General features: G+C 46.2%; 3 protein-coding genes across 4 annotated transcripts; all 3 read right to left on the reverse strand.

Annotated features, from left to right (window-relative positions):
• Positions 1-16,974: 16,974 nt before the first annotated feature.
• On the reverse strand, positions 16,975-24,320 carry LOC307069858 (olfactory receptor 3A1-like; the record flags this gene model as incomplete). Its single annotated transcript, XM_079728158.1, has 4 exons — positions 16,975-17,728; positions 23,713-23,829; positions 23,948-24,133; positions 24,175-24,320. 4 exons carry the CDS (start codon positions 24,318-24,320, stop codon positions 16,975-16,977), a joined length of 1,203 nt encoding a protein of 400 aa, XP_079584284.1.
• A 23,689-nt stretch (positions 24,321-48,009) lies between these two features.
• On the reverse strand, positions 48,010-48,768 carry LOC307069859 (olfactory receptor 3A1-like; the record flags this gene model as incomplete). The annotated part of the gene is made up of 1 exon (XM_079728159.1): positions 48,010-48,768. A coding segment is annotated over one exon (759 nt), but the record flags the coding sequence as incomplete, so codon positions are not given.
• Positions 48,769-63,972: 15,204 nt separating this feature from the next.
• GAB3 (GRB2 associated binding protein 3) lies at positions 63,973-118,327 on the reverse strand (the record flags this gene model as incomplete). 2 transcript variants are annotated; one of them, XM_079726865.1, is made up of 10 exons in its annotated part: positions 63,973-64,089; positions 65,395-65,511; positions 74,377-74,479; positions 75,470-75,551; positions 77,714-77,933; positions 78,411-78,466; positions 90,346-90,824; positions 91,211-91,424; positions 93,473-93,776; positions 118,256-118,327. In XM_079726865.1, the coding sequence occupies 10 exons, from the start codon at positions 118,325-118,327 to the stop codon at positions 63,973-63,975; spliced, it is 1,764 nt and encodes a 587-aa protein (XP_079582991.1). The 2 variants fall into 2 exon arrangements, with proteins under 2 accessions (XP_079582991.1, XP_079582992.1); XM_079726866.1 differs by lacking the exon at positions 65,395-65,511.
• Positions 118,328-121,896: the final 3,569 nt, after the last annotated feature.

Below are 121,896 nucleotides of genomic sequence, written 5' to 3' on the forward strand. Positions count from 1 at the left end.
TTTTGGTCAACTGGATGACATTTCACTGCCGACAAAATTTCAGCTGCATTTACTATTCCAATCTGTCTTCAACCTGGTGAGGTTCTTGACACTTGGACGTACAATTTTTCTGCACTGGCCTTTGTCAGGCAATCAGTGAGCTAAACACAGGTGGCCCACACATAAGGAAGCCACCATCTATGGGAACTGGCCGTCTGTAGCCCTGGATTCTTGCCTGAGGCTGTGTGACTCCTTGCAAGTCACAGAAGGAAGAAGGCAGCTCTTTACAGGCTCTGGCCGTGGAGCAGGCCGTAGGCTCAGGGAGCCCTCTCGTGGCTCCATCCAAACTCACTAAGGACTCTTAACTCAGTTAAATCCCTTGGCAATTGGCCTCCATCTTGCTCTGGGAAGAAAATGATGTCACCAGACCGTGCTGCTTTGAACATCAAAATTACTTCTTTTATGGTCTGGAAAACCAAGACTTCGGCACTTACCTTCGGAGCATTTTGAAACCCTGAAACCCTGCAGCAAAGCCTACAGTTGCCCTGCCTAACCCTGGCTGCCGCAGACCTGCCCGCCTATTTGATGCATCCTCACATATAAGCCACCGTGGCAGAACAGTGGGCCAGAACCTGCTTACTACCCCGTTGGCGAGGTTTGTCTTCTGGCTGCAGGTGCTCAGAAGGATTGGGAATGGGCGTTAAGCAAAACTCCAAGCCCAGTCGAGCCTGTTGTCTGCGTCCCCTGAACCCCAGCGCCCCATAAAGGAAGGAGTGACAAGATGCCTTCATTGCCTGCGGGGAACATGTGCAGTCTCAGGGGCTCGTCACCACTAAAGCAGAAGGGAAAATTAGCCAGGAAACCTGAGACTTGAAGTCACCGGCGTTTGGTCTGTTTTTTGGCTTTGTTTTGGATCATAACTATCACTCAGAAGCTTGAGTGCAGCACAGGATGGCCAGGGATAGCTTTCCCCGAGGTGGCAAAGATTCTTCTGCCAGCATTAGCCAGCTCACGGGACACACACGGCAAGGGGACCATGTGAACCAAGAACGGATTTCACACTGACTGTCGGGAGGTGTCTCTAATGGTAACTGCTGATTATGTTAGAGTGCCCTGTTTGAAGACCATACAAAGAAACCCTGGCTCGACAGGCATACCTTTCAAGTATACAAGCACCTGCTCGAGATCCTATGAAAGGGAGAGGAGATGATGAGTCATCCCGTGTCTGCACGTGTTTCCCACGCGTCTCCGAAGTTACCCTAAGCGACGGAGGCAGCCTTAGACGGCGGAAGGAGCCTGACTTGCTGTCTCACTCCATGAGTCATCTTGGGTCAAGCGTTCCCCTCTCTGGTTCTTGGTACTGTTTTCCTCAACGTGGGAGCGGTGATCTCCGCCAAGCCTAGCTTCCGAGGTCTTTGAGGGGAAGAGATGAGACGATGCGTGTGAAAGCATGCCAGGAAAAGGCCAACAGCGGTGGGACGCCCAGCCACAGGTGGCTGCTTAAGCACGCTGTCCTTAGAGCCACCAGTGTCATCTGATAGGCCCATCACGGACCTCGGGACTCAAGGCTCCTGTCACTCGCACTGTCTTTCTGCCACCATCACTAGGCTTGGTGTCTTGCACTGTGTCTTCAGGGGTGGGGACAAGATGGTGTCCAGGCGCATCTCTCCTAGGATCATTTATGATTCCAGTGGAAGCACAGGAGAGAGATCGAAACTTCAGGCGTTGGAGTCAAAAGATGTCATCCTGTTGGCTCCAATCTGCACGTCAAGGGCTCCACTGGAGAAGATTTCTAATGCCACTTTTGCTTGGATTGTTCCCACCCTGCCCGAATGGAGTCTTCTACATCCCAGTCCACCGGCCTGAGGCTCGGCGGGGCAAGCGTGGCCGGTGACAAGGGCTGGCCTCCCTCAGAGCCCCCTGCCCGCAGCCCAGCCCCGTCACACTTTGGATTGCCTCTCGTCCGTCCACTCCTGCTTTGTGCTCTGGAGAGCTTGCGTCTTCTGCTCATCCACTTGGACATAGTCTACTCTTTGCTCCTCTGAAAAGAGAAGTTTCTGAAGGGGGAGAAGAAAAAGGTTTCATTCCATCAAATTTAAAAATTCGGCACAACGTCAGTCAGTCTCTGGTGGATTACGGTGTCAAGTATTGGCTGGCCCTCCCCCCTGGGTCGTCACTTGCAGAAACGTCATGCTGCGTGTGAACGTGTGTAAATCTCTCCTCACCTCTGCTCCCTTCAACTTGGCTCCAGCCAGCTGACTCGCCTTGGCCAATATGATGTGAGTGGGGTGACGGGTGCCCCTCCTAAAGAGAAGACAGGCGTCCTGTGATCCTGCACTCTCCCGTTTTCCCCTGCCAGGACGCCGGCATGCCTCACGTGGGGACCGTGATGGACTGTCCCACAGGCCACAACTGAGAAGCCTTTGCGGTCGAAAGCCGCAGAGATTCGGGGCTTGTCTTCACTGCACAGCTGACCAGAACTGACTAATGCACCGTCTGGGCTTATCTGTCTATCCTGCTGACCAGCTTTGCTGGAGTATCATTTTAGGTGTCTGGAATGAAATGAAAGGTAAAGGAGAAGTGGGAGGTCATTCAGCCAAAGGGAAGGGAAGCCCCCCCGACTCTTTTTTTCTCCACACGCACAAAGTGAAATTATACTGTATATTCTGTTCAGCAGGTGATTTTTCTCATCAAACAATACATTGTTAGCGCAGTCTAGACTATGACCATCCCGTGCTAAAAACTATTTAGCTGTCGTCCACTGCTTACCGGCCATTCATTCCATGGCTTCCCCGGGCAGTGAGTGACACCAGTCAATGGCTAAGGTCCCTGACATGTATTAACTCACTTAATCCTCACGACAGGCTTCAACGTAGGCGTTATTTCTGCTGAGCACTCCACAGACAAGAATGCCGCTCAAAGGAGTCAAAACTGTCCCACCTGGCACTTGAGGCCCTTTACGGAGCTGTTTCAAAGCCAGCTGAGAGCTCCGTCACCACTCCCCAGAGTCTAGCCAAGCGGGACTGTTACTTCTTTCCTCAGCAGGCCCTTCCTATGGCTGGACTACACTCTACCCCACCCGCATCTCTGCCAGAGCAATTGCTCAACAAACCTTACGGTCCAAGATTTGAAGAGCACGAATACTACATACATTTACACATAGACGTGCAAAGAACACACCCCCGAGGGAAATACACCAGGACTTCTGGGAGGCAGAATTAGGGCTGATTTTAAGACTCTTCACTGTACGTGTCTGTAGGTTTAAGACTTTGCAAGGAGGACATCCATGGTGGAATCATCCAAACAAAATCCAAACCGAAATGGAATCTCCTGGCAAGTCTCAGACTCAGAGTACTTCCCACCTGCTGCACAGGGGCTGGTGACGCTGAGTTGAAGTCCAGGGCGAAATAGTCCAGGCTGAATTTCCTCGTCCACGTCAGAGCTCCACTGCTCAGCAAGTTGGCTTCTCCGTGCTCCTCCTAGAACCCAACGTCACAGGATGCGGGTTACCAACTTCTGGCTGGGCTGGCCAGGGGAGGAGCAGCTGCCGTCGGACAACAGCGGCCTGATGAGTCCTGTGCAGCTCAGCCTGCACCTCGGAAGGAGAGCTGGCTTTGAGATACAATACAGCCCATTTGGCCTGCACATGAGGCTATGCCTTCATTCACCATTGAAGCAGTCGGCCAAAATCTGCCCCAAGAAGAAATCATTTTAGGGATCTGACAGGCCCATGATACCTTAGAGACTTTAAATCCTGAAAAGGTCAATCACACTTATGAAAGCTTTAGTAAAGACATCCCAAATGCATTTAAAGATACTTTATACAATATAAACAGTGATAACGTGTGCAACACACACCCATGGCATCACCATCCAGCCATGGGGTCACCTGGACAAGTCACAGCTCTGCCCCTTATTTAATCTCTCTGAGCTGCAGTTTTCCCATTTGTAAAAAGGGCAGAATGCCATCTGGTTACTTCAGAGTTGCTAATGAGATGAGGCAGCCAACACACCTAGAGTAGTGCCCAACCAAAGGTAGAAGGCAAGGGACTTCCCTGGTGGCGCAGTGGTTAAGGATCCGCCTGCCAAGGCAGGGGACACAGGTTCGAGCCCTGGTCTCTAAGGATCCCACATGCTGCGGAGCAACGAAGCCCGTGAGCCACAACGACTGAGCCTGTGCTCTAGAGCCCGCGAGCCACAGCTACTGAGCCCACGAGCCACAACTACCGAAGCCCTCGCGCCTAGAGCCCGTGCTCCGCAACAAGAGAAGCCACCACAATGAGAAGCCCGGGCACCGCAATGAAGAATAACCCCCGCTCACCACCGCAACTAGAGAAAGCCCGCGCGCAGCAACGAAGACCCAACACAGCCAAAAAAACCAAGCAAGACAAAACAAGAGCAAAGAAACCAAAGGTGGAAGGGAAAACCGTGAAAGCAATTCCATTTCAGGCCATGCCAAAAAACTGGATTTTTCTTTAGATTATAACTATTGTGAATGTAAGTTAAAATTTTAAGGAAAGTCACCTGGTGGCTGCTAGGCTGCAGGAGCTGGGGGAATTGGGAAGTGACTGCTAGTGGGTACAGGGATGATCAGAAGATTGTGAAGTTGGTTGTGGTGATGTTTGCAAAAATCTAAGAATATACTAAAACCCGCTTGACTGTGCACTTTAGACGGCTGGATTGTATGGTGTGTGAGTTTATCTCAGTAAAGCCTTATACAAATTGTTGTCCAAGAGCCCTGTGCAGCTTCCTATGAAAATGCAAACGAAGATACAGCAAAACATTTACACCTTTCCCAAAGCTCTGTTTGACAGATGACCACTGGACAGGTGGTGCCATGTGCACTAACCACAGGGCGGAAGAGAACAGGGGACTGTCTGCCTTGGTCTCATGATGCAGGTGACCCCACTCTGTCCTTTCCCTAGAGGCTGCTTTCTCTAGAGTCATTCAGAGGTGAACCCCCCACAGAGAGGGGTGTGCATGTCGGGGGTGGGCAGGCAGCAGCTGACGCTACCACAGCCTTGGTGGAGCAGAGTGCAGGGCAAGTGTGGTAGGTCCTGGCGGGTCTGGAAGCAGGGAGACCCAGGGATGGAACCGTTCTGTGAATTCCACTGGTTCCATTGGTTCTGAGCATTGTGGGTCTGGGGGCGAGGTGGGGACTGATTTCTCAGAACCACGTGGATGAACGTCTGCTGCCAGCAGACAGGTTGGAAGTCCAAGATCAAGGTACCGGCAGATTTGGTGTCTGGTGAGGGCCCACTTGTGCTTTGTAGACAGCCATCTTCTCACTGTGTCCTCACATGGCAGAAGGGGCGACTGAGCTCTTTGGGGTCTCTTTGGTAAGGGCACTAATCCCATTCATGAGGGCTCCACCCTCATGACCCAGATCATCTCCCAAAGGCCCCACTTTGCAGGTTAGGATTTCAACACATGAATTTTGAGGGGACACAAACATTCAGTCTATGGCATCATTCAACACATAATAGTATCATTAGATGCCAAGCAAAAGCAATCAATTCTTTTCTGGAGAATGCCATCCTAGGTTCCAAAGAATCCCCACAAAAATCTTCTTAAGGACAGAGAGCAGTACACAGTTCAAAAACAACCAGGCACTCAATAACACAAGGCATCCTGAACAGGACAGGTGCCCTGAGACACCTCAGGAAGTTGAAATAAAAGCAAAAATAAACAAATGGGACCTACTCAAACTTAAACGATTTTCCACAGCAAAGAAAACTATCAAAACAAAAAGGCCACCTACTGAATGGAAGAAAATATTTGCAAATGATATGTCCGATGATGGTTTTTTCAAAAAAATTTTATTGGAGTATAGTTGATTTACAATGCTGTGTTAGTTTCAGGTGTACAGCAAAGTGAATCGGTTATACATATACATATATCGACTCATTTTTGATTCCTTTCCCATATAGGTAATTACAGAGTATTGAGTAGAGTTGCCTGTGCTATACAGTATGTCCTTACTAGTTATCTATTTTATATAGAGTAGTGTGTATCTGTCAATCCCAATCTCCAAGGTTATCCCTTCCCCCCGCCCCCACCTGCCCCCCTGGTAACCATAAGTTTGTTTTCGACATCTGTGACTCTATTTCTGTTTTGTACATGAGTTCATTTGTACCATTTTTTAAAGATTCCACAAATAAGTGATATCATATGATATTTGTCTTTCTGTGTCTGACTTACTACACTTAGTATGACAATATCTAGGTCCATCCATGTTGCTACAAATGGCATTATTTCATCCTTTTTTATGGCTGAGTAATATTCCACTGTATATATATACACCACATCTTCTTTATCCATTAACTGTTTTTTTTGTGTGTGTGTGTGGTACGTGGGCCTCTCACCGTTGTGGCATTTCCCGTTGCGCAGCACAGGTCCAGACGTGCAGGCTCAGCAGCCATGGCCCACGGGCCCAGCCGCTCCGCGGCATGTGGCATCCTGCTGGACCGGGGCACAAACCCACGTCCCCTGCATCGGCAGGTGGACTCTCAACCACTGCACCACCAGGGAAGCCCTATCCATTAACTGTTGATGGACGTTTGGGTTGCTTCCATGTCTTGGCTATTGTAAATAGTGCTGCTATGAACACTGGGGTGCATGTATCTGCTCGAATTAGAGATGGAAGGGACAACCCCCGGAGAAGGGTAAGACTTTGAATCGCTAGTGTTGGGGAAAGAGTGGGTGTGTTTAATCTGTTTGGAGGAGAGTTGCAAAATGGGAGACAGGAGACTGACGTTGGCAATATTGTCTGAAAACCTACATGATGGACTAATACACGGAAAGCACTTGAAACAGCGTATGGAACATAGGAAGTGCCAGCTATTACTACGGAGTCCAGTAGCCAGAGGGTGGACCTTGCTGAGTTCTGTGGCTTGGCCCCTCGCCATCTACTCCAACCTTCATCCGGTGAGCCCTGTTCTACGGCACAACTGTTCTTACATATGTCTCCCCAACCTGACAGGGAGCCCCTGAGGGAGCCATGTGTCCAGGCTCCCCGCTGGGTCCCCGAGGGCAGACAGGCAGGTGAGAGAGACAGGCGTAGACCAGGTGTACCGAGACGTTCAAAAACTGACTCAGAGCCACAACGGAGAGAAACTGGAAGGGAGGGAAGGCGAGCCAGGGATGCCCCCCACCGCAGGGAAGGGGCACCCGCTGCCGGCGCCTCTCCCCCTCCACTCGGGAGGGAAGGCTGCCGGGCCTGGAGGCGCAGGGTGGGGAGGACTCTCCAGCCAGGGGGTGGGGATCAAGTGGCCCGGACTGAAGTCCCTGCCCCTCCTCGGGCTCTGGCCCTGGTGCAGTCTCCTCCCGTGGCAGCAGTGGTCGCTGGCAGACACCCACACCCCCCCAGGCAGTGCTGCCCCCAGGCCTGCCGTCACCCCGGCTGTACCTTTCCGGTTGACTTGAATCCCTTCCAGACACAGAAGTAGACCAGCAGCCAGCAGGACAGCAGACACAGGGGTCACCTCCCAGTTGAGGGCCCCTGGAACCTCCAGCCCCCTGGAGAGTCACAAGACTTTGTTCCTGGGGGAGGGAAAGGCCATGAGGGCTGTGCCAGCAAAGGGCGCCCCCCACCCCCCCGCCACAACCTTTGAGTCCAGCCGGTCTCCCCCACGCACCTGGCCGGCCCGGGCCAAGCCTGCAGCCTGGAGTCGCTGCAGTCTGTGTCCCGGGAGCCTTGGAGCCGCCGGCGGCCCGGCCCCACGCCACCTCAGTGGGCCCAGCAGCAGTTCCCCGCTTCCCTCCCCAGGCGGGCAGGCACCGCCGCTCTGCATCCCTGGCCTCATGCCCCCAGGGCCGGCCCCGACACACGCGCGCGTGCGTGCATGTGCCGACTTGAACTACCTGTGGGCGACCAGAGGGCTGGCCGGGCCTGGCCCAGAGGTGCCCTACTCCCTTCCAGAACTCGATGACGGGGACCTGCGCTCAGCAGGCTGGTCACATGTGAAGTTGGCCGGGCTGGCATCGACACAGACTTCGAAGTGCACGGGGCTCGCCTGGGGTTTGCAGGCTTGGCAGGGAAAGTTACATACACAAAGGCCTTAGGAGGAGGGGCACGGGTCTGTTTGGACATGCGCACTGGGGAGCCCCAGCCACACTAAGGGGAGGAGCGTCACCTGGAGGCCTCATGGCTAAGCCGCTTCCGGGGTGTCTGGGCCTGAGGTAGACCGGTTAGAGGGACCAGACCGTGTGGGTGTCTGTTTGTGCAGGCTCATTGGGGTTACACAGCGCTCTGAGGTGTGGAGCTTCATACAGGGGCGCCCGTTGGCTGGAGAGCCTGCAGGCTCTGTCGGTGGGAACCAATCACGAGTCAGGAGGCGTTACCAGGGGTCTGTTTGCGCAGGCGCTCTGGGAATCCCGAGTAGCTCGGGGCGCTAGACGGTTGAGTTTCGTAAGGGAGCGTTTTGTTCTTCCCCAGCTCGTAGGGAGGGTGGAAGCGGTTCTAGATGGAGTCTGAGGCAGATGGTGGAGGAGCCATGAGGGCAGCAGACGAAGGCGAAGGCGCCGCGGCCGTTGCAGAGGGAGCAGCACGTGGCGACCAGGGTGACCCTGGTGACCCAGTCAATCCTGGCGACCCTGGAGACGCTAACAATCCTGGCGTCGCCGGAGAGGCAGGTGGCGCAGCCGGTGGCCTTGTGCAGGTCCAGTGGGCACCCCTCGCAGCAGGGCCACGTACAGACGCAGCAGGCGGGGACGGAGATGCGGGTCAGCAGGCGCTACAGTGGTATCCGTTTTCAGGAGCCCCAGTGTTCCGGGCGGCCAGGGGCGGGGCTGGAGGTGGTTTGGGGGCAGGGTCTGCAGGCGGTGGGGCCTGAAGTGTAGAAGGAGGGAAGTCTGGGCAGCTGCAGGGTATGGGCCAAGGGTGGTCTGGGCTGACGGGATGGTGGTGGGGAAAACCGACCTGAGGGAAACCAGAGGGTAGGGGTGGTGATGTCCAGGGTGGCCTCAGTGTATAGGGTGGGAGGTGTGGACGGCCTAAGGGGTGGTCTCGGGGAGAAGCCTGGGGGTGGGGTGTGAAGGCTGGTCTCAGTGAGGAGGAAGCCTGACGCACAGGCGAAATCAGTAGTGTGGATGGTGCCTTAACCGTATCTCCACCAGCACCCTTACTGTGCTTTTCCCAACGCACATGGACGCGGAGATCGCCCACGAGTTGCTGACTGTATACTTTCGAGTCCCAGGGTCCATTCAGAAGGAGCTCAACGTGGAGGGCCGCATCCTGGTCGTGTTAGTTCTAGAGGGGGCTGGGGAGGGGGTGGTGGCAAGTGGCCAGAGCCAAGCTCAGGCCTGGTGGAGCTGTAAGGGAGGGTTAAGCCTAAAGAAGAAGTGTGCTGCTCTGGGATTGTCGGCGTGGGGGGACAGGGAGGGACGCGCTCCTCCACACGAACCTGAATTTTATTTTTCCCTCCCTTTTAGCCGATTGAGTGGTGAAGACTTTGACCAACTCCGAACTTCCATCATGCTCTGTGTGAACAAGATTTCCTGTGTGGTTCACATGTTGCAGCACTCTGTGCGCTTTTAAGTTCAGCGTCAGCAGTCCACAGGGGCCTAGCCCTAACTTATGTGTCCTGTCCTTGGCGTCCTTCCCTAGGGCATTGCTTTCTTCAGTGGTCACCACTTTGTTGTTGCCGTTTCATCGTTTGCCTGTACTGGCCCTTGGGCACTCAGGGTCCACGTATTTTGTTTGGTGATTAAATGTTAACTGCAGAAAATACAACTGAGCTGCTGTTCTGTGCCTGAGTTTAGTTTTAGCTTCTGCACCTCCTAATATTCTTGCATTTGTCCTCAGGTTGGAGGGGAGGTCTGGGATTCAGCTATTCAAGTAGTACACGTAATTGAAGACAATGGGACAAAAAGAAAATTGTGTCCTGCCATTCAGTGTTAATCTTGGAATGTTTTCTTAGTTTTATAGTTACATTTTTATATTAACACATAATGCCAGAATACTAAGTAGGAATTTGTGGCTTACCGACCTTGTTTCAGATCTGCAAAGAAAAGTGCTGGGGCAGTTGGTTAAGTGTTTGGGGTGAGGTGATTAGCTCCCTCTAAAACAGCTTGTATTCTGCAACGTTGCTAAACTCACTGGTTGATAGTAATAGCTCTTTTTATAAATCCCATGGGCCTTTCTACATATACAATCATTTTGTCTGTAAATAAAGGCACATTTACTTCTTCCTCTCCAATCGATGCATTTTAACTGATTTCTTTCATAATGGTTTGGATTTTCCTGCTTCTTTGCATGCCCGGTAATTTTAGATTGGGTGCCAGGCATTATAAGATTTCCCTTGGGTGCTGGATGTTTTTCTGTTCCTAAACTTATTCTTGAGCTTTGTTCTGGGATCCTATTAAGTTACCTGGAAACAGTTTGAACCTCTTGAGTCGTACTTTTTAAAATTTGCTTTGTGGGACCAGAGCAAATCTCAGTGTAGGATTAATTTAATTAACTGAAACCTTCAGTGTTCAAGAAGGCTATAGTTAGAAACAAGGACTCTTATACACTATCAGAGTGGTGGTAAAATCTGTCTGGACATTTGACTGGCATTTCCTCTTAAATATTAAGATATACTTATCCTTTGACCCACCTTTGGGAATCTATCACAGAAAAACTCTTGTGTATGTGAACAAGGCAGAATTGACCACAGCGTTAATTACAGCATTGTTTGTCATTGTGAAAAACAGGTAGAATGTACATCGACAGGGGAAACGTTCAGTAAGTCACGGCAAGTCCGTCCTGGTGGAGTACCATATGGCAGTCAGAGCAAAGTAGATAGCTGGGAACTAATATGGAAAGAGATTAAAGCAAATTGCAGAATTCTGGGTATGGCATATTCCTGTTTTTCGATACATTCGGACCATATGAGCATGTGGGGAAAGGCAGAGTCACCACCTGGAATGAGCCACCCCTGCTGTCAGTGTCATCCCTGGGCATTGGGGAAGAAACCTTTCACTATTTAGATTTTAGATTTCCATGCTGTTTAAATATTTTCATAAGGAATTAATTAGCTTTGAAATGTTTTTCCTTTGGAAAATAATAGTCTGCTCCATTTTTTCCCTTTAAAACCACTGACTTAACAAACTTTAATTCAGCAAAGGTCTGTGTGGGAGGATTAGGAAGAGGACACCCCCCTGAACTGGATGTGGAACCCCAGAGTCAGGGGATGGAAGCTGATGGGAGGGCCAGTAGCAGGGCACATGCTCTATTACGAGAAGAATGTTTCCTAGTCTTGCTTTTTTTTTTAAAAAAAAAACCATTAGAAATGGATTTTGAATTTGATGAAAAGTCTGCACCACTGTAGAGGACATCTATGGGTTTTGTCACCCAGCATCCGTTTCCCTTCTCTTGGTACTGGTATCGTCATGTCACCCTAGACAATCTCCCCTTTCCTTTTCTCTCGGCCATTATGGTTCTGATAGAGTTGACGTCACCTCTGATTCCAGGGGTGGGCATGTGGCTCAGGCCTGGCCAATGGGAGCACTGCTTTCCTGCGGCCGTGGTGATCCCATCCAACCAGTGACACTTTTGGGGCTGCAGGGGAGGCAGGCTGGCAATGGACAGAGGGGAAGCTAGAGCAAGAAGAAGACATATCTCCGAGAACCAAATCCTGGATCCAGCCATGCCTGAAGACAGGAACTACCTGTGTACCTTTCAGTTATACAGACCCAGAAATTCTCGCAGTGGCTTAAGCCAATGTGGATATTTTTGATTGTTTCTGTTCTACTTTTTTTCACTTGCAATAGCAAAGTCTTGACTATTAATGAATTGGGGGAATCATACTTTTATTTATTTAACTACTGTGGTCTGAGGACTTGGCCCTCCTTTATTACTTCAAGGGAGAAATTGGCCTCTTTTCTTGTTAAGGGATTAGCTCCTTGCTGATCAACTCATATTGTGGTAGAAAAGGAGACAAATGAGTCAAAGGAGGGGAGGGACTGCAAGGGGCAGCTGGAGGAAAGGGACAAGGAGAAGGACCATCCCTTTCCAGACAGGGCACCCAAAATTGGCCCAGAAGTGGGCCATATAGTGGATATGGAGAAGCCTGTGCCTTCCACATTATTTTTAATAGCTGTATAATGTTCCACAGAATGTGTATACCATAGTTATTTTAACCAATCTCTTGTACATAGGCCTTTAGGCTATTTATAATTTTTCAGTATTATAAACCATGCCGAAATTAATACCCTGGTACATTTGTTTTTGTGTAACACATTATGTACAATAGGATTTTAGAAGGAGGGTTGTTGGGTCAAAGAGTAATCTCTTTTTAAAGTGTTTGATATGTATTACCAAGTTGCCCTCCAAAAAGTTTGCATCAATTTAACTCCAACGAATTGTGTATGAAAGTGTCCATTTTCTTACGTCCTACCCTCTATTTGTCAGCTTAGCCTGCCATAATAAAATACCACAGACTAGGTGGCTTAAAAAGCAGAAATTTGTTTTCTCATAGTTCTGGAGACTTGAAGTCCAAGATCAAGGTGCCAGCAGGTTGGTTTCTGATGAGGCTTCCTCCTTGATTTATAGACAGACACCTTCTCGCTGTGTCCTCACATGTCCTTTGTGTGTGTGTGTGTGTGTGTGTGTGTGTGTGTAGTGAGAGAGAGAGAGAGGTCTTTGGTGTCTTGTTTCTCTTCTTATAAGGACACCAGACCTATTGGGTTAGGTACCCACACTTATGACCTGATAAATACAACCTTAATTACCTCTTTAAAGTCCCTATCGCCAAATACTGTCACATTAGAGAATAGGATTTCAACATACGAATTAAGGGGGATACAATTCTGCCCATAATGCACACCAAGCAGGACATTTTCAATCTTTAATATCTTTACCCATATAGTAACCAAAATCATATCTCAATATTGTTTCACTTTCTTTTGATTTCTAAAATGGTTTAACAATATTCATATGACACCTGGCCAGTGGTAACTCCTCTTCTGAGAACTGTCTTTTCATATCCTTTTTTCTATTTTTTAATTGTAATAGTCATATTTTACTTATTGATTGGAGAGTGCTCTTTATATGTTAAAGATATCAAATCTTTGCTATAATTTGAAAATACTTTCCTTCCTCATTGCTTCATTTTAACTTTGGTCATAGTTCTTTTCTATATAGAAGGTTTTTAAAAACTTCTAAAATGTATTTAAGTGATCGATCTTTTCATTATGATTTCTGTAGTTTATGTTCAATAGAAACCTTACCCACTGTAAAAGTGTAAAGTTTGTCACTCATAACGTCTTCTAGTACTTTAAAATTTTAATCCACTAGGAATTTATTTGGGTGCAAAAAATGACATTGATCTAATTTTGTTTTGCCCCCAAAGGTTAGTCAGGTGTTGGAACGCTATTTATTGAATAATCCGTATTTCTCCACTGAGTTGAAATGTCATCGTCACCAAATTTTAACCCCCATCTTTGTTTATTCTTGCAATTTGTTCTTCTAGCTAATTTGGGTTGAGTGATCTGGGATGGCCTCTCTGAAGAAGTGACCTGAAGGATTCAGTACAGAAAGTTGGGCTTGGGGAGGGAGAAGAAAGAGACAGAGGAAGACAGACAGACATTTGATTGGTTCAGCTTAAGTTGCCTTCCCAAGAATGCAGGGAGAAACGTGAGGACAAGAAGGGGATGAGAGAGAGGAGATTAACGCATCAGTGGATTAGAGGACTGTTGAGTTGGGGATACTTGAACATTTGAGTTTTTCTATTTTATACTGTTATAAATAATATTGTTGTGAATATTTTGTTTAAAAGGGTTGCATACACACATGTGTAAATATACACAGTCCTAGTTTTAGTGATGAGAGGGTTTTCAGGTTGAGTTCCTAACTTTGCAAGAACTATGCATTCCCACGTGACATATTTATCCAGGCCTCTGTAATTACAGCATATTACCGGGTTAGGGAATGAGGGAACATTACTCTACCATGTAGTAGGGTGAAGGCTATGTGGACAAAGGCCAAGATATGTGTCTGCAAAATTGATGTCCAAAATAAAAAACAAGTTCCATATTCTCACGGGAAGGTAGGGTTTATCAGCCAGGATGCCAGCAGTTGTGTCTAAGGGACCAAGCCAGAGATGTGACTGGAGAGAAAATGTAAAATTAAGAGTCAGAAGTCAGAGTGGAACCGAAATTGAAAGAGTACATAAAGAACAATGGTGAAATTACTTGGATTACACAAGTCAGAAGAAAGCTGGTCTAGATTTTACTTTTTACAGAAAAATTAATTTCCAAAAGAATTAAACTTGAAATGGGAAAAAATGAAAGCATACAATTAAGTAGAAAATATGAAACCATAAAAATGAAAGGAGAAAACATTGAGGAAGACAATTATGCATGATACAAAACCCAGAAGCCATACATGAATAAATACGAATCAATGTCTGAACACAAAGAAATGTGAAACGTATTTATGGAAGAAAACACCGTGAAAGCATCAAATTGGGACTCAATTGGGATAATTCTTTATAAATCACATAGTAAAAAAGGCAGGATACAAAGTGCAGAAGGCAAAAAAATAAAATCAATATCTAATTATACGAAAATGTTAAACTCTGTTATGGAACAAAACACCATAAATAAGATGAAAAGACAAACAAGTTAGGAAAAAATCAGTGATACAAATAGTAAACTAAAGAAGATATCTTTAAAATGTAAAAAAAAAAAACCCTAAAAAACTCCTGGAAATCAATACATAAAAGACAAACAATCCAATAGGGAATTGTACAAATGACAAGAACATGGCATTCATGGAATAAGAATTATAAACAGCCAAATTGGTACTTGATATGATCTTATTTATGTAAAAAAAATTGTAAATGCAGGTTAGCATATCATAGGAAAAAATCTAGAAGAATACCCATAAAACTGCTCATAGTGGTTAGTACAGAGACATTATGAGAAAAAAATTTTTTAATTAATTTATTTAATTTTGGCTGCGTTTGGTCTTCGTTGCTGTGCGTTGCACAAGCAGGGGCCACTCTTCGTTGCGGTGCACGGGCTTATTGCGGTGGTTTCTCTTGTTGCAGAGCATGGGCTCTAGGCACGTGGGCTCAGTACTTGTGGCTTGTGGGCTCTAGAGCGCAGGCTCAGCAGTTGTGGCACACGGGCTTAGTTGCTCCGTGGCATGTGGGATCTTCCCAGACCAGGGCTCGTACCCGTGTCCACTGCATTGGCAGGCGGACTCTCAACCACTGTGCCACCAGGGAAGCCCCCTATGAGAAATTTTAACTTTCTAGTAATGCACCTTTATGTAAAGTCTAAATGATTTTATTTCATTAGATTTTTTTTAACCATTTAAAAAATTGAAGTATAGTTCATTTACAGTGTTGTAGTCGTTTCAGGTGTATAGCAAAGTGATTCCATTACACACACACACATATTGTTATATATATATATATATATATATATATTCTTTTTCAGATTCTTTTCCACTCTAGGTTATTACAAGATATTGAATATAGTTCCCTGTGCTATACAGTAGGTCCTTGTTGTTTATCTATTTTATATATAGTAGTGTGTATATGTTAATCCCAAACTCCTAATTTATCTCTCCCCCTCTCCCTCTGCTATCCTCTTTGGTGACCATAAGTTTTTTTTTTATGGCTGTGAGTCCATTTCTGTTTTGTAAGTAAGTTCATTTATATCATTTTTTCAAACACTCCACATATAAGTGATATCATATGATATTTGTCCTTCTCTGTGTTACTTCACTTAGTATGCTAATCTGTAGGTCCATCCATGTTGATGCAAACGGCATTATTTCCTTTTTTATGGCTGAGTAATATTCCATTGTATATATTACCACATCTTCTTTATCTGTTTATCTGTCAATGGACATTTAGGTTGTTTCCATGTCTTGGCTACTGTGAACAGTGCTGCTCTGAACATAGGGGTGCATGTATCTTTTTGAATCATAGTTTTGCCTGGATATATGCCCAGGAGTGGGATTGCTGGATCATATGGTAGTTCGATTTTTAGTTTTTTAAGGAACCTCCATACTGTTCTCCATAGTGGCTGCACCAATTTACATTCCCACCAACAGTGTAGGAGGGTTCCTTTTTCTCCACACCCTCTCCAGCATTTATTATTTGTAGACTTTGTTTTTATTTTTTGCTGCGTTGGGTCTCCATGGCTGTGCGTGGGCTTTCTCTAGTTGCGGCTGTTGGGGGCTACTCTTCGTTGCGGTGCGCGGGCGTCTCATTGCGCTGGCTTCTCTTGTTGTGGAGCACGGGCTTTAGGCGCACAGGCTTCAGTAGCTGTGGCACGTGGGCTCAGTAGTTGTGGTTCACGGGCTTGGTTGCTCTGTGGCATGTGGGATCTTTCCGGACCAGTGATTGAACCTGTGTCCCCTGCATTGGCAGGCGGATTCTCAACCACTGCGCCACTGGGGAAGTCCCTATTATTTGTAGACTTTTTAATGATGGCCATTCTGACTGGTGTGAGGTGATACCTCATTGTAGTTTTGATTTGCATTTCTCTAGTAATTAGCGATATTGAGCATCTTTTCATGGGCCTGTTGGCCATCTGCATGTCTTCTTTGGAGAAATGTCTACCTAAATGATTTTATAATAAGCATATATTGTAGTTGAAAAAAATAAAAAATCTCTAAGCGTCCAGAACTGTAAATACACAGTGATTCCAGTTTTGTTTCCCTGCTTTAAATGCACATGCACATACATTGGTAGTTCAAAAAGAAACCTGAAGGAAACCATGAAAATGGTCACAGTGTTTCTCTGTAGGCGGTGAGATTGTGAAGGGTATTTTTTTTTTGTCATTTTATGAGCTTCTGTAACTGCACAACTTATCCGATGACCATGTTTTATTTCTATAAATACAAAAAAACAATGTTTTAGAATAAAAAATGCAACAGAAATATTTGATCTTTGCTGGAATGGAGGAAAACCTGGCACACAAAATAAGATTCACCAAATGGACCATCTACACTAAATTTCAGAATCCTATGTAGTTGGATTCACTCCCAAAGCATCAGGTATGTGCCAGCCGCACTGTGGAGGAGTGTGGCCTTGTTTCGCATATGCCGTAGAGGATGGGGTTGAGCATAGGAGCGAGGACCACATCCAGCACAGAAAGAACCCGGTCTCTCAAGCCAGAGTGTGCAGAGCTGGGAAGGATGCAGCAGAGGACTGGAGTGATGTAGAAAATGCAGACCATGGTGATGTGAGCACCACAGGCAGAAAAGGCTCTTCTTCGGCCCTCAGCAGAGTGAATCCTGAAAACCGCAGCGACAACATGTATATAGGAGATCACAACCAGGGCACAAGGTGCAAGAGCCACCAGAAAACTGAAGAACAGGGCAAGTTCATTGGCCCACGTGGTGGAGCAAGAGAGTCTGAGCAGTGGAGGGAGGTCACAAAAGAAGTGGGTGATAAGGCGGGGTCCACAGCGCTTGAGTAGAGCTGCAAGAATGGTGTGGGTGAGTGCATTGGCCAAAGCAAGCAGGCAGGAGATTGAAGCCAGTCCTGTCCGAGTCCTTTGGCCCACGAGGACTAGGTAGTGCAGTGGCTGGCAGATGGCTGCGTAGTGGTCATAGGCCATGGCTGTGAGCAGGAAGCACTCCCAGGGAGCCAGGAAGTAGAGAAAGAATATCTGGGTAAGACTAGCATGACAAGGCATGACCCGCACTGGTGCCAGCAGATGAACTAGAACCTGAGGCACCGTGTTGGAGATATAGGCAGTATCCAGCAGCGAGAGGTTGGCCAGGAAGAAATACATGGGAGTGTGGAGTCAGAAGTTCCCAGCCACGGCCACTGTGTAGACCAGCAGAAAGATGGTGAAGGGCAAATGCCTCAACTCCTGTGTCCCATTCCCCAGCTGCATGAAACCACGCCCAGAAACTTGCACCTGTAGAGTCCAGCTCAGAGTCAGATGAGGGTTTTAAGTTTGGAGTTTCAATTTACAAAAGGGAGTGGTGGTGAGGGACAGAGACAAAGAAGGCAGGTTTCAGGCTTAAGGGAATAAAACTCAGAATTGGAAGAATGAAATTAGGCTCAGGAGACCAGCGGTAAAGTAGAGGCCAGGAGAATGGAAACCCCACCAGCCCTCACACCAAGAGGAGGTGCACAGACCTTGAAGTCACAGTGCACGCACATCCTATGAGAATATCAAAGTCAGTCCCTCAGAAACTTCTACCTGAGTAAGTGGCCCTGCGCCTTGTAATTACCTGAAATTGTCCCATCACCAACCCAACAGAACCCCTACTCAGGACCAGTGATGAGATCAAGATCAGGTCTCTCCTTCTCTTGCGCTGAACCTTTCAGTGCCTCCCATCTCACTCAGAGTCAAAGCCAAAGTCCTCCTCATGGGCTAGCAGACCCTCTGTGATATGCCCTCTCCTTTCCTCTCTGATCATCAGACAAGAGTTTCGTCAGCATCTTGTCCCATGTCACGTCTTCAGACCTACCTACAGCAGCAAACATCCTTGCCTATTTCCTGCCTTGGCGGAAGAGGGCTCTGCCCTTCTATCCAAGGCTAACTTCTCCAGCTGCTCTTCCTCTCAGTACTTGGCAATCCTTTTACATGTGAATGTACTAAATGCCACTAAATTGTTTACTTTAAAATGGTTTATTTTATGGTATGTCAATTTTGCCACAATAGAGAAGAAAGCAAATTAAAGACTTCTTTCAGACATATAAAAGCTGAATTATTGTCAGCAGAAAACCTGCACTACAAGAAATGTTAAAGAGAGTTCTCTTCAAGGAAGGATGACACCAGATGGGAATTTGGATCTACGTGAATGAATGACGAGTTCCAGAAATGGAAAATATGTAGGTAAATATAATTTTTTCTCATTCTAATATCTCTTTCAATCATAATAAACTGTTTAAGCAAAAATATTAACAGCATAGTGTGCGGTTTATAACCAATGTAGACATGAAATGTATGACAACAATAGTACAAAGGACATGAGTGGGTAATTGGAAGTATATTGTTGTAATGTTCTTACATGAAACGTGGAATGATTTTAAACCAGTTGAAGGTAGTCAATAATAAGGTAAAATGCATATCAGAAACCCTAGCTCTAAAAGAAGATATAGTGAGGATAAAATGGAATTCTAAAAATTATTCAATCTAAAAGAAGTCATGAAAAGATAGAACGAGGAACATAGAACACATGGGACAAACAGAAAATAAAGTACAGGATGGTACATTTAAACTGAGCCATATCACTAATTACGTTAATGGTAAATGGTCTTCAGTTAAGAAAATGCTTCAGTTAAAAAGCAGAGAGTGTCAAAGTGGATAAAAAGGCAAAACAAAACATATGCTAAGCATAAGAAACCCACTTTAAACATAAAGATATAGGTCTGGTAACAGTAAAACGATGGATGAAGACATACCGTGCAAACTCGAATAATAAGAGAGTTTGAGTAGCTCTATTAATAGCAGGCAGAGTAGACCTTACGATAAGGAATATGATGGGATGGAGGACATTTGCTAATGATAAAGGGGTTATTTCATGAAGAAGTCATAATAACAAAGCTTCAAAATGTATGAAACAAAACTCACAGAAAAGAAAGAAGTAAAGTAGCAATCAAGAGGAAACTTATCTTAAGTAACAGAACGATATTGCAGAAAATCAGACATAGAAGAGCAAATTTTAATTAATTTAACCTAAATAAGCAGTAGGAAAGAAATAATGAAGATAAGAGCAGATATGAATAAAATGTAAAATGAGCAAATAAATGATAGAGAAAAATCTATGAAACAGAAAGCTTTTGAAAATACCAATAAAACTGATAAAAAACTGTAACCAGGGAATGTTAGGGAAAATGTCTGTGAATAAATTTGCCAATTTAGATGAGATGGGCAAATTCCTTGAATGACACAAATCACCAAAACTAACTCAAGAAGAAGTGGAAAACCTGAATATCCCTAAATCTATGAAAGAAATGGAACAGAAAACTCCAGGCCCATATGACTTTACTAGTGAATACTATGAAATACTTAGAGAAGAAATATTACCAATCCTATACAAACTCTTTCAGAAAGTAGAGGAGGGGAAACACTTCTCAAATCATTTTATGAGGCCAGCATTACAAAATACCCAAACCAGATGAAGACATTGCAAGAAAAGAAAACCATAGACCAATATCCATCAGTAACTTACACACAAAAAACTTAGTTAAATATGAGCAAGTTTAATCCAGCAATATATAAAGAGGACGATACGTTACGACCAAGTGAGATTTATCCAAAGAATGAAAGACTGGTTTTGCATTGAAAAATCAATCAAGAGTTATTCATCATATTAACAAAATAAAGGAGAAAAACCATGTGATCATTTCAATAGATGCAGAAAAAGCATGTGACAACATTCAACAACCACTATGATAAAAACTCTCAGAAAACTAGGGCTAGAAAGAAACTTTCTTAATCTGATAAAGGCAATCTACAAAAATCCTACAGCTAAAATGATAATGGAGGAAAATATACTTCCCCACCCCTGAACTTGAGAGTAAGGCATGGATGTTCACCACTTTTAAGTATTGTCCTGCAAATCCTAGGCAGTGCACTAGACAAGAAAGAAAAATAAAAGTTATACAGATTGGAAAAAATAGAATTATCTTTATTCAGAGATGACATGTTTGTGTCTGTAGAAAATCGTAAGCAATCTACAAAGAAAGAAACGTGAAATTTAAAAGTCACTATAATTTATAATAGTATCCTAAAACATGAAATACTTAGTGATGCATTTAAGAAAATACGTGCAAAACATTTACAGTGAAAACTAAAACCTATTAACAAGAGAACTTAAAACCTATATTAATGGAGAAATGTATCATGTTCATGGATTGGAAGACCCGGGATTTTTTTCTTTTACTCACAAAAATTTAACGTTTGAAGATTTCCATCACAAAGCAAGATTACACATAGACAAAAATTAGGAAAGCAAACAAATAGAAAATTTGTTAGCAGAGGAAAGAAAAGCAGTACATATGGCAAAATATTCAATCCCACAATTTACTTATAAAATGATAATTAAAATAGCAAGTGAATACCATTTTATAACTAGTAAATTAGATGTACTAAAATGAACAGCCAGTGCTGACTAGGTTGTAGTCAATGGGTAGACTATAATGGTGACAGTGTGAATTGATGTAATTCTTTTTGGCAAACAATTTGCAATACATTTGAAAAGAAACATACATCTATTGCATGTGATACTGGACATCCTGTTAACACAGCATCTACAGCTTTGTTTCCTTCTCCTCCCACAGTGGACAGAAATAATTCCATATTCAATCTTTCCAAGGTGCCCCACAGTATCAGTTACTGGGTGTTATCTGACATCCTCAGATATATGTGAGGACGAAGGATCAGAAATATTAAACCCAGGCCCAGGAACTACGAGTATATATTAGGAAAAGGATACCACAAAGGAACGAAGACTCAAGTATTAAGAAGAGATTTGGGGGCTTCCCTGGTGGCTCAGTGGTTAAGAATCCGCCAGCCAATGCAGGGGACACGGGTTCGAGCCCTGGTCCGGAAGATCCCACGTGCCGCGGAGCAACTAAGCCCGTGTGCCAAAACTACTGAGCCTGCGTGTCACAACTACTGAAGCCCGCGAGCCACAACTACTGAAGCCCTTGTGCCTAGGGCCCGTGCTCCGCAACAGGAGAAACCACCACAGTGAGAAGCCCGCACACCACAATGAAGAGTAGCTCCCGCTCGCCGCAACTAGAGAAAGCCCGTGCGCAGCAACGAAGACCCAACGCAGCCAAAAATAAATTAATTCATTAAAAAAAAGAATATATTTTTAACGTATCCTGCTGGTCATCAAGAAGATAAGAGCAATTCCAATTTTTTTTGAAATGGCCGAACGATATGAATAGGCTAGTTACAGAAAAGGAAATCCCCAAATGTCGCAAGGATATAGTAGGAGTGGAGACGGGTACAGCCATAGCAGAGAGCAGCGTGGCATGACTGAATCCAGTGACGTCTGCCCATCCCTAAAGCCCAGCAATTCTGCTCCTGGGAACTTGCCACTGGTCCCCTTAGTGGGTATGTATGAGGATGTCCATCAGGTATTTTTCGCGGAGGCGGGAGTCAGAGCCCCCTAGACGTCCCACTGACCCTCCTTCTGCCCTTATTTCAGACCCTCAGGTGGGGCTGGTTAATTCATGAGTTTCCTCTTGTGATATGGACGACAGCAGAAGCCAACAAGCTAGACCCTTGCTCAGTACATTCTCTGGGCTTTTCCCGCACATGTCCAACCAGTGTCCACGCCTACTCACTACCTACCCACGTGAGTCCAATTCTGCACTGATGGTTTTTTTTTTCCCCAGTGATGATGATTAAAACCGATTTGCTAAACCTAAAACTAAAAAACTATGAGAATGTCTGCTCACGGCTCCCGCTTTGCAACTCCCACAGGGAAACGTGGGACAGAGAGCTCATTGAGTCTTCCGTAAGTGACTGTGAGGCTTTAATTCCCACCTGGCTTTTGTACAAGACCACGGCTCGGCCTCCCTAGTCCGGCTCCCTACTGCCCATTATTCAGAGAAGCTGGCCTGCTCTCCTTTCCTCGTGTTTTTATGTTAGTCTGGTGTGAATTGTAATCACTTCTGTACTCTCTGCTTTCTCCTGAAAAAAGTATGTGGCTTTACAAATTGGACCACGTGAACCATTTCCTCTGCAAGGAGTTCACTGACACCATCCACTCACACCTGCCGCCTGTCCTTTTCCACTCCTTTCAAATAGGTCTAGTTTACCATCTGCAGCCTTTGACACATCTCCCTTGACATGTTTTTCAACCTAAATACCAGCTTTATTACTGATAAAACTGATTGGGGGACTTCCCTGATGGTGCAGTGGTTAAGACTCCATGCTCCCAGTGCAGGGGGCCTGGGTTCGATCCCTGGTCAGGGAACAAGATCCCATGTGCATGCCACAACTAAGAGTTCGCATGCCACAACTAAGAAGCCTGTGAGCTGCAACTAAGGAGCCTGCCTGCCACCACTAAGGAGCCCATGTGCCACAACTACAGAGCCCGCCTGCCACAGTCAAGGAACCCGCGAGCCACAACTAAGACCCAGCACAACCAAATAAATACATTAAAAAACAACAAGAAAAACTAACTCATTGGGGATACTTCCCTGGTGGTCCAGTGGGTAAGACTCCGAGTTCCCAATGCAGTTCCATCCCTGGTCGGGGAACTGGATCCCATATGCCGCAACTGAGGAGTTCGTATGCCACAACTAAGGAGTCTGCACGCCGCAACTAAGTCCCACATGCCGCGGAGCAACTAAGCCCGTGCGCCACAACTACTGAGCCTGCGCGCTACAGCCCGTGAGCCGCAACTACTGAGCCCACGCACGGCAACGAAGACCCAACGCAGCCAATAAAGAAATAAACAAACGAACTGAAAAAAAACTTAAAAAAGAAAGCACAGGTGTAGATGTCGAGTAGCCAGAGGGAGGACTCTGGTGGGTTCCGTGGCTTGGCCCCTTGCCACGTACTCCAACCTCGGTCCGGTGAGGCCTCTTCTACCACACACGCTGGAGAAATGAGAGCTGCGTTTCCCCGGCCCCTTTGGAACTAGCGTCCTGGGCGAGGTCCAGGCGTGGCCAGCTAGTTGCCCTCACGTGTGATGTGGGGGGCAAAGCGAGATGGAAGTCCGCTTCTGGGTGCTCTTCCTGTGAGTCACAGTGACACGGTTTCCGTGTGAGTACTAGCAGAGTGTCCGTGTGTGCTGGGACGCACGGTGCGGCCCTGGGGGTGTGCTGGGCCACCTTGGACCTGCTGGCGACAGCCGAGCAGGAGCGTGTCTTTGCGGCCAGGCACTCAGTGACGTCGTGTTGGCGGCCTGCAGTCAGTCGGCTGTGGTGGGAGTGGGTACAGCGTGGAGATCAGCAGATGCAGCGCCCCTGCTGCATCTGGAGAGCCGTTGTTAAAGCTTCACCAGTGCAGCACTGGCCGCCCGGGCGAGGGCGCCTACTGAGTGAGCGTCCACCTCGGGGCAGCCTCTGGGGCCGAGGGCAGGGCTGCGGAAGGATGGTAACCAGCCCAGCAGGTGGAGGAGTGGCCTGGAAACAGCCGAGAGGAAGCCAGACCGGCCCGTGTCACCTCCTGGCCCTGGGACGCGAGGGACCGGGCCGGCCCAGGGGCAGGAGGGTCCACACCACTGGCAAGGACAGCAGGGAGCACGAGGAGGGGGAGGGGCACCCGAGAGGAGGTGGAGTGAAAGTAGAACTGGCATCCATCACCACAGCGGGTGTCACCGCCACAGCTCCTTTGATTCCAGGCACGTCCTCAGGGCGCTTGGGGTTGACTGGCGTTAACCCACAGAATCTTCGTTTCCCCGTTTGCATCCCGGCCCGCAGCTGGGGGACCTGTGAGGCCTTGGCTGGCGCATCTCTCAGGACAGCTGAGGTGGATCATCTCTCCGTCAGGAAAGATGCTGTTTCTGTGTTCGGTCAGGTAAGTCAGTGGCGCCCCACTAAGAATACTCACGGGAACCTAGCCCGGGTTAGCTGAGCAGCGCTGGCCTATGGCCGGAGCGTCCAGTCCCTGCCCCTCCCCCTCCCCTCCCCCGGTTCACCCATGGAAGCCCTAACCCCCCCATGGGATGGACTTTGGAGGCGGGCCTTTGGGAGGTAATAGGGTCTGGACGAGGTCATGCGGGTGGCGCCTCCATGATGGGGTCAGTGGAGACACCCACCAGCCCTGACCTCCCCACTCAGCGGAGACCCCGCTGCTTTGAGGTCCTACGCTTCCCCTGCTGTTTGTGGTTTACTCTGGGCTTTACCGGGGGGAGGGTCGGGGGGCTATGGGGGTGGGTGGGTGGCCCTTACTGCCTGGGGCAGATGGTTTGGGAGACGGTTCAAGGCCTTGGGAGTGGAAAGGCGTCATTCCTGTCTCGGTGGTGACTCCGTGGGCACTCGGCACCCGCTGCACGCCGCCCAGCCCCGGCCAGGAGGGGCCGGTCTGCGCAGGCGCATCCGGGGCGCGCAAAAGGAGCAGGGCTTCACGGCAGAACCGAGTCTGTGCAGCCCAACGGGGTCTCCGGGGCGGCCCGTGGGGGTCAGGGCAGCAGCCAATCCGGTGCCGGGAGGCGACCTCAGGGGTGTGTGCGCAGGTGCCCTGGGCGTCCTTGGGCAGAAGGGGCGTGGCCTCGTGAGGCGCTCAGGCTCTCCTCTGCTCTTAGAGGGACGCACAGCGGCCATGCAGGCGCCGGGGGGTGGCGGCACGGTAGGTGCCGGGGGCCGAGTTGGCCAGCAGAGCTCCGGAACTCCTGTTTACCAGAGTCGGTCGGGTAGCCCTGAAGGCGAGGGTGGTCCTCAGCGCCCGGAAGCCCCCCGTGGGCCTGGCAGAAGAGGAGCAGCGGCGGGAGCAGCTGCTGCAGGTCCCCAGGGTGGGCGGGCACCACGTGCCCTAAAAGCTGGTGGAGATGCAGCGTTCGCGGCTGTAGGGCCTGGAAGCAGACGGCTGGTGTTGTATCCTTTCCGTGGAGCCTCCCTGGGCTGGGGCAGCGGTGCGGTGGCAGGGTACGTGGTGGCCGCCTGTGGAGGGGACGGAGGGGAGCGCAGGGCGCAGTCAGGGGTAGCAGGGGCGGGCAGCCCTGCAGGAAAGGGGATTGTCAATGCCTGAGGAGCCTGGAGGGTGGGGAAGGACCGAAGGTTTAGGGAGGCAGCTCCGGGCGGTCTCATCCTGGGGTAAAAACGGGCCTCTGAGGTGTGGGCAAGCCCGAGATACCAGCAAATTCAGTGGCGGATGGTGCCTTAACCACGTCTCCCCCAGCAAGCTCATAGTGCTCTTCCGATCCCCGCTGGAGGCATACATGGCCCGCAGAGCTCTGACCCGAGATGCCCAGCGTGACCGAGGCGTGATTCGGAAGGAATATAGAGTGAATGGCAATGCCCTAGATATGTGAGTTCTAGAAGAGTCTGCCGTGGGTGGGGGTGGGGTGGGGTGGGGTCGGTGGCAGGTGCTGGGATCTGATCTCTGTCTTAAGAGTGCTGTGATGGGGGCGCTGACGGGCTTGGTATAAGGAGGGGCCTGGGGGCTGGTGCCCTGGACCTACATGAGCGATCTCCCCTTTAACCTGAGTTTCCTTTTCCCTCACTTGTAGTACGTGGACTGCTGAAGACCTTGATCTCTTCCAGATCTCCATCAGCTCCTTCCTCGATCAGCTTTCCCTGGTGATTCGGAATATTCAGCATCTTGGGCCCTCGCCTCCCTAAAGGCTACGCGAAGGAAAGGGGGCTGAGGCCTAACCTTGTGTCCCCTACTAGGCAAGGCTTAGGGAATTCAAACTTGAGTAATCACCACTTTGTTATTTGGGTTTAATTTTTTGCCAGTACTGGCCCTTGGTATCTTTTGGTTCACTTGTTTTGTTTCCCTGCGGCTCGAGGAGTGGGATGCTTCAATGTGTATTACTGCAGAAAATAAAACTAGGCCACTGTTTTGTGTCACAGTTTCTTCTCAGCTAATGCATTTCTGGATTTTTTATCTTTGTCCTCGTGTTGGAGGGAAGGTTCTGGAATTCAGATATTCCAGTAGTACAAGGTAATTGAAGACAGTTTAGGAAAATGAAAATCAAGCCCGATGTCCAGCACTAAATACTGTCAACGTTCTAGAACTATTTGTTTAGTTGCACTTGCACAGTAAATGTATAACGGTATGCAATGTAGAAGTCATTAAGGTTAGCATTCAATTTTTTTCCTGACTTTTTTTCATTTAACATACTAGCTTTTCCACATTTTAAAAACTCTTCAAAAATATGTTATTGAGTGGAGGTATATAAGATGCACCATAATGTAATCATTGAACATTCAAGTTGTTTTCAATTTTTTCATTACTATGGTTAACGATTCAGTGGAATTCATGTATGTAGTTCTTTCCATGAATGATTATTTCCTGAAAGTATATTCCAAAAGTTAGAAATATTGATCTAAATGTTTACTTTTCTATTTCTTTTTTGAGACTCTTGATCACAGGGAATTCCCTGACAGTCCAGTGCTTAGGACTCCGTGCTTGCACTGCAAGGGGCACGGGTTCCATCCCTGGTTGGGGAACTAAGATCCTGTAAGCCACGCGGCATGGAAAAAAAAAAAGAGAGGGAGAGAGAGAGAGGAAACAGACTGTCTTTAAAAAAAAAAAAAAGAGTCACAATTTCTCTTCAGAAAACACACCTACTACCAGATTTCTGGTTTCCCAGCATCCTTGTCACAATTGGCTTGGTTTCCTACTAAAATTAAAAACTTAGTTTGCACAAGAAGAGAAAAACCCTAGGCACAGTAAAAGAACAATGTTGTGGCTGACTGGACTTGTTTCAGATCAGTGCAGAAAAGTGCTGGGACAAGAACAATTAGTTGAGCGTTTGGGCAGGCGGAGTTAGCTCCTCTGATATCTTTTATCCTGTGCTCTTGCTAAACTCACTGACTAGTTCTCCTCACTCGTGTAGATTGCATTCGGTTTTCTACATAGACAATCATGTTGTCTGCAGATAAAGTTTTACTTCTTCCTTTCCAATTGGGATGTCTTTTATCAATTGATCTGTCTCCTCCTAATGGGTTGGGTTTTTCTGAATCTTAGCATACCCTTTTCCTTGGGTGCTGGGTACTTTTTTTCCTAGGTATATTCCAGAACTTCAAAAAATCTAATATTGTTAACTTACTGGGAAGCAGTTTGGTCCTTTTGAGTGTTGCCTTGAGACTTTCTGGGTGGGAGCAGAGCAGCTTTTCGTTTTCCACACGATTGAGACAAGACCCGTCTGAGTACTGTACATGATGTCACCCGAATTCCGAGTTTCCGCTAGTGGACCCTCCGCCCTTGGGCACGGTTCTGTCCCTGTGCCGCTGTGTCCTCTCCAGTCCTCCACCCGCCAACTCCGGCTGCGTGCGCTCTGCGATCCACCCCCGAGACCCGGGGAGGCGGCTGGACTCGGTCCGGACGGTCCGTGTAGACAGCAAGCTGGGGCAGCTGCACGGCTCACCTCTTCGGGGTCTCAGCTCCCAGAGGTCACTGACGGTCCTCCCTCACCTGAGGCCCAGTTTCTTCACAGCCCGTGTTTCATAAATTTTGGCTGCATTCAGGGGATTCTTTCAAGCCAGTGCGGGGGAGATCCGGTCCCTGTTCCTGCATGTGCGTGAACGGAGTCCGCCGGCACAGAGCCCAGAGAGCTCTGACAGCGTGGGCTGGAGGGAGGGCGATGCTGGTGCTGGGGATGGTGGCGGTGGGCATGGTGACGACGGTGATGATGGAGCATCTCCCCCGCCAGCACGCAGCAGCTCTGGTGGCTACGCTTGATCCTGCCTTTCAAAATAGAAGTCAGATCACGTCTCCCCTGCCTAATTCCCTTCACGGCTCCGTTCTCACCCAGAATATAAGCCAGAGGTCCTTGTAATGGCCAGCAAGTCCCCACATTCTAATCTGTGAATCCCCCATCGCCTCTCTTACCTCCTCTGCTCTCTTGCTCACTCCATGCCAGCCACGCTGGCCTCTTGCCTGTGCCCTCAACGTTCCCGGTTTTCTACTGACTTAGGGCTTTTGCACAGTCTGTTCTCCCTGCCTGGAACGTGCTCTCATCTCCTTCGAGTCTGCCCAGATCTCGTCTTCTCGGCCTACTTCTTCCTGAGGCCACCAACAGCCCATCCTCTTCCTGCTGTTCTTTTCCATACGACTCATCAGCTTCTACAATACAGTATAATTTACAAATTGACTTTTTATTTCCTGCCTCTTCCCAATAGAGAGAACCACTATTCTGACTTCTACCACCATAGAGTATGAAAGTGAATTAAAAGTCTCATCTTGAAGAACAAAAAAATGGAAATGATTTAAAATTTCAAGACGGATATAAAACAGTTAGGATGCATTTGTTTATACAAAGGTAAACAAAAGATAAAACTCATTGACCATGAAACAAAGACCAAAACAACAGTGCTGGATGGAAGCCAAATGGCTGTGATAAGGCAGAGGGGACGCGTCCCATGGATTGTTCTGCCTTCCCCATGGAGCTCCCCCAGGAACCGATGTCTGTAGGCGGCGGCGGCAGAGTGGGGTCAGGTTCGTTATCATCCTCGTGGGGCTCCAGTGACCTGGCAGCCTTGATTGTCCCCGAGGCTCTCCAGCCCCCCTCTGCCATCGGTGAAGTGCCCGTGGTGCGGAGTCTGCGTCTCAGCTCTGCTGTCTCCCATCGGGCCCCCTGCTGCAGCCAGCACCACTGCCACTCTCTCTCAGTTGCAGAAAATAAAAACTAAATTTATAAAAACAAATGACAATTAAAATAAGGAAATGATAACAATAAATGCAATTTAAGATCAAGGAGAATAAAGAAGTAGAAAGCTGGAAACTTAGGGAACTGTCTGGTGAAGTAAAGGGGCCAGAGCACGAGGGGCCTGGGGCTCAGAGACCTTTAGGTCAGGTTTCCCGGCCCCTGCTTCCAGGTTAGCCTTGTGGGCCGACCTGCTCTCCTTTAGGTCAAGGGCTCGGCCTGGAGTGTGTGTCAGGAAAAAGCGTTCATGGTAATCAGCCTCGTACTTGACCAGGGTGAGGAATTTCACGTGGCTTCTCCTCCTCTCTCTCAGCACCAGGACTCCTGTTGGCTGTAGGGTTTCTGCTTTGGGCCTGTTTTCCCCAGACCTGAGCCCCTGCTATTCTGGTTGTCTCTGCCTCACATCGTGGCCTAGAGATGCTGCTGGCCTGGCAGCCAGGGCAACTGGGAGTCTCAGCCATAGGGAAAAGGGAGGTGGTGGCACAAGAGACCCCCTCTGGGGAGAAGCAAGCTGGGCGCTGTTGCTTTTTAATGTCAGTAATGACAACGGTTGTGTTGTATGTGGTATCTGGCAGAGCCGGTAAGTTTACTGCCAATTATCGAAGCTAGCTGCTGACCCAGATGTCAAGATGTGGTTTGGCTGAGCAGAAGCAGTACTTCTTACAGCCACCTGCTCCACTGTGTGCAGCGAAGTGACACGGATGTAGGTCATTCCATGTGAGTCAGGTTAAGTCAGTTGTATTTGAAAATGGCAATGAAGTCTATTTCCACGTATTCAGGTTTCAAAACGTGTCCCGTAGTCTTTCAGATGTCATCACTTAAATAAGAGGGCACTTAGCTCACGATTCCTCTCCTTATAAGACTTTTATTAATGCCAGACATGAAATAGTAAAAACAGAGTGAATTGTTAAAAATCTGCACGGTTGTGGATACAAAGGTGGTTTGAACGGGGACCGAGGAGGAGGCCTTGAGAGGGGGAAGCCAGGCCTAAGGGGAGCCATCAGTCTCGACCCGGACCCAACGGCCACGATTCAGCTGCTGCTTGCTGCGTGGTGAAGTGGCCTGGACACAGTCCCCAGGGTCACACCATGCCCTTGTAGCCAGGCTGTGTGCTGGGCCTCAGGGCTCCTCCCTCCCCAAGGAAAGCTTAACTCCCAACGTTCCTGGGCCTGTGGATTTAGGCTTGAGTCCCTTCGGTCCCCCTTTCTGCATGGCAAAACGCCTGATCTGGAAGTATTTCCTAATGAAAGGAGACGGAAGGAAACGAAGCCAAAAAGGAGCTACAGAAAATAATGCGAGATTAATTGCTGCACTGTCCTGTTATGTTGATTCCCAAATCTTCTAGAAAGGTGTACTCTGCACAGTGTACAGACATGCCATGTGTACTTGAGTTGGAGTGGTATCTGGGATCATTTCTGTTAAAAAAAAACCCACAAAAATCCCTCAGACCCCATCAGAATCATAGCCCTCTATCACATGTCGATTATCTCTGCCGGAAAACAAGATTTGGCCGGCATCGCTGTGATTTACGGTGCCTTTCTCAGGAGCATATGCTGCCGTCAGCTCCAAAACTACCTGTATTTTGTGTCCCTGAATCATTATGCCTTCGTGTAGCCATCCATTAGCAGTTTTTATCAAAGCAAGACATCATCCCATCCACCCTGGAAATGAGGGTGAAGTCATATTTTTTTAAATCCCTAATCACTTCCAAACAAGTCACACTGCTCAAGTGTCTATTGTTTCGTGCAGTAAGTATGTCCCTGGAAATGTTTTGTAGAAACAGATTTTTGTTTTTTGGTCAACTGGATGACATTTCACTGCCGACAAAATTTCAGCTGCATTTACTATTCCAATCTGTCTTCAACCTGGTGAGGTTCTTGACACTTGGACGTACAATTTTTCTGCACTGGCCTTTGTCAGGCAATCAGTGAGCTAAACACAGGTGGCCCACACATAAGGAAGCCACCATCTACGGGAACTGGCCGTCTGTAGCCCTGGATTCTTGCCTGAGGCTGTGTGACTCCTTGCAAGTCACAGAAGGAAGAAGGCAGCTCTTTACAGGCTCTGGCCGTGGAGCAGGCCGTAGGCTCAGGGAGCCCTCTCGTGGCTCCATCCAAACTCACTAAGGACTCTTAACTCAGTTAAATCCCTTGGCAATTGGCCTCCATCTTGCTCTGGGAAGAAAATGATGTCACCAGACCGTGCTGCTTTGAACATCAAAATTACTTCTTTTATGGTCTGGAAAACCAAGACTTCGGCACTTACCTTCGGAGCATTTTGAAACCCTGAAACCCTGCAGCAAAGCCTACAGTTGCCCTGCCTAACCCTGGCTGCCGCAGACCTGCCCGCCTATTTGATGCATCCTCACATATAAGCCACCGTGGCAGAACAGTGGGCCAGAACCTGCTTACTACCCCGTTGGCGAGGTTTGTCTTCTGGCTGCAGGTGCTCAGAAGGATTGGGAATGGGCGTTAAGCAAAACTCCAAGCCCAGTCGAGCCTGTTGTCTGCGTCCCCTGAACCCCAGCGCCCCATAAAGGAAGGAGTGACAAGATGCCTTCATTGCCTGCGGGGAACGTGTGCAGTCTCAGGGGCTCGTCACCACTAAAGCAGAAGGGAAAATTAGCCAGGAAACCTGAGACTTGAAGTCACCGGCGTTTGGTCTGTTTTTTGGCTTTGTTTTGGATCATAACTATCACTCAGAAGCTTGAGTGCAGCACAGGATGGCCAGGGATAGCTTTCCCCGAGGTGGCAAAGATTCTTCTGCCAGCATTAGCCAGCTCACGGGACACACACGGCAAGGGGACCATGTGAACCAAGAACGGATTTCACACTGACTGTCGGGAGGTGTCTCTAATGGTAACTGCTGATTATGTTAGAGTGCCCTGTTTGAAGACCATACAAAGAAACCCTGGCTCGACAGGCATACCTTTCAAGTATACAAGCACCTGCTCGAGATCCTATGAAAGGGAGAGGAGATGATGAGTCATCCCGTGTCTGCACGTGTTTCCCACGCGTCTCCGAAGTTACCCTAAGCGACGGAGGCAGCCTTAGACGGCGGAAGGAGCCTGACTTGCTGTCTCACTCCATGAGTCATCTTGGGTCAAGCGTTCCCCTCTCTGGTTCTTGGTACTGTTTTCCTCAACGTGGGAGCGGTGATCTCCGCCAAGCCTAGCTTCCGAGGTCTTTGAGGGGAAGAGATGAGACGATGCGTGTGAAAGCATGCCAGGAAAAGGCCAACAGCGGTGGGACGCCCAGCCACAGGTGGCTGCTTAAGCACGCTGTCCTTAGAGCCACCAGTGTCATCTGATAGGCCCATCACGGACCTCGGGACTCAAGGCTCCTGTCACTCGCACTGTCTTTCTGCCACCATCACTAGGCTTGGTGTCTTGCACTGTGTCTTCAGGGGTGGGGACAAGATGGTGTCCAGGCGCATCTCTCCTAGGATCATTTATGATTCCAGTGGAAGCACAGGAGAGAGATCGAAACTTCAGGCGTTGGAGTCAAAAGATGTCATCCTGTTGGCTCCAATCTGCACGTCAAGGGCTCCACTGGAGAAGATTTCTAATGCCACTTTTGCTTGGATTGTTCCCACCCTGCCCGAATGGAGTCTTCTACATCCCAGTCCACCGGCCTGAGGCTCGGCGGGGCAAGCGTGGCCGGTGACAAGGGCTGGCCTCCCTCAGAGCCCCCTGCCCGCAGCCCAGCCCCGTCACACTTTGGATTGCCTCTCGTCCGTCCACTCCTGCTTTGTGCTCTGGAGAGCTTGCGTCTTCTGCTCATCCACTTGGACATAGTCTACTCTTTGCTCCTCTGAAAAGAGAAGTTTCTGAAGGGGGAGAAGAAAAAGGTTTCATTCCATCAAATTTAAAAATTCGGCACAACGTCAGTCAGTCTCTGGTGGATTACGGTGTCAAGTATTGGCTGGCCCTCCCCCCTGGGTCGTCACTTGCAGAAACGTCATGCTGCGTGTGAACGTGTGTAAATCTCTCCTCACCTCTGCTCCCTTCAACTTGGCTCCAGCCAGCTGACTCGCCTTGGCCAATATGATGTGAGTGGGGTGACGGGAGCCCCTCCTAAAGAGAAGACAGGCGTCCTGTGATCCTGCACTCTCCCGTTTTCCCCTGCCAGGACGCCGGCATGCCTCACGTGGGGACCGTGATGGACTGTCCCACAGGCCACAACTGAGAAGCCTTTGCGGTCGAAAGCCGCAGAGATTCGGGGCTTGTCTTCACTGCACAGCTGACCAGAACTGACTAATGCACCGTCTGGGCTTATCTGTCTATCCTGCTGACCAGCTTTGCTGGAGTATCATTTTAGGTGTCTGGAATGAAATGAAAGGTAAAGGAGAAGTGGGAGGTCATTCAGCCAAAGGGAAGGGAAGCCCCCCCGACTCTTTTTTTCTCCACACGCACAAAGTGAAATTATACTGTATATTCTGTTCAGCAGGTGATTTTTCTCATCAAACAATACATTGTTAGCGCAGTCTAGACTATGACCATCCCGTGCTAAAAACTATTTAGCTGTCGTCCACTGCTTACCGGCCATTCATTCCATGGCTTCCCCGGGCAGTGAGTGACACCAGTCAATGGCTAAGGTCCCTGACATGTATTAACTCACTTAATCCTCACGACAGGCTTCAACGTAGGCGTTATTTCTGCTGAGCACTCCACAGACAAGAATGCCGCTCAAAGGAGTCAAAACTGTCCCACCTGGCACTTGAGGCCCTTTACGGAGCTGTTTCAAAGCCAGCTGAGAGCTCCGTCACCACTCCCCAGAGTCTAGCCAAGCGGGACTGTTACTTCTTTCCTCAGCAGGCCCTTCCTATGGCTGGACTACACTCTACCCCACCCGCATCTCTGCCAGAGCAATTGCTCAACAAACCTTACGGTCCAAGATTTGAAGAGCACGAATACTACATACATTTACACATAGACGTGCAAAGAACACACCCCCGAGGGAAATACACCAGGACTTCTGGGAGGCAGAATTAGGGCTGATTTTAAGATTCTTCACTGTACGTGTCTGTAGGTTTAAGACTTTGCAAGGAGGACATCCATGGTGGAATCATCCAAACAAAATCCAAACCGAAATGGAATCTCCTGGCAAGTCTCAGACTCAGAGTACTTCCCACCTGCTGCACAGGGGCTGGTGACGCTGAGTTGAAGTCCAGGGCGAAATAGTCCAGGCTGAATTTCCTCGTCCACGTCAGAGCTCCACTGCTCAGCAAGTTGGCTTCTCCGTGCTCCTCCTAGAACCCAACGTCACAGGATGCGGGTTACCAACTTCTGGCTGGGCTGGCCAGGGGAGGAGCAGCTGCCGTCGGACAACAGCGGCCCGATGAGTCCTGTGCAGCTCAGCCTGCACCTCGGAAGGAGAGCTGGCTTTGAGATACAATACAGCCCATTTGGCCTGCACATGAGGCTATGCCTTCATTCACCATTGAAGCAGTCGGCCAAAATCTGCCCCAAGAAGAAATCATTTTAGGGATCTGACAGGCCCATGATACCTTAGAGACTTTAAATCCTGAAAAGGTCAATCACACTTATGAAAGCTTTAGTAAAGACATCCCAAATGCATTTAAAGATACTTTATACAATATAAACAGTGATAACGTGTGCAACACACACCCATGGCATCACCATCCAGCCATGGGGTCACCTGGACAAGTCACAGCTCTGCCCCTTATTTAATCTCTCTGAGCTGCAGTTTTCCCATTTGTAAAAAGGGCAGAATGCCATCTGGTTACTTCAGAGTTGCTAATGAGATGAGGCAGCCAACACACCTAGAGTAGTGCCCAACCAAAGGTAGAAGGCAAGGGACTTCCCTGGTGGCGCAGTGGTTAAGGATCCGCCTGCCAAGGCAGGGGACACAGGTTCGAGCCCTGGTCTCTAAGGATCCCACATGCTGCGGAGCAACGAAGCCCGTGAGCCACAACGACTGAGCCTGTGCTCTAGAGCCCGCGAGCCACAGCTACTGAGCCCACGAGCCACAACTACCGAAGCCCTCGCGCCTAGAGCCCGTGCTCCGCAACAAGAGAAGCCACCACAATGAGAAGCCCGGGCACCGCAATGAAGAATAACCCCCGCTCACCACCGCAACTAGAGAAAGCCCGCGCGCAGCAACGAAGACCCAACACAGCCAAAAAAACCAAGCAAGACAAAACAAGAGCAAAGAAACCAAAGGTGGAAGGGAAAACCGTGAAAGCAATTCCATTTCAGGCCATGCCAAAAAACTGGATTTTTCTTTAGATTATAACTATTGTGAATGTAAGTTAAAATTTTAAGGAAAGTCACCTGGTGGCTGCTAGGCTGCAGGAGCTGGGGGAATTGGGAAGTGACTGCTAGTGGGTACAGGGATGATCAGAAGATTGTGAAGTTGGTTGTGGTGATGTTTGCAAAAATCTAAGAATATACTAAAACCCGCTTGACTGTGCACTTTAGACGGCTGGATTGTATGGTGTGTGAGTTTATCTCAGTAAAGCCTTATACAAATTGTTGTCCAAGAGCCCTGTGCAGCTTCCTATGAAAATGCAAACGAAGATACAGCAAAACATTTACACCTTTCCCAAAGCTCTGTTTGACAGATGACCACTGGACAGGTGGTGCCATGTGCACTAACCACAGGGCGGAAGAGAACAGGGGACTGTCTGCCTTGGTCTCATGATGCAGGTGACCCCACTCTGTCCTTTCCCTAGAGGCTGCTTTCTCTAGAGTCATTCAGAGGTGAACCCCCCACAGAGAGGGGTGTGCATGTCGGGGGTGGGCAGGCAGCAGCTGACGCTACCACAGCCTTGGTGGAGCAGAGTGCAGGGCAAGTGTGGTAGGTCCTGGCGGGTCTGGAAGCAGGGAGACCCAGGGATGGAACCGTTCTGTGAATTCCACTGGTTCCATTGGTTCTGAGCATTGTGGGTCTGGGGGCGAGGTGGGGACTGATTTCTCAGAACCACGTGGATGAACGTCTGCTGCCAGCAGACAGGTTGGAAGTCCAAGATCAAGGTACCGGCAGATTTGGTGTCTGGTGAGGGCCCACTTGTGCTTTGTAGACAGCCATCTTCTCACTGTGTCCTCACATGGCAGAAGGGGCGACTGAGCTCTTTGGGGTCTCTTTGGTAAGGGCACTAATCCCATTCATGAGGGCTCCACCCTCATGACCCAGATCATCTCCCAAAGGCCCCACTTTGCAGGTTAGGATTTCAACACATGAATTTTGAGGGGACACAAACATTCAGTCTATGGCATCATTCAACACATAATAGTATCATTAGATGCCAAGCAAAAGCAATCAATTCTTTTCTGGAGAATGCCATCCTAGGTTCCAAAGAATCCCCACAAAAATCTTCTTAAGGACAGAGAGCAGTACACAGTTCAAAAACAACCAGGCACTCAATAACACAAGGCATCCTGAACAGGACAGGTGCCCTGAGACACCTCAGGAAGTTGAAATAAAAGCAAAAATAAACAAATGGGACCTACTCAAACTTAAACGATTTTCCACAGCAAAGAAAACTATCAAAACAAAAAGGCCACCTACTGAATGGAAGAAAATATTTGCAAATGATATGTCCGATGATGGTTTTTTCAAAAAAATTTTATTGGAGTATAGTTGATTTACAATGCTGTGTTAGTTTCAGGTGTACAGCAAAGTGAATCGGTTATACATATACATATATCGACTCATTTTTGATTCCTTTCCCATATAGGTAATTACAGAGTATTGAGTAGAGTTGCCTGTGCTATACAGTATGTCCTTACTAGTTATCTATTTTATATAGAGTAGTGTGTATCTGTCAATCCCAATCTCCAAGGTTATCCCTTCCCCCCGCCCCCACCTGCCCCCCTGGTAACCATAAGTTTGTTTTCGACATCTGTGACTCTATTTCTGTTTTGTACATGAGTTCATTTGTACCATTTTTTAAAGATTCCACAAATAAGTGATATCATATGATATTTGTCTTTCTGTGTCTGACTTACTACACTTAGTATGACAATATCTAGGTCCATCCATGTTGCTACAAATGGCATTATTTCATCCTTTTTTATGGCTGAGTAATATTCCACTGTATATATATACACCACATCTTCTTTATCCATTAACTGTTTTTTTTGTGTGTGTGTGTGGTACGTGGGCCTCTCACCGTTGTGGCATTTCCCGTTGCGCAGCACAGGTCCAGACGTGCAGGCTCAGCAGCCATGGCCCACGGGCCCAGCCGCTCCGCGGCATGTGGCATCCTGCTGGACCGGGGCACAAACCCGCGTCCCCTGCATCGGCAGGTGGACTCTCAACCACTGCACCACCAGGGAAGCCCTATCCATTAACTGTTGATGGACGTTTGGCTTGCTTCCATGTCTTGGCTATTGTAAATAGTGCTGCTATGAACACTGGGGTGCATGTATCTGCTCGAATTAGAGATGGAAGGGACAACCCCCGGAGAAGGGTAAGACTTTGAATCGCTAGTGTTGGGAAAAGAGTGGGTGTGTTTAATCTGTTTGGAGGAGAGTTGCAAAATGGGAGACAGGAGACTGACGTTGGCAATATTGTCTGAAAACCTACATGATGGACTAATACACGGAAAGCACTTGAAACAGCGTATGGAACATAGGAAGTGCCAGCTATTACTACGGAGTCCAGTAGCCAGAGGGTGGACCTTGCTGAGTTCTGTGGCTTGGCCCCTCGCCATCTACTCCAACCTTCATCCGGTGAGCCCTGTTCTACGGCACAACTGTTCTTACATATGTCTCCCCAACCTGACAGGGAGCCCCTGAGGGAGCCATGTGTCCAGGCTCCCCGCTGGGTCCCCGAGGGCAGACAGGCAGGTGAGAGAGACAGGCGTAGACCAGGTGTACCGAGACGTTCAAAAACTGACTCAGAGCCACAACGGAGAGAAACTGGAAGGGAGGGAAGGCGAGCCAGGGATGCCCCCCACCGCAGGGAAGGGGCACCCGCTGCCGGCGCCTCTCCCCCTCCACTCGGGAGGGAAGGCTGCCGGGCCTGGAGGCGCAGGGTGGGGAGGACTCTCCAGCCAGGGGGTGGGGATCAAGTGGCCCGGACTGAAGTCCCTGCCCCTCCTCGGGCTCTGGCCCTGGTGCAGTCTCCTCCCGTGGCAGCAGTGGTCGCTGGCAGACACCCACACCCCCCCAGGCAGTGCTGCCCCCAGGCCTGCCGTCACCCCGGCTGTACCTTTCCGGTTGACTTGAATCCCTTCCAGACACAGAAGTAGACCAGCAGCCAGCAGGACAGCAGACACAGGGGTCACCTCCCAGTTGAGGGCCCCTGGAACCTCCAGCCCCCTGGAGAGTCACAAGACTTTGTTCCTGGGGGAGGGAAAGGCCATGAGGGCTGTGCCAGCAAAGGGCGCCCCCCACCCCCCCGCCACAACCTTTGAGTCCAGCCGGTCTCCCCCACGCACCTGGCCGGCCCGGGCCAAGCCTGCAGCCTGGAGTCGCTGCAGTCTGTGTCCCGGGAGCCTTGGAGCCGCCGGCGGCCCGGCCCCACGCCACCTCAGTGGGCCCAGCAGCAGTTCCCCGCTTCCCTCCCCAGGCGGGCAGGCACCGCCGCTCTGCATCCCTGGCCTCATGCCCCCAGGGCCGGCCCCGACACACGCGCGCGTGCGTGCATGTGCCGACTTGAACTACCTGTGGGCGACCAGAGGGCTGGCCGGGCCTGGCCCAGAGGTGCCCTACTCCCTTCCAGAACTCGATGACGGGGACCTGCGCTCAGCAGGCTGGTCACATGTGAAGTTGGCCGGGCTGGCATCGACACAGACTTCGAAGTGCACGGGGCTCGCCTGGGGTTTGCAGGCTTGGCAGGGAAAGTTACATACACAAAGGCCTTAGGAGGAGGGGCACGGGTCTGTTTGGACATGCGCACTGGGGAGCCCCAGCCACACTAAGGGGAGGAGCGTCACCTGGAGGCCTCATGGCTAAGCCGCTTCCGGGGTGTCTGGGCCTGAGGTAGACCGGTTAGAGGGACCAGACCGTGTGGGTGTCTGTTTGTGCAGGCTCATTGGGGTTACACAGCGCTCTGAGGTGTGGAGCTTCATACAGGGGCGCCCGTTGGCTGGAGAGCCTGCAGGCTCTGTCGGTGGGAACCAATCACGAGTCAGGAGGCGTTACCAGGGGTCTGTTTGCGCAGGCGCTCTGGGAATCCCGAGTAGCTCGGGGCGCTAGACGGTTGAGTTTCGTAAGGGAGCGTTTTGTTCTTCCCCAGCTCGTAGGGAGGGTGGAAGCGGTTCTAGATGGAGTCTGAGGCAGATGGTGGAGGAGCCATGAGGGCAGCAGACGAAGGCGAAGGCGCCGCGGCCGTTGCAGAGGGAGCAGCACGTGGCGACCAGGGTGACCCTGGTGACCCAGTCAATCCTGGCGACCCTGGAGACGCTAACAATCCTGGCGTCGCCGGAGAGGCAGGTGGCGCAGCCGGTGGCCTTGTGCAGGTCCAGTGGGCACCCCTCGCAGCAGGGCCACGTACAGACGCAGCAGGCGGGGACGGAGATGCGGGTCAGCAGGCGCTACAGTGGTATCCGTTTTCAGGAGCCCCAGTGTTCCGGGCGGCCAGGGGCGGGGCTGGAGGTGGTTTGGGGGCAGGGGCTGCAGGCGGTGGGGCCTGAAGTGTAGAAGGAGGGAAGTCTGGGCAGCTGCAGGGTATGGGCCAAGGGTGGTCTGGGCTGACGGGATGGTGGTGGGGAAAACCGACCTGAGGGAAACCAGAGGGTAGGGGTGGTGATGTCCAGGGTGGCCTCAGTGTATAGGGTGGGAGGTGTGGACGGCCTAAGGGGTGGTCTCGGGGAGAAGCCTGGGGGTGGGGTGTGAAGGCTGGTCTCAGTGAGGAGGAAGCCTGACGCACAGGCGAAATCAGTAGTGTGGATGGTGCCTTAACCGTATCTCCACCAGCACCCTTACTGTGCTTTTCCCAACGCACATGGACGCGGAGATCGCCCACGAGTTGCTGACTGTATACTTTCGAGTCCCAGGGTCCATTCAGAAGGAGCTCAACGTGGAGGGCCGCGTCCTGGTCGTGTTAGTTCTAGAGGGGGCTGGGGAGGGGGTGGTGGCAAGTGGCCAGAGCCAAGCTCAGGCCTGGTGGAGCTGTAAGGGAGGGTTAAGCCTAAAGAAGAAGTGTGCTGCTCTGGGATTGTCGGCGTGGGGGGACAGGGAGGGACGCGCTCCTCCACACGAACCTGAATTTTATTTTTCCCTCCCTTTTAGCCGATTGAGTGGTGAAGACTTTGACCAACTCCGAACTTCCATCATGCTCTGTGTGAACAAGATTTCCTGTGTGGTTCACATGTTGCAGCACTCTGTGCGCTTTTAAGTTCAGCGTCAGCAGTCCACAGGGGCCTAGCCCTAACTTATGTGTCCTGTCCTTGGCGTCCTTCCCTAGGGCATTGCTTTCTTCAGTGGTCACCACTTTGTTGTTGCCGTTTCATCGTTTGCCTGTACTGGCCCTTGGGCACTCAGGGTCCACGTATTTTGTTTGGTGATTAAATGTTAACTGCAGAAAATACAACTGAGCTGCTGTTCTGTGCCTGAGTTTAGTTTTAGCTTCTGCACCTCCTAATATTCTTGCATTTGTCCTCAGGTTGGAGGGGAGGTCTGGGATTCAGCTATTCAAGTAGTACACGTAATTGAAGACAATGGGACAAAAAGAAAATTGTGTCCTGCCATTCAGTGTTAATCTTGGAATGTTTTCTTAGTTTCATAGTTACATTTTTATATTAACACATAATGCCAGAATACTAAGTAGGAATTTGTGGCTTACCGACCTTGTTTCAGATCTGCAAAGAAAAGTGCTGGGGCAGTTGGTTAAGTGTTTGGGGTGAGGTGATTAGCTCCCTCTAAAACAGCTTGTATTCTGCAACGTTGCTAAACTCACTGGTTGATAGTAATAGCTCTTTTTATAAATCCCATGGGCCTTTCTACATATACAATCATTTTGTCTGTAAATAAAGGCACATTTACTTCTTCCTCTCCAATCGATGCATTTTAACTGATTTCTTTCATAATGGTTTGGATTTTCCTGCTTCTTTGCATGCCCGGTAATTTTAGATTGGGTGCCAGGCATTATAAGATTTCCCTTGGGTGCTGGATGTTTTTCTGTTCCTAAACTTATTCTTGAGCTTTGTTCTGGGATCCTATTAAGTTACCTGGAAACAGTTTGAACCTCTTGAGTCGTACTTTTTAAAATTTGCTTTGTGGGACCAGAGCAAATCTCAGTGTAGGATTAATTTAATTAACTGAAACCTTCAGTGTTCAAGAAGGCTATAGTTAGAAACAAGGACTCTTATACACTATCAGAGTGGTGGTAAAATCTGTCTGGACATTTGACTGGCATTTCCTCTTAAATATTAAGATATACTTATCCTTTGACCCACCTTTGGGAATCTATCACAGAAAAACTCTTGTGTATGTGAACAAGGCAGAATTGACCACAGCGTTAATTACAGCATTGTTTGTCATTGTGAAAAACAGGTAGAATGTACATCGACAGGGGAAACGTTCAGTAAGTCACGGCAAGTCCGTCCTGGTGGAGTACCATATGGCAGTCAGAGCAAAGTAGATAGCTGGGAACTAATATGGAAAGAGATTAAAGCAAATTGCAGAATTCTGGGTATGGCATATTCCTGTTTTTCGATACATTCGGACCATATGAGCATGTGGGGAAAGGCAGAGTCACCACCTGGAATGAGCCACCCCTGCTGTCAGTGTCATCCCTGGGCATTGGGGAAGAAACCTTTCACTATTTAGATTTTAGATTTCCATGCTGTTTAAATATTTTCATAAGGAATTAATTAGCTTTGAAATGTTTTTCCTTTGGAAAATAATAGTCTGCTCCATTTTTTCCCTTTAAAACCACTGACTTAACAAACTTTAATTCAGCAAAGGTCTGTGTGGGAGGATTAGGAAGAGGACACCCCCCTGAACTGGATGTGGAACCCCAGAGTCAGGGGATGGAAGCTGATGGGAGGGCCAGTAGCAGGGCACATGCTCTATTACGAGAAGAATGTTTCCTAGTCTTGCTTTTTTTTTAAAAAAAAAACCATTAGAAATGGATTTTGAATTTGATGAAAAGTCTGCACCACTGTAGAGGACATCTATGGGTTTTGTCACCCAGCATCCGTTTCCCTTCTCTTGGTACTGGTATCGTCATGTCACCCTAGACAATCTCCCCTTTCCTTTTCTCTCGGCCATTATGGTTCTGATAGAGTTGACGTCACCTCTGATTCCAGGGGTGGGCATGTGGCTCAGGCCTGGCCAATGGGAGCACTGCTTTCCTGCGGCCGTGGTGATCCCATCCAACCAGTGACACTTTTGGGGCTGCAGGGGAGGCAGGCTGGCAATGGACAGAGGGGAAGCTAGAGCAAGAAGAAGACATATCTCCGAGAACCAAATCCTGGATCCAGCCATGCCTGAAGACAGGAACTACCTGTGTACCTTTCAGTTATACAGACCCAGAAATTCTCGCAGTGGCTTAAGCCAATGTGGATATTTTTGATTGTTTCTGTTCTACTTTTTTTCACTTGCAATAGCAAAGTCTTGACTATTAATGAATTGGGGGAATCATACTTTTATTTATTTAACTACTGTGGTCTGAGGACTTGGCCCTCCTTTATTACTTCAAGGGAGAAATTGGCCTCTTTTCTTGTTAAGGGATTAGCTCCTTGCTGATCAACTCATATTGTGGTAGAAAAGGAGACAAATGAGTCAAAGGAGGGGAGGGACTGCAAGGGGCAGCTGGAGGAAAGGGACAAGGAGAAGGACCATCCCTTTCCAGACAGGGCACCCAAAATTGGCCCAGAAGTGGGCCATATAGTGGATATGGAGAAGCCTGTGCCTTCCACATTATTTTTAATAGCTGTATAATGTTCCACAGGATGTGTATACCATAGTTATTTTAACCAATCTCTTGTACATAGGCCTTTAGGCTATTTATAATTTTTCAGTATTATAAACCATGCCGAAATTAATACCCTGGTACATTTGTTTTTGTGTAACACATTATGTACAATAGGATTTTAGAAGGAGGGTTGTTGGGTCAAAGAGTAATCTCTTTTTAAAGTGTTTGATATGTATTACCAAGTTGCCCTCCAAAAAGTTTGCATCAATTTAACTCCAACGAATTGTGTATGAAAGTGTCCATTTTCTTACGTCCTACCCTCTATTTGTCAGCTTAGCCTGCCATAATAAAATACCACAGACTAGGTGGCTTAAAAAGCAGAAATTTGTTTTCTCATAGTTCTGGAGACTTGAAGTCCAAGATCAAGGTGCCAGCAGGTTGGTTTCTGATGAGGCTTCCTCCTTGATTTATAGACAGACACCTTCTCGCTGTGTCCTCACATGTCCTTTGTGTGTGTGTGTGTGTGTGTGTGTGTGTGTGTGTGTAGTGAGAGAGAGAGAGAGGTCTTTGGTGTCTTGTTTCTCTTCTTATAAGGACACCAGACCTATTGGGTTAGGTACCCACACTTATGACCTGATAAATACAACCTTAATTACCTCTTTAAAGTCCCTATCGCCAAATACTGTCACATTAGAGAATAGGATTTCAACATACGAATTAAGGGGGATACAATTCTGCCCATAATGCACACCAAGCAGGACATTTTCAATCTTTAATATCTTTACCCATATAGTAACCAAAATCATATCTCAATATTGTTTCACTTTCTTTTGATTTCTAAAATGGTTTAACAATATTCATATGACACCTGGCCAGTGGTAACTCCTCTTCTGAGAACTGTCTTTTCATATCCTTTTTTCTATTTTTTAATTGTAATAGTCATATTTTACTTATTGATTGGAGAGTGCTCTTTATATGTTAAAGATATCAAATCTTTGCTATAATTTGAAAATACTTTCCTTCCTCATTGCTTCATTTTAACTTTGGTCATAGTTCTTTTCTATATAGAAGGTTTTTAAAAACTTCTAAAATGTATTTAAGTGATCGATCTTTTCATTATGATTTCTGTAGTTTATGTTCAATAGAAACCTTACCCACTGTAAAAGTGTAAAGTTTGTCACTCATAACGTCTTCTAGTACTTTAAAATTTTAATCCACTAGGAATTTATTTGGGTGCAAAAAATGACATTGATCTAATTTTGTTTTGCCCCCAAAGGTTAGTCAGGTGTTGGAACGCTATTTATTGAATAATCCGTATTTCTCCACTGAGTTGAAATGTCATCGTCACCAAATTTTAACCCCCATCTTTGTTTATTCTTGCAATTTGTTCTTCTAGCTAATTTGGGTTGAGTGATCTGGGATGGCCTCTCTGAAGAAGTGACCTGAAGGATTCAGTACAGAAAGTTGGGCTTGGGGAGGGAGAAGAAAGAGACAGAGGAAGACAGACAGACATTTGATTGGTTCAGCTTAAGTTGCCTTCCCAAGAATGCAGGGAGAAACGTGAGGACAAGAAGGGGATGAGAGAGAGGAGATTAACGCATCAGTGGATTAGAGGACTGTTGAGTTGGGGATACTTGAACATTTGAGTTTTTCTATTTTATACTATTATAAATAATATTGTTGTGAATATTTTGTTTAAAAGGGTTGCATACACACATGTGTAAATATACACAGTCCTAGTTTTAGTGATGAGAGGGTTTTCAGGTTGAGTTCCTAACTTTGCAAGAACTATGCATTCCCACGTGACATATTTATCCAGGCCTCTGTAATTACAGCATATTACCGGGTTAGGGAATGAGGGAACATTACTCTACCATGTAGTAGGGTGAAGGCTATGTGGACAAAGGCCAAGATATGTGTCTGCAAAATTGATGTCCAAAATAAAAAACAAGTTCCATATTCTCACGGGAAGGTAGGGTTTATCAGCCAGGATGCCAGCAGTTGTGTCTAAGGGACCAAGCCAGAGATGTGACTGGAGAGAAAATGTAAAATTAAGAGTCAGAAGTCAGAGTGGAACCGAAATTGAAAGAGTACATAAAGAACAATGGTGAAATTACTTGGATTACACAAGTCAGAAGAAAGCTGGTCTAGATTTTACTTTTTACAGAAAAATTAATTTCCAAAAGAATTAAACTTGAAATGGGAAAAAATGAAAGCATACAATTAAGTAGAAAATATGAAACCATAAAAATGAAAGGAGAAAACATTGAGGAAGACAATTATGCATGATACAAAACCCAGAAGCCATACATGAATAAATACGAATCAATGTCTGAACACAAAGAAATGTGAAACGTATTTATGGAAGAAAACACCGTGAAAGCATCAAATTGGGACTCAATTGGGATAATTCTTTATAAATCACATAGTAAAAAAGGCAGGATACAAAGTGCAGAAGGCAAAAAAATAAAATCAATATCTAATTATACGAAAATGTTAAACTCTGTTATGGAACAAAACACCATAAATAAGATGAAAAGACAAACAAGTTAGGAAAAAATCAGTGATACAAATAGTAAACTAAAGAAGATATCTTTAAAATGTAAAAAAAAAAAAAAACCCTAAAAAACTCCTGGAAATCAATACATAAAAGACAAACAATCCAATAGGGAATTGTACAAATGACAAGAACATGGCATTCATGGAATAAGAATTATAAACAGCCAAATTGGTACTTGATATGATCTTATTTATGTAAAAAAAAATTGTAAATGCAGGTTAGCATATCATAGGAAAAAATCTAGAAGAATACCCATAAAACTGCTCATAGTGGTTAGTACAGAGACATTATGAGAAAAAAATTTTTTAATTAATTTATTTAATTTTGGCTGCATTTGGTCTTCGTTGCTGTGCGTTGCACAAGCAGGGGCCACTCTTCGTTGCGGTGCACGGGCTTATTGCGGTGGTTTCTCTTGTTGCAGAGCATGGGCTCTAGGCGCATGGGCTCAGTACTTGTGGCTTGTGGGCTCTAGAGCGCAGGCTCAGCAGTTGTGGCACACGGGCTTAGTTGCTCCGTGGCATGTGGGATCTTCCCAGACCAGGGCTCGTACCCGTGTCCACTGCATTGGCAGGCGGACTCTCAACCACTGTGCCACCAGGGAAGCCCCCTATGAGAAATTTTAACTTTCTAGTAATGCACCTTTATGTAAAGTCTAAATGATTTTATTTCATTAGATTTTTTTTAACCATTTAAAAAATTGAAGTATAGTTCATTTACAGTGTTGTAGTCGTTTCAGGTGTATAGCAAAGTGATTCCATTACACACACACACATATTGTTTTATATATATATATATATATATATATATATATATATATTCTTTTTCAGATTCTTTTCCACTCTAGGTTATTACAAGATATTGAATATAGTTCCCTGTGCTATACAGTAGGTCCTTGTTGTTTATCTATTTTATATATAGTAGTGTGTATATGTTAATCCCAAACTCCTAATTTATCTCTCCCCCTCTCCCTCTGCTATCCTCTTTGGTGACCATAAGTTTTTTTTTTATGGCTGTGAGTCCATTTCTGTTTTGTAAGTAAGTTCATTTATATCATTTTTTCAAAGACTCCACATATAAGTGATATCATATGATATTTGTCCTTCTCTGTGTTACTTCACTTAGTATGCTAATCTGTAGGTCCATCCATGTTGATGCAAACGGCATTATTTCCTTTTTTATGGCTGAGTAATATTCCATTGTATATATTACCACATCTTCTTTATCTGTTTATCTGTCAATGGACATTTAGGTTGTTTCCATGTCTTGGCTACTGTGAACAGTGCTGCTCTGAACATAGGGGTGCATGTATCTTTTTGAATCATAGTTTTGCCTGGATATATGCCCAGGAGTGGGATTGCTGGATCATATGGTAGTTCGATTTTTAGTTTTTTAAGGAACCTCCATACTGTTCTCCATAGTGGCTGCACCAATTTACATTCCCACCAACAGTGTAGGAGGGTTCCTTTTTCTCCACACCCTCTCCAGCATTTATTATTTGTAGACTTTGTTTTTATTTTTTGCTGCGTTGGGTCTCCATGGCTGTGCGTGGGCTTTCTCTAGTTGCGGCTGTTGGGGGCTACTCTTCGTTGCGGTGCGCGGGCGTCTCATTGCGCTGGCTTCTCTTGTTGTGGAGCACGGGCTTTAGGCGCACAGGCTTCAGTAGCTGTGGCACGTGGGCTCAGTAGTTGTGGTTCACGGGCTTGGTTGCTCTGTGGCATGTGGGATCTTTCCGGACCAGTGATTGAACCTGTGTCCCCTGCATTGGCAGGCGGATTCTCAACCACTGCGCCACTGGGGAAGTCCCTATTATTTGTAGACTTTTTAATGATGGCCATTCTGACTGGTGTGAGGTGATACCTCATTGTAGTTTTGATTTGCATTTCTCTAGTAATTAGCGATATTGAGCATCTTTTCATGGGCCTGTTGGCCATCTGCATGTCTTCCTTGGAGAAATGTCTACCTAAATGATTTTATAATAAGCATATATTGTAGTTGAAAAAAATAAAAAATCTCTAAGCATCCAGAACTGTAAATACACAGTGATTCCAGTTTTGTTTCCCTGCTTTAAATGCACATGCACATACATTGGTAGTTCAAAAAGAAACCTGAAGGAAACCATGAAAATGGTCACAGTGTTTCTCTGTAGGCGGTGAGATTGTGAAGGGTATTTTTTTTTGTCATTTTATGAGCTTCTGTAACTGCACAACTTATCCGATGACCATGTTTTATTTCTATAAATACAAAAAAACAATGTTTTAGAATAAAAAAATGCAACAGAAATATTTGATCTTTGCTGGAATGGAGGAAAACCTGGCACACAAAATAAGATTCACCAAATGGACCATCTACACTAAATTTCAGAATCCTATGTAGTTGGATTCACTCCCAAAGCATCAGGTATGTGCCAGCCGCACTGTGGAGGAGTGTGGCCTTGTTTCACATATGCCGTAGAGGATGGGGTTGAGCATAGGAGCGAGGACCACATCCAGCACAGAAAGAACCCGGTCTCTCAAGCCAGAGTGTGCAGAGCTGGGAAGGATGCAGCAGAGGACTGGAGTGATGTAGAAAATGCAGACCATGGTGATGTGAGCACCACAGGCAGAAAAGGCTCTTCTTCGGCCCTCAGCAGAGTGAATCCTGAAAACCGCAGCGACAACATGTATATAGGAGATCACAACCAGGGCACAAGGTGCAAGAGCCACCAGAAAACTGAAGAACAGGGCAAGTTCATTGGCCCACGTGGTGGAGCAAGAGAGTCTGAGCAGTGGAGGGAGGTCACAAAAGAAGTGGGTGATAAGGCGGGGTCCACAGCGCTTGAGTAGAGCTGCAAGAATGGTGTGGGTGAGTGCATTGGCCAAAGCAAGCAGGCAGGAGATTGAAGCCAGTCCTGTCCGAGTCCTTTGGCCCACGAGGACTAGGTAGTGCAGTGGCTGGCAGATGGCTGCGTAGTGGTCATAGGCCATGGCTGTGAGCAGGAAGCACTCCCAGGGAGCCAGGAAGTAGAGAAAGAATATCTGGGTAAGACTAGCATGACAAGGCATGACCCGCACTGGTGCCAGCAGATGAACTAGAACCTGAGGCACCGTGTTGGAGATATAGGCAGTATCCAGCAGCGAGAGGTTGGCCAGGAAGAAATACATGGGAGTGTGGAGTCAGAAGTTCCCAGCCACGGCCACTGTGTAGACCAGCAGAAAGATGGTGAAGGGCAAATGCCTCAACTCCTGTGTCCCATTCCCCAGCTGCATGAAACCACGCCCAGAAACTTGCACCTGTAGAGTCCAGCTCAGAGTCAGATGAGGGTTTTAAGTTTGGAGTTTCAATTTACAAAAGGGAGTGGTGGTGAGGGACAGAGACAAAGAAGGCAGGTTTCAGGCTTAAGGGAATAAAACTCAGAATTGGAAGAATGAAATTAGGCTCAGGAGACCAGCGGTAAAGTAGAGGCCAGGAGAATGGAAACCCCACCAGCCCTCACACCAAGAGGAGGTGCACAGACCTTGAAGTCACAGTGCACGCACATCCTATGAGAATATCAAAGTCAGTCCCTCAGAAACTTCTACCTGAGTAAGTGGCCCTGTGCCTTGTAATTACCTGAAATTGTCCCATCACCAACCCAACAGAACCCCTACTCAGGACCAGTGATGAGATCAAGATCAGGTCTCTCCTTCTCTTGCGCTGAACCTTTCAGTGCCTCCCATCTCACTCAGAGTCAAAGCCAAAGTCCTCCTCATGGGCTAGCAGACCCTCTGTGATATGCCCTCTCCTTTCCTCTCTGATCATCAGACAAGAGTTTCGTCAGCATCTTGTCCCATGTCACGTCTTCAGACCTACCTACAGCAGCAAACATCCTTGCCTATTTCCTGCCTTGGCGGAAGAGGGCTCTGCCCTTCTATCCAAGGCTAACTTCTCCAGCTGCTCTTCCTCTCAGTACTTGGCAATCCTTTTACATGTGAATGTACTAAATGCCACTAAATTGTTTACTTTAAAATGGTTTATTTTATGGTATGTCAATTTTGCCACAATAGAGAAGAAAGCAAATTAAAGACTTCTTTCAGACATATAAAAGCTGAATTATTGTCAGCAGAAAACCTGCACTACAAGAAATGTTAAAGAGAGTTCTCCTCAAGGAAGGATGACACCAGACGGGAATTTGGATCTACGTGAATGAAAGACGAGTTCCAGAAATGGAAAATATGTAGGTAAATATAATTTTTTCTCATTCTAATATCTCTTTCAATCATAGTAAACTGTTTAAGCAAAAATATTAACAGCATAGTGTGCGGTTTATAACCAATGTAGACATGAAATGTACAACAACAATAGTACAAAGGACATGAGTGGGTAATTGGAAGTATATTGTTGTAATGTTCTTACATGATACGTGGAATGATTTTAAACCAGTTGAAGGTAGTCAATAATAAGGTAAAATGCGTATCAGAAACCCTAGCTCTAAAAGAAGATATAGTGAGGATAAAATGGAATTCTAAAAATTATTCAATCTGAAAGAAGTCATGAAAAGATAGAACGAGGAACATAGAACACATGGGACAAACAGAAAATAAAGTACAGGATGGTACATTTAAAGTGAGCCATATCACTAATTACATTAATGGTAAATGGTCTTCAGTTAAGAAAATGCTTCAGTTAAAAAGCAGAGAGTGTCAAAGTGGATAAAAAGGCAAAACAAAACGTATGCTAAGCATAAGAAACCCGCTTTAAACATAAAGATATAGGTCTGGTAACAGTAAAACGATGGATGAAGACATACCGTGCAAACTCGAATAATAAGAGAGTTTGAGTAGCTCTATTAATAGCAGGCAGAGTAGACCTTACGATAAGGAATATGATGGGATGGAGGACATTTGCTAATGATAAAGGGGTTATTTCATGAAGAAGTCATAATAACAAAGCTTCAAAATGTATGAAACAAAACTCAAAAAAGAAAGAAGTAAAGTAGCAATCAAGAGGAAACTTATCTTAAGTAACAGAACGATATTGCAGAAAATCAGACATAGAAGAGCAAATTTTAATTAATTTAACCTAAATAAGCAGTAGGAAGGAAATAATGAAGATAAGAGCAGATATGAATAAAATGTAAAATGAGCAAATAAATGAGAGAGAAAAATCCATGAAACAGAAAGCTTTTGAAAATACCAATAAAACTGATAAAAAACTGTAACCAGGGAATGTTAGGGAAAATGTTTGTGAATAAATTTGCCAATTTAGATGAGATGGACACATTCCTTGAATGACACAAATCACCAAAACTAACTCAAGAAGAAGTGGAAAACATGAATATCCCTAAATCTATGAAAGAAATGGAACAGAAAACTCCAGGCCCATATGACTTTACTAGTGAATACTATGAAATACTTAGAGAAGAAATATTACCAATCCTATACAAACTCTTTCAGAAAGTAGAGGAGGGGAAACACTTCTCAAATCATTTTATGAGGCCAGCATTACAAAATACCCAAACCAGATGAAGACATTGCAAGAAAAGAAAACCATAGACCAATATCCTTCAGTAACTTACACACAAAAAACTTAGTTAAATATGAGCAAGTTTAATCCAGCAATATATAAAGAGGACGATACATTACGACCAAGTGAGATTTATCCAAAGAATGAAAGACTGGTTTTGCATTGAAAAATCAATCAAGAGTTATTCATCATATTAACAAAATAAAGGAGAAAAACCATGTGATCATTTCAATAGATGCAGAAAAAGCATGTGACAACATTCAACAACCACTATGATAAAAGCTCTCAGAAAACTAGGACTAGAAAGAAACTTTCTTAATCTGATAAAGGCAATCTACAAAAATCCTACAGCTAAAATGATAATGGAGGAAAATATACTTCCCCACCCCTGAACTTGAGAGTAAGGCATGGATGTTCACCACTTTTAAGTATTGTCCTGGAAATCCTAGGCAGTGCACTAGACAAGAAAGAAAAATAAAAGTTATACAGATTGGAAAAAATAGAATTATCTTTATCCAGAGATGACATGTTTGTGTCTGTAGAAAATCCTAAGCAATCTACAAAGAAAGAAACGTGAAATTTAAAAGTCACTATAATTTATAATAGTATCCTAAAACATGAAATACTTAGTGACACATTTAATAAAATACGTGCAAAACATTTACAGTGAAAACTAAAACCTATTAACAAGAGAACTTAAAACCTATATTAATGGAGAAATGTATCATATTCATGGATTGGAAGACCCGGGATTTTTTTCTTTTACTCACAAAAATTTAACGTTTGAAGATTTCCATCACAAAGCAAGATTACACATAGACAAAAATTAGGAAAGCAAAGAAATAGAAAATTTGTTAGCAGAGGAAAGAAAAGCAGTACATATGGCAAAATATTCAATCCCACAGTTTACTTATAAAATGATAATTAAAATAGCAAGTGAATACCATTTTATAACTAGTAAATTAGATGTACTAAAATGAACAGCCAGTGCTGACTAGGTTGTAGTCAATGGGTAGACTATATTGGTGACAGTGTGAATTGATGTAATTCTTTTTGGCAAACAATTTGCAATACATTTGAAAAGAAACATACATCTATTGCATGTGATACTGGACATCCTGTTAACACAGCATCTACAGCTTTGTCTCCTTCTCCTCCCACAGTGGACAGAAATAATTCCATATTCAATCTTTCCAAGGTGCCCCACAGTATCAGTTACTGGGTGTTATCTGACATCCTCAGATATATGTGAGGACGAAGGATCAGAAATATTAAACCCAGGCCCAGGAACTACGAGTATATATTAGGAAAAGGATACCACAAAGGAACGAAGACTCAAGTATTAAGAAGAGATTTGGGGGCTTCCCTGGTGGTGCAGTGCTTAAGAATCCGCCAGCCAATGCAGGGGACACGGGTTCGAGCCCTGGTCCGGAAGATCCCACGTGCCGCGGAGCAACTAAGCCCGTGCACCACAACTACTGAGCCTGCGTGTCACAACTACTGAAGCCCGCGAGCCACAACTACTGAAGCCCTTGTGCCTAGGGCCCGTGCTCCGCAACAGGAGAAACCACCACAGTGAGAAGCCCGCACACCACAATGAAGAGTAGCCCCCGCTCGCCGCAACTAGAGAAAGCCCGTGCGCAGCAACGAAGACCCAACGCAGCCAAAAATAAATTAATTCATTAAAAAAAAGAATATATTTTTAACATATCCTGCTGGTCATCAAGAAGATAAGAGCAATTCCAATTTTTTTGGAAATGGCCGAACGATATGAATAGGCTAGTTACAGAAAAGGAAATCCCCAAATGTCGCAAGGATATAGTAGGAGTGGAGACGGGTACAGCCATAGCAGAGAGCAGCGTGGCATGACTGAATCCAGTGACGTCTGCCCATCCCTAAAGCCCAGCAATTCTGCTCCTGGGAACTTGCCACTGGTCCCCTTAGTGGGTATGTATGAGGATGTCCATCAGGTATTTTTCGCGGAGGCGGGAGTCAGAGCCCCCTAGACGTCCCACTGACCCTCCTTCTGCCCTTATTTCAGACCCTCAGGTGGGGCTGGTTAATTCATGAGTTTCCTCTTGTGATGTGGACGACAGCAGAAGCCAACAAGCTAGACCCTTGCTCAGTACATTCTCTGGGCTTTTCCTGCACATGTCCAACCAGTGTCCACGCCTACTCACTACCTACCCACGTGAGTCCAATTCTGCACTGATGGTTTTTTTTTTTCCCCAGTGATGATGATTAAAACCGATTTGCTAAACCTAAAACTAAAAAACTATGAGAATGTCTGCTCACGGCTCCCGCTTTGCAACTCCCACAGGGAAACGTGGGACAGAGAGCTCATTGAGTCTTCCGTAAGTGACTGTGAGGCTTTAATTCCCACCTGGCTTTTGTACAAGACCACGGCTCGGCCTCCCTAGTCCGGCTCCCTACTGCCCATTATTCAGAGAAGCTGGCCTGCTCTCCTTTCCTCGTGTTTATATGTTAGTCTGGTGTGAATTGTAATCACTTCTGTACTCTCTGCTTTCTCCTGAAAAAAGTATGTGGCTTTACAAATTGGACCACGCGAACCATTTCCTCTGCAAGGAGTTCACTGACACCATCCACTCACACCTGCCGCCTGTCCTTTTCCACTCCTTTCAAATAGGTCTAGTTTACCATCTGCAGCCTTTGACACATCTCCCTTGACATGTTTTTCAACCTAAATACCAGCTTTATTACTGATAAAACTGATTGGGGGACTTCCCTGATGGTGCAGTGGTTAAGACTCCATGCTCCCAGTGCAGGGGGCCTGGGTTCGATCCCTGGTCAGGGAACAAGATCCCATGTGCATGCCACAACTAAGAGTTCGCATGCCACAACTAAGAAGCCTGTGAGCTGCAACTAAGGAGCCTGCCTGCCACCACTAAGGAGCCCACGTGCCACAACTACAGAGCCCGCCTGCCACAGTCAAGGAACCCGCGAGCCACAACTAAGACCCAGCACAACCAAATAAATACATTAAAAAACAACAAGAAAAACTAACTCATTGGGGATACTTCCCTGGTGGTCCAGTGGGTAAGACTCCGAGTTCCCAATGCAGCTCCATCCCTGGTCGGGGAACTGGATCCCATATGCCGCAACTGAGGAGTTCGTACGCCACAACTAAGGAGTCTGCACGCCGCAACTAAGTCCCACATGCCGCGGAGCAACTAAGCCCGTGCGCCACAACTACTGAGCCTGCGCGCTACAGCCCGTGAGCCGCAACTACTGAGCCCACGCACGGCAACGAAGACCCAACGCAGCCAATAAAGAAATAAACAAACGAACTGAAAAAAAACTTAAAAAAGAAAGCACAGGTGTAGATGTCGAGTAGCCAGAGGGAGGACTCTGGTGGGTTCCGTGGCTTGGCCCCTTGCCACGTACTCCAACCTCGGTCCGGTGAGGCCTCTTCTACCACACACGCTGGAGAAATGAGAGCTGCATTTCCCCGGCCCCTTTGGAACTAGCGTCCTGGGCGAGGTCCAGGCGTGGCCAGCTAGTTGCCCTCACGTGTGATGTGGGGGGCAAAGCGAGATGGAAGTCCGCTTCTGGGTGCTCTTCCTGTGAGTCACAGTGACACGGTTTCCGTGTGAGTACTAGCAGAGTGTCCGTGTGTGCTGGGACGCACGGTGCGGCCCTGGGGGTGTGCTGGGCCACCTTGGACCTGCTGGCGACAGCCGAGCAGGAGCGTGTCTTTGCGGCCAGGCACTCAGTGACGTCGTGTTGGCGGCCTGCAGTCAGTCGGCTGTGGTGGGAGTGGGTACAGCGTGGAGATCAGCAGATGCAGCGCCCCTGCTGCATCTGGAGAGCCGTTGTTAAAGCTTCACCAGTGCAGCACTGGCCGCCCGGGCGAGGGCGCCTACTGAGTGAGCGTCCACCTCGGGGCAGCCTCTGGGGCCGAGGGCAGGGCTGCGGAAGGATGGTAACCAGCCCAGCAGGTGGAGGAGTGGCCTGGAAACAGCCGAGAGGAAGCCAGACCGGCCCGTGTCACCTCCTGGCCCTGGGACGCGAGGGACCGGGCCGGCCCAGGGGCAGGAGGGTCCACACCACTGGCAAGGACAGCAGGGAGCACGAGGAGGGGGAGGGGCACCCGAGAGGAGGTGGAGTGAAAGTAGAACTGGCATCCATCACCACAGCGGGTGTCACCGCCACAGCTCCTTTGATTCCAGGCGCGTCCTCAGGGCGCTTGGGGTTGACTGGCGTTAACCCACAGAATCTTCGTTTCCCCGTTTGCATCCCGGCCCGCAGCTGGGGGACCTGTGAGGCCTTGGCTGGCGCATCTCTCAGGACAGCTGAGGTGGATCATCTCTCCGTCAGGAAAGATGCTGTTTCTGTGTTCGGTCAGGTAAGTCAGTGGCGCCCCGCTAAGAATACTCACGGGAACCTAGCCCGGGTTAGCTGAGCAGCGCTGGCCTATGGCCGGAGCGTCCAGTCCCTGCCCCTCCCCCTCCCCTCCCCCGGTTCACCCATGGAAGCCCTAACGCCCCCATGGGATGGACTTTGGAGGCGGGCCTTTGGGAGGTAATAGGGTCTGGACGAGGTCATGCGGGTGGCGCCTCCATGATGGGGTCAGTGGAGACACCCACCAGCCCTGACCTCCCCACTCAGCGGAGACCCCGCTGCTTGGAGGTCCTACGCTTCCCCTGCTGTTTGTGGTTTACTCTGGGCTTTACCGGGGGGAGGGTCGGGGGGCTATGGGGGTGGGTGGGTGGCCCTTACTGCCTGGGGCAGATGGTTTGGGAGACGGTTCAAGGCCTTGGGAGTGGAAAGGCGTCATTCCTGTCTCGGTGGTGACTCCGTGGGCACTCGGCACCCGCTCCACGCCGCCCAGCCCCGGCCAGGAGGGGCCGGTCTGCGCAGGCGCATCCGGGGCGCGCGAAAGGAGCGGGGCTTCACGGCAGAAGCGAGTCTGTGCAGCCCAACGGGGTCTCCGGGGCGGCCCGTGGGGGTCAGGGCGGCAGCCAGTCCGGTGCCGGGAGGCGACTTCAGGGGTGTGTACGCAGGCGCCCTGGGCGTCCTTGGGCAGAAGGGGCGTGGCCTCGTGAGGCGCTCAGGCTCTCCTCTGCTCTTAGAGGGACGCACAGCGGCCATGCAGGCGCCGGGGGGTGGCGGCAAGGTAGGTGCCGGGGGCCGAGTTGGCCAGCAGAGCTCTGGAACTCCTGGTTACCAGAGTCGGTCGGGTAGCCCTGAAGGCGAGGGTGGTCCTCAGCGCCCGGAAGCCCCCCGTGGGCCTGGCAGAGGAGGAGCAGTGGCGGGAGCAGCTGCTGCAGGTCCCCAGGGTGGGCGGGCACCACGTGCCCTAAGAGCTGGTGGAGATGCAGCGTTCGCGGCTGTAGGGCCTGGAAGCAGACGGCTGGTGTTGTATCCTTTCCGTGGAGCCTCCCTGGGCTGGGGCAGCGGTGCGGTGGCAGGGTACGTGGTGGCCGCCTGTGGAGGGGACGGAGGGGAGCGCAGGGCGCAGTCAGGGGCAGCAGGGGCGGGCAGCCCTGCAGGAAAGGGGATTGTCAATGCCTGAGGAGCCTGGAGGGTGGGGAAGGACCGAAGGGTTAGGGAGGCAGCTCCGGGCGGTCTCATCCTGGGGTAAAAACGGGCCTCTGAGGTGTGGGCAAGCCCGAGATACCAGCAAATTCAGTGGCGGATGGTGCCTTAACCACGTCTCCCCCAGCAAGCTCATAGTGCTCTTCCGATCCCCGCTGGAGGCATACATGGCCCGCAGAGCTCTGACCCGAGATGCCCAGCGTGACCGAGGCGTGATTCGGAAGGAATATAGAGTGAATGGCAATGCCCTAGATATGTGAGTTCTAGAAGAGTCTGCCGTGGGCGGGGGTGGGGTGGGGTGGGGTCGGTGGCAGGTGCTGGGATCTGATCTCTGTCTTAAGAGTGCTGTGATGGGGGCGCTGACGGGCTTGGTATAAGGAGGGGCCTGGGGGCTGGTGCCCTGGACCTACATGAGCGATCTCCCCTTTAACCTGAGTTTCCTTTTCCCTCACTTGTAGTACGTGGACTGCTGAAGGCCTTGATCTCTTCCGGATTTCCATCAGCTCCTTCCTCGATCAGCTTTCCCTGGTGATTCGGAATATTCAGCACCTTGGGCCCTCGCCTCCCTAAAGGCTACGCGAAGGAAAGGGGGCTGAGGCCTAACCTTGTGTCCCCTACTAGGCAAGGCTTAGGGAATTCAAACTTGAGTAATCACCACTTTGTTATTTGGGTTTAATTTTTTGCCAGTACTGGCCCTTGGTATCTCTTGGTTCACTTGTTTTGTTTCCCTGCGGCTCGAGGAGTGGGATGCTTCAATGTGTATTACTGCAGAAAATAAAACTAGGCCACTGTTTTGTGTCACAGTTTCTTCTCAGCTAATGCATTTCTGGATTTTTTATCTTTGTCCTCGTGTTGGAGGGAAGGTTCTGGAATTCAGATATTCCAGTAGTACAAGGTAATTGAAGACAGTTTAGGAAAATGAAAATCAAGCCCGATGTCCAGCACTAAATACTGTCAACGTTCTAGAACTATTTGTTTAGTTGCACTTGCACAGTAAATGTATAACGGTATGCAATGTAGAAGTCATTAAGGTTAGCATTCAATTTTTTTCCTGACTTTTTTTCATTTAACATACTAGCTTTTCCACATTCTAAAAACTCTTCAAAAATATGTTATTGAGTGGAGGTATATAAGATGCACCATAATGTAATCATTGAACATTTAAGTTGTTTTCAATTTTTTCATTACTATGGTTAACGATTCAGTGGAATTCATGTATGTAATTCTTTCCATGAATGATTATTTCCTGAAAGTATATTCCAAAAGTTAGAAATATTGATCTAAATGTTTACTTTTCTATTTCTTTTTTGAGACTCTTGATCACAGGGAATTCCCTGACAGTCCAGTGCTTAGGACTCCGTGCTTGCACTGCAAGGGGCACGGGTTCCATCCCTGGTTGGGGAACTAAGATCCTGTAAGCCACGCGGCATGGAAAAAAAAAAAAGAGAGGGAGAGAGAGAGAGAGGAAACAGACTGTCTTTAAAAAAAAAAAAAGAGTCACAATTTCTCTTCAGAAAACACACCTACTACCAGATTTCTGGTTTCCCAGCATCCTTGTCACAATTGGCTTGGTTTCCTACTAAAATTAAAAACTTAGTTTGCACAAGAAGAGAAAAACCCTAGGCACAGTAAAAGAACAATGTTGTGGCTGACTGGACTTGTTTCAGATCAGTGCAGAAAAGTGCTGGGACAAGAACAATTAGTTGAGCGTTTGGGCAGGCGGAGTTAGCTCCTCTGATATCTTTTATCCTGTGCTCTTGCTAAACTCACTGACTAGTTCTCCTCACTCGTGTAGATTGCATTCGGTTTTCTACATAGACAATCATGTTGTCTGCAGATAAAGTTTTACTTCTTCCTTTCCAATTGGGATGTCTTTTATCAATTGATCTGTCTCCTCCTAATGGGTTGGGTTTTTCTGAATCTTAGCATACCCTTTTCCTTGGGTGCTGGGTAATTTTTTTCCTAGGTATATTCCAGAACTTCAAAAAATCTAATACTGTTAACTTACTGGGAAGCAGTTTGGTCCTTTTGAGTGTTGCCTTGAGACTTTCTGGGTGGGAGCAGAGCAGCTTTTCGTTTTCCACACGATTGAGACAAGACCCGTCTGAGTACTGTACGTGATGTCACCCGAATTCCGAGTTTCCGCTAGTGGACCCTCCGCCCTTGGGCACGGTTCTGTCCCTGTGCCGCTGTGTCCTCTCCAGTCCTCCACCCGCCAACTCCGGCTGCGTGCGCTCTGCGATCCACCCCCGAGACCCGGGGAGGCGGCTGGACTCGGTCCGGACGGTCCGTGTAGACAGCAAGCTGGGGCAGCTGCACGGCTCACCTCTTCGGGGTCTCAGCTCCCAGAGGTCACTGACGGTCCTCCCTCACCTGAGGCCCAGTTTCTTCACAGCCCGTGTTTCATAAATTTTGGCTGCATTCAGGGGATTCTTTCAAGCCAGTGCGGGGGAGATCCGGTCCCTGTTCCTGCATGTGCGTGAACGGAGTCCGCCGGCACAGAGCCCAGAGAGCTCTGACAGCGTGGGCTGGAGGGAGGGCGATGCTGGTGCTGGGGATGGTGGCGGTGGGCATGGCGACGACGGTGATGATGGAGCATCTCCCCCGCCAGCACGCAGCAGCTCTGGTGGCTACGCTTGATCCTGCCTTTCAAAATAGAAGTCAGATCACGTCTCCCCTGCCTAATTCCCTTCACGGCTCCGTTCTCACCCAGAATATAAGCCAGAGGTCCTTGTAATGGCCAGCAAGTCCCCACATTCTAATCTGTGAATCCCCCATCGCCTCTCTTACCTCCTCTGCTCTCTTGCTCACTCCATGCCAGCCACGCTGGCCTCTTGCCTGTGCCCTCAACGTTCCCGGTTTTCTACTGACTTAGGGCTTTTGCACAGTCTGTTCTCCCTGCCTGGAATGTGCTCTCATCTCCTTCGAGTCTGCCCAGATCTCGTCTTCTCGGCCTACTTCTTCCTGAGGCCACCAACAGCCCATCCTCTTCCTGCTGTTCTTTTCCATACGACTCATCAGCTTCTACAATACAGTATAATTTACAAATTGACTTTTTATTTCCTGCCTCTTCCCAATAGAGAGAACCACTATTCTGACTTCTACCACCATAGAGTATGAAAGTGAATTAAAAGTCTCATGTTGAAGAACAAAAAAATGGAAATGATTTAAAATTTCAAGACGGATATAAAACAGTTAGGATGCATTTGTTTATACAAAGGTAAACAAAAGATAAAACTCATTGACCATGAAACAAAGACCAAAACAACAGTGCTGGATGGAAGCCAAATGGCTGTGATAAGGCAGAGGGGACGCGTCCCATGGATTGTTCTGCCTTCCCCATGGAGCTCCCCCAGGAACCGATGTCTGTAGGCGGCGGCGGCAGAGTGGGGTCAGGTTCGTTATCATCCTCGTGGGGCTCCAGTGACCTGGCAGCCTTGATTGTCCCCGAGGCTCTCCAGCCCCCCTCTGCCATCGGTGAAGTGCCCGTGGTGCGGAGTCTGCGTCTCAGCTCTGCTGTCTCCCATCGGGCCCCCTGCTGCAGCCAGCACCACTGCCACTCTCTCTCAGTTGCAGAAAATAAAAACTAAATTTATAAAAACAAATGACAATTAAAATAAGGAAATGATAACAATAAATGCAATTTAAGATCAAGGAGAATAAAGAAGTAGAAAGCTGGAAACTTAGGGAACTGTCTGGTGAAGTAAAGGGGCCAGAGCACGAGGGGCCTGGGGCTCAGAGACCTTTAGGTCAGGTTTCCCGGCCCCTGCTTCCAGGTTAGCCTTGTGGGCCGACCTGCTCTCCTTTAGGTCAAGGGCTCGGCCTGGAGTGTGTGTCAGGAAAAAGCGTTCATGGTAATCAGCCTCGTACTTGACCAGGGTGAGGAATTTCACGTGGCTTCTCCTCCTCTCTCTCAGCACCAGGACTCCTGTTGGCTGTAGGGTTTCTGCTTTGGGCCTGTTTTCCCCAGACCTGAGCCCCTGCTATTCTGGTTGTCTCTGCCTCACATCGTGGCCTAGAGATGCTGCTGGCCTGGCAGCCAGGGCAACTGGGAGTCTCAGCCATAGGGAAAAGGGAGGTGGTGGCACAAGAGACCCCCTCTGGGGAGAAGCAAGCTGGGCGCTGTTGCTTTTTAATGTCAGTAATGACAACGGTTGTGTTGTATGTGGTATCTGGCAGAGCCGGTAAGTTTACTGCCAATTATCGAAGCTAGCTGCTGACCCAGATGTCAAGATGTGGTTTGGCTGAGCAGAAGCAGTACTTCTTACAGCCACCTGCTCCACTGTGTGCAGCGAAGTGACACGGATGTAGGTCATTCCATGTGAGCCAGGTTAAGTCAGTTGTATTTGAAAATGGCAATGAAGTCTATTTCCACGTATTCAGGTTTCAAAACGTGTCCCGTAGTCTTTCAGATGTCATCACTTAAATAAGAGGGCACTTAGCTCACGATTCCTCTCCTTATAAGACTTTTATTAATGCCAGACATGAAATAGTAAAAACAGAGTGAATTGTTAAAAATCTGCACGGTTGTGGATACAAAGGTGGTTTGAACGGGGACCGAGGAGGAGGCCTTGAGAGGGGGAAGCCAGGCCTAAGGGGAGCCATCAGTCTCGACCCGGACCCAACGGCCACGATTCAGCTGCTGCTTGCTGCGTGGTGAAGTGGCCTGGACACAGTCCCCAGGGTCACACCATGCCCTTGTAGCCAGGCTGTGTGCTGGGCCTCAGGGCTCCTCCCTCCCCAAGGAAAGCTTAACTCCCAACGTTCCTGGGCCTGTGGATTTAGGCTTGAGTCCCTTCGGTCCCCCTTTCTGCATGGCAAAACGCCTGATCTGGAAGTATTTCCTAATGAAAGGAGACGGAAGGAAACGAAGCCAAAAAGGAGCTACAGAAAATAATGCGAGATTAATTGCTGCACTGTCCTGTTATGTTGATTCCCAAATCTTCTAGAAAGGTGTACTCTGCACAGTGTACAGACATGCCATGTGTACTTGAGTTGGAGTGGTATCTGGGATCATTTCTGTTAAAAAAAAACCCACAAAAATCCCTCAGACCCCATCAGAATCATAGCCCTCTATCACATGTCGATTATCTCTGCCGGAAAACAAGATTTGGCCGGCATCGCTGTGATTTACGGTGCCTTTCTCAGGAGCATATGCTGCCGTCAGCTCCAAAACTACCTGTATTTTGTGTCCCTGAATCATTATGCCTTCGTGTAGCCATCCATTAGCAGTTTTTATCAAAGCAAGACATCATCCCATCCACCCTGGAAATGAGGGTGAAGTCATATTTTTTTAAATCCCTAATCACTTCCAAACAAGTCACACTGCTCAAGTGTCTATTGTTTCGTGCAGTAAGTATGTCCCTGGAAATGTTTTGTAGAAACAGATTTTTGTTTTTTGGTCAACTGGATGACATTTCACTGCCGACAAAATTTCAGCTGCATTTACTATTCCAATCTGTCTTCAACCTGGTGAGGTTCTTGACACTTGGACGTACAATTTTTCTGCACTGGCCTTTGTCAGGCAATCAGTGAGCTAAACACAGGTGGCCCACACATAAGGAAGCCACCATCTACGGGAACTGGCCGTCTGTAGCCCTGGATTCTTGCCTGAGGCTGTGTGACTCCTTGCAAGTCACAGAAGGAAGAAGGCAGCTCTTTACAGGCTCTGGCCGTGGAGCAGGTCGTAGGCTCAGGGAGCCCTCTCGTGGCTCCATCCAAACTCACTAAGGACTCTTAACTCAGTTAAATCCCTTGGCAATTGGCCCCCATCTTGCTCTGGGAAGAAAATGATGTCACCAGACCGTGCTGCTTTGAACATCAAAATTACTTCTTTTATGGTCTGGAAAACCAAGACTTTGGCACTTACCTTCAGAGCAGTTTGAAACCCTGAAACCCTGCAGCAAAGCCTACAGTTGCCCTGCCTAACCCTGGCTGCCGCAGACCTGCCCACCTACTTGATGCATCCTCGTATATAAGCCACCGTGGCAGAACAGTGGGCCAGAACCTGCTTACTACCCCGTTGGCGAGGTTTGTCTTCTGGCTGCAGGTGCTCAGAAGGATTGGGAATGGGCGTTAAGCAAAACTCCAAGCCCAGTCGAGCCTGTTGTCTGCGTCCCCTGAACCCCAGCGCCCCATAAAGGAAGGAGTGACAAGATGCCTTCATTGCCTGCGGGGAACGTGTGCAGTCTCAGGGGCTCGTCACCACTAAAGCAGAAGGGAAAATTAGCCAGGAAACCTGAGACTTGAAGTCACCGGCGTTTGGTCTGTTTTTTGGCTTTGTTTTGGATCATAACTATCACTCAGAAGCTTGAGTGCAGCACAGGATGGCCAGGGATAGCTTTCCCCGAGGTGGCAAAGATTCTTCTGCCAGCATTAGCCAGCTCACGGGACACACACGGCAAGGGGACCATGTGAACCAAGAACGGATTTCACACTGACTGTCGGGAGGTGTCTCTAATGGTAACTGCTGATTATGTTAGAGTGCCCTGTTTGAAGACCATACAAAGAAACCCTGGCTCGACAGGCATACCTTTCAAGTATACAAGCACCTGCTCGAGATCCTATGAAAGGGAGAGGAGATGATGAGTCATCCCGTGTCTGCACGTGTTTCCCACGCGTCTCCGAAGTTACCCTAAGCAACGGAGGCAGCCTTAGATGGCGGAAGGAGCCTGACTTGCTGTCTCACTCCATGAGTCATCTTGGGTCAAGCGTTCCCCTCTCTGGTTCTTGGTACTGTTTTCCTCAACGTGGGAGCGGTGATCTCCGCCAAGCCTAGCTTCCGAGGTCTTTGAGGGGAAGAGATGAGACGATGCATGTGAAAGCATGCCAGGAAAAGGCCAACAGCGGTGGGACGCCCAGCCACAGGTGGCTGCTTAAGCACGCTGTCCTTAGAGCCACCAGTGTCATCTGATAGGCCCATCACGGACCTCGGGGCTCAAGGCTCCTGTCACTCGCACTGTCTTTCTGCCACCATCACTAGGCTTGGTGTCTTGCACTGTGTCTTCAGGGGTGGGGACAAGATGGTGTCCAGGCGCATCTCTCCTAGGATCATTTATGATTCCAGTGGAAGCACAGGAGAGAGATCGAAACTTCAGGCGTTGGAGTCAAAAGATGTCATCCTGTTGGCTCCAATCTGCACGTCAAGGGCTCCACTGGAGAAGATTTCTAATGCCACTTTTGCTTGGATTGTTCCCACCCTGCCCGAATGGAGTCTTCTACATCCCAGTCCACCGGCCTGAGGCTCAGCAGGGGCAAGCGTGGCCGGTGACAAGGGCTGGCCTCCCTCAGAGCCCCCTGCCCACAGCCCAGCCCCGTCACACTTTGGATTGCCTCTCGTCCGTCCACTCCTGCTTTGTGCTCTGGAGAGCTTGCGTCTTCTGCTCATCCACTTGGACATAGTCTACTCTTTGCTCCTCTGAAAAGAGAAGTTTCTGAAGGGGGAGAAGAAAAAGGTTTCATTCCATCAAATTTAAAAATTCGGCACAACGTCAGTCAGTCTCTGGTGGATTACGGTGTCAAGTATTGGCTGGCCCTCCCCCCTGGGTCGTCACTTGCAGAAACGTCATGCTGCGTGTGAACGTGTGTAAATCTCTCCTCACCTCTGCTCCCTTCAACTTGGCTCTAGCCAGCTGAGTCGCCTTGGCCAATATGATGTGAGTGGGGTGACGGGAGCCCCTCCTAAAGAGAAGACAGGCGTCCTGTGATCCTGCACTCTCCCGTTTTCCCCTGCCAGGACGCCGGCATGCCTCACGTGGGGACCGTGATGGACTGTCCCACAGGCCACAACTGAGAAGCCTTTGCGGTCAAAAGCTGCAGAGATTCGGGGCTTGTCTTCACTGCACAGCTGACCAGAACTGACTAATGCACCGTCTGGGCTTATCTGTCTATCCTGCTGACCAGCTTTGCTGGAGTATCATTTTAGGTGTCTGGAATGAAATGAAAGGTAAAGGAGAAGTGGGAGGTCATTCAGCCAAAGGGAAGGGAAGCCCCCCCGACTCTTTTTTTCTCCACACGCACAAAGTGAAATTATACTGTATATTCTGTTCAGCAGGTGATTTTTCTCATCAAACAATACATTGTTAGCGCAGTCTAGACTATGACCATCCCGTGCTAAAAACTATTTAGCTGTCGTCCACTGCTTACCAGCCATTCATTCCATGGCTTCCCCGGGCAGTGAGTGACACCAGTCAATGGCTAAGGTCCCTGACATGTATTAACTCACTTAATCCTCACGACAGGCTTCAACGTAGGCGTTATTTCTGCTGAGCACTCCACAGACAAGAATGCCGCTCAAAGGAGTCAAAACTGCCCAACCTGGCACTTGAGGCCCTTTACGGAGCTGTTTCAAAGCCAGCTGAGAGCTCCGTCACCACTCCCCAGAGTCTAACCAAGCGGGACTGTTACTTCTTTCCTCAGCAGGCCCTTCCTATGGCTGGACTACACTCTACCCCACCCGCATCTCTGCCAGAGCAATTGCTCAACAAACCTTACGGTCCAAGATTTGAAGAGCACGAATACTACATACATTTACACATAGACGTGCAAAGAACACACCCCCGAGGGAAATACACCAGGACTTCTGGGAGGCAGAATTAGGGCTGATTTTAAGATTCTTCACTGTGTGTGTCTGTAGGTTTAAGACTTTGCCAGGAGGACATCCATGGTGGAATCATCCAAACGAAATCCAAACCGAAATGGAATCTCCTGGCAAGTCTCAGACTCAGAGTACTTCCTACCTGCTGCACAGGGGCTGGTGACGCTGAGTTGAAGTCCAGGGCTAAATAGTCCAGGCTGAATTTCCTTGTCCACGTCAGAGCTCCACTGCGTAGCAAGTTGGCTTCTCCGTGCTCCTCCTAGAAACCAACGTCACAGGATGCGGGTTACCAACTTCTGGCCGGGCTGGCCAGGGGAGGAGCAGCTGCCGTCGGACAACAGCGGCCCAATGAGTCCTGTGCAGCTCAGCCTGCACCTCGGAAGGAGAGCTGGCTTTGAAATACAATACAGCCCATTTGGCCTGCACATGAGGCTATGCCTTCATTCACCATTGAAGCAGTCGGCCAAAATCTGCCCCAAGAAGAAATCATTTTAGGGATCTGACAGGCCCATGATACCTTAGAGTCTTTAAATCCTGAAAAGGTCAATCACACTTATGAAAGCTTTAGTAAAGACATCCCAAATGCATTTAAAGATACTTTATACAATACAGTGATAACGTGTGCAACACACACCCATGGCATCACCATCCAGCTTCAGAATATACCACCACTACATGACACACACGGCCCATGCCGAGGGCCCCCTTCTAGTGCTGCCTTCTTGCCCCCCAAGGGGGTGAGTGCTATCCTGAACTTGGTGTTTACCACTTTTCTTTTCAAAGATAGTTTTATGAATGTCCTTAAGTGGCCTACTGTTTTGTTTTGCCTGTTTTGAACTTTTATCAGTAGAATCTTATTGTATGCACTTGTGGTGACCTCAATTTGCGCTCCATTTACATACTTCACATTCACCCATGTCAATGCCCTGTTTCATTCACTTTCCTTAGCATACATGATTCCATTGCATAATTTATTTAACTGTTCCACCAACAACAGACATTTGAGTTGTTTCCAGTTTGGCGGCTCTTACAAGCAATGCTGCTGTGAGCATTCACGCACCTGTGGAAGAACTTCTAGGGTGTGTCCCTGGGATGTGGGCCCCTTCAACTTGACTATCACCAGCCTGATATGTCGAACATGGTATTTTACTGTGATTTGATTTTCCACGCCCTTGATAATTTAATTAATTGGCCATCCTTTCATATGTTTATGGGTCATTTATTTTTTTCTCTTCTGTGAATTATCTGTTTAGGTTTGTTTTTGTTTTGCTAACTTTTATACTGAAGTGCTTGTATTTTTCTGATTTTCCTCCGTACTTCCTCACACATCTAAGAGACTAATCATTTTTTGGTTATGTGTGTTGCTAATAGCCCATCACAGTCTACAGTGGGTTTTTCTTGGTATTTTTTAAATTAAGAACTGTTCTCGCTTTCAATGTAATATATCAATATTTTCCTGAGGAGCTTGCTCTTGTATTTTGTTTAAAGAATTCTTCCTATGCTGAGGTTGTAATTTGTTTTCCCACATCTTCTTCTAAGTTATAAAGTTTTGTCCTTTACATTTAAGCAATAATCTAGCCTCAACTGATTTTAACATGTGGTGGTGACCCAGGGATACAATTAATTCCCTTTTGTTCTGTTTGTACCCCACATGGGCAACCCTCCTTTCCCCAGTAATGCAACCTCTGCTCACATATCACGTTCCCATATGTGAATAGGTGGTCAGTTCTACTGAATATTTTTGCTGCATCTGAGACAATCACATCACTTTTCTCCTTTAGCATGTTAATGTGCTTGACTGACTTGATAGATTCCTTTAATTTATGGTTGTAACAGCTCATCTCTCAGGGAATATTTGTAACAATAGATTTTTTTTCTTATTTATTTATTTATTTATTTATTTTTAGTTTCTGCTTTATAACAAATTTAATCAGTTATACATATACATATGTTCCCATATCCCCTCCCTTTTGCGTCTCCCTCCCACCCTACCTATCCCACCCCTCCAGGAGGTCACAAAGCACCGAGCTGATCTCCCTGTGCTATGCGGCTGCTTCCCACTAGCTATCTACCTTACGTTTGGTAGTGTATACATGTCCATGCCACTCTTTCGCTTTGTCACAGCTTACCCTTCCCCCTCCCCATATCCTCAAGTCCATTCTCTAGTAGGTCTGTGTCTTTATTCCTGTCTTACCCCTATGTTCTGGAGATGGAAACAACATAAGTGTCCATCATCGGATGAATGGATAAAGAAGATGTGGCACATATATACAATGGAATATTACTCAGCCATAAAAAGAAACGAAATTGAGCTATTTGTAATGAGGTGGATGGACCTAAAGTCTGTCATACAGAGTGAAGTAAGTCAGAAAGAGAAAGACAAATACTGTATGCTGACACATATATATGGAACAATAGATTTTTAAAAAAATGTTTCTCCTTCTGGCATAGTTTTCATTTCCTCCAGTCCGTTTGTTTGGTTTCTGTCTTTATGCTAGAGCTTCCCTGAGATGTCTGACCAAATCATTGGCTGTCTGCTCATATTTAAGTGTGAAAGACCAAAACGCTGATCCGGTGGTGCTTGTCAGCTGTGGGGTTCACTGCAAGGTGACCTAGCTGGACGATTTTCTTGGGGAGCCCCTAATATTATGACCCATGTCTTGCCTCTTGGGCTGCTCAAGTAGGTCAGAGAACTGTCTTCGAATCTCTAGACCCAAGAGTAAAGGTCTGGTTGTCAACATTCTGGAAGAGAGCCACTGGAAAAGGGTTCGGGAAAGGCTCGTGTATCTACTGTGCATATTTACTTACGTTGTTTTTAGCCTAGTATTCTTGGTCAGATGTGTCTAGCACCCCACAGGGCAGAGACCCCTTGTTTTACTCTCTCCAGAGACTACACTTCATCTTTTGTGTGGAGTAGGAGAGGGGAAGCCACAGTGGTCAGCCTCCGGGGAGCGGTGCTTAGGCTATTCACATATTTGTGCAATCATCACCTCAATGTTAGATTTTCATCACCCCAAAACGAAATCCTGCACCCCTTAGCCATCATCCCCTAGTCCCACTATCTCCCCAAGCTCTAGGCAACCACCACTAATCTAATTTCTGTCTCTATAAATTTGCTATTCTAGACATGTGATACAAATGGAATCATACAATATGTGGTTGTGATACTGTGATTTACAAGAAATATATATTTGGTCATTCAGATGACCAAATATTTATTTCTCATATATAGTTGGTCTTCAGTCCACAATTCCTGGGTCACAGCTCCCAAAACCCTTCGAATTTCCTAAGTGTTGAGAATGACAGAGGTGTCTCTTATTATAGGAACGAGGTGACTTTCAGGTGGCACCTAACAACGTGCCTCCTGCTTGCCAGGAGAACCAACCATGAGATCACAGGCTTGGAACTTGCAGTCCCACTCCCCGGCTCCCACCCGATCTCCGGGGAGTGGGGAGGTGCTGGAGCTTGACTCAGTCACCAACGGCCAATGATTTAACCAGTCATACGGTATCATGAAGCCTCCATAAAACCCAAGAGCACTGGGTTCAGAGAGCTTCTTGGTTGGTGAACACCTGGAGGTGCTGAAAGAGTGGCCCCTGGTGACGGCGTGGAAGCTCTGGGCCCTTTCCTCATGCCTCGGCCTGTGCATCTCTTCCATCTGGATGTTCATCTGTATCCTTTATCATATCCTTTTATAATAAACTAGTAAACGTTAAGTAAGTGCTTCCCTGAATTCTGTGAGCTGCCCTAGCAAATGAGTCAAACCCAAGGAGGGGGACGTGGGAACCTCCAATCTGTAGCCAGTCAGTCAGAAGCACAGATAACAACCTGGGATTGTGACTAGCAGCTGAAGTTGGAAGGGGTGGGCAGTCCTGTAGGACTGAACCCTTAACCTGTGGAATCTGATGCTATCTCCTGGTAGAAAGTGTCAGAATTGAGTTGAATCCTTGGACACCCTGCCGGTGTCCGAGAATTGCTTGGTGTTATGTGGGAACCCACCCCAACCAACACACACACACACATCCTGGAATTGGGTCCAGAAATCCCAAAGAGTGGTCTTTTGTGACTGGCTTCTTTCACTCAGCGTATTGCTTTCAAGGTTCATCCTTGTTGTTTCATGGATCTGATTTCATTGTATGGCTGCATAACATTCCACTGTGTAGCCAGACCACATTTTATTTATCCATTCATCATTTGGTGAACATTTCGGTTCCTTTCACTGGTTGGCCATTATGAAAAATGAGGCTATGAACATTCACGTGCAAGATTTGGTTGGACTTATTCTTGCTTAGGATTTTTTAACCTGCATGAATGAGTGAGATTGATATAAAGTTTTCTACTTATGTTAGTGCTATTTGTTTTGGTATCAAGTTATTTTAGCTTTATAAAATAAGCTGGGTAATATTTCCCCTTTTTGCCATTCCCTGGAGGTGCTTATATAAGACCGCAATGATCGCTTCCTTTTGATAGAAAGTTTCTGTAAAGTTTTGGGGGCCTCATGATCCTTTGTAGTAAAAATTTCCCTACGTATTCAGTTTCCCTAATAATTTGTGTTTTCTGTTTTTACTTGAGTCAGTTTTTGTTTTTGTTTTGGTTTTGGTTTTTGGTTTTGTTTTTGTGGTACACAGGCCTCTCACTGTTGTGGCCTCTCCCGTTGCAGAGCACAGGCTCCGGACGTGCAGGCTCAGCGGCCACGGCTCACGGGCCTAGCCGCCCCGCGGCATGTGGGATCTTCCCCGACCGGGGCAGGAACCTGCGTCCCCTGCATCAGCAGGCAGACTCTCAACCACTGCCCCACTAGGAAAGCCCCCACCTGGTCATTTTTAAATAGTATCTTGTGACTCAGTCCAACTTTCAACTCCTCATCTTATTTTTTAAATATATAAAACAGTTATTTTATATGTGAAATCTAATATTTCTAATAATGACTTACTTCCCTATGTGATTTTATTTTTTGTAATTCCTATTGATTCTCAAGATTTGCAATTTCTCAATATTTTTGGCCTGAGAGATCCCCTTTCCTTTCTTGGCAGTTGAGTTTTGGATTTAAAAAATACATTTAAAACTATATTCTCTACCATTTTAAGATTATTTTTATATGGTGGTCATGTGGTTTTCACGGTACCTTGCCTACTGAAGTGCTTCATCAAATTTTAAAACATAGAACAGGGATTTCCCTGGTCGTGCAGTGGTTAAGAATCCACCTGCCAATGCAGGGGACACGGGTTCGAGCCCTGGTCCGGGAAGATCCCACGTGCTGCGGAGCAACTAAGCCCGTGCGCCACAACTACTGAGCCTGCGTGTCACAACTACTGAAGCCCGCGAGCCACAACTACTGAAGCCCTTGCACCTAGAGCCCCGGCTCTGCAACAAGATAAACCACTGCAATGAGAAGCCTGCACACCGCAACAAATAGTAGCCCCCGCTCGCTGCAACTAGAGAAAGCCAGGGCGCAGCAAAAAATATATATATAGAAAGAAAGAAAAAGAAAAAGAAGAAGAAAGCTGGAGGAATCACACTCCCTGATTTCCAACTATACTATAATCAAAGTAGTGCGGTACTGGCAAAAAAACAGACACATAGGTTAATGGAACAGAATAGACTCCATAAATAAATCCATACTTGTATGGTCGATTAATCTACGACAGAGGAAGCAAGAATATACAATGGAGAAAAGACAGCTTCTTCAATAAATGTTGGGAAAACTGGACAGCTACATGCAAAAGAATCAAACAGGACTACTTTCTCACACCATATACAAAAACAAATTCAAAATGGATGAAAGACAAATACCAGACCTGAAACCATAAAACTCCCAGAAGAAAACACACAGTATATTCTTTGACATGGGTCTTAACAATATTTTTTGGTTATGTCTCCTCAGGCAAGAGAAAGAAAAACAAGCAAAAAAAAAAAAAATAAAAGGGACCACATCAAATTAAAAAGTTTTTGCACAGCAAAGGGAACTATCAGTAAAACAAAAGGGCAGCCTACTGAATGGGAGAAGATATTTTCAAATGATACATCTGACAAGAGGTTCATAACCAAAATATACAAATAACAAATACAACTCAACATCAAAAAAACAACCTGATTAAAAAATGGGCAGAAGACCTGAATAGACATTTTTCCGAAGAAGACATACCTGTGTCCAACAGATAGATGAAAAGATGCTCAACATCGCTAATCAGCAGGTAAATGCAAATCAGTACCACAATGAGACATCACCTCACACCTGTCAGAATGGCCATCATCAAAAGAACACAAGTAACAAGTTTGGTGAGGATGTGGAGAAAAGGGAACCCTCCTAAACTGTTGGTGAGAATGTAAAGTGGTGCAGCTGCTATGGAAAACAGTATGGAGGTTCCTCAATTAAAAATATGATTCAGTAATTTCACTTCTGGGTATTTATCCCCCCCAAATACAAAAACACTAATTCGAAAAGATACATGCACTCCCATGTTCACTGCAGCACTATTTACAATAGCCAAGACATGGAAGCAACCTCAGTGTCCATCAATAGATAAATGGACAAAATGTGGTATACGGATGTGTATATATATATGTGTGTGTGTGTGTATGTACATTTGCATATATATATATATATATATATATATATATATATATATATATATATATAGACACACACACAATGGAATGTTACCCAGTAAAAAAAAAAAATCTTGCCATTATGACAACATGGGTGGATCTAGAGGCTGTTATGCCAAAGTGAAATAAGTCAGAGAAAGACAAACGCTACATGATCTTACTCATACGTGGAATCTAAATAAAACAAATACAAAAACCAAAAAGCAGGGGTTTCCTTGGTGGCACAGTGGCTAAGAATTCACCTGCCAATGCAGGGGACACGGGTTCGAGCCCTGGTCCGGGAAGATCCCACATGCTGCAGAGCAAGTAAGCCCATGCACTACAACTGCTGAGCCTGCGCTCTAGAGCCCACAAGCCAAAACTACTGAGCCCACGAGCCACAACTACTGAGCCCGCAAGCCACAACTACTGAAGCCCATGCACCTAGAGCCCGTGCTCCACAACAAGAGAAGCCACCACAATGAGAAGCCCACGCACCACAATGAAGAGTAGCCCCCAATCACCGCAACTAGAGAAAGCCCGCGTGCAGCAATGAAGACCCAATGCAGCCAAAACAAAAACAAAAACAAAAACAAAAACAAAAACAAAAAATGGAAACAGACTCATAGATACAGAGAACAAATGGGTGGTTGCCATAAGGGAGGGGGTGAGGAGTGGGCGGAAAAAGTGAAGGGGATTTGGAGGTACACACCTCCATTATATAACCCATGGGAATGTACTCTACAGTGTAAGGAACAGGATCAATAATATTGTAGTAAGTCATGGAGGGACAAATGCTTACTAGACTTATCATGGTGATCATTTCATTCATGTATGCAAATGTCAATCATTATGTAGTACACCTGAGACAAACAAAATGTTGAACGTCAACCATATTTCATTAAAAAATAAAGTAGCTAAAGAAGGATAGGTGACTTTAATAAAACAAAACTTGTATTTCAGCCCCTAGCCTAAATTTTTACATTCCGATAAGAACTTGTCCTCAAAGAGAAAAAAATTATGCATATGATTATGTGCAAAATCGAAACTGAATTATATTAGTTCTGTCTACCAAATGGGTTGTTTTGTGGAACAAGTGAAATAATGTAAATCAAAGTCATTTGAAAATATCATATTACTGAATTTAAAACACACAATTGAAAGAGATGGGATAGGCTTTAAATTCATTTATGTGGTGGTTCCCTCAGAGCTACCTTCCTTCAGCCAGTTTTCTGGGCTCTTAATCTACTGGGTCATATTGCCTAGTAATGTACAGAGACAGTCATTAATCAATGACTATATACAGGCAAGAAACCAATCCTGAATTATGCTGTTAATGAAACACTGGTCTTTCTCACAACCTCAAAGATCAGAAATAACGGTTAGTGTCTGGAATGACTCTGCACTTGCTTCTATGAGGCTATAGATTCACTTCCCTTCTCTGTTCTCTGGAGACAAAGCACAGCTGGGCAGTATCTTTTATAAGAGTGTTTTCTTCTAGAGGTTTCCCAAGGGCCATTACTAAGTGTGAAAAATATTGGGAATACCACAGCAGACTGGATATGAGTCACTTTCCACCTGCATATGGGTACTCACAGAACAATCTGTCAAATAGAAAGGCAAAATGAAGCATTTAATTGCTGCTTCACTGGAGATGACTGTTTTGAGAATTTTAAATGCCTGTTATTGTCACGTATAGGAAGGCAGAGTTCTCTTCTCCAAAGTATATAGTCTCAGTGCCTTGAACACTGTCCTTCTAAGATCTCTTTTTCAAAATTTCGTAGTTTAAACAGAGATTCTCTCTAGAGTTCCCTACATTTTAAAGTTCTGGCTAAAGGGCCTGATAATTGCCAGAGGTGCTAAAAGACCCTCTTTCTCTTCAGTAACCCATTCTCAACAGAATCCAAAGTAGAGAGAATGGAAGGGACAACACAGGGCAGGAGGAGAGATTGAACCATAAATCGTTCATCAAAGGATCGAGATGTCGGGTCTCTGTGCACTCTGGGCCACAGAAAGACTCTACCAGGAGTCTCCAGAGACTAGACCCATCCATGACCCGGGACACTGGGCCACCCTCCCAACGGGACTCTAAGTGATTCATCTTTGGTAAAGGTTCGGAGGCAGTCAGGGCAGGGCTACCCGGTGGTGTGGTGGAAGGGAACATCCAATGTGTGAGTTTTCACAGCTTAGACTCTGGACATACAGGGAGCTACAAACCTACTGCGGTCAAACACGATATCCCAGCCATGGTGAAAAGAACTGCTAGCATTTCCATTTTCCCATTACACGTTGCAGCCCTGGGTACACTTAAAACTGTGGCCTCAAAATGGTACGAGGAGCTGAATATCGCAGGAAAGAAAACCGACTTCATAACAACTTGTTCCCAGTCTGGGAAACATTGTAAGCTGGTATTACAGTCAAGTAATTGTTTTAAGATTGCACGGGACTTTCTGAACGCTATGTTTCCTTTATAGTGAACTGATAAGAATATAGATTGGGGTGAAGAATAAGAAGAGTGTGAAAAATATAGGATTACCATTTGCATGTAGCTTTGTTCCTCTTCTCTGGAAACAGAATTGGCAAAAAGTCTTGCAGAATTAATACCATTTCTTTCTGGAGAGAGAAAGCTGGTTCGATTGCTAAGAACAGAAATATAGATGAGGTCAAAGCAATGTCTTACAGCTGCTCTGAAAGCCAGCCAAAAACTGACATGGCCCCTCTGGGGTTTCGGCCCTCGCCCCCGCTTCCCCATGCAACTTCCTCCTGGCCAAAGCAATTCCTGAACCAGGAGAGAGACTACCCCGCAGCTGCCGTCCTGCTATGGGGCAAAGGGTTCCCAATTCTCAAAGGCTATTTTCTTCCAGGCCCTCCATGTGACACAGCTCATGAGCTTTCTAGAAAGAGACCAAGGCATCATATCATTTAGAGAAAAACAAAACGAAACAAAAACGCTCCTTTGAGGCTCTCTTCTTTCCATTCAGAGTAACCAGGAAAAGTAAGGAAGTGTGGTCATTCCTTTGATAGGATGAGACCAAGACTACAAATCCACTTTCATCATACTCCCAAGTCAGAAGAGAGGCCAAGGCTCTGCAGTTCTGTCTGGAAATGTAGTTCACTGCAGAATTCTGCTTTACAGAGCCACTGTGTCCTGCGGCATATAGGGTGAACTAAGAAACTCCCAGGCCAGGCTCGGGACTCTGAAATTCCTACAAGGACTCTGAAATTGCTACAAGGTGAGATGAGAGAGTGCAGATACATTTTGGGGTTTGTCTACTGAGCCCATGTGAATTGGGATTGAAAAAGAACTTTCTCTGTTGGTACTAGGGTTGTAGCATGTAAATAAGGATCTAAGGGACAGCTATCTCAGGCCGTGAGGATTGTGCAACAGAGAAGCAGACGTGAGAGACAGGTTCCCAGCAGCACTCTCATTCCCGATTCCATTGTCCTGGGAGACTCACTTATGGTCCTTCCTCTGTGACCTACAAAACACTTCCAGCTCGAGATAATAAATCCCATCCCTCGTTCGGCTTAAGCTAGATCCAGTGGGCTTCGACTACCTTTAACCACCGAGGCCTGAGTAACGCTGGGAGTGCACCAGATGAGGCCCCTATGAGCAATCAAAGACTCACCAAGGCACAGTGCGGGTCCTGGTGAGAGCCGTGTGTTCCCGGATGGTGGAGAGGCTTTTCAGGTCCAGGGGAGGTGACCGTGCTACAAGATAACACATGACAGCCAACATGGTAAGTTCTCAGGGGTTCAAGGCCAGAAACTGAAGAATATAAAACTATGATATTCCATCAGATCCACATTTACTTACAAGCAGTGCTGATGATGAGCGTGCTTTTTGCTGTCCTACTCTTCCCTGCCTCACTGGGAGTAGAGGGGACAACCACTGAGCCAGTGGCCACATCATCAGCTGGGCTTACATCCAGTCACTACACACTTATTGAGAACTCACTGTCAGGCATGGTTCTAGGTGTCCCAAACTGAAACTGTACCTTTCTTCCCCATCTGTCTGTCTAGTTAGAGTCATCTTCGGATCTCAGCTCAACATGTCCTGCTTAGGAAGGCCTTCTTTGACCTCCAGGCAAGATAAGGCCCAGCTCATGGGCTGTCATGAGTTCCTGTGCTACCCTTCACAGCACTCGCCCACTTCGTGATGATACATTCAGCTGTGATGATCTCATTCGGCTCTAGACCGACCACGTTCTGGGAGCACAGGGTTTTCTGGCTTGTTCACTGCAGTAGCCTCGGCATCCCATTCCGCCTCAGCTGCCCGCCTTGCTGAGTTGGTCGTGAGTGTATTCCTCTATTGCTTGGTCTTCTAGCTCTTTCCTCACTAGGCCACACAGGCGGAGAGTGTTTAACTCCGCTCCATATTGCCAGTGACTTCCGTGCTGCTCAATCAGTTTCCCAGGAGCCTCAGACCTGCCAGGTGCTGAGCTGGAAAGGACATATGCGTCGTGTAGTCCCCGGGGAGAAGGTCTCTCCTCGCTGTGATGCACCCTGGTCTTGGCTTCACTGACCAGCCGCCTCCTGGCTTCACCCCCTGCCTCTCTCACTTGGGCCACAGGGTCCATCCCTGGAGCCACACATGTAAGAACCAGCCCCTCCCGGCCCAGGTGTCCCAATTAATCCACAACCACACGTCCAACCAAAATCTCTGTACCTCCATCACTAGGTCTTTTAGAGCTCTAACATCCAACGTGGTAGCCACTAGCCACATGTGGTTATTGAAATTTAAATACATTAAAATTAAATAAAATTTAAAAATTCAGTTCCTCAGTTGCACTGGCCACGTTTCACTTGTTCAACAGCCACATTTTCTTCATTACAGAAAGTTCTGTTGCACAGCATTGCTACAGAAAAGTCACTGAGCAAAACAACAGTATCTACCTCAAAGTTACAGGTCCCTGTGAAATGGTTTCTGGCCAGCCTGAATGGCTATTTCCTCTAAAGCTCACAAGACAGGGTCTGTTCTCCTATTTAGTACCTATTGAATAACTCTTTTTCTTCCAGGTGGTTTGGACATATCTTTCTCCCTGCTTGCTTCCTCATCTGTGCCTCCCCCAGAAATGTGATTTGACTCGAATTGAAGAGAGGGAGGCTGGAGTGGACTGGGCATAAGCAGACGACTTAGTTCCAGCTCTGGGCGTGGCCACCTGAAGCAGCAGAGGCGGCGATGGAGCCAATGGACTGTCAGGGGTCACGGTCACGGTACCAGGTATTTCCTTGGAATCGCCCAGCCCTACTGGGCAGGTGACGACGAGCGAAAAAGGAAGTTAGCAAGTTACTCTGACCTGCTTTTGCTCGTCCCCTCTTCGCCCTCCTCCCTGCCTGTTCCAGCTGCTCACCTCCACATGCCCCCACCCCACACACCTCTTCTGCCAGGCACTAGCAGGGCACTGAGCGACGTGGCATACGACCAGGTCTACATTCAGGAATCAGTGTCAAAGGTCATTCTTGGCTGCCTTACACAAGGTGGACACTGTGATTACATTTAAGTGCTGTCTAAACAAAGAGAGGCCAGGTGGGTTCCATTCTCACCCAACCTCACTTATTTCTGGGACTTTGTTAGGGAAGCAGCCAAAGATGAGTCCTCTGGAATGAACTTGGCTTCAGAGGCTGCATTTGCCAGGCCACAGTGATTGCAAGTCCCCCGGTTCATTTTATCCTTAGGATCTGGGGCAGAAGGGCTCCTCAGCCCTCCCCACTCAATCCCAGCCATTTCTCCCTGCCCTTGTGCTTCCCAGGCCTCTGGGCTGGTTTCTCTAGTGTCCCCTTCCCAGAGACGGTCAGGACGGAAGCTTTTCCACACGGCCACCAGACCTTGCTCCCCAGTCCCGCACAGCAGACCTGGGGAAGTGACTTACATTTCCTCTGAGGCTTGAGATCTCTATTCACGGGGGGAGGCTCCAGGTCCGCCGGGAGCTCGGGCAATGGGCTGGAGATGCTTCCTGAGCTCATTTGGATGTAGTCGTCAGGGCTGCAGTGGGGTCCGAGAGCAGAGGCGGTGGCCTGGGGGCTCATGGGCATGTAACTGTCCTCAGTGCTGGCAGAACCCGGAAGGGACATCGGGAAGAACCTGCACGGCTGCAAGGGAAAGCACAGAATAGCCATGGAAACTGCTTCCAGTGGGCAGCCTCGGCTGCACATGGCATTTCAGTTGCAGATTATCCAAGAATAACTTTGAATTTTTTTAGGAAAGTCAGACAAAGCCTCTAACTCAAGCTCTGCCTCTGGACTTATCGTGTGAGGTAGGTGATGACTCGCCTAGATCTCATGCTGGAAGACAGAGGTTAATGAATTTATGCAAGTGCTTTAAGTATCATGTGATGACTTCAGCAGGTACCCCAAGTTTGGGGAAGCATCTGGGCCATTAGAACTGGCAGGGTCCTCACAGCACACAAAGTCCAGTAGCTCCCAGACAAGTTTAAGCCTTGATGGGAGACTGGAGGGCTCCTCAGAGATTCACAGTGCTGTCTCAAAAGACATCATGGGAACATAAATAGGTCAGGGTATTTTTTTGGTAAAAATTGAGGCTGAAAGAAACTCAAGTACCGAACTTACCAAATTTAAACTTAGCCGCTTATCTCGGTGTCTTAAAGATTGGCCTTCTACATCACCTGCAAGAAACAAGCAGGGTGGTGAAAAATGCGGACAACATCAGTTGAAACTAGGCTCCAAGTACCTATGCGCCTCAGGGCCCTGTGTGCAGCTCCAGAGAGGGAGAGAGACTTGTTATTGAGTCTAGCTGGGCAGTCAGAACACCTTCCCCCCACAGATGGAAAGCGGACCAGATTTTGAAGAGGTTGCTGTATGACGGCTTCAGTTCTCTCTGTGAACTGGGGAGAGTCAGAGCAAGTAATTAACAAATGCTCGTTGCATTTGTTACATGAATTTTCTGCACTTAGAGATGGTAGAGACAGAGCTGGAGGTTTGAGGAGAGGGGAGCAGGCATGAAATAGCCCTTGTGATGAGCAGGAGCACGGGGTGAATAAAAGCCTTTGCAGAGCAGCAGCGCGAATCGGTGACCATGAACTTCTGAAGCAAGAGTCAGCGCCTCAGGAACAGATCCGGAGAGAGAGGAGAGCTGGATGAATCCAGGATCAGGCATTTGTGAGACGGATGTGACATAAACTTAGAATAACTGTTGAACTGAAATAGGAGATGTCCAGAAGGTAGCAAGATATATGGGCCTAGATTCAAATGAGACCTGCTTAGAGATGACAGTCAAAACCTAAGAGTAGAGGAGATAATCTAGGTTGTAAATGTTGAGAAAAGTTTAAATATAAAATCCTAGAGACTCTCAGTATTCAAAGAGTAGGAAGATGAGCACTGGCTCATGTTGAGAGAGAGCAAGTGGAGAAGGAGGAAAGTCAGGGGCCCCGGACTGCGAGAGCCCACAGGAGGAGATGGTGGCCGGTGGTGGGGAACACCACCAAAATGGGCCCTCAGCACATGGGGACCAGAGCAAAATGTCTTCCTAGAACTTAGACATGTGAAAAGCCAGGCTGCCTCTGAGAAATAAACTGAAGAGTCAACACCATCTTAAAGCAAGAGAATAACTCCCAGCTCAGAAAGATGTGATGGAGATTGATGGAATTAAGACCAGACACTATCAAACTCTTAGAGGAAAACATAGGCAGAACACTCTCTGACATAAATCACAGCAAGATCCTTTTTGACCCACCTCCTAGAGAAATGGAAATAAAAACAAACAAATGGGACCTAATGAAACTTAAAAGCTTTTGCACAGCAAAGGCAACCATAAACAAGACGAAAAGACAACCCTCAGAATGGGAGAAAATATTTGCAAACAAAGCAACTGACAAAGGATTAATCTCCAAAATATACAAGCAGCTCATGCAGTTCAATATCAAAAAAAAAAAAACCAATAAAAAAATGGGTGGAAGACCTAAATAGACATTTCTCCAAAGAAGACATACAGATGGCCAACAAACATGAAAAGATGCTCAACATCACTAATTATTAGAGAAATGCAAATCAAAACTACAATGAGGTATTACTCACACCGGTCAGAATGGCCATCATTAAAATGTCTACAAATAACAAACACTGGAGAGGGTGTGGAGAAAAGGGAACCCTTATGCACAGTTGGTGGGAGTGTAAATTGATACAGCCACTATGGAAAATAGTGTGAAGGTTCCTTAAAAAACTAAAATTAGAGCTGCCATGTGACCCAGCACAGCAATCCCACTCCTGGGCATATACCCAGAGAAAAACATAACTCAAAAAGAGGCATGCACCCCAATGTTCATTGCAGCACTATTTACAATAGCCAGGACATGGAAGCAACCTAAATGTCCATCAACAGAGGAATGGATAAAGAAGATGTGGTACATATATACAATGGAATATTAGCCATAAAAAGGAATGAAATTGGGTCATTTGTAGAGACATGGATGGACCTAGACAGTGTCATACAGAGAGTGAAGTAAGTCAGAAAGAGAAAGACAAATATCACATATTAACCCATATATGTGGAACCTAGAAAAATGGTATAGATGATCCTATTTGCAAAGCAGAAATACAGACACACATGTAGAGAAGAAACGTATAGACACCAAGGGGGAAGGGGGGTGTGGGATGAACTGGGAGATTGGGATTGACATATATACACTATTGATGTTATGTGTAAAATAGATAACTAATGAGAACCTACTGTATAGCACAGGGTAACCTACTCAATGCACTGTGGTGACGTGAATGGGAAGGGAGTCCAAAAGGGAGGGGGCATATGTATATGTATACAGCTGATTCATTTTGCTGTACAGTAGAAACTAACACAACATTGTAAAGAACTATTCTCCAATAAAAATTAATTTTACAAAATATTGAAATCATAATCCAAGAAAAGGTCCACAAATAAAGTAACACTTGAATCTAATATTGAAAGGGCCCATCAAGTACCTGGAATAAATAAATGGTCAATTCTACCCAAAATGTAAAATCTATTAAAACATTATATCAATAATAATGACAGAATGAAACAGATGAATTAAATAACCAGCTCAAAGCTAAAAAAGAACAATAGAGAAAATGAAAAGAAATGATAAAATAAAGATAAAAGCAAAAAATAATAGAGTACTGAGAAATAGTGGAATTAATTTTAAAAAATCAAAATCTTGGTTTCCTGGGGAAAAAAATTAACCTAAAGGCAACCGACTAGCCAATCTAATCAATAAAAGAGGGGGGCACAAATATGCAAAATAAGAATTGACAAGGAAAAAATTATCATTGAAACAGAGGAAGTTTTTTAAAAGAGACAATTCTGCATGCCTTTACACAAATAAATTTTAAAATCTAGATGAAATGGATAATTTTCCAAAAAATACACTACAGCAAAATTGACACAAAAAATTTCCAAAGAATAAAATAGACAAAGTTACGAAGATCAGATGGTTTCAAGAGACAATTTTACCAAAACTTCAAAGACCAGACAGTCCCAATGCTTCACAAATTTGTTCAAGAGTTTAGGAAATCAAGGAATATTTCTAATTCTTTTTATGAGGCAAGTATAACTTTGGTAGCTAAACCTGATAAACATAAAATATATCAGAAAAGTACAGACTAATATCACTTATGATTAACAATGCAAAAATCCTAAATAAAATATTAACAAATGTCACACCCTCTTTGAACCATTACTGTAAAACTTCTCACTACCCTCTCCAAGTTGGGACACACAGTTTTAAGGGCATTTGCCTGCTGCAGCTCCCTTTGCCTGGCAAAGCAATAAAGCTATTCTTTTCTACTTCACTCCACAAAAATATTAGCAAACAGAGGAAGGTGGTATTACTGGAATGGCTGAATGAGGAGCTCAGAAAAGCCATTCTCCAAGAAACAATTATACAAGTGTACAAAACTATTTTTAAAAAGTCAAGCACAACTATCTGGGGACTCTGAAAATTTACCAAAAGCATACAACAAAATTGTTGTATATTATACTGGGAAGGATTTATTGAAGAAATGAAAAACAACTACTGGACATCCGGTAAGAACACTGAGAATCTGTGGCATTTTAGCTTGGGGTGCTCCCATACCCCTCACCAGCTCACTCAGAAGTAGTTCTACCAGGGCAAGGCAAGTCGTGAAGACCAGAAGCTTCTTTGCCAAAGGGGTCTAATTTGATTTGGATCAAAGCATATAAAAAACTCCATTCCTCTAGGTACTATCAAAAGCATACCAACAATTCATTTCATTGGGGTTCCAGGAGAAAAGAGAGAGAAAAGCATTGAAAATGTATTTGCAGAACATATGGCTGAAAACTTCCCAAACCTAAAGAAGGAAACAGATATCCTGTTTCCTTCCTGTACAGTAAGCACAGAGGGTCCCAAACAAAATGAACCCAAACAGACTCACACCAAGACATATCATAATCAAATGGCAAAAGTTAAAGATAAAGAGATAATTCTAAAAGCAGCAAGAGAAAAATAGTCATTTACAAGGAAATCCCCATAAGGCTATATCAGCTGATTTCTCTGCAGAAACTTTGCAGGCCAGAAGAGAGTGGAGTGATAGATTCAAAGTCCTAAAAGGGAAAAACCTGCAACCTAGGATAATCTACCCAGCAAGATCATCATTTAGAATCGAAGGAGAGATAAAGAGCTTCTCAGACAAGCAAAAACTAAAAGAGTTCATCAATACTAAACCTACCCTAAAAGAAATGTTAAAAGGTCTTCTCTAAGCAGAAAAGAAGGAAAAATCTATAGGAAAAGGAAAATCCCACTAGGAAAGGCAAATATATAGTAATGACTAAGGATCAACCACTTAAATAAGCCAGTACAAAGATTACAATACAAAAAATTATAAAATCAACTATAACTACAATAAAGAGTTAAGGGATAGACATGAAGATGTAAAATATGACGTCAAAAATGCAAAATGTGGGGGAAGGGAGTAAAAAATGTAAATCTTCTAGAATTTGTTTGAATTTAAATGACTATCAGTTTAAAACAAGTAGATACAGTTATAGGTCAACATATATGAACCCAATGATAACCACAAACGAAAAACCTACAATAGATACACAAAGACTAAAAAGAAAGGAACACAAACATAAACTAAAGAAAATCATCAAACCACAAGGGAAGACACAAAAGGAAGAAGAAATGAACAGAGAAGACCTACAAAAACAACTGAAAACAAGCAATAAAATGGAAATAAATACATATCTATCAATAATTACTTTAAATGTCAATGGGCTAAATGCTCCAATCAAAAGACATAGGCTGGGGCTTCCCTGGTGGCGCAGTGGTTGAGAGTCCGCCTGCTGAGGTGGGGGACACGGGTTCTTGCCCCGGTCTGGGAAGATCCCACATGCTGTGGAGCGGCTGGGCCCATGAGCCATGGCCACTGAGCCTGCACGTCCAGAGCCTGTGCTCCACAACGGGAGAGGCCAAAGCAGTGAGAGGCCTGTGTACCAAAAAAAAAAAAAAAAGACATAGGCTGGCTGATCAGATTAAAAACAAGATTCTTCAATATGCTACCTACAAGAGACTCACTTCAGGGCTAAAGACACACAAAGACTGAATGTGAAGGGATGGAAAAAAATATTTCATGCCAACAGAAATAACAAAGAAAGTGGGAGTAGCAATACTTCTATCAGACAAAACAGACTTTAAAACAAAAGCTATAACAAAAGACAAAGAAGGACACTATATAATGATAAAGGGATCGATAAAAAAAGAGGATATTACACTCATTAACAAATATGCACCCAATACAGGAGCCCCTAAATATATAAAGCAAATACTAACAGACATAAAGGAAGAAATTGACAGTAACACAAGAATAGTAGGGGACTTTTACATCCCACTGACATCAATGGACAGATCATCCAGACAGAAACTCAGTAAGGCAACAGTGGTCTTAAATGACACAATAGACTGGTTGGACTTAATAGATATCTATAGGACATTCAATCCAAAAACAGCAGAATACACATTTTTTTCAAGTGCACATGGAATGTTCTCCAGGATAAATCACATGCTAGGCCACAGAACAAGTCTCAACAAATTTAAGAGGATAGAAATTATATCAAGTATTTTTCCAACAACAGTATGAAACTAGAAATCAATTATAGAAAGAAAAATAGGAAAAGCACAAATGTGTGGAGACTAACCAATATGCTAATAAAGATCAATGGGTCAATGAAGAAGTCAAAGAGGAAATCAGAAAATAACTTGAGACAAGTTAAAATGGAAACACAACACTCCAAAATCTATGGAATGCAGCAAAAGCAGTTCTAAGAGGGAAGTTTACAGCAATACAGGCCTTCCTCAAGAAACAAGAAAAATCTCAAATAAACAACCTAACCTACCATCTAAAAGAATTAGAAAAAGAAGAACAAACAAAGGCCAAAGTCAGCAGAAGGAAGGAAATAATAAAGATCAGAGAGGAAATAAATAGAGATCAAAAAACAATAGAAAAGATCAATGAAACCAAGAGCTGCTTTTTTGAAAAGATAAACAAAATTCATAAACCTTTAGCCAGGCTCACCAAGAAGTAAAGAGAGAGGGCCCAAATTAACAAAATAAATGAAACAAGAGAAATAACAACTGATCCCACAGAGATTTAAAAAATCATAAAAGAATAGTACAAATAGTTAATGCCAAAGAATTGGAAAACCTAGAAGAAATGGACAAATTTCTAGAAATATACAACCTGCCAAGACTGAAACAAGAAGAAACACACAATTTGAACAGACCAGTCACTAGTAGTGAAAATGAATTTGTATTAAAAAAACCCCAAAACTCCCAGAAAATAAAACTCCAAGGCCAAATGGCTTCACAGGGGAATTCTAACAAACATATAAAGAAGAACTAATACTTATCCTTCTCAAACTATTCCAAATAATTGAAGAGGACAGAACATTCCCAAATTCATTCTACTAGGCCACCATTACCTTGATACCAAAACCAAACAAAGACACTACAAAAAAAGAAAATTACAGGTCAATATCTTTGATGAATATAGATGCAAAAATCCTTAATAAAATATTAGCAAACTAAATCCAACAATATATAACAAGGATCATATACCATCAAAGAATCAAGTTGGATTTATTCCAGAAACACAAGGATGGTTCAATTTTCGCAAATCAATCAATGTGATACACCACATTCACAAAAGGAAGGATAAAAATCACATGATCATCTCAATAGATGCAGAAAAATCATTTGACAAAATTCAACATCCATTCATGATAAAAACTCTCTTCAAGGTGGGTATAGAGGGAACATATCTCAACACAATAAAGGGAATTTATGACAAACCCACAGCTAACATTATACTTAATGGTGAAAAGTTGAAAACCTTTCCTCTGAATTCAGGAACAAGACAAGGATGCCCACTCTGACCACTTCTGTTTAACAGAGTATTGGAAGTCCTAGCGACAGCAGCCAGACAAGAAATAGAAATAAAAAGCAACCAAATTGGAAAGGAAGAAGTAAAACAGTCAGTATTTGCTGATGACATACTTTATATAGAAAACCCTAAAGTCTCCACAAAAAACTATTAGAACTAATAAATGAATTCAGCAAAGTTGCAGCATACAAGATTAATATACAGAAATCTGTCATATTTCTATACACTAATAATGAACTATCAGAAAGAGAAAGCAAGAAAATGGTCCTGTTTAAAATCGCATCAAAAAGAATAAAATAACCAAGAATAAACTTAACCAAGGAGGTGAAAGACCTATACTCTGAAAACTATACAACACTGATGAGGGAAACTGAAGATGATACAAACTAATGAAAAGATATCTTGCGCTCTTGGATTGGAAAAATTAATATTGTTAAAGTGTCCATAGGACCCAAAGCAATCTACAGATTTAATGCAATCCCTATCAAAACACCCATATTTTTCACAGAACTGGAACAAATAATCCCAAAATTCATATGAATTTTGACCCTGAATGAAACTATGAAAGACCCTGAAATGCCAAAGCAATCCAGAGGAAAAAGAACAAAGCAGGAGGCATAACCCTCCCAGACATAACACAATGCTACAAAGCTACATTAATCAAAACAGAATGATAGTGCCACAAAAACAGACACATAGATCAATGCAACAGAATAGAGAGCCCAGAAATAAACCCACACACCTATGGTCAATTAATCTACAACAAAGGAGGCAAGAATATACAGTGGAGAAAAGACAGTCTCTTCAATAAGTGGTGCTGGGAAAGCTGGACAGCTACATGTAAAACAGTGAGATTAGAACATTTCCTCACACCATATACAAAAATAAACTCAAAATGGATTAGAGACCTAACTGCAAGACCTGAAACCATAAAACTCCTAGAAGAGAACATAGAACACTCTTTGCCATAAATCATAGCAATATTTTTTGGATCCAACTTCTAAGGAAAAGAAATAAAAGCAAAATAAACAAACAGGACCTAATTAAACTTAAAAAGCTTTTGCACAGCAAAGGAAACCACCAACAAAACAGAAAGCAACCTGCAGAATGAGAGAAAATATTTGCACATGATATGACCAACAAGGGTTTAATATTCAAAATATATAAACAGCTCATAAAACTCAATGTCAAAAAAACAAAACAACCTGATTTAAAAATGGGCAGAAGTGAATAGACATTTTTCCAAAGAAAACATACAGATAGCCAACAGGCACATGAAAAGATGCTCCAAATTTCTAATTGTTAGAGAAATGCAAATCAAAACCACAATGAGGTATCACCTCATACCTGTCAGAATGGCCATCATCAAAAAGGCAACAAATAACAAAGGCTGGTGAGGATGTGGATAAAAGGGAACCCTTGTACACTGTTGGTGGAAATGTAAATTGGTGTAGTCACCATGGAAAATAGCATGAAGTTTCCTCAGAAAACTAAAACTAGAGCTACCATATGATCCAGCAATCCCACTGCTGGGCAAATATCAGGAAAAAATGAAAACTCTAATTCGAAAAGACACATACACCCCAATGTTCACAGCAGCAGTATTTAAAATAGCCAAGACATGGAAGCAACCTAAGTGTCCATCAGCAGAGGAATGGATAAAGAAGATGTGGTACATATATACAATGGAATATTACTCAGCCATAAAAATGAATGAAATTCTACCATTTGCAGTAATGTGGATGGCTCTTATGCTTAGTGAAATAAGTAAGTCAGACGGAGAAAGACAAATACTGTATGATATCATTTGTATGTGGAATCTAAAAAATAAAACAAATAAATGTATTATAGCAAAACGGAAGCAGACTCGCAGATATAGAGAACAAAGTAGTGTTTACCACTGGGGAGAGGGAAAGGGGGAGGGGCAAGATAAGGTAGGGGATTAAGAGGTATAAACTACTATGTATAAAATAGATAAGCAACAAGGATATATTGTACAGCACAGGGAATTATAGCCATTACTTTGGAATAACTTTTTCTTTTTTGGCCATGCTGTGCAGATTGCAGGATCTCAGTTCCCCAACCAGGAACTGAACCCGGGCCCCGGCAATGAGAGCGCTGAGTCCTAACCACTGGGCTGCCAGGGAAGTCCCTGTAATAACTTTTAACAGAGTATAATCTGTAAAAATACTGAATCACTATGCTATACACCTGAAACTAATATAATATTGTAAACCAACTATACTGCAAAAAATAATTGGCCAGTGAAGTTCTTCACGTTAACAGGATAAAGGAGAAAAAAATCACATGATCATAAAATGTTTCAATAAATTCAATACCTTTTCATGATTTTAAAAAATAACCTTTGGCAAAGTAGGAATATCAGAGAATGTCCTTAATCTAATGAATGGTGTCTATAAAAGTCTGCTGCAAACCACATTAGAATGGTGAAACACTGGAAGCTTTCCATGTGAGATCGGGAATAAGACAAGGGTCCCTGTTATTAATACTACTATTCAAAGATGTCCTGGCCTCCTACCCCAAGCAGTGACGTAAGAAAAAGAAAATGAAAGATATGTTATAAAAGAAAAACAAAGTTATTAGTATTTGCATGTGATATGATTGTATACAAAGAAAATGCAAATAAATATATAGTTTAGAAAAGGTAGATACAAAATCAAAATATAAAGCTAATTTATTTGATTGCAACAGCAAAGAAATTATTTAAAGTAAAATACCGTTGGCACTCACGTAAAAAATAACAAATGCATGGGAATACATTAATGAGATATGCAAGATTTCACTAAAAACCATAAAAATTACAGACAGAAGTAAAATAGGAAGGGGAATTCCCTGGTGGTTCAGTGGTTAGGACTCTGCGCTTTCACTCCTAGTTGAGAGTATGGTATTGGGGGAGGGGGAATTGGATGAAGGTCTGAAGGTGGTCAAAAAGTACACACCTCCAGTTCTAAGATAAATAAGTACTAGGGATGGAGTGCAGGACAAGATAAATATAAATAACAGTGCTGCATGTCATATATGAAAGCTGTTAACAAGAGTAAATCCTAAGAGTTCTCATCAGAAGGAAATTTTTTTTCTATTTGTTTAATGTTGTATCTACATGAGATGATAGATGCTCACAAAACTTACTGTGGTCATCATTTCACGATGTGTGTAAGTCAGATCATTCTGTATTCCTTAAACTCATACAGTGCTTTACGTCAATTACATCTCAATAAAACCAGAAGAAAAATGAAAGAAGGATAAGGGATGTAGGCACGATAGATCCCAGTGGGCCTTGCACGCTATGCTAAGAAATTTAGATTTTATCCCAAGTGCGAAGAGAAGTCGTCAGATTGGTTTTTAGCAAGGAACTGACTATCTGATTTACATTTTTTAAGAGACCACTTGACTTCGTGTGGAGAACAGATTAGAGGCAGGCAAGAATGGTGGTGGTGTGATCTCAGGATAACGAGTTGTATTACAGTAAATATATTCAGATTTCATTTATGCTTTAAAAAGAAGAGATAGTATGTATTTCTGTATTGTTTAATTGTTTCCAGAAATTCTTCCTATTCGACATTGTTTGGGCAGAACCAACAAGGTGGCTGAATCCCAAAATCGTCATGAAATCAAGAAATTAAACCATGACGACTTGGAGAGCAAGCAGCTGAATGCAACAGAATGTGTTGCACTTGGAAAAAAGTGACGACTGACAACACAACCCCCGCTTGTGTCATTTCACTGAGACTCATCAGCTTAATAAGAGGTGAGATCCATCAACAAACTGGGTGATGATGACACCAGCTTGTCTCTCTTTGACAAGCACACCTTGGAACACGGTGACAATGAGCCAGCCTCGGGGTGGGGGTGACTTCCCTGGTCGCCAAGGCGGGGCATGAATGTCGTGGTTACCTTAACCTTTTCTATAAGTTGTACCAAAGCACCCACTTAAGTTCTTTCATTTCTACTATTCCTTACAATAAAATAATTTAGTAGCCCCTCCCCCCCACCAAAAAAAAGAGTGGCAGTGGTGCTGGCTGCAGCAGGGGGCCCGATGGGAGACAGCAGAGCTGAGACGCAGACTCCGCGCCACGGGCACTTCACCGATGGCAGAGGGGGGCTGGAGAGCCTCGGGGACAATCAAGGCTGCCAGGTCACTGGAGCCCCACGAGGATGATAACGAACCTGACCCCACTCTGCCGCCGCCGCCTACAGACATCGGTTCCTGGGGGAGCTCCATGGGGAAGGCAGAACAATCCATGGGACGCGTCCCCTCTGCCTTATCACAGCCATTTGGCTTCCATCCAGCACTGTTGTTTTGGTCTTTGTTTCATGGTCAAAACCTCTATTTCCATGAGTTTTAGCCTTTGTTTACCTTCGTGTAAAAGAATCCAACGTTTGGATGGAGATAGAGAAGAGGAGAGGGGAGAGAGAGAGATAGGGGGAGGGAGGGAAGGAGAGAGAGAAAGGAAGAGAGAGAGTGCACATGCAAGGCAACCCTGTGAGAGTCAACAGAGTTCCAGAAAAAGGCCAAACAGGGACCAAGCTGATAGGGCTAGGTTAGAATTACCTTGATGGTGATAGCTTGGCAAAAAGCCACATCACTTCAGCCAGGTAGAATTTGGAAAGAACATGTCAGGTGGGATGATGGATGAGGCTGATTGGATTGTTGAAAAATGGAGACAAGAGTATGGTCTCCCACCTCAGCACTCAGTCTGCATGTGAAAGGAAACGGACGGAACTGGGCCCAGCTGAGGCAAAAGACACCGCCTTCTGTACCAAGTGGATCCTGGAGTGGCTCCAAACAAACACCAGGAGCGTGGTCTCAGGTGGGGAGCCCATCGTGTGGGCAAGGGCATGACTAGGGGACCAGGGATCTGACCTCTTTCAGCGTCTACAGGGACCCACGTATACCTCTCCCGGCGGGGCGGGTGGGGAGCCTGGGAGTGAGGGCTGCTGCTTGGGGTATGCGCTTCCACCCAGAGCCTGACCGTGCCGGGACACTGGACTGGCCTGAGCAAAGGACGCTGGACAACGTCCTCATGTGGACACAAGGAGGCAAGAGAAGCCAGGTTTCTCTCGGTAGTGAAGTTTAGCATCGGACACTTACCTTTCCAGGTTCTCATGTTCTCTAAGCCAGAGAGAGAGATTCTTCTCGGTACCACAGTGCCTTCTGGCCTCTTGATGCTACTGGGCCCACCGCACAGGAGCTGGTCCTCGTGGCGCCGTTCAGAGAGATGGCTTGGCTTAGGGGGGCGGGGAGGTGGCGTGTTGGACATAACATCTAGTTCTTTTACCCCATAGGGCAAGGAAGCTTGGTTTTGATCTACCTGGACGGTGGAGTTTAAGGAAGTTTCCAGCACTGGTAAAGAAAAGTGGTCCCTGGACGGGCCATTGACATCTCTCGTCCAGATCAGGGCAGCCGGGGGCCTCGTGGAAGGGACCTCTTGAGAACTGTTCCCAGGGCGTGAGAGGCAGGCCAGGTTCCCGGAGGACAGTGGCTGCGGGCCGTCCACAAAAACGTCGTCGAAGGACACCTGTTCCAGTGAGCGCTCCGAGTTTGACCAGCTGTCACATCTGGTGGGGAGACTGAGGGAAGAAAAGCACATACATTTGACTGAGAGGCAGCAAGTCCCCGGCAGCGGTAGTTGGTACTGCTACACCCTTGGCACCCAGCCACCCATGCCTCTAATGTCGCCTCTACAACACTCGGTGACACCAAGCCCTTGATGCTGGGGAAAAAAATGGCTCGTTGATTTTTTTCATCCTCTAAGTGTAAGATACGTATGAAAATGCAAGGTTAGAAAGGAAAGCCACAGTGCTGAAATGCATGAGTCATTCTGCTTGGTGTGCCACAAGCTTCGGCCTCGGTAGTGGTTGATAGGGATCTGTCCCTGCCCTGATGGCAGCAGGAAGAGAGGGCAGTGTACATACACCCACTAGAAGATGCTACAGTTAAACGGCCGGAGGCGTACCTGGCGTGGTGCAGTCTTCCCGTCTCGCAGTTGGATAGAATCAGATAATCAGGAAGGAAGAGAAACTCTGACTCACTTCCGGTTTCCTCAGTGGCTACAGTACTAGTGCTTGGGTCATCTCTTGGCAGGGAGCTGACAGCAGGGGTGGTGCGAAGGGAGCTGGCGGCAGAGGGCTGCACGCAGGAAGGCGCACGAGAGCCACTCTCCACACAATCTGCAGGAGAAATCATTGCCCAGCTGAACGTTTAAGAATGGCTAGAACACAGTTCCTCAAATGGCATCTAAGAGGCCAAAGAGAAGATGCAAATCACAGCTGGTGTTTGTACTGACGGAGACCATTTCCCCAAGCTATAAACAATGTCTGGGGAAGAAGGCCAATGTTCCAAGAGTGAAGTGCTGAATCAATTAAGAGCAAAAAACCCAAGGACTCTTGGCCTAAAAATCTGCAGTTAGATAGTCTACACACAGCCTCTTCATGGCCCTCGGCCACAGCTCTGCATCACTGTTTATTCACTCAACAAATATACTTACATTTTATATATATGTAAACACACATGTATTTATGCATAACAAATATATGTACACAGACTTACATAAGCATTTGTGCACATATGCAGACATGCACATGTAGATATATGTCTATTTATGTCTATATAGATACCTACTCTTGCACCTACTATGTGCCTGGAACCGCTCTAACTCTAACCTCACAGCATTAATGATTGACTGTTAGTGATGTCTAAGAAAAGGAATGAAAGAAATAAAGAGTTGTGATGGCTGGTAAAGCCCACATTCATAAACTCCCAATGAAATTCCTGCTTCTATTTCCCTTTTGAACCAAGTTGGCAGGAATTCAGGATTCCTGAGTCAGAGTGGTCCAGAACTGCCTGGGTTCAAGTCCAGGCTCTAGTATCTAGCTGTCCTGACCTTGGGCAAGTTACCTGCTTGCTCCAAGCTTCCTCATCCGTAAAGTGCTTATGCTCATAGTACATATGCCACAGAATCAGTCTGCGGATGAGATGAGCTAAAACAGGCCTGGTTCTCAGATGAAGAGGAGTTAGCCCCTACATCGTCGTCAAAACTGAGGGGGGCTACAGGGAACAAAAGAGGTCATGGGGGGTTCTGGCTTCCTCCAACTTCAGGCCAGAGCTTTCTGTTTTCTGCCTGGTGCCTTACTTGTTTCTGTTCCCCTTAGGATATTGGGACACATGTTATGTACCTATATTTTAGCATAACTCCCAGATGAGGAAACAAACAGAGGAGACACATAACATGACAAAAATATGTATCTAGTGTGGGCTGAATGTATGGACTGGGGTGAAGAGTGAGCAGCGGTGTGACCGAGTAGCTTCACTTAGTAAGCTTCCCTGGGTCATGAAAAGAAAAGGACTTTGCTGGCAGGAAGCACACACACCCTCACGTCTGTCTAAAGAGACATGCAACTCTGACTCTTCCGCGCCACCTAGCGTTAGAATGTGGGTATTTCAGTGGAAGATGATAAGCATCAGTAACGAGGGAAATGCTGAAGCAACTGTAGACCATGGGATTTAGGGGTAAGGTTCTGCCGGCTAGACTAAGAGACTAAAAGAAAGCAGATTCGAAGTCTCATAGTTTGAAGATCAGGGCATGGTGCCAGGGCCTCAAAAACAAAATCCGTGAAGGGGAGTTCACTGTAACCCCAAGTGCTTTATACCCAGTACATTATATAGAAAGGGTAGTGTGTGTGTGTGTGTGTGTGTGTGTGTGTGTGTAAAAGAGAGAGAGCAAGAGTGAGAGAAAAAGAGCCTCATGGGTCATTTGCTTCCACTGCCCAGAAATGGCTCACAGCAAACTTAGAGCTCATTTCCGTTGCAGAGACCTTGAGCCACTTGGAGATAAGAGGAAACGTTACCTGCCTACGACAAGTAGCTTAGTTCTGTCTTTCTACCTTCTAGTACTGAACAACGCAGTAGGCAACAGAAAAGCTGGAGTTCCTAGAATTTTTTAAAGACAGTGATATTTGATATTTCTAGAAAAACCGGCAGCAGCAGCATGGGGAAAATCAGAGCCGGACAGCACGTCCCCACCCACGTTTTGCTTCCACTGCAGCTCACCAGAGCAAAGCCAAGGTGAGGCTTTGAAGCCACCGAAGTGGCCCGTCACGCTCCGGGGGCAGCGCCCGTGGCTCGTGGCTCGGCCGCCGGGTCCTTTCCGGAGCTCCCTGGCACAAGCGCAGCGGCCCCCGCCCGCCCTTAGCCTCAGGAGCCCCCTGTCCCCTCTTACCTGCGCTGTCATCCAGGTGGCCGAGGTTGCAGACCTGACTGATGCTGTGCACCCACACCTGCATTTCTTCCTCCGTCTTGGCCACCAGATAGAACGTGCGAGATGCAGTCTTGACAACGAACACGAAATGGTTCTGGAATTCCTTACGAACGAAGCCCGGGCCCGCGTGCTTCCAGACGGCGCACTCGCTGAGGTCGATGGCGCGGATGGGCTTGTGGGCGCGCTGGCTGCGGTAGTACTCCAGGACGTCGCGGTCGCCGCTCAGGCGGCCCCGCCGCAGCACGAACCAGCGCCTGCGCCAGGCCTGCGGGGAGGCAAGTGGACACGGCTTCTCAGACTCCACCGGCCGGACGAGGACAGCAGACAACGAGGACACTGCCCACCGTAACAGTGAGGCGCGAGGCCCAGCCGGCGGCGTTGTCTGAAAGGACCCGTGCAGCCTCTTCAAGTCGCCTTTCATCGGTGATTTTAATGATCGGTCATCACTGGGGAGGGTAGTGATGGGACTCACACCCCCAGGTCAATGAGAACTATGCAGTCATCACAAGTGATGCAGCAAAGGCATGCAGTACAAATTTATGTGTGCCCATGCTTTTTTTTAAAAAAAACAATAATGAAGAACAAGAAGGCAGCTTTCTTATCACTGTCTACCTCAGGCCGAAAGCCAGTATCATACACTCAAATCAGTGCCATCTAACGTGGTCATTTAACTTGTAGAGAATTGCTCAACAAGAAAAGAAAAATAGTGTACATTGGAGGGGAAAGAGGATTATCATTAGCTGAAGTTGATGTGATTGTCCTTCTATAAAATCCCCAATGAAGATTAAAATACAAGTAGAATTCTCAGAGAATTAAGTAACGTGCTGGTTCTGTTTCCCATGGGAGAGACTGTTTTCTAAGGGCTTTACCATAACCCATTTCATCTCCAAAAACTATCCCATGGGACAGGTAACTATTTTTATGTCCATTTTATGTATGAAAACATTGAGGTTCGCAGAAATTCATGAGCCCAAGGTCACACAGCTACAAAGCTGTAGGAAGAGATTTGAACTCAAGTGAGGGTGGAAGGATCACTAAATATGAAGTAAAAAAAATAGAGAGAGGGGACTGTGGGCAATTCTTTAGAGATGTCTGATTGTAAAGGGGGAGAGCTCTGGGGTCCAGGGATTTTTTTAAAGATGGAAGACACTTCTGCATCCACCCCCTAGGTCAGCCCATCATAAAGGCTGGGGGCCCGGGCATGGGGCAGGCATTGTCTGGCCTAAAGCAGTCCTCTATTCCCTGCTGAGAAGCACCATAACAATAGGAAGAAACTGCCTTTAGTGCTGTAGGAATCTGGGAAAGAGCCAAGCCTTGAGGTCAGATGATCTGGCAAAGCTTACCATGACCAAAAAAGAAAAGAGAATGATGCTCTGCGTGCCACTACAGCTTCAGGTGTGCCTGACATGTTTATATGCCCACCGACTTTCAACCAGAGGCCGGGAGAAAAGGGAAAGGGCACCGTGTGCAGTGTTCTCAGCTCCCTCCCTGCCCAGGGGCTGGGAGATCTGAGGCAGCAGAGCATCTGATGAGGCCATGAAGGGGGAGAGGGGGCTCTCACACCCGACCTGCAATCATGGCTCAGAATTGAAAGCTGCTTTGAGGCCATGGCAAGAGGCAGCATCAGAAGGGTGGCGGTCACCCCACATGGGGTTGCGACAGAGAGGAGGAAACCCTGCCTTTAATGATGGGGTAAAGCTCTAAGGAGAGATCTGGCCACTTGGAAGAGGGACAAAGCAGTGTAATTAAGTCCTTGTTTTTAAGACAAGAGAAATAACAGCATGTTTGTAGGCTCCTGGGAGTGGTGGACGAGGAAGAGAAGCATTAATCATTCAATCAATTCCTGTCACAAAAACATGGTACTGGATGGGGTGGAAGGAGCTCCCGCATCACCGTCAGGATGAGAGAATGCCCTGGGGTGCCCGGGGTACCCCAAACTTTCCAAAGGCCACTTTGGTAGGGAAATGTGAAGAGGAACTTTGTTGTACTTCCCAAAAATGATTCTAAAAGAGGAAGTCAAATTGGATGCTGAAACAAGTTTCAAGTTAACTGCTCTTAGTTTTATAGAAACACATTTCTTATCCTTTAATAATAGTGTTGGTGGGCGGGGGGGAGGGGTCCACAATGCATCCTGCCAGATGGTGGAGATGGGGAAGGGGATTAGAACTGGTCCCTGAAAGAGCTCACCATGTAGCTGGGATGCTGAGAGGGGTGGAAATATGAAATGGGTAGATTTCAACCCCGGGTAAGGAGCGCTCTGGTAGGAGAAGAATGACACAGACATTCATTCGGCAATTATCTGTTGGCACCCTAATATGCTAGCCACTGGTCAACAAGCCATGGGCCCTGCCCCTCAGTCTCATGGGCAGCAGGGGAAGTGGGCATATGGGTAAACAGACAACTGCAGTCAGCGAGATCAGTGCTACAAAAAGGGAGAGCCAAAATGCTACAGGCATACACAAGAGACATCCTCTGGGACGACGTGGTAGCCAAGCTGAGAGTGAAGAAGGGCCAAGGAGGCAGCAGCATCTAGCGCAGTCTGCATGTGAAACTCACCAGCACGCCCTCCCCTCAGGTTTTAAAATCTCTGCCTAAGAGTTGTGATTATAGAAAAGCAGAAATAACGTGTTCTTGGAGCTCTTTGCTAAGTAGGTGAAACCAGGCTTCTGGGCTTCTGGAAGCGAGAGTCATGTGACAAAGACCCTTGAAAGCGAGCAGCCAGCACCAAAGTGAAGCTCTTCACTGTGACACTGTTCCACAAGGAAGTTATCAAAAGGACTCAGGAGCCAATCTGAAGATACTCCCACTGGTCGAAGATGGAACAATTTGAGCTTTAATAAATATAATAATTACGGTGGCTTGAAATCCATCAGATATGTTTACATCTGGGAGTTCATCATGATATTAAAAGAGAAAAAAGAATTTGTCATCCTCAGAGGCTGTGATGGAACCATTTCATTATCTTTTCATAAATGTATTCTGCTTAACAAAGGAAAACCAATGATAGAATTAGAATCTCACCATTCTGCTGTCCACAGTGAAATCATAGGTAGAGGTGTTCAGCCTCAACAGTTGCTAACTTATGAAGAGGAACGAACAGACGTGAAAGTTCCACCCGCAAAGCCAGACAGTGGGAAATTCTGTGATCAAAGGCCCAGGTTGTTCAACAGATAAATGACAAGAAAAAGAAAGGACAGAGGTGATCTATGGAGTAAATGAGTCTTAAAAGATGTATCAGAAAATTTCTGTGGGATCATTTTTTACTGAAGTATAGTTGATTTCCAATGTTGTGTTAGTTTCAGGTGTACAGCACGGCGATTCAGTTATACATATATTCTTTTTCAGATTCTTTTCCATTATAGGTTATTATGAGATAGATACTGAATATAGTTCCCTGTGCTATACGGTAGGTCCTTGTTGGTTATTTTATATATAATAGTGTGTATCTGCTAATCTCAAACTCCTAATTTATCCCTTCCCCACCCCCTTTGGTAACTATAAGTTTCTCTTCTATGTCTGTGAGTCTGTATCTGTTTTGTAAATAAGTTCGTTTGTATTGCTTTTTTAGATTCCACATATAAGTGATATCATATGAGATTTGTCTTTCTCTGTCTGACTGACTTCACTTAGCATGGTCATCTCTAGGTCCATCCCTGTTGCTGCAGATGGCATTGTTTTACTCTTTTTTATGGCTGAGTGACATTCCATTGTATTATAGTGTCTAGGGGATGCTCTTTTGAGTGATAAAAACATTTAAAAATGCAAAGAAGAGATTTCTCTGCATAGGGCATGTTCATGCTGCATTCACTATGTGCCAAGGGCAGGATTGCGGGATTCCAGAGCAAAACACTGTCAGTTTGCCCTGGGCAAATTGCTTCTCCCACTGCACACCGATGGGCCCTGAGGGCTCTTCTAGCTCTGACCATAGAAAGATGTTCCCCATCAGCCTTTTCAGCCAGCCCACCAGTATCATCTCCAGCAACAAAAACCTGCAACATCCTGTAACCTTGTGGAAGAGTGTTTGTGCTCATTTCTCAAATATGAAGAAGGTAAAACTGAACTCCTCTAGGAAGGTGTGTTGAGATCACAGGCCCGTTGCTGATTCTGTGTTTACAAACACCTCCTGGTTGGTTTCTTGATAAAGAGGAACCACCCCCCAGGTTAAATAAAGGTACAAGCACTTGCAAGGGAAGAGGGACTGAGACTTGGATCTGAGTTTCCCTGTTACGGACTGAACTGTTCCACTCACCCCCTCAAAAAATTCCTGTCTGGAAGTCCTAATCCTCAATACCTCAGAAGGTGACCTTATTTGGAGACAGGGTCTTTACAGAGGTATCAAGTTAAAATCAGGTCATTAGGGTGGGCCCTAATGTAATATGACTGGCAGAGTTGAGAAGACAGATCAGCATTCTGGATGGCTGAGGTAGCTGCAATTTGTAGGGAAAGGCACCAAAGAGGGGGTGCTGAAAAGAAGGTAAAGAAAGAGCTGAAGAAATCTACCTGGGAATTCCCTCACAGGACTTTGGCTGAATACTAACACCCACATGTATTGGATGAAACCCCATGAGGTGAATCCAAAAACAACTCCTGGACACCCACAAAGTGAATGACTACCCGAGCTCACACAGGGCTGGGAGGTATTCAGACCAACTCAAGTGGAGAAACCTGAAACATTCAGTAGAGACTCTAGAAAGGCCACACCTCAGAAGCTTTCAAGTTACTGAATTACCTGACAAAGACAGCTCAACACTTTTTAAAGGAAGACAATGAAACCCAGACACCCAACAATATAATATTTATGATGTAAAGCATTCCCCCCAAATTACTAGAAATGCAAAGAAGCACGAAAATGTGGTTCATAATCAGGAGAAAAATCATACAATAGAGAGGGGCTTCCCTGGTGGCGCAGTGGTTGAGAGTCCGCCTGCCGATGCAGGGGACACGGGTTCATGCCCCGGTCCGGGAAGATCCCACATGCCGTGGAGCGGCTGGGCCCGTGAGCCATGGCCGCTGAGCCTGCGCGTCCGGAGCCTGTGCTCCGCAACAGGAGAGGCCACAACAGTGAGAGGCCCGCGTACCGCAAAAAAAAAAAAAAAAAAAAAGACAGAGATGATGGAATAAGCACACAATATTTTTAAAACAGCTCTTATAATGTATGACATTTAAAGGAAAATGTGTACGTAACGAGGACAGAGATAGAAGATATAGACAAGAACCAAATGGAGCTTGTGCAGGTAAATGTACAATATCTGAAATGAAACAGTCACTGCATGTGTAGAACAACATCTTAAGCATCGAAGAAGTGCTCAGTGAACCGAAAGCGCAGTTTTAGCAGCTCCCTGGGGAGAAATGAACAGACTCCCCAGGGACCTGCTAAAAATGCACATTCCTGGACCTCATGTCCAGAAAGCCTTACTCACCAGGGCTGGCTTGGGGCCCAGGAATGTGCATTTTAAACAAGCATCTCTACAGATTGTGATGCATAGAAGCAGCGCCCTTTCTAAAGGTGCCTAACTGGCCAAGGATGAAAAGGGAGTTCAAGATGGACCATTTCAACACTGAATTCCTATCCTTTTATGGGTTGTGAACCCCTTAGGAAACATGATGAAATTCATGGACCTTCTCTCATCACAAACATGTGTGCAGGGACTTCGCTGGTGGTCCAGTGGTTAAGACTTCGTGCTCCCAACGGAGGGGGCCCAAGTTCGATCCCTGGTCAGGGAACTAGATCCCACATGCATGCCGCAACTAAGAGCCCACATACCACAACTAAACAGCCTGCATGCCGCAACTAAGACCCAGAGCAGCCAAAATACAATTAATTAATTAAAAAAAAGAAACGTGTGTGCGCGCCTGTGTGAGCGCACACATGCTGTTCTGGATGGTTTTCCCTTATTGAACTACACACACTTTCCCTCATGGCCTCACCCAGGATCATTTCTCTTAACAACCATCTGTTTGCTGATGATTTACAAAATTATGTTTCCAACCTAGATCTTTCCCAGAAACTTCAGATCCATGCCTAAGGTCCAGCTTCGAGACCATGCTCATACTTGTTGAGTGAACTAATTCCACATGATTTCACAGTGCCCTGGACCTAGGTTTAAAACACTACTCTTGAGAAACATGACTAGCTTTGTGGGTTCATAACAAACCTCATCACCAGGATTTACTCATCACATATTTACGTGCTAGGAACTGGGGATGTGATGGGGAACCAGACAGACAAGTTCTCGAAGCTGGACCTGAGGCAGTCAGGCAAGGCTTGGTCTGAGCCTTTTAAGTCAACCACAGTAAATGCTCCATCCACACATTGAGTACACTGGGGTGTCAGCTACACATTTATTTGCTTTTTCTTAATTAATTAATTTTATTTATTTTTGGCTGCGTTGCGTCTTTGTTGCTGCGCACCGGCTTTCTCTAGTTGCGTCGAGCGGGGCCTACTCTTTGTTGCGGTGCGTGGGCTTCTCATTGCAGTGGCTTCTCTTGTTGTGGAGCACGGGGTCTAGGCGTGCAGGCTTCAGTAGTTGAGGCACGCGGGCTCAGTAGTTGTGGCTCGCGGGCTCTAGAGCACAGGCTCAGTAGTTGTGGCGCACGGGCTAAGTTGCTCCGTGGCATGTGGGATTTTCCCAGACCGGGGCTCGAACCCATGTCCCCTGCATTGGCAGGCGGATTCTTAACCATTGTGCCACCAGGCAAGCCCTAGCTACACACCTCTAAGATGAGCCTTTCTCAGTTAATAACACAGGCTATTGAGGCTGAAGATTACCATGGACAAAGGTTCGAAGTTTGAGCACTTTATTCCTACACTCAGTTCTATTTGCACAATAAAATAAACCTGGCTGGGTTAAGCAAGTTTCACCTCTTGGGCTCCAGAATTCACTCCAATAAAAGTGAAGTGCCCTGTCTGGATTGTATCCATCGTCGAAAGACACTGAAGTGAACTGAGAAACATCCTGCAAGTCTCTGAGGCTGTAAAGAGACACCTCTGATTTAAACTGCTCTTCTGGCCAGAGTGATTACTGTCCCTTTGTTTCAGCGGAATTGGCCCCCTGACCCCTCTGCAGTGGTGAAATCCCAAAGCTATGAAATCATTTCCTCCGCATGTGCACAGGACCCATCAGCAAGCTGCCGGCATCGCCCAGCTTTCCAACTCGGGCTGAGGGAACGAAACCTCCATCGAGCTGCACTTGGAACTGTGGGTTTTGATCTTTCAATATTACTGTCATCTGAGCCAGGGCAGTTTTCGACTCAAGCTGCCCAAGGAACTGTGCAGGCCTCTTCCCCTTTGGACCTGTGGATGTGCTCCATGCTGCCCTGGCCCGGAGTGTCCAGGGCTCCAGGATCTGGGGCTCAGACTCCAAAATCTGAGCCTGTTCTGATTGCTTACATGTGTTGGGCTTCTGAGCTCTAGTGTGAAAAGCGTTCGCATTGTGTGCAAATTCTGTGGTACAAAGTTGGAAGTGGAACTTGTTTGAGGAGCATGAGAAATTACATGCAGAAGAAAGGAACTTTAGAAACCAAGATCTGGCCAATGAACATCAGGTGGTCTCCAGCTCGCCCTGGGACTCTAGCCTGTGCCCATCTAGCCTGTGTGCTCTGTGAGGGCAGGACTGGGGGGAGGGCTGGCTAGAAAAGCTTAACAGGAGGAATCCTCATGTTGGAACAGATCTGTATATTGATTGCAGTGGTGGCCACAGGAATCTACACGTGCAATGAAACTGCACTGAGACACACAGACACACGCACGTACAACAGGTGAAACCTACAGCAGCTCCTGTTTGTTTACAAACTCCTGGGGATCTAGTTAAGTTTCTAAATAAGTTTACAAAAAGATGCTCAATCCAAAAGAACTCAAGAAAGTACAGAAAAGGAAACCTACAGGAAGTGGGGAGCACATCAAAAGTACAAGTAAGATGCTCAATTTCAATCTAAATGCATCAATCATTACATCCAGTGGAAATGGACTCAGTACTCTGGCACAAAGATGTTTATGGAATGAGTCGCATGCAGGGGATGCAGAGATGAGCATCACCAGGCCCTGCTCGCAGGATGCTCATGATGGTCTCGAGGGCCATGTGCTATGACAGAATATACCACATGGACGAATTTGTGGGTGCCAGGAAGGTTAGAGTGACAGAGGATGAAGCTAAAGAGGGGGTGGTGGCCAAATGGTGGAAGACATGGTGGGCCTGAGGGAGGGAGGGGTCGAAGCTGAATCGGAGGCTGCTTTATGACCGGGCAGGTACTATTATTGTGTCATGTGTTACCAAGTGCTCAGAGTCCCCCGAATGGAACAACTTGTATTTATAATCTTGTGAAGTGGTCAAGGCAGCTAATGTTCCAGAAAAAGAAGCTGGTCCTCAGAGAGGTGGAGTGTTAGCTTTCTGCAGACTGTCCTGTCATGCGGAACTGTCTAAGCTCTTTCCCCGATCTAGCTCCAAAGTGGAATCTTTCTGTCCCTTCACACACAAACATTCTTCGCTGGAGTCCAGAAGACACGGAGGGAAAAGAGGCAAGAGGACTAAGACTGGCTCTTGTCTGACTGAGTGAATTTTCATTTCCTTTTACACCTTTCTTCATCCCCGTTCTTCTGACTGGAACACATTTCCCCCACTGTGCTTTTCTTCTCCTTGTGCTGCTATTAACGGATACTTAGTAAATGTTAGTGAGTGTTAGGAAACCTAACAACTCCATCACCAACTGCCATTTGTAAGGCCCCCGGGAATCTTGGATGTGGTCCCAGAACACGAGATGAAAGAAAGCATTTGGTAACAACCCGGAGGTTTATAGTAACTTCCCAAGACCCGCTCCTTTAAGCCCAGCTCCCATTTTCTTCCCAGTGGTGTCACCTTGAAAACACCTTGAAAACACTCAGGAAGTTTGGGGTGTGGTTATGTGTTGCAAAAGGCGAACATCATTGAAGAAACAAAGAAACAAAGTCCTGGTTAATGTTCTATTTTCTGCTGTGCTTTACTCAAGGGGGCCCCTTCTCTCCGCCTTCTACTTCCTCGCCAAGGGGGCCCACAAAAGCCAGGGGACCTGAGGGCGGTGGGTCGGGAATTTCCAGGAGCCGGGATTGCTGGTGACCCTTCAGCCTGATGGCCTGTAACCTTCTGCCTGCCACCACATAGAGCCGGGACTTGTCGCAGGCGTGGAATAGCTTCCTGTGATTGTCCTGGAGACGGCCTGGCCCACGGGTTCCGCTTCCAGGCCTTGTCAAGAGAAGCAGACAAGTCCTGGATCTCTGCGACGTGGAAGGAGGAACCCTGAGGACTGTTCGGCAGAGATAAGTGTGCCACTCTACGTGACGTGGACTTGACCTTCCTCGTGTACGGAGACCTAAGTGCCACTCAATGTCCTGGGTGGTTTCTCATCATTTCTGAACTGGACACTTACAAATGAAATAATATGACCCTCACACCCAAGGGTGTCCCCTTGGGACGTTCCTTCACCACTGCTCAAGCTGAGCACATAGGGGTAAGGGCTCCTGGGACCGTCTCCGAAGGAGTCCATGAACGATGAGGTGACACCGATCCCTTGGAATGCACAATAGTAATAATAATAGGTAACACGCATGTCCCGGGAACTGGTCGAAGTGCTTTGGATGGATTAAATGAAATCATTTAACCTGCACACAGGTCCTTACAGCATTCTCTACACAGGAGGAAAGGCGTGATGTGAACGAACTGGGATGCGGCGAGAGTGTAGACTTCGTTACCAAGTCTAAGACAAAAGGTCTTGGAAAGGAGAAAATCTGGCCCTGTTTTATACAAATGAGCTCACAGTCCAGCAGGAGGCCCACCCCTTCTTTCTCCTGAAATACGTGAATTTGGAAGGCATTTGGAAAACCCGGTCTCTTGTGTTATTAGATGTAAGGTAGCTGAGGTTTACCGCTGAGAAAAATCTCTCTAAAACGTTCCCCCCGGTGCCTGGTGCAAGCTCAGGCAATCTTGTTGAACAAATTAATGAATGTCTAGCTCATTCCACCTGTAATCCAAATAAATTCTGCCTTTATTAAATATTCACATTTAAATAAGGAAATGATAACAGGACTGAAAAAATAGAGGTGGGCATTGACCTAACACCGGCCTCTGGGAAGGCTTTCCAAAAACAAGACACGACAGCCACACGTTCATTCCTCAGAAGTGGAGCCGTCGGTGTTGTTAACACTCGTGCTACCGGAGGGACTCAGCTGCCGGAGGGCAGGAGGGACGGAAAGAGGAGACAGCGGGCAGGAGATGGGTCCCAGCTGGCAGGCAGCTAACGGCCCCAGAGTGATGGTTATGGGGTAGCTCATCAGCACGAAACACTCTTTTGGCTGCAGGAAGTTGCCAAAACCGCCTCCCAGCCTCTGGCCAGCACAAAACTGTGACTCAAGAGAAGCGGTTCCGCCCGGGAGCCCACAGGATGCCAGTGTTGACTTAAGCTCGAGTCTCGGCCTGGGAGAAGCTGAGCTCCCAGAGGGCACCTGCCGGCGGCAGACTCGTCCCCAGGTACCTAGAGAGGAAAAGAACAGCCTGGCTTTCAGCTTGGTTTCACGACTTGCTGGGCTCAAGGGACAGAAATCTGTTAGAAGGAAGACCCCTTTATTGTTTACAGTTCAAGGCCAGTTCCATGGGCCTCGTCCCTGCTGACCCCAGTGCATTTCTGCATGCCGGGAACGCACGTGCCAATCAGGATGCAGAAATGTTTGCTGGGTGAAGTGATGAGCACTGGTCTAGAGCAAGCACCTCAAGCCGCTGCCCGCTGCATCTGGCTTTCATCCTGTTCCCCTCACGGTCCCTCTCAGCTCCTAAAGACTGAGAGTCTGGGTGGAGGAGTAATCCACACCATTGTCCTCTCGTTCCTCAGTTAAGGACTTTTCACTGGCATCCTTCACAAATCTTCCTCCTATTTCGTCAAAGCTGTACCCTTCCAGGGGTAGATGAGACGTCTAACCGATCTCAGGTCTTTCCATGACTTGGTTAGATTTTCCTGCTCTGTTTTCGACTCTTTTCAATGAGTTTCACAGAGGGGAATCACATAAACATGTATTCAGAAATAAGTTCCTTTCTTTCTCAGAAACCTCTTTGAAAGATCCAGCAGGCACATAGGCGAAAGCAAAAAGGGCACCTTGTTGTTTAAATGTGTATTTGTCTGGTGTCTCAGGAGGTTGTATATTATTCCTTATGTGTCACGTCCCTTTGTAGACCTTTCTCTATGCCCATTTTTACATTGCAATGCCGATCTTTTCCCTAATGATTTACAAGGATTATTCCTAGAAGTTAAGGATATAAACTCATTTGCCTTATAAGTTTATGTTGTTTTTGAAGCGCCAGTGCCTAACGTTGTTCTCAGCATGCAGGAGATGCTCAGTAAATATTTGCTGAAGGACTGAAGGAATGAATAAATGAATGAATGGAAGTGTTTTACTCTCATATAGCAAAAATCTGTCTTTCCCTTTATAGTTTTTCTATCATGTTTAGAAAGGTTTTCCCCACCCCAAGATCAGATTGAGATCCTACAACATTCTCTTGTAGGAATTATATTTCATTGTCTTCCATTTAAACTCAACGCATCTGGAATTCGTTTGTCACGTCTCTATGAAGTGAGATTGATCTATAGTTTTATGAATTTGCTATCAGGCTTCCTGAAGAAGCTTGCATCTTGTTCTGTGCCTAAATAGTTTAAGGAGTGTGAGAGTGATCTGTTCTTTAAAGTTCAAAAGATCTCAAATATTAAAACATTCTGAGTCAAGCATCTGTCTCGGAGGTAATTTCACTTCTTTCATATTTACCTTACAATATTGACCAAAATAACATTTTAGGGTGTAAGACTGTGAAGTGTGTACTTCTTTCTAGCAAGGCCATGTGAGAGTTCTCCTTTGGTGTGAAAATTTCGGTGGAGTTAAATTACAGTTTAAACTTCAGTTTAATTTCTAGTTACACCATGCTCAGGGCCCAAGACCCCAAACCACGGATTTCTTGTCAGCACTAAAAGCCACAATGTAACAGACTTGCTTCTTGTGAAATAGGAACTGCTGGTGATAAACCGAAACAACCACGGAAAAGGAGGCCTGGGAGGGGACAACAAAGCAGCCTACAGGGGACCTAGCGGGCGTGTTGATATAAAGCAGGCACAGTTCTAATGTGTAAAGAAGGCAAAGTAAGCTGAGTTACCCAGCACGGCGGGATGCATCGTGAGGCTCTACCTGGAGGGAGACAGACAAGAAAATAGGGTGCTCCATGGCAGAAGGAACGCGACTTTGATCCCTGACAGGATACAACAGGTGTGGAGGCCCCCCGGCCAGGGCTGCCCAGCATGCCTTGGGGCTTGGCTACACAGGGCCTCTGGGCTCATCCAGCCTGACACAAGATAATAAAATAGTATCTTCCTACACTTCCTTTTAACCTTTTATGGTGAATTATTCCATGAATATAATTGCGAGAAGCCAAATAACTCACAAGAACTATAAAGGAACCAATTTCCAGATTTGCTTACAAAAGATAAAAAACTATGTGCGTGGCAAGAGACCCCTTGAACAAAGTTGAGATGATGAATTTGTAGGGAGCTACAATTGAATAAACAAAATACATAAAGAGCTTCTATGAAAACACTTCGATAAACGTAAATGACCTGAGCACCTGGAGAATGGCATTTCCATACTCTGAGATTTGGAAGCCCCTGGAAGGAGCAGATTTAGGGAGACTACATTGCCCCAAGGCCTCTGCTCTATCTTGTTGCTGCGAGTGTGCTTTTATTTTGGAGAATGATAAACTTTACCCTTCATTTCACTCAGACTTGTAAATGAGATGAGGGAAATGGAACTCAAAGAATCACAACAAAGTACCTTTGGACGGAGATTTACTTTCTTCCTTTCTGATTTTTGCCCATTATACATAGTGACGTTAACATCCATGAACATACATCACTGTGCAAAGTTTTGAAAATTTTGTGCCAATCTGATGGGCAAAGGTATCACATTTTTAATCAGCAATTTTTGGTTATATGACTTGGGGCCATTTGTTTCTTCTTCTATGAAATGCTTATTTTCTCTCAGAAAATGAAAACATGTGAGTGTTGACTGTTACAATCTAGAGGCAGATGGGTCCATAGACAGGGGGGTGGTAGCAGCTGCCAGCTTCCAATAAAAAAAGAACAAGATACGACAATGGCTTTCTTTCTCCACCCTGGCTCTAGGCTCTGAACAGGTGGGAACTTACATCCTGAGAAGGACCTGAGGAAAGGTGGGAACTTATTTCCTTCTCTGTCGGGCCCAAATCTGGAGGTGGGTGTCACTTGATTCCTGGTGACCTTACACTGCAAATCAATAAAACGCTTCCCTCTCCTTTGCTTTCGGCTACCCAAAGATCATGACAGATTGGCTGAAGGACAAATTGCAAACAAAAAGGTGAAATTTACCAGTAAGAAATGCAAGGTCCAGGCCCCCGGCCTCAACAAAGCAAAACATCGACAGCACAAGCAGAGACTGGAGGAAAGAGAGCTCAGCAAGAGGAAAACGCAGTTCTCTCAACAGGAAGCCAGGCGGGTGTGAGTCAGCGGTGCGGTGGCCGCCAGCCCCGAGCCAGGGGGACCTCCAGCCTCCAGGCGGGGAGGGGGCAGCTGGCTCCGCTCGGCCTGGCGCTCTGATCCCAGGAGCGCACTCAGTCCTGGTAGCAGCTCGGAGGAGGTGGATCGATGGCCTGAGAACCTGGAAGAAATGGCGGCATCGACTGCCACCCTCACACCGGACGCCAGCGGGGCTCCCAGGTGAACAGAGCGAGGTGTGTTCCGTGTAATCTCAAGAGGTAACAACACCGGGCTGGGTTCTCCCAGTCGGAGCTGTCACACGATTCTTTGGGAATCGTGTTTATGTAACCGGTTTCCTGTTGCTGGAACTGTCCGGATAACAAGTGATTGCTCAAAAACGTGGCCAGTGTGTAACGAGACGACCACTGACACCCTTTCCAGTCACTGAAGTTCACAGAACTGCACTGCGATTGGGCTTACAGACCACCCTGCTCAACGGCCCCTGGCTCTCTCAGACGTTTTAATTAAGCAGTCGAGAAGCCCCATTGGTTATTTCTCTAAAATCATTCTCATATTCTTCCTTTTTGCTGCACTCCCATTAATACCCTTTGTTTTCCAGTCTCCCTTACAGCTGGAATACAGACTCCGATGGTCTCTCCTGCCAGTTTGGCCTCAAGATCGCTTCTGCAGACCCGACAACAGTCTGCTAGCCACCTAATTAAATAAAAATCTAGTTCCCTGAACCCATGTGCCCAGATCGTAAAGCAAAAGGATGACAAGCTCCAAGACTTAAATTCTTGGCTCGAAGCACAGTTGGAAAAGTAGGCTTTCTATGATAGTGCTAAGACTCCTAGCTTATGTGCGCAGGCTGAGATCACCCACGACGAACCTGGGTTTAACACTGCAAGTTGCTGAATTATTCCACCCGGTCTCATAAGTGAAACAAAGGGCACGCTTCGAAAAGACTGGACCTGGAGAGTTGGAATGGGGACATTTGATGGCGTTTGGCTGAATCTGAGCCCCACTGGGAGGACCACCAAGGAGTCAGACTCCTCGGGAAGGAAGGTTTCGATCACCTCACCAGGCCAACAACGCTGATCAGCTAAGGCACTGTCTTTCCCCTTTCTTTTCCCTACTGTTTTCTGTAGGATGAGCTGGTGGCAGTGAACTCGAGCTAAGTGGCATTGTTCAGCCTGTCAGGCACCCGCAGTAGTGATAGCAGGTTTCTCACCAGAACTAGTTCTGAGTTGTGGTTTGGGGTGTTTTTTCCTGGCTGTTTAACCTCAAAGCTGGTTCTCCAGCCCTCTCACGACTTCTGTCAGAGACCCAATATCATTCTGATCAGCTCTTTTTCTGCTTAAATCAGTCAGGATCAGCTTCTGTTGCTTGCAAATTAAAACCCTGACTAGTACAACATCTACAAAGAGTGTGTGGTCAGTCCAAGTTTCCTCATCTCTAAAATACGCCAAAACTGAATGAAGAAATAATAAATAGAAAAGGAGAAAGTAAAGTTAGAAAAATTAAAAAGTAGGACTTATTTATTAATAATCAAAAAACTGGTTCACTGCCAAAACAAAAATCAATAAAGCGGAAAACACCAACTAACCTAACCAACAGGGGAAAAAGGAACAGAGCACAAATTCACAATGACAAGGAAGCACTACCTCTGAGAAGAGTAAAAACAAATGTAAAAAATCATAAAAGCATTTCAGAAAATCATATGTGATGAATTTGATGGCCTGGATGAAACAGACACTTTTCCAGGAAGAGTATAATTTATAAAACTGACTCAGGGAGAGATAGACTAAACAGACCAATTTCCATAAAAGAAATAGAGTTGACAAAGATCTAAACACACAAAAAAAGCAACAGACATAGTTTAGAGGGGAATTTTGCCAAAATTTTAAAGGGCTGTTAATTCCAACTCTACTTAAAATATTCTAGAATATGGCAAACTTCCAAGTTTTTATATGACCCAAGTATAACATTTATGCCAAAATCTGCTAAAGATTGTACATAAATAAATAAAGCCAAATTTAAAGCCAAAGACCAATCTCACTTATGAATGTTGATGCAAATAGCCAATATAAAATATTAGTATGAATAATCCAACAACACAATGAAAAATATACCTTGTCCAACTGGGGCTTATTCCAGAAGTGTAAAGGTGGTCTAATATTACATAATCTATTAACAGAATCATTGCTTTGCTAGATTTAATGAAAAAGTCATTATGAGCATCACTAGAAATGCTGAAAAACTTAATAAAATTCAACAATGACTTCTGATTAAAAAAAAAAGAGGGCTTCCCTGGTGGCGCAGTGGTTGAGAGTCCGCCTGCCAATGCAGGGGACACGGGTTTGTGCCCTGGTCCGGGAAGATCCCACATGCTGCGGAGCGGCTGGGCCCGTGAGCCATGGCCACTGAGCCTGCGCGTCCGGAGCCTGTGCTCCGCAACGGGAGAGGCCACAACAGTGAGAGGCCCGTGTACCGCAAAAAAAAAAAAAGAAAAAAAAAGAAAACTCAGTGATACAGGAATTGTAGAATATTTCACTAACATAAAGAAAATATATTCTCCTAGCCCAAAAGTCAATATTTTTCTTTCTTTCTTTTTTCTTAAAGTATTAAAAAAATTTTTTTTAAGATTCAAAAAAAATTTATTCTTTGGCTGTGTTGGGTCTTCGTTGCTGCACATGGGCTTTCTCTTTAGTTGTGGTGAGCGGGGGCTACTCTTTGTTGCGGTGCGTGGGCTTCTCATTGCGGTGGCTTCTCTTGTTGTGGAGCACGGGCTCTAGGCGCGCGGGCTTCAGTAGCTGTGGCTCGCGGGCTTTAGAGCACAGGCTCAGTAGTTGTGGAGCACGGGCTTCATTGCTCCGCGGCATGTGGGATCTTCCCGGACCACGGCTCGAGCCCGTGTCCCCTGCATTGGCAGGCGGATTCTTAACCACTGTGCCATCAGGGCAGCCCTCTTTCTTTTTTTAAAGAGAAGCTTTATTGAAGTATAATTGGCACACAAATAACTGTACATAACTAATGTGTACAATTTGATGAGTTTGACATATGTAGACACCTGTGAAATCATCACCACAGTCAAGGTAGTAGACATATCCATCACCTCCCAAAGTTTTCCTGTGTTCCTTTGTGTGTGTGTCAATGTGTGTGTGTAAGAACACATACATGACATCTACCCCTCTAACAACTTTTAAGTGCATAATATAGTATTGTTGGCTATAGGCATTATGCTGTACAGCAGATCTCTAGAAATAATTTATCTTGTATAACTGAAACTTTATACCAATACAGGCCAGCAATTCCACTTGCGGGTATATGCTCAAAAGAATTGAAATCAGGATCTCAAAGAGATATATGTCCTCCCATGTTCATCCATCAGAACATTGTTTACAAAGCCAAGACATGGAAACAATCTAAGTGTTGGAGTGATGGATGAATGCATAAAGAAAATGTGGTATGTCCATACAATGGAATATTATTAAGCCTTAAAAAAAAGGCAATCCTGCCATTTGTGACTTATGGATAAACCTGGAGGACATTATGTTAAGTGAGATAAGCCAGACACAAACAGACAAAGATTCCACTTATATGAGGTCCCTAGAACAGTCAAACTCATAGAAGCAGAGAGTTGGATGGTGGTCACTGGGGGACAGGGGGAGAAGGAAATGGGGATTTGTTGTTCAATTGGTATAAACTTCTAATATTTTTCTTAATAGGAAAACATTGAAGGCATGCCTATAAAAGTCAAGATCAAAATAAGCTTGCCCATTGTCAATACTACTGTTTCACGTTGGGGTGTTAACCAACACATTTGGACAAGAGGAAAAAAACCAAGATACATAAGAATTGAAAAAGGAAGTGGTAAAACTCTTTCTATTTTGGGGACTTCCCTGGTGGTCCAGTGGCTAAGCTCCAAGCTCCCAATGCACGGGGCCCAGGTTCCATCCCCAGTCGGAGAACTAGATCCTGCATGCCACAACTAAAGAGCCCACATGCCGCAACTAAAAGATCCCGCCTGCCACAACTAAGACCTGGCGCAGGCAAATAAATTAAAAAAAAAAAAACTCTTTCTTTTTTGGATGACACGATTGTATACACAAGAAATCCCCAAAGAAGAATCAACTGAAAAACTACTACAAAGAGTAAGAGAATTCAAAGGTAAGAGGATAGAATATTAATATGTTGAAATTATATTGGACCCAACTTTGTGCATCTTGGCGCCACCAGCCTTCCAGGCCCAGCTGCTCTCTCAGTGGGGAGCCATGGCCTCTGCTGAGAGACCCTCCCACCCTTCCCAGGCCCGAGCCAGTGAACCCTCAAATACTCCAGTTCCTTCCACCACTTCTGGATTCAGATGAGACACCAGAACAAAAAACACTGGCTTTCCCAGTGGCTGCCCCAAAAGGCACTGAGAGACAGGAGCCGTAAGGGAACTGGCAGATATATTTATCTCCCTTCTTTGTTGCAAAAGACGGTTTCAAGGTGAATCGGTTCTACAGAGCCTGTCCAAATCCATCCAAATGACCCAACCAGTGGCTGTGTTTTCTCATGAAGCCATGGCCAACTCAGTAACACACGAACTTGCACGTTCTTTCCTTTCTTCCTTTTTCCCATCACTCTCACTGCATTGAGATTACAACCCCAACAAAGCCTTGGCAAATAAGCCTTGGCTCAAGTTCTGTTTTCTAAGGAATTAGGTGAAGACAGAAACCAATAGCCCTATGAATACAAACAAACAAAGAAAAAAACCCAAACAGGCATAAGCCTAATAAGAATTGTGTAAAGACCAATGTGAAAAAACTTGGAAATACTGCTGTAAGACATAAAAGCTGACTTGGATAGAAAGGCTCCACACCATAATGTCAGTTCTAAGTTCATTTAAAAATCTAACTTAACCCTCCTCCCCGATAATAACAGGGTTTGTTTTGAAATTAAGCAAGCCGATTCTCAAGTTCATGTGGGAAAATTAAATCAAAACTAACCAAACTAAACTCTAAAAACTCTTAAAACTCTGTAACTCTAAAAACTCCAAAAAAAGAACAATAAAGAGGGACTAGCCATATCACTATTCAAATCAACTGTGAAACCTCTATAATGAAAACAGCTTAATAACGGCACATGAATTGACAGAGGGACCAATGGAAGTTGAACCAGAAACTGAAACAAAAATAAATGTGGGAATTTCATATATAATAAGGAAGGGCAGTATCTCAAATCAGTGGGGATACAGATGAACTTTTTAATAAGTAGTGCTGGCAAAACTGTACAGCCATTTGGAAAAAAATAAAGTCGGATCCATTCCTTACATCTGCACCAGGATAAACTCCAAATGGATCCCAAATCTCAATGTAAAAAAAAAACCACACACACACAGTCCGGGGCTCCTGTCTGCTGCCATACAGCTGCCTGCCCCAGACTTGGCACCCAAGTGCCCTAAGCGCTGAGCAGGTGACCTCCCTGGGGAAGAACGGCCGTGGGCCTTGCTTGAAGAGCGAGAAATGTGCAAAGTCGCTGCCCTGATGGGGCCACACCCAAAGGCAACCACCCCTGCAGTGCAGCCACACTGGAGTCCCAAGCCTTTGGTGGGATGGAGCTGAGGGTCACACTTTCAAGTCAACCCAGGTTTTGGAGACCTCATCCCTGGCCACGTGCAGGCACTTGGGTCTCCCCTGTAGACCCCCATGCCCTCAATAAACCTGAACACTCAGGGAAGAAAATAAATAAAACAAAACAAGGGGCTTCCCTCGTGGCACTTATTCAATAACAGTTTAAAAGCTGAGATAAAAGCAGAAGAAGCAACTGAACAAAATTGCCCCAAAACAGACCCATGAAAGGATTTAAGACTTAGGTTGCAATTAAAATCATGCTGTACAAACATAAATACAAATGTCTTTTATATACGAAAAGATGCTCAACCTCACTCATAAAGAAATTCAATTAAAATAAAATACCATTTATCAACTATTAACTTTACAAAGATCAAAACGTTTGATAATACACTATAGTTGGAGCGTTGCAGAGAGACAAGCACTTTGATATCTATTGGCATTTTACACTCACATACACTTTGACTAAGAAATTCCACTTCTAAGCATTTTTTTACAAGCAAAATTAATTGCACATGACTACACAGACCAATGTACAAAGATATTCATGGCAGCATTGTTTATAGTAGCATGGGACTGGAAACAAGAGAAGGTCTATCATAGTAGCTCCATACAGTGAAATATTATGAAGTTGTTAAAGATAATGAGAAAGATCTCTGTGTGCTGATATGGAACAATCCCCAAAATATACTAAGAAAGCGGGTTATAAAATAGTGAATATAGTATACTACCATTTGTTCAAAAAATATGCTTGTATACGCATGGAATATATCTGGAAGGAAAATCCGCAATGCTTGCAGTTGGAGGGGGAAACTTACTTTTCACTGTATATACTTTAATATAAAAGAAAAACAAAGTTGGAGGGCTAAAACTGCCTGATTTCAAGAATTATTATAAAGTTCTTGTCATCAAAACAGCACGGTGTGAGCATAAGGATGAACAAAGACATAAAGGGGACAGACTAGAGAACATAGAAATAGACTTACATAAATATGACCAATTGGGGCTTCCCTGGTGGTGCAGTGGTTGAGAATCTGCCTGCTAATGCAGGGGACACGGGTTCGAGCCCTGGTCTGGGAAGAACCCACATTGCCACGGAGCAACTAGGCCTGTGAGCCACAACTACTGAGCCTGTGCGTCTGGAGCCTGTGCTCCGCAACAAGAGAGGCTGCGACAGTGAGAGGCCCGCGCACCGCGATGAAGAGTGGCCCCCACTTGCCACAATTAGAGAAAGCCCTTGCACAGAAATGAAGACCCCCCCAAAAAAAAGCCAAGCATTTGAAGCCCTTAAAAATAAATAAATAAATAAATATGACCGATTGATTTTTATTTATTTTTTAACATCTTTATTGGAGTATAATTGCTTTACAATGGTGTGTTAGTTTCTGCTCTATAACAAAGTGAATCAGCTATACACATACACACGTTCCCATATCTCTTCCCTCTTGCGTCTCCCTCCCTCCCACCCTCCCTATCCCACCCCTCTAGGTGGTCACAAAGCACCGAGCTGATTTCCCTGTGCTATGCGGCTGCTTCCCACTAGCTATCTATTTTATGTTTGGTAGTGTATATATGTCCATGCCACTCTCTCACTTTGTCACAGCTTCCCCTTCCCCCTCCCCATATCCTCAAGTCCATTCTCTAGTTGGTCTGTGTCTTTATTCACATCTTACCCCTAGGTTCTTCATGACCTTTTTTTTTTCTCTTAGATTCCATATATATGTGTTAGCATACGGTATTTTTTTCTCTTTCTGACTTACTTCACTCTGTATGACAGACTCTAGGTCCATCCAAGTTGCAAAAGTAATTCAATGGAATAAAGACAGTTTGTTCAATAAATGTAATTGGTTTGCAAGAAAATGAATCACAACACGAATGCTACACCTTGTACAAAATTTTTAACTGAAATGAATCATTGGTCTAAAGTGTAAAACTATAAATTTTTTAGGAGAAAAAACATAGGAGAAAATCTTCAGGATCTAGGGTTAGGCAAGAGTTCTTAGATTTGACAATAAACATGATCCATAAAAGAAAAATTGACAAATTGGACTTAATCAAAACTTTAAAATCTTTGTTCTATAAAAGATACTGTAAAGAGAAAGAAAAGACAAACTATAGCCTGGTAGAAAATATTTGCAAATTATATATCCAACAAAGAACTTGTATGTAGAGATAAAAGTAGTACCTGGATCTTAGTGTTGTTTTGAAGACTAAATGAGATAATTCAAGTAAAGTCCTTAGTGTGGTGCCTGGCACATACAACCACTCAATAAATGTGAATTATTATAATTTTATTATCATCATTGTTACAGCATTCTTTAAAGTTGAGAAAATGAAAGCAAGATAACTGTTCATCAACAGAGAAATTGTTAAAATATGTTATGTCTATGACCAGGAATGTTACACAATGGTTTAAAAGAATGAAGCAAATCTATATGTACTAACTTGGAAAGATGTCCAGGATTGTTGTGAAAAAAGAAAATCGCAGGACAGTTTGTATAGTATGATCTCATTTGTGCAGAAAGAAAATTGTATCTTCTTAGAAATTTTTAAAGAATAACATTAACCAAACTTCTAACAGTTGTCATCCCTGGGGAGGGGCGTGGAAGGGAATGAGGAGGGGTGCACAGGAAGGGTAGGATGTGGGGAAAATTAAAGAGGGTCTTTCACTTTTTACTGTATTTATTCCTAGATCATTTGGCTGTTTATAAGAATAAGTTTGTATATTTGTGAAAGAAAAAACAGAAAAGAATCAACCGTCTTTTAAAAGAGCAGTAATTCACCTGTCAGAATGGCAAAAAGTCTACAAACAATAAATGCTGGAGAGGGTGCAGAGAAAAGGGAACCCTCCTACACTGTTGGTGGGAATGTAGACTGGTGCAGCCACTATGGAGAACAGTATGGAGGCTCCTTAAGAAAGTAGAAATAGAGCTACCATATGATCCAGCAATCCCACTCCTAGGCATATATCTGGAAAAGATGAAAAGTCTAATTCAAAAAGATACATGCACCCCAATGTTCATAGCAGCACAATTCACAGTAGCCAAGACATGGAAACAACCTAAATGTCCACTGACAGAGGAATGGATAAAGAAGATGTGGTACATATATCTACAGTAGAATATTACTCGGCCATAAAAAAAGAATGAAATATTGGCAGCAACATGGATGGACCTAGAGATTATCATACTAAGTGCAGTAAGTCAGAGAAGGACAAATACCATATGATTTCACTTATATGTGGAATCTAAAAGAAAAAAAATGAACTTACAAAACAGAAATAGACTCACAGACATAGAAAACAAACTTATGATTACCAAAGGGGAAGGGTGGGGGATAAGTTAGTTCAGGATTAGTAAATACACACCACTATATATAAAATAGATAAACAACAAAGACCTACTGTATGGCACAGGGAACTATATTCAATATCTTGTAATAACCCATAGTGAAAAAAATCTGAAGGTGTACGGCTGAAAGTAACACAATATTGTAAATTAACTATAGTTAAATTTAAAATTTAAAGAGCAGTGATAAAACTAACTTTCTTTCTTTCATAGACTCGAGAATGAAACACCAGCTTACCTCGGACTGAAGGACTTACCTAAATACAGACTTAGCTTCCATCTGTGGTTTACAAACATTAACAGACAGCTATTTGGCTGGCAGCGCAAAGAGCTAAGTTATTGCCCTAGTTGTGCCACTGAGTAGCTTCGTTATGTCATTGTGTAACACATGTGAGACTCTGGACTTCTTGAGGACAGGGATCAAGTCTCTTTTGCTCTCTCTAGCCAATAGCATAGGGCCTGGTTCAGAGTTGGTGCTCAATTAAAAGGAAGACGGAATGAACACTCCCGACAGGATCTGAGTGAAAAGCGGCTTGTGAGCACTGACAAATGATCGCCATCTAGTGGCTACACGGGATTCCTGCAGAACTTAGAGATGCGCGGAAACTGACTATGGGGTGTGTTTCAGGGACTCCTTTCAACCAAAGAGCATCGACTGTCGAAATGACTATGCCCTTCATTATAAAAAGTTCCCAACCATAGCCTGAGAGGCCCAGGCTTATGTCTTGGAGTGTTGGTAAGATGACATCTAGGTAGTCTTGTGTCCTAAGTCTCCTCCTTCACCACCCCATCACATGCCCCACACGCCTATAAGCTGTGCAAAGTCCACGCCTGCCACACCTCCAGTGCACCTCAAGAGAACGAAGCACATGTAATAAGAGGTATGGACACCCATGCCTTCCCGAGGTGGATGAAGTACTAATAAAGTTTCCTAAGCCAGTCTGGTCAGGACAAGATAGAAAACAGGACTGGAAAAAAATCTGCCACGAACTTTGCACTCCAGGTTCAGCACCTTCCTGCATCATCTGACAATATGCAGTAAACATTTAAGATGTCTCACGTTCCAAAGGACAACAAGGAAAGCTACCTCGAGCTGGCTTTGCAAGTGCTGCTCTGTGACAGACCCTCACCCTGAGTATCAGTGAGTCTTCAAGGCAGATGCACCGTTAGCGAAGCAGCTGGGTGCCTTAGAGGCTGAGAAATAGTGGACCTCGTGTTTATAGACTCGGGGACTCAAAAAGAATGATGAAGGTAAACAGTGGTAGTAATCAGAAGAATCTAGGTGTGTCTACATCTATGGCATCTACACGCTAAGTGGAACGTGCCTCTAAAACGCTGCTCAGTGGAACAAACGGCAAAAAACTTCACAAAGAGGGCTTACCTGGTGGCGCAGTGGTTGAGAGTCCGCCTGCCAATGCAGGGGACACGGGTTCGAGCCCTGGTCTGGGAAGATCCCACATTGCCGCGGAGCAACTGGGCCCGTGAGCCACAACTACTGAGCCTGTGCTCCGCAACAAGAGAGGCCGCGATAGTGAGAGGCCCACGCACTGCGATGAAGAGTGGCCCCCGCTCGCCGCAACTAGAGAAAGCCCGCGCACAGAAACGAAGACCCAACACAGCCATAAATTAATTAATTAATTAATTTAAAAAAAAACTTCTCAAAGAGTCTTAAGAGACGGACACTAGCGTAGTCCCGGGTCAATGGAGAAAGGGGTCTGAGCAGCTGTGCGTTGTAAAGACCTTGTCCCGAGGACGCGGGTGAACATAATGCTCGAGCTGTGCTCTCCCGACTGCCCCTTGTCTCATCCTAGCAAAAGCCCATGGTTACCGGAGGTTCTCGAAAAGAGCAGTGTCCGCAGAAAGGAGAAGCTGAGAAGCGACACCCTGAGGAAGGCTGCGGACGGTCGTGTCCGACGACAGCTCCGCGGGAAGACGGTGCTCGCGGCCCCCCAGGGGAAAGCGGAGCCTCCGCGGCCGCCCCGTGCATGCAGCGCGTCCCGGGGTCCCCGTCCCTCTCCCCCGCCGCGGCACGGCAACAGGGCCGCTCTTTCAGGAGGTTCCCCCAGCCGCTCCCGCACCGAGACGGCCGCCCGGGCTCGCCCCACCCGCCTCCCTCCCGTCGGCTCGGCGCGCTCCGGCTCGACGTGCGATCTCGCTTTCCGTCCGCCGGCCTCGCCCGCAGCCCGAGTGCGGGGCTCCCAGGCCACTCCGAGGCCACTCCGCGGCCACCCGGGGCCCCGAGAACGCGCGGCGACGCCCCTACTCACGTAGCGCTGCAGCTTCCTCTCGGGGGGCGACTTGACGAGCCAGCCCGTGCACACGGCGTCGCCCGCGCTCATCGTGCCGCGCTTCCTCCGGCTGGGCCGGCGCCCACGGCGGGAGGAAGTCGGCGGGGATGCCGGCGGGGCGGGCCCAGCGCCTCCCGCCCGTCCGCCCTCCCAGCGCCGCCCCCACGGCCCCGAGACCCCCGCCCGGAGGGGACGGGCGCCACCCCCGGCCTCGGGCAGGAAAGCTCTGCGGGCCGGAGCCGGTCCCTCGCCGCCCTCGCCCCCGCCCGCGGTCGTCCGCGTCTGAAGGGCTGGTGCTCGGGCCTCGGGGTCACGAGAGCCGAAATCTAGACCCCGCACCTGCGATGTCAATGCTTAGGGACAAAGAAAAGCCTAACTGCCCCTTGACTTCCCGTTTCCACTTGACGGTTGGCAAATTACTGCTTCTGCTGTGCCCCTCCCCCGAAGATCTCTTTATCAGTGATGAGCTCTGCAGCAAAACTAAATCCAAATCATCCATAATGAAAAGGTTCAAAACTGGAAGTGCTGTTTGCAGTCTCTTTGACCTGAAGTCTTTAAAACATGGATCCAAGAATGATGGTGCAGGCGGTGTGCTGAGCCTGGTAACAGCCACGCACACGACACTTACACAGACCTGCGGCTGCAGGGCTGGTGAGTATGCGCACCACTGGACAGGCATTAGCTCCCTGGATCCATACACACTATCAAGTGGGCTTGATCATGATCTCAGTTGTGCGGGTGAGTAAAATGAGAAACAGGCCTGTCTGTGCTGCCCTTCAAGGCACTCTCTGCCCTTTATGAACGCACTTTATAAACAGAAAAGCACGGATATCAAATTTCGGGGCCGCATCCACAGTGCCAATCCGAGTGATGTATGGCGTCACCTGGCCAGCTCCCCGACCTGTAGTGCTCTTTTCCCTCGGTGTGACGCCTCTCCCTTAGAAGTGACACTTGGAAGAAACAAATGCCACATCATTTCTTTGACTTACAAAAAGACTTCTCAGCCACCTACCATACATCTGAAATTTCCACGGAGCGATGACTCTTGTATGGTAGGGTTCATGTGTTGTTCTGTAATCAGTCAGGGTTCAGTGGAGGGAACAGAGCTTGCTCTAGGTATTTCAAGCAGAAAGGGATTTAATTTAGGGAAGAAGGTGCTTATAAAATCAATGGAAGTGCTGGAGCATTGGGAGTCCGTGGGCGCTGAAAGCAACAACAACTCACTCCTGGCAAAATAATACTGCTACCCTATCCCTCCTACAAAACTAAAAAGCACTCCCTAAAACAGGACACCAAAAGACCCATCCGTCACTGTAGCCATCTCTAGTTCAGACACCACCTCACTTCAATATCCTAAAACCTAAAGAAAAACATAAAGCTAACCTCTATCAGCCTTTATTTGACATACATAAAATCTGGAGAGAAGGAATATGGGAAAAATTTATATGTTTACCACACACACACACACACACAAACACACACAGATGCGCACACACAGCTACTACAATTCTCCTTTCTATAACTGATCTTGAGATCATAATTTCATTGGTCTTTATAACTTCCTTCTTCACTACCGTCCCTGTCCTCCTTTTGCTCTCCAGCCTCAGCTGGTCAGAATTCTTTACCTGGTAAGTCAACCAAACCTTTATTCCCACTGAGCCTGAATCCTTAGTGGTCCTGCCTGGACGTGACGGTAGTAGGAGATGCCCCAGAGGATCCCTTGGATTTAAGACATAGTCCTTCCCAATCCCATGGTATAACAGTGACCCTGTTTCAACTTGGTAATCCATGTCAACCATCCAAGCCTGCTCAGAAGACCTGTGGTTCAGTGGCATAAAGAACCCTAAATGGGGCTTCCCTGGTGGCGCAGTGGTTAAGAGTCTGCCTGCCGATGCAAGGGACATGGGTTCATGCCCCGCTCCAGGAAGATCCCACATGTTGCGGAGCGGCTGGGCCCGTGAGCCATGGCCGCTGAGCCTGCGCGTCCGGAGCCTGTGCTCCGCAACGGGAGAGGCCACAACAATGAGAGGTCCACGTACCGCAAAAATAAAAAAAAATAAAAAATAAAGAACCCTAAATGGCCAGATGGCAATGTCAACTTGCAATATGATGGAACCAGCGTTTGGATCCTGGTTGAAGCATTCCTACCTTGGAAACCAACAGAGCTCCAAGCTGCTCCACCCTGGGAGTAGATGATTAGGTGAGATGGTGAGAGGAGTCCTTCCCACTTCTCGATTGTGGGCCCGTGGATTCTGGCTAAGGAGAAACAGCACCACATAGTGGCCACCAGCTCACCTCCCCCTTTCAGTGTCTTTTCACCCACCTAGCATAGGAAGTGAGCCTTCACTAGACTGACCAGCACCGATCCTCTCAGGCCAGGGGCTTCAGGGCAATCCTTCAGTGTCAGCACGTAGCACACGTCTTGTGTCTTATAGTGATTGCCTTGGTTGGAAGCACTGTTATGTGAAATATTGTGAAAGTGAATGCAGGACAGTAAGTCTACGGGTGGCCATGCCAGCAGAAAGGTGGCTCATGATAAGTACCTATTCAAGTGAGGACAAATTGTGGCCCCTTCCCCACAGATGTGGTCTGATTTCATCAATCGCCACAAGGTGGTGGGCTCGTCCCCCAGGGAAGGCTACCTTATTGGGAACTCGGTGTGGGCCTCTGCTGTGGACAGGCAGAGTACTTAGCAGCGGCAGTGACAGTGGCCATGACCACATCAACTGTTGGCAGTTCCTGGGAGGGGAGCCTCACCCCTGCTGATTCCTTTAACCTCTGTAAACAATCTCCCCATTAGATTCTCCTCACTTCAACCCATAGAGCCTCCCATTTGCTTCCTTCGGAGACCCTGACCAACAGACCTATGAGGTTACACGTGGGAGTCAAGGGAAAGAGTGTCACTCACAGCAGGGGCCACAGAGGTTGATCAAAAGGAAAATACGATGGCATAGAGGACATGATTTCCTTCAAAACTCCAGGAATCCATGGTCTGTTTCTCCTTTCAGGACTTGCCAAAGCTCCATGTAATGTTGCAGTGCGTCGAGTGGCCGGTACCTGCCACAGAGACTTTCCTTGCCTGGGGTTCCAGTAAAAACACGTCACCTTACAGATTACTTGCTGAAGCACTGGTGGCACAATTTCATGTCATATACATTGCCTACAGAACCTGAAGAGCCCCACCAAATGCGGTGCCCCTTTCTGAGTGGTAGGTGGTATGAAGTGCAGCAACTTACTGAATATCCGGTATGGTCCAGACCATCTCAAAACATCACTAAGGGTCAGTCTCTTGAGTTTTCATGGGCTTTATCTCCCACACTCTGGCATACATGTGTCCTAATGAAGCATCTCTGCTAACTTTTGCCCACCAGGTGCAGTAAGCATGATGTCTTCGGTGTAATGGCCCAGCACGATGTTCACCATGATTGTCGAAACAATCAAGTTCCATTCATCCGAGATGATGACAGAGAGTCAGAGGATGGCTTGTTTGCACTCCAGCTTGGGGAGACTAGATAATTTGAATAGCAAGTGGTTTTTTAGAACCTGGATTTCCTTTGTGGCTTACCCATTTCTCATTTATTTAAAATAGGTTTAGGAAAAACAAATACCATATGCTAACA

Source organism: Hyperoodon ampullatus, assembly GCF_949752795.1.
Source record: "Hyperoodon ampullatus genome assembly, chromosome: X".
In the NCBI taxonomy this organism is placed as follows: Eukaryota; Metazoa; Chordata; class Mammalia; order Artiodactyla; family Ziphiidae; genus Hyperoodon; species Hyperoodon ampullatus.